Genomic DNA, 113,222 nt, shown 5'->3' on the forward strand with positions numbered 1-113,222 from the left:
AAAAAACATATAGTTGATTGCAAATAACATGTCTGATCTCCACATCGAAAATCAATGAACATGTAAAAAAAATCCAAGACATACGCTCATTTTTTATTCAAAAATAAAAAGAACATGGGACGTATAATTAAAAAGTATATATATTAAAAGAATATATAGTTCAAAATCAAAGAACATATAATTCCTAATCAGATAACACATTTCGTATATTGTTATTTCGACTGGTGCATTGGGGCATCATGACTTCACGAGTCCATGAGCGTGTCGTGCACCAACTAATTTGCACCTTTGAAATGAGTAAAAGTATTTGATTTTTCATATTTGAAGTTCAAATTCTTTTGGAAGATTAAGTTTTTTTTTTTTTTTTTTTTGGTTTTTTTACATCAGAGTTTTTGTGTTCATGCCAACGAAATACTAGTGATATTCAACTTACTACTTCCACGTATTTGGATATCCACCTATAATATCATGTTGCATTCGCCTTATATTCATAATTTATCATCTCCCACCTTACTTTATGGGACCCAATTATATATAATAATTTGTAATTCTCTTACGCTCTATTCTCTCCTTCAAAAGTGAATAGTACGAGTGAACTGTAAACAATCATTTTTTGAATTTTAAGTGATTTTTGTTTCTACAGTTTTTTAGTAAAATTAGAGAAACAGAGGTAATACTCATACTTATTAACTTAGGAGTTACATAGTATGACTAAGGAGTTAGGAGTAGTGGATTTATATTTTATAGTCACTAGCTAGCATATACTATGTTTATATGCTATTTGTATAATTGTATTGTAACAAGGCAAGATCGAGAGAGGTTGTTACCTATTTAATGCTATTACGTCTTGATCAAATTTAGTGAGGGCAGTTCAATGGTGTGTTACATTTATAATTTGATGACGAACGTACGTTGATTTATAGGCTCATAACAAATTAAATCTCCTAATCTTTCCTTTTTTATGTCCTAAATCTCCAAATGCAATATTTTTATCAAAAATATTTGAAAGAAGCCAGCTTATGAAAACCAAATCAATAGTAGGCCAAATTAATTAAGATAAAGTTTTTGCTACATATTCTTTGATTGAAAAAATCTCATGATAATTTACTTTTATTAATAGCTTGGAAATAAAGTACCCAATCAAACTTGAATTTCAACTATATAATACTTCGTATAAATGTATTATTTTTTGATGCTACTTATTTCAGCATAAACGTCACAATTATTTTTTTTATAATTGCTTAAACATCAATTCATATACCAACTTTTTGGTATATTTATCTTGAGAACAATCAATAAAACCTAATAATACATATTATTTCAATAATAATTTTTGTTTGATAGTATTTGTTTCTTTATTTTTAACATTTACTTGAAAGTTGAAACCATAAGATGCAAACATTAGTAATGATATTTTTGCATGGATAATTAAGAAATAATTGCATAGAGACTTGTACACAAAAGTAGTGTAGTAGCTAGATATTATTTTTGGTCCCATGAATACATGAATTGTGTCTATTATTTAGAATCCTTCTTTACCAAATCAACTGCTCAGATTCCATAATCCATATCTAAAAAGATGACAAAGATTGCGCACAAGGCCAAACGAATCTTATTCCAATGTGTATGTAACATTAAAGTGTGTATTTGATGTAAAATTTGATGTATATATAATTTGATATTAACATTGAAGGAATTAGAAACAAGAAGGACTAGATATTTTCTTACAAGCGCGTAGGTATGTTATTGATTTTTCTAATAGTACTTTAAAATTGGCTTTATTAGAAATGGCGATATTTGTGTTTGTGTTTGACATGAGACTCGTAACACTCCGGAACAAATAATGAAGTTACTAGACTCTATATATATCATTGTACGTCCTTTATAGATGATTAATATATAGAGGACTAAGTCAAAGTTGATATATTGTAATTTTTAGACATGTACGTGGGATGTTATGGGATTCAACTTGAAATCAATTTTTAATTTATCAATTTTTTATAATTTTTACATATGCCTATTTGAACATATTCGTGATCAAAGATGTGCATTGGATACCATGAAAGTCAAAGTAAACTCCGTAAAAAGAAACAGAGGCAATATATCACTAAATTACTTTACACATACTCTAATAATATCCATATGTGAACCATATACAAGCAAGCACATTTATCACATAAGCACGTAAGGGTTTGTTTGTTTCAACTTTTTTCATTTTATCTTGTCTTATTTCAGACAAATTAAAATAAGTTCAAACAATACATATAAGTTTTAATACAATGACAAACGTAGTATAAGTTTAGTTATGCCAAAAAAGTTCATATTAGCTGAAACCAAAAGGTTGAACTAAACTGAGTCTATTTCGACATCAACACTCTTTATTTCTTGCCGAATAAATCATAAATTTTGCACTCCGTTTGTAATTTTATTAGCACTGTTTCCATAACTAATGAACCTTCAGTTTTACATAGGGAATGAGCTTGCATGTTTTGGGTAATGAACAAGTTTTAGATCTCATTGACTCATTCTACGGTCAAGAAGTTAGTCATGTTCATGAAAGAGAAAGAAAGATAGCTTGATTGGAAATATACTTCATATGCCTAGCTAGTTGTTGATACAAGCAATAAGCTATGTTAATCTCATAGAAAAGTGTGTTAGTTAACTGTTAAGTAATAGTCACTTGGATTTCATCAAAGACATTTAATTTTCATGGTCTTCTTATAGTTGAAATTCTATACGAATAAGGAATTGCATATGATCTTGGAATCTTGGATCCACATTTAGTAATCCATCCGTATCATATAGGATCATTTCAAGTGTTATTTTCGTCTTAAAACATATTTCAATTTGCATGTAATTTCATACAAATTTAAATAGCGTAAGTCCAAACTAATAAATAATTTGAATCAAACAAAACTATGCTAGTACGTAAGCCAGTGAATATTATTTGATTTTTAGCTGTCTTTTATATATAATAGCAAATAAGAGCATTCTCGAATAATTATGTCTAACATATAAGGATATTACTAGCAAAGAGGTAAAAACATGCAAATGGGATTTTTTTTAATTTTATTTTTTATTTTTTAATTGGTTGTATATGAGGTTTACATATGATACCCCTATTGCTTTAGAAATGCATGAGGTATGTCCCTTTTGGTGCAATATCTTTTAACATACACTTGCGGAAACATATCAATATCATGGTTGGGTCTAAACAAGGTAAAGCTAGATTGAAATTTGTGATGCATGGCGTTAGGCGTATCAATAATACTGTATGCATTATTATTTGCTTTTTTAAATAAAATAGTAAGTAGTGGAGGTTGTTAGCATGCTGAAACATGCATACACAAAAGACGTGATTGAAACCTATGCTTTTTGCACATACTCATTTTATGATGTCACCTCATTTCCTAGTCTTAAAATAATCGCCTTTTTCTATAAGATGCAATCATAATAAATTTAGACATGATAATTTCTGACCCGATCCGGTATTTCGACTCGATTTCAAACCCGTTTTATCGAGAGAGAACTTGACCCGATCCAATCCAACCCAAATGATCCGAAATAGACTCGATTTGACTCATTTATCATAATTTGTAATGATCCAAGCAATTCAAACCACTCGAACTAAACGATCCAAACAACCCGAAATTTGATCCGAACCCGAACCGTTGACGCGAATTAACAGGTCTAAATCATATCATTGCACATTTGCACTCCCTCATTCCTTAATTATACGTTCCCAAGTTATGTTTAGGAAAATAGATAAGAGAGAAAATTGGCGGGATCGAACGTAATTTGATTTTTACGAAAATAAAGATAAAGATATAAGCCCCCCCCCCCCAATAGACATTTAAAATATGAGTCAGTCTATTAAGAACGACCCAAAAAGTAAAATAAGAAAGGAGTAATCTTTAGTTAAGGTTCTTGTTTATGAGAATATTTTGTATTGTATTATATTATAGTATCTTTATTAATTAAATACGGTAGCATTAACTTGAACTCCGTATTTAGAAACAGAAATGCACAATTAAATAGTTAGATGTGATATTTAACAATTGTTTTTGATCTTGATGTTAAAATTGAATTTGCAACTTTCAAGCTAATTAAATGATGGTGATGTAATCTTATGTTTTATTTGTCAATGTAAAGGATAGTGAGAGCCAACGTTTTGAATTCCTATCTTGTGAAATTGGAAGTTATACATTATGAGTTATGACATTATATCAAGATTAAGGTTAATTAAGTGATTTTATTGCTTAGAAGTGGACAGAGCCTCAAAGACACAAATCAACTCCACCCAATTGGCTCAATAACGTTGCACAAATCAAACATTAGTAGTGGTATTTTTTCTTTACTATTAACGTTTTCTTTCTGTTTACTCAACTTCTCTTATTTTCATAATAGAGCCATTACATAGTACGAAACATCATTGTCGACTAATCAAGTGTATAATTTATAGTACTTCGTATTACAATTAATGGTCCGCAAAGGACGAATTGTACCGGTGGCGCTACCTGGCAATATATGTGACATTCATATCATCATTATCAATATCTCTTAATAAATCATTGTAATGAAATTTATAAAAGTTGCAATCTTCAACAATCATCGTCTAAATTACAACCTCAAATTTTCATAAGGAAGATTTTGTATGGTTGCGACGCCTATTAATATTCAAAAATCATTAAAAACTCGAAAACTTGTGATGTTAATTAACATGCATTATTCGAAAACTTGTGATGATCATTAGCATGCATTGTTGAATAATGATGCATGTGCCATTATTTGTTTGTTCTTTATAATTATTATTGCAATTAAATTGGCTTAAATTCAAGAAAATAATTTCCAATGTGAACATATTTTTTTTGGTGTTCCACCCGATTCACCTTTTGGGCCAATCCGGATTTGAGGATCGGTTTTGGGTGGTTAGGTTCTAGTCCCCTCCCAATGGTTGTTGCGAAGGATTTCCAATGTGAACATTAATTTCAAATCGAAGAGAGTACTTATGACCCATCTGATAAAGCGGTCATTAACCCCAAAATTGATATTGAAGTTTTATGTAAATTTGTAAGCAAAATCGAACCTGTTGCCATTATCTATGGTGATGCAAGGTCAGGTCATTCACAATATCTCATGTTCTTCATACCTTTTTAATTGAGAAATAGGCGATGTTGTAATTGATTAGCTAGTGTGAAGTAATGATCAATGAATATAAAGGTTGGGAAAGTAATAAATAATTAAGAAAAGAAAAAACTAAAACACACAAGGATTTAATACATGGTTGATTAACCAACTAGACCTAATCTACAAGTGAGGGATTCGAGAGCTTTTCTTCAATTCACTATAATGGACAAAGAACAAGAGGAATATACAAGGAATCCCTAATGGCATAAAGGCTTTGAGGCTTCATGCCTTCAATCTAAAATATCAACTAACGGCGGTCCTAATTAGAGTATTGAAATCCTAAACAAACCCTAAATTGCTCTTTGAGTAAATTCCTATCCTAGCAACCTCCATATATGGAGAAAATAAAATTAAATTTATTACATAAACCATGCCACAAAGATGTAAAACCTTAAATTGGGGCACGCAAGAACCAGAGGTTGCATGCAAGCCTCGATGTCTCATGCAACTTTTGTGCGCGGACGACTACGCAGACAAGATAACTCTCCTTAGCTAGTGCGTGCTTTGTTTTCAGCACTTGGGTTTGCACGTGTGGTGAAGTTTTGAACGCCAGAAGTTACTCGATTACGAGTTATGGTGACATTTTATTTTCATGACTATATATCCATTACGGTAACAAGGAATTGGCCTGACATAACACGAGTATATATGTCATAAGCTCGACGCACGACACACTGATAAGCCATGGATTGTGCATGAAAATAATATTAAAAATTTGTGATATGAGCACATTGGTCAGCCCACGTGTTAACTCACTTAGCTAAGTTTTTACCATATTTCAAAATATATGAAGACGGTTGAGGGACCCACTGGGATGACATGACACTTGAGTCAGGTCACGCACATGCTTTGTTTATGAAATATTGGCAGTTTGAATTGGGATGAACTTACATACCACGACTTTTTTTTGCCTCATTTCAAGCATGACCTTTACTAGCAAAATACGAAGTACTCCCTCTGTCCCATAATACATGACGCGATCAAACATTGCACACATGTCAATGCATTAGTTTGACTTTATTTTTATATAATTAAATATTAATGAAAATTATTTTAAAAATTATATTATGAAACTTTATATTAAAACCTATCTAACAACATATTTTATGATAAAATATATTTTTATTATGTTAGTAAAAAATTATGGTTAAACCTAATGCTTGAATAATGAAAAAAAGTCCAACGTCTCATATATTATGCGACGGAGGGAGTATATGATTTTGGACATTTCGACCTATGCCGAGATCTAACATTTTCCTCACCCTCAAAGAATTGAATCATCAACCTCAATGTTCCCTCAACATCAAATTAAAATATAATGTTCCTATGCTGGCTGTCCTAAAATGTTGTGCCTAATTCTAGTCTTTACTTTTTATTTTATATAATTTTTTCATAATACACTAAGCTTTTTTGAGTCCAATTGTAGATTTATGCTAGTCATATCTTTTATCCATCCCATACAAAATACTCCAACATTTCCCCAAATTTTCATGTCATTATATACTTTTCTTCCTTTCTCATATAAGATACCACTGTATATCCAAATCTTCCTTATATTCATGTTTGGTTTTAAATAAACCTAGAAAATGGTACACCGTACACTTTACCAGATTTTTCATGTTATTAAATTTTATTTTAAGAATATTACACACCCCCTTCTTTTGATTTCAATGAAAATTAAACAGACATTACAATATGGGACAAAGAAAGTACAATATTAACCATTGATACCAGTTGCGAAAACAATAGATGATACGGATCAATATTGATTAACAACATTTTACCAAGAAAAACACATGTTTAGAAATGAATTTCATTACTTTGGACATATGGTAATATAATACAGTAATTAAATTTGCCCAATAATATTTGAGTTATACGGAGTAACAAATTATTAGAGTGGAATAATAGACAAAACATTTTATATTTTTAATTATTATTTGTATATTATGTACCATGGCCTTTGAATAATTGTGTTTCTTCTAGAGAAGACAAAACATTTTTTTTTTTGACAAGATCTTCTAGAGACTTTGACACGCTAGCAAAACTCATTGTACTTCGCATTACGGACTAAACTATAAGTTGGGCATGTGTAGAAAAATTCTTTTTTAGAGAGAGCTTAGACTTTTATTAATTCTATGATTATAATTTTATAATTTTTGAGAGCTAATAAGACTTAGCAAGATGGTCATTGGACAAGATGAAAACTCAAAGGCAAAAAATGATATCGCCCATATCGGTAAACATTAATAGCAGCAGGAACTAGTTGACATTTTGACAACTAGACAAACTATATAATCAAATGTTAAACTATATTGACCATGATTGGAACCTTCAATTATCTTATTACAGGTCAATTTCATCAACCTTGATTATAACACATTATTGTATTAGTTAATTAATAATACTAATGCTAGTGTACTAATTAATGATCAAATCTATTAGCAACCAAATATCAAGAATAAGTTAAAATTAAAAAATATCTAACTCCTCCATTTTTTGATTAGTTGCACCAGCTTGATCGGCACAAAATTTAATTAATTTATGTTAGACAATTGACTACAAGTAATTCAGAAAGAGAGTATGCTATTCACTTATTTTGAAAGTAAGAAGAAAAGGGTTAAAGCCTTGATCAATATATTAATCTTACCCCTTAAAAGTGAAGGTGTTCACAATCTCTTGATTATGAAATGCAAATCTTTCTATTATACCAAGTCTTGTTGATTTACTACTTGATTAATGCAAATTCAATTCATAACAATATTACAAGCTACTCCCTCCGCCCTTCAAAAAAAAAAAGCTACTCCCTCCGTTTGTTTAAATACATCATTTGGATCGGATTTGTAAACTTTTCATATATTAGCTTTGACTTAATTCTTTTTAATATATAACAAAATAAATGTTATTGGGTTAGTCGGTTACTTTTATTTAATTTTTTTTTATAATTTTTACTATTACTAAATTAAAGATATTAATAGACAAATTTGTGTCTCGACAAATATGCTAGTTAATAGTCACATACTCACAGTAATGTATTTTTAAAAAATAAATAAAAAGGAGTATATTAGTTACAATCGCAATAGTTTTTTTCTAAAATAGACCGTTTAAAGTAAAAGCAATTTTCTAGGGACCTTTATTTATCACTGTTTTTTGGCACACTTTTTATAGTGTGATTCCATATTGAGTAGTGATAATTGTGCTACTCCTTTTCACCTTTTGTATGTATAACTCGATGCTTTGTGTATTAGTGTATTACCATTTGCCAATGCACCTTCAATAATTTCGAGGGTTATTACACCATAAATAAATAAATAAATCGAGGGTATAATGTATGATATACATATTAGGGTATTTTGAAAACCTTATTTGATCCAAAAAAAAGTCACCCAAATCAATATACTGTTCGTAAATGATTATCAAATGACGCAATTTTAAATTTCGGTTACAAATACGAGTATGTATAATAACAAAAGGATTTAGTGTCGAATGACGTTATAAAAACTAAACTTAAGTTTCTAATTTTTCAAATTCTAAATTAAACGTCATATTGGGTATATTAAATCTCTTCTAAATCATAAAATCTAGTAATATTTGAAGCTAATTGGTTTGATCCATGGGTATCATCTTTGTATACATACTATACACAATCTACTAATGTAATGATGTTGGTTCATGTACGCAATGATCTATGTGCTAATTAAGCCCCAATAAATACCATCTGCGTTGCATCAAGATTAGATTGTGGAGGTCTCTATCAAATTACTTAATTAATAGTATTAATTTAATTAGAAAGCATGACAAAATCATACGTCGATCGATGTAATTAATGTTTTATTTCATTAATTGTCTTCTACTTTTTATACATAACCCTTAAGATTTTATGACTCAATTGCAGCCCTTGACATGAACATGTCTTTAATTATAATTAGATTGACATTACCTTGGTCATTATATAACTCAATAACATAAATAGTTTATTCAAGACACTCAATACACATGAACTATGTCATTATTGAAGACCATTATCGTAACGTTTTTAAATTCATTTAGTAAGTTTACGTTAGTGAGTATAATTATAGTCCAAATTAATGTGAATATAATTATCTAAACAAGTTCGTGTCAGTGATTATACTAGTGTCATAGCTCATGTCAATTAGTGTAATTTTGCATTTGAGTAGAAAAATTGACCATGTCTTCTAACAGCCAGTAATTAAATTGTCATTAATTCTATATACTATAAGATCCCTTTGGAAATATTTTTTCATCAATTCTATTTAATTCGAGTACCATTTATTTATTTAACGGTTTCTAATTCTCCAATAAGTAATACTTCGTAACACTTAATTACATGAAGAGCGTTGCATACTTGCATGCATGCAATAATGCATTACTTGTATTACTTTATCACCCCATGAATCACGATTTTAGACACCAATTAATTGACTTCAGATAAAATAAAGGTAAAAAGAAAATTAGTAACGTTGATAAAAAAAATAAAAAAAATAAAAATAGTAAAAGTGATGAAGATGAATAGGGAAAGAGAAAACATACAAGTGAAAATATGAAGCATGTGATGTGGGATATAATGATTGGTCAAAGGATTCTAGAACATGAATTGTTGAAATTATTAGGCCAACAACAACATTTTACGTGACACGTATATGATTTGTATCTAATCAGGGCGTACCATTTTATGTACAATATTAGAGTTAAAGCCCCCATCAATGGTAGCGATTACCTACTCCTTGATTTGCCTAAGGTGGATACGCCCAAACCTCTTTCATTTTGTACTTGGTTTGGTAACCGCTGTTGATTTCGTTTGTGACCATGCATTATTTTAATCATTAATGTGCTGTGTTTGATTATTAATAATGTAAAATTAATAATTTGAAAGTTTATATTGATATGCATTTTATACTCATAAGAACTCATACAAATATATATATATTTTTTAATTATTAACTATAAATCAGTTGCAAATGTGATGGTGAAGGCGTATATACCATGCACTACTCATTGCCTTCACCATCCTATTATCAATATATTAGTAATATAAGAAACATTTTTATTGAAAGAGGCCACTTATAAAATAATGAGCAGACACTTACGCCACAAAGAATATTTGTTTAAGGCTGAACCGAAAGAGTTCTCTGAACATGACTAGCTATGACGCGCGCATTGTGCGTGGTGCATGATAGCCGCCCTAGTAAAAATAATGTTTTGCATATTGATTAAATAAGAATAAGAAAGAAAAGTAGTGAAAAAAAAAAAGGGGTTGAAGATTAATACTGTAGTAGCTCCACATATATATCATACACAATAAAATCTTAGCTTTAATTTTATGGTCCTAATTCTAGTTCCAAGTAAACTTGATGAATAAATTATGAAGAGAGCAATGTATACAAATTTTAATTTCTGTAGACAAATCCAAGAATGATTCTTCTAGAAGAGTCACATAAACTCACAATTAATCTAATCACTCTACCACATGATTTGAGTAAAATATTAGGAGTAACATTTTTAAGACCGTAGATAACCTAATAAATTAATTTTAGATAACAATATCCGAGACAGACATCTCACATCTCTAACACTCTATCATTAATTCATTATGTTTATCATTGATTTTGTATTTTATTTTTAATGGTTTTTATAATCTTTTTATCTTGATGATTAGATTCTGATGCTATTTTTATTCTTTTTATATGTATATTATCATACCCATCTTAACATCTTTTCTAAGTATTGTTTTTATGGTAGGTGCACCAAAGAAATATTTCAATATATAATTGGATTATAGTTTCTTGTTTCAGAATGTTGTGCCAATTTCGTAATTATTATAGGAAATAATGACAATTTAATCTATTTGAAAAAAAAAAAGTTCCTAATTGGTGACAATATTTATATTCTGTATATGTCAATTTGATTGTTTGATTACATTTTTAAGGAGATATAAATTAAAAATTTGGGTTTAAATCTCATCTACATCACTACCTTTTGTGACTCTATAAAAAAAAAATAATAAATAAATAAAAAAAAAAGAACCCTTTGTTATACAATTTGCCCATTAATTGCACCTAAAAATTATTTTGTCATACTACTTTTGCCATCCCAAAATATAGTGTCTTTATTTATTTATTTATTTATTTATTTGGTATTTTGGAAGGGAATTAATGGTAGTGAAGAGAGAGTGTAATTTTCTTAAACATTTGGTGCTTTTGTACTAGAGGTGATCAAAGTTAGCATAATTTTTTAGCTACGATCTAGCCCGGTCCGCCCAATGATCACCTCTATTTTGTACCTTATTTAACAATTTTCCTCCATTCTTTTTTATTTCTTCTCATTTGTGTTTTGACGGCTTCCTAGATATAACTTTGACCAATAATATCTCCAATTTTATAATACTTAAATTTTTTGAAAATTTCATATTCTATAAATACAAATCACTACAAATCTAATAATATTCCACAGGATAATTTGCATAAAGCCTTAGATTGAGAAAGGTAAAAATTAAAATATAGGTAATTTTATATGAAAAAGTTGAAAATGTAGGGGCACAACATTTTGGAATGCTTGAAATAGAATACGAGCACTATAATTTGGTACAAAGAGAATATTGTACTCCGTATTTAATGTATAAAAAGTTAAAAATAAAATAATAATTACAATGATGATAATATTGATGTGGACATAGACGGTGATGATGATTTATATGAAATTTAATTAAAGCCTTCATTGCTATTTTAAGACTTTATCAATTAAGTTAAGTTTGTTGGTATTTAGGTTAGGGCTCATGCAATGCACGATTTATATAAAATCTATTTTTATAATTTGTACATTTAAAAAAAAAATGGATAAATATAAATAAGAATTATGCACCTTGTACAAAAATATTTGTAATTTTAAAATTTTAGATTTTCATCAAAATGATGATATAATACACTCTCAACGTCGCCTAATACATATTTTACTGTCCATTTATTAGTGTGCTATTTACAATTATTTCATTTTTTAGGATAAATTGATAGATTGTAGTTATAATGTAGAAGCTTCTAATATTCAAATTTCAAAATTGTTAAATATGGTAGCTCCAAAAAAAAAAAAACGATATCATCCTTGCATTTAGGCGGGAAATTTTTTATTATGAGAGTGACATATGGACAGTGATGACATCAACAACGTTTTGTTTTAGTAATAGATAATAGATTACATAATAATTTTTTTATTTGAAAAGGCATATCAGATAATAATAATAGCACAAACTCTTATATGTGGCTTGCCACACCGTGTGGCCAACCATTATAGGGGTTACTTTGTTAGTGTTTAAGGGTTACTTTATTAGTGTTTTAGGGGTTACTCGGTCAGTGTCACAAGGGTTACTCGATCAATATTATAAGAATTATTTTTTACTTTTATAAGTGGCCACACGGTGTGACCAGCCACACACAAGACGGGCTATAATAATAATTAAATCAAAATTTAAAATATATATCTTGTAAATTTATTTATTTTTGGCTTATAAATTTAAACTTTTAAGAAGGTATGGATTCTAAAATTTTTGGTTGAGAGAATTTGGGTCAAATAGAGAGGTTTGACTAGCCCAAACCTCTAATGACAATGTTTAGTTGAAAGAGAAGTTTAAACGTACATAAAAATCTATCTTATATAATCTGGTTTTTAAAGAGGGTTTTCTGAATGTATTAGTGAATTGACTATTCTAACCCACATTTAGTGAAATTTAGTACTACCATATACTGGGATTCCCAAAACTTTCCCTTCTAATAAACTTCGTATGATTGTAATATTCTGTAGGTCGTTTGACCCAATAATGTAAGAAATCTAAAAACTAATCAACATTTACCAAAACAGTTTTACACAAACAATCAATACAACAAGCTAGTCCAATTATTGAAATTAGCTAATACAAGCAGTTAACAGCTAATTCAAACCCTCGATCACAATCTCACAATCTTAATACCTTAAAATTCTTTGGTTCAAACTCAAACATGTAGATATTTTCTACTAATTAAAAAAAAAAGTATTGTACGGATGAATTCTTTAATAGTTGAGTGAAGCGACTTAATTACGTCTAAAAGTTTATTAGATTAAAATAAAGGAGGTTTGATAATTGATAATTAGCTTATATAAGCCTCCTTAGAAACGCATGGGATTACGTAAGACACCTAAGACATTTGACCGATCTCACCGGTTGCACTAATTACTCACCTCTTCCCTTATGATGCCCTCCATGACGGCGTTACTCTTGTTCTTTTATTAATTACTCACTTTTTTTCTTTAAAATTAGTTCATCAACTTGTCATTTTATTCACTAATTTAGTACCACCTCAGCAGGTTTCCGGTAAAATTAAATCACATTTTTACATTTGCTCTATTTTTTTATTTTTTATTTTTAGTAATGAGTAAAATATTGATGAGCTTGTAATTTTTGCTATAAATAAATGTGGTTTTACTATTTAAACTTGAAATTTAAGATACAATGCAGAAGTCAATGGCACAATGTGGTGGCTAGTTGTAAGTTGTTTACATGATTGATATTTGATTTGATCCGCTTTGTTCGATTTATTTTTTAAATCTAGTCTATTTATGAACGAGTAATTCAATTCTCAACTTGTTTTGTTTAATAAAAATCAATGATATGAAATAACTTAGCTTCTTCTCTACTTTAAATAGATACTAAAAATAAGTACTTTTTGATTAAATATATAATTTTCTTTTTTTTTGGAAAGAATTAAATATATAAATTTTAGTTATGAAGATACCATTTTTTATTTTATTTTATTATTATTTTTTTAATATAGTGTATGAAGTTAGTTATTATCAAATACGTGCTGCGGAACGATTTGGGAGCTCATCCTCAAACACAATATAGAACAAAATAGCAAAATACGTTAATAAAAAAGACCGTACGAAGAAATTTAAGGAAATTTCAAATATTATTGTTTTATTAAGTTCCTACAAAATAAGACAATAATCCCTTTTGATGATCTTTCCTCCTCAACAAGCCATCATAATTTTCTAATATACCTAAACTCTAACCTAAAAACCACATCAATTAGGATATTTACTTACTCCCTAATCCTAAATAATCCTTATTGATTACATATATAACTAAAATCCATCTAGTTTTCTAATTACAATCTCATCGTGCTAGGAAAGTGTAAAAAGATAGAATTAAATAAAAATTGCATTATATCTTTTCCCAAAACGATTATGTCATTGGTTTTTATAAATTTTAGTCTATTTCCTAACATTTTACAAAATCAATTTTGTTTAATACTCCGTATTAAAAAAAGTCAACATATCTTTTACCCTACAAAATAAATTAATTTTAGAAAATATAAGTTTTTACTACTAGATCAACAAGGATTCGATGAATATAAATCAATTTTAGTTCAATGGACTGAGATAAATCCAACGAACTAAGAAAAATATAGTAACTTCTAAGTTAAATGTTATACGTTACTTTCAAATTGAAATTTTAACACTAATTCGATCAATTTATTATATACCTACACTCAAGTTAACCCGTTTGAATTAAAAAGTTCAGAATTTTAACACCAACACGCCTATATCGTCTCTTGTTCATACCATAAAATCGTGTTGTCGTACTTGGTCAACATTAGCTCCTTATTACATTATCAATCTTCCTTAGGTTCTAGATATTCACCTCGACTAAAAATCAACTATTAGCTCTAGAGTTTGTATTTCTTGACTAGCTAATTAGACCACATGATTTTATTTTCTTTTCATTTGGCACTCCTAAAATGTACAAAAATTAATTACCACAATAGTGAATTAGGGAGCTAAAAATATCCCTAGTAATGCAAAATTGAATCAAAGACCCAACACAAACACAACAAATCACACACATGAGACATGACACATCAATTCAACTTATTTTTTTTTTAATTTTTATTTTTAATTTTTTGTTTTTCTAAATTTATTTTCATCACTCCACTAAATAAAGTAAAAAAGATAGACTATTAATTTTACCACAAGAGTACATCTATCAATTTTAATTTTTAATCTCAGTAAAGAGTTCTTCACATGTCTTTTCCTCTAAGATTCAGCGAAACAACAGAAACAAAAAGTCAGTCTCACATATCACAAGAAGAAGATTCACAGAAAAAACCCCTGAAACCAACAAATTAATTTTTACGCCCACCATTAATAATTTCTTCATCTTCTTCTTAACCCAATCTAGAATTATTATTTTATTTTTATTTATTGGTTTTTAATTTTCCCGCGATCCCCAAATCAAATCAATTGCAGTCATCTTCAATCATCCCCTTTTGTCGAATTTATATATTCTATAAAAAAAACTATATAATATACGATTATACTATACTATTCCCTTTTAGAATATTCCATTTTATTTTATTTTATATAAAGGTCTTAAATTTCCTTTGTGGGGTTGTTGATGGTAGTTGAAAATCTTGAATTTTTATTGTTACATTTTCATTTTCTGGGTTCTTTTTAATTTTAATTTGAATGGGTTTTAAATTATAGATCAAAAAGATTGGGCAAATGCGTGTTGGATTACAAAAGGTTGGAAAGTCAAACGAAAGAGAGAGATGATTCAAGTCTTCATTCAAAGCTGCCTTCTTTGGTCGAAGAAAAAAAACAAAACTTTAAAATGCCCTGAAAATTCAACATAAATAATTTTCTCCCTATTGTATCACCTTATATTTATTTTGCTGAATGTGCAACTAATTTTCTCTTCATCTTCTTCATCATAAAATTATTTTATTTTTTCATATTCTTATATCTTTATATAAGATATTCAATTATCTTTCTGGGTATTATTGCACTTTTGCAGAGATTACTCAATATCTTGTGAGATTTTCTTGTGTGTTTGAGGGTTGTTAATAGTTGTCTATTTCCACAATACAGCTGGAAAAATTTCAAATTTTTTTTTACTGCTTGGTGCAACCACTGGATTAATTTATTGTCTACACAAGTGAAGTTGTAAGGGAGTGTACTAGATTTAAGCCCGTAACGACATACGAGTTTTTGGGTCGGGTTATTGAAAATCATAGCACTATTTTCATTTTCAAGTTGCTGTTGGAAGGAGGAAATAATTTTGTCAAATTATTTTTTTACTGGGGTTTAGAGCTTTTTCTGGGGTCAGGTATTTATTGGGTTTTGTTCATACAATTTGGTAGTTAGTTGCATTTAATTAATTTCTTGGGTACTCTCCCATAATTTACACTTGGGTGGTGTTCTTGTTGAAGTTGGAAGAAAAAACCCAAAAACCCAAAAAAATCTCATCTTTTTACAAGATTGAGTGAAAATTATTGCCAAAAATCCCATCTTTCTTACAAGATTTGAGCCATTTTTATTAAATAAAAATGGTTCAAGGAAGAAGAAGGAGGAGGTTGAATTTTAGCAAGATCTATTCATTTCATTGTGGAAAAGCATCTTTACAAGAAGATGATATTTCACAAATCGGAGGTCCTGGTTTTTCAAGGGTTGTATATTGTAATGAGCCAAATAGTTTTGAGTCTTCAGTTAGAGATTACCCGGATAATTATGTTAGAACGACAAAGTATACACTTGCAACTTTTTTACCCAAATCTTTGTTTGAGCAATTTAGGAGAGTTGCCAATTTCTTTTTCCTTGTAACTGGAATCTTGGCTTTTACTCCTCTTGCACCTTATTCAGCTGTTAGTGCTATTGCACCATTGGTGTTTGTTATTGGTGTGAGTATGTTGAAGGAGGCCATCGAGGATTGGCGGCGAAATCAGCAGGTATTTGATCCTATATCTATCTCTAATTTAGCTAAAAATGGTGGTTTAATTGGTTTATGATCATTGTTTGAGTTTATGTTATTGAATGTAGAACTGTAGAAGTAATTATTGTTTGGTGAGATTTTTGTTTGCTAAATGTGGCTTGCATTGTTGAAAATTTAATAATCCAACCTAACTTTATGTGGCTGTAAATGGCATGTGATTAAGTTCAAAAGTATGCTTTGATGATTACGTTTGTCTTTGAATTCGATTGATTTTTGGAATTTAGTTGTTGATTGAGCAAGTTCTGAGTTTCTGACTGTTACAGGGTGGGGTGCATTGGATGCTAATTGAATTTTTAAAATTATTGAGCTTAATAGCTGGATGTTGATTTGTCAACCAGTTTATGATATATTGATTTAATAATTTATTCAGGATGTAGAGGTGAATAAGAGAAAAGTACAAGTGCATTTTGGAGATGGGGAGTTTAAGGAGTCGGAATCGAGTTATCTTAAAGTTGGGGATGTGGTGAAAGTTGAGAAAGATGGGTTTTTTCCAGCTGATATCCTTTTGCTTTCATCTAGTTATGAGGATGCAGTCTGTTATGTTGAAACCATGAATCTCGACGGGGAGACAAACTTGAAATTGAAACAAGCGCTTGAAGTTACTACATCTTTGCATGAGGACTCCAGCTTCAAGGATTTTAAAGCTACTGTTAGATGTGAAGACCCTAATGCCAATTTGTATACTTTTGTTGGAACTATGGATTATGAGGAGCAACAATTTCCACTCAGCCCTCAACAACTTCTCCTGAGAGACTCGAAACTTCGGAATACAGATTATATTTACGGTGTTGTGGTTTTTACTGGTCATGACACCAAGGTTATGCAGAATGCCACTGACCCACCCTCTAAGCGAAGCAGGGTTGAGAGGAAAATGGATAAGATTATATACTTCCTATTCTTCATGTTATTTTTGATGTCTTTTGTTGGATCTGTTGTGTTTGGTGTTACTACCAATGATGACCTGAAAGACGGCGTAGTAAAGAGGTGGTACCTTAGTCCAAATGCTCACCCGACAATTTACTTTGATACCAATAGAGCTCCACTTTCAGCGTTTTTACACTTCCTCACCGGCCTTATGTTGTACAGTTACCTTATCCCTATCTCCTTGTATGTGTCTATAGAGATAGTGAAAGTTCTCCAGAGTCGTTTTATCAACCAAGATATTCAAATGTATCATGAAGAAACCGACAAGCCAGCTCATGCCCGTACCTCAAACTTAAATGAAGAGCTTGGTCAAGTTGATACAATACTATCTGATAAGACAGGCACTTTGACATGCAATTCTATGGAGTTCATCAAGTGTTCAATTGCTGGGACAGCTTATGGTCGTGGTATTACAGAGGTTGAGAGGGCTATGGCCAAAAGAAAAGGTTCACCTTTACCCAATGGATTGATGAATGGTTTACAATCTATTGTTAATGATCATGATGAAATTGAGGAGGAATTTGCTGAGGCAAATTCTGGTGTTAAAGGGTTCAATTTCAAGGATGAAAGGGTTATGAATGGCAACTGGGTAAACGAGCCAAATTCACATGTTATTCAGATGTTCTTTCAATTACTGGCTGTTTGCCACACAGTGATTCCAGAAGTAGATGAAGAAACTGGGAAAGTTTCCTATGAAGCAGAATCACCTGATGAGGCAGCTTTTGTTATTGCTGCTAGAGAACTTGGTTTCGAGTTCCACAAAAGGACTCAGACCAATGTTTCATTGAATGAGTTGGATCCTGTTACTGGAGAGATAATTGACAGGTTAGTAAATAACTATTACATTGATCTCTTTTGTTTATGTTATTGCATACATATATTTAATCCTTTGCATAAGTCAAAATATATTCTGTATGAGTTTTGTCCAGCTTAGAAAATTGAATATATGATTCTGATGCTTAATTACCTAATTTCGTCGTTCCTGTAACAACTTCAAGATTTTAAGTTTCATCATCAAGATGCTTAAAACTGAAGCAAGTATATAGAGACTAAGATATTCACCATTATGCGTGCTGATTTTGCATAGTGTACAAGCTCTTCATATTCTGATATTTGAAAACAGCAATTTTAGTTATGTAGTCTTTGACATTTTCTGAACAGTGCAATTCAAACCAATGTTTATATTATGTCCTTCTTTCTTAACATGAATTGCCGTTATGCAGGGAGTTCAAAGTCCTGAGTATCTTGGAGTTCAATAGCACTAGAAAAAGAATGTCAGTGATTGTCGAAACTGAGGAAGGGAAAAAAATTCTACTCTGCAAGGGTGCTGACAGGTTTGTTTAAACCACCTTTTCTTACTCAGCCCCTTTTCCTCTTTTCCATGTGTATAAATTGTACTCGAATTTTACTATGACAATCTTTGCTTTATTCATATCAACTTTTATAATATGTATTTTTTCTGATGGGTGTTTGATAATTTCCTTTTCATCCTATGCAGTGTTATGTTTCCACGACTAGACAGGCATGGTAGCCACTTTGAGGAGCAGACCAGAGACCATGTAAATGAATATGCTGATGCAGGACTGAGGACTTTAATACTTGCCTACCGGGAAATAGATGATGAAGAATGCAGAGAGTTCAATGAAAACTTTAACGCTGCCAGGAATGCTGTTAGTGCAGATCAGGAATCGCTAGTTGAGCAAGTGGCTGAGTCAATTGAAAAAGATTTGATTCTTCTTGGTGCAACTGCTGTTGAGGATAAACTTCAGCGTGGGGTAGGATTTGGATCTTTTCTTGTTCTTTTATAAGGAAATTAAGCTCAGAAAAATAAACCATTGTTAAAGTGATATTGAACTTATCTAATCTTTGCATGTAATCTGTGTATAGGTTCCAGAATGCATTGACAAACTTGCCCAAGCAGGAATAAAGATATGGGTCTTGACTGGGGATAAGATGGAGACAGCTATTAATATCGGGTATAGTTTTTTGTCGTACTGCAATCCACACTCGCTTTAAATCCTATTCCATTTCTAACTTTAGCCTATGGAAACTTCAGGTTTGCTTGTAGCTTGCTGAGACAGGGAATGAAGCAAATACTAATCAGTGTAGAGACCCCAGAAATCAAAACATTAGAGAAGTTGGGCGACAAGGATGCCATCACAAAAGTGAGTTGCTAAATATCTTAGTACTAATGCACAATGAAATAAAACAAAAAGTTCTGCAAACCATCTAAACAACCACCATCCTGACCTTTTAGACATACGTGGCCTTTGAAAATTTTTTATGGCCGAGGAAGTAATTATTTTCGCTGTCCAGTGTACTGCTGCTTCTTTGGTATTTGCAATGCACTCAGATTAATATATCATGAACATTCTTCTAATGGGAGGAATTTCTCAGTTAGGCCTAGAGTGATTATGCTGATGCCAGAAAGTAACTCTCAGGAGAAATTCTTTAGTCTTTGTAGCAACGCTCCCTGTCTTCTTTACAAAAGAATTAGTGTCACAACTGTCAGTCTGTCACTGTTAGCTTATTATTACTTTAAGGGATGTATTGCCAATTGTATAGCTCCTCATCACATGGCCTCCTATAATCTTGTGCTTCCCCGCCTTCTTGCAATGCTGGGAAGTATTATTTTCACACTGTAATATCTAATGTGATGATTCAAACATTGTAGGCATCCAGAGAAACCGTGCTCAAGCAAATTACTACTGCTAAGACTCAACTTGATGCATCTGGCTCAACTTCCGAGGCCTATGCTTTGATTATTGATGGGAAATCTCTCGCATATGCTCTAGAGGATGATATGAAGAATTTATTTCTAGAGCTTGCTATTGGCTGTGCCTCAGTTATTTGCTGCCGCTCATCACCCAAGCAGAAGGCATTGGTGAGTTCACATGACTGCTTATTTCTCATGATTCCAAAAACTTTTCTTATTTCCATGTTCCCTTGTCATGTTTTCTGAATCATGATGGATAATCACAGGTCACAAGACTCGTGAAAAATGGTACGAATAGAACAACATTGGCCATTGGTGATGGAGCTAATGATGTGGGAATGCTTCAAGAAGCTGACATAGGAATTGGGATCAGTGGTGTTGAAGGAATGCAGGTATATACACAGCATGCCTTGGGAATTGTCTGATTTGTTTTTTTGTTTTAGTGTTCCCGCTTGTAACACTCATTTAGTCTTTTCTTGCACGATGCCTTATACCCTTTCTTTCATGCCAGGCTGTAATGTCCAGTGATATTGCTATTGCTCAATTTCGGTTTTTGGAGCGTTTGTTGCTTGTCCATGGTCATTGGTGTTACAGAAGAATAACCTCAATGGTATTGTCTACTAGAAACTATAGTTCCATTCAGTTTATTTTAATTTCCACCATCATTTTGGTATTTTCAAGTGATAATTTGTTGACACATTTTTTTTCTCTCGGCAGATCTGTTATTTCTTCTACAAGAACGTAACTTTTGGAGTCACAGTTTTCTTGTTTGAGGCATATGCATCATTCTCTGGCCAACCAGCATACAATGACTGGTTTTTGTCAACATTCAATGTATTCTTCACATCGCTTCCTGCAATTGCTTTGGGAGTCTTTGACCAAGATGTTTCTGCACGTTTCTGTCTCAAGGTAGATTCATTGTTCTAATCTTACCATTAATTTAAAGATTTAACCATTACAATTAGTTTTTGAAAAACCTTGTCCAAAAATAGGCTGAATATTAAGTATTAGATTATACTACTATGGTGACAAAATTTTAAGTAGTGCTTTTTTTTTTTTTTTTTTCTTTTTTCAATGCAAATCTTTAACAGCGAACCTGAACTAAATCTTACTTATTAGTACTTTGCATTATTTAAGGATAGAGGGATAACTAAATAAAATCATGAATGCTCAATTCATCTCACACTTTTCTCTATAATGTTCCTGTGGCAGTTCTCTTTACTATATCAAGAAGGTGTTCAAAATGTCCTCTTCAGTTGGTTGCGTATACTCAGCTGGATGGTTAATGGAATGATCAGTGGTATAATCATCTTCTTCTTCTGCAAGGAAGCCATGTACAATCAGGCTTACAGTAACGACGGGAGGCCTGTAGACTTTCAAATCTTTGGAGCAACTATGTACACATGTGCTGTCTGGGTGGTCAACTGTCAAATGGCGCTTTTCATTTGCTACTTTACACTAATACAACATATTGTCATCTGGGGTTCAATTGCTCTTTGGTATATCTTCCTCTTGATTTATGGCTCAATGAATCCCAACTTTTCAACTACAGGATATCAGGTTTTCGTCGAGTCACTTGCTCCAGCACCCAAATTTTGGCTCCTGACATTTTTTGTGGTGATCTCAGCTTTACTCCCCTATTTTACTTACTCCGCTATACAGATGAGGTTTGTGCCTATGTACCATCAAATGATCCAATGGCTAAGGCTCGAGGGTCAAACCGAAGACCCCGAGTACTGCCATATGGTCAGGCAAAGATCAATACGACCTCAAACTGTGGGCTACACTGCTCGTGCAGCAGCTAGAAAGAAGGATAGACGGAAAAGTAAAAGCTGATGACATTTGTATAGGATCGTTAGAAAAAAAAGTCACTGAGAGAATTCCTCGGAACTTAGAGGGGACTAAGGTCAATTTTTCGGCCTGAATTTTGTCTTCGTTGTCACTTTGAAGATGATTTGTACAGAAAAAGTATACTCAAGCTGTATCATATGTGTCAGATAGGACAGAATTAAGAGGCTAGAATATGTACATTCTCGCGTTATCTTTCCATCAGCAACTGCTAATATTCTTTGGTTATAGCTCATACTTGTGTAGAACTTTGTACAGAAATCCAGTGTTCTTATATATAGAGAAAAAAGATATTGTTTTAATCTACTGCATATTTATAAAGGCTTCTTGTCATAGATAACTGTTTAGCAACTTACAATATTATTAGAAAGTCCATCAAAAGTTTCGATTTAGCTTAGCATCATCATAGCTCATTGATGTGCAATAGTCCCTGTGGGATCGATTTGTACTAGTCAAAAACTCGTAAAGACTTGATATGTACTACATTATACGTTGTGCACATATAGTTACTTCTAAGCTCTAAATTACTGAGTATTTGATATTGCAACATAATTCAGATAAGGACACAACATAATTCAGATAAGTTTCATAAGTCTCCAAATATATTTACCTAAAATTTATAGAGGAATAAATTATGGTACCAAACAATTAGATACCCTTTGCCAAGTCTCCTAAACTATACAAGCACATGACAACAATGGAGATAGATACCATAAACATCATCCATCAATGTGGAAAAGGCATTCATTTTGTTTGGGGGCCTTGAATGGGCCATAATGATTTTAAAAATTTTAATGTAGGAATAACGACATAGTAAGAGATATTCCTGATTCTGAAGTTCTGAACCATGGGTTGGTTGGAGTCCTATGGAACACATGATGGAAAACTCGAGAGGGTATAAATTAAGTGTGCGTTCTATTCATTGATTTTCACAAATTTAAATTCATTTGAAATTGATTTAGTTGTTAATCTAACTTGGTTAACCATTATCACATTCGATCTGAACTTAGTTTTAATTAACATTTTATCCGAAAATGAAAATAAGATGAACATATTAGGGCTCATCACTGATCGAAATCATTGACACCCAGAAATGAAAATTTCGGCATGATTAAATCAAAGAAGAAAAAAAAAAATCAAGTGGGTTATTATAATCTTTTTTTAGGTACACTATGAAAACAGAAATAAATTCAATTGACTAAAAATCGTTCTACATGTTAGGGATCATGGTTATCGATCATTACAGAGATGAAAGACTAATAATAATGGTATGAAACCATACAATGATTCCAAGAAAGGGAAAGATGATCAAAAGATTAGTAATATTGGTCCGAAACCATACAATAATTCCTAGAAATGGAATTAGGGAAAGAGGATGATCAAAAGACTAGTAATATTGGTCCAAAACCATACAATAATTCTGAGAAATGGAATTAGGGAAAGAGGATGATCAAAAGACTAGTAATATTGGTCCGAAACCATACAATAATTCCTAGAAATGGAATTAGGGAAAGAGGATGATCAAAAGACTAGTAATATTGGTCCGAAACCATACAATAATTCCGATAAATGGAATGAGGGAAAGATAAAATATTCAAGGACAACCTGGCGTTTGCTTTAACCTAGATGAATGGTTTGGTTAAAAATGCGAACCCTTGGGAGCACCAACCCTACCGAGGTTTCTAGCAACCCCCCGGGGAGGGTGTGCCATGACGAAACAAGGGAATGGCCCTCTGGATAAACTACAAGATTCACAAACATAAAACAATCATTGAGTTTAGTTACATATTTACAAGAAACCTGCACTCACCAAATTTGCAAAAAGCAGAATTCCTCAATCAAATCGTTAAATAAAAAAAAAGAAAAAATGTAAACATTTAAACAAGTAAATCCCAACAATTTTGATAAAACCATTCCAATAATTAACAAAAATCCAACAATATAAACATGATTTATACACTTATATCATTGAAAATCACAAAATCATAGTAAATTTGATTGTAACATCTAAGAAACAGGACAAGTAATATTAAGGCCAAACAAATCAGCAGCAGATCGACCCATAATATTAGCAAACTCATTAAAACTAATAACACCATCTCCATTTGTATCAGCTTCCCTCATCATTTCAGCCAATTCTTTGTACGTCAAAGGATGATCCATCTTAGCCATTGATCCTGCTAGCTCGGCTGCCGTGATGTACCCGTTCCCATCGCGGTCAAACAGCCGAAAAACATCTAATAACTGTTCTTGGTTGATCATTATATCATGGTTGTGCTAGCTCGTCGAATTCAATGTAACCATTACCATTCGAGTCCATAGATGTTAACAACGCGTATATTTGATCACCCGTGTGTTTCACCCCTAAGGAACGTAACAACGCAGCTAGTTTTAGCTGCGTTATGCTCCCATCCGAGTCCATGTCGAATCGTTCAAATATGTGTTTTAGTTGTTTTATTTGTTCGGGGTTGAAGGTATCCATTTTTTCCGAGTTATTTTTGTGGGATTTAACACGGGTTGGATTTCAGGGCGACGTTTAACAATTTCTCTTTTATTTGTTCAAATTGTTATGGCTCAATTTGACGCCATAACAATTTGGTTTTTGGTTGTATAATTATGATTGAAGAAGTTTTGGATATGAAATTAAAGGGTGTAAGAGGGGTTGAATTGAATTGGGGTTGAAATGGTCTAAATTGGTTGGGGGGGTTTAATTGTTTGAATGATCAAAAGGGAAGCAAGTGGGGGAAATGTGGTGCATGTATAAGGTTATGGTCTTTCATGAGGATGTGGGTCAAATAATTGATTGTGATTTTGGAATTGTAAATTTAGGGAATTATGAAATCGTTTTTTTAAATTGAAATTGTTGTCATTCATTTGCCATATTTCTAGGAGTTTTATTACCAAGTTTTTGCTGTAATTTGATGAAAGTTTGGATGTTTTTATTTTTTGATTAGTGAATTTGGATATTGTATATTTGGAGAAGAGGTTTGAATGGTAATTATACTTCACATAATCATGTATTTTAATTGTGAAATTGTCATTGTAAGTTTGTAACAAAGTAATATCACTTTTCTGTTTTCACTTAAGACTTCTCCATGCTAGGCAATTGATTACCACTTTACAAAATGATTTTTTATTTTTTTATTTTTTTATTATATGTGTTTGGGCCTGGCTTGGCCCAATTACTTATAAAATGACGAATATATCTATTACCTTTCATAAACCAACCCATAACGATGTTATTAGGAATCTACCCAAAATCAGCTCATGATGTATAATTCTTCCATTATAATACTTCTATTACTATATAACGTAGTTTATTTATTTATTTATTTATTATTAATATGATATTTTTTCGTTATAAAATCAATAAGTACTTAGTAAATGTAGATCTCATTATTACCCCAATGTCCTAATGAGTGAATCAATCAGCATAGAGCGTGCTCAATCTTACTAGTACCTCATCCTTGTTCCTTTCATTAAATCAAAAGGGACTTTTTCAACAATTCTCGTCCCTAATAGTCCTCTCCTTTTTTTTTTTTATTTCCAATCCATCCAAAGTCCAAACAAACAAAGAAATCTATGCTATCCCACCTTCAATTCCAAGTACTAAACACCTCTTAATATAATTAAGAAAACACAGCTTTATCCACTAAATCCTACCTTTTATATTACAAAATACACTATATAAGAATCTAAAACTTGTTATCACTATATATTTACATACTTGTTATAACTAAAATATTCATAAAACTTTAAATGATTAGAAGTCCAAACCTAATGTATCAATAATTGATTCATGACTAAGTCATTCATTACTAGCGACTTTTGAGATGATATAATTAATAATCATAACAATAACAATTATAGGTTGCTAATCAAAAGATTCAATTACTTCAATCAAATGAAACTTCACAACGTGACTACCAAAATCTAATTCTTCTTCTTTTGTCAAACTCCTACTACATTTACAATAACAATTATTTTTTCTTGTTTGAATTTCAGAATTTCTTCCCCAAAAACTACCAAATCCAAATTCTCCCTTTAAAGCCAACTCCCCTAACACCTTATCAACTTCTTCATTACAACTCCCCCAATTATGCAACTCATTCATTGCCATACTTTCTAATTCAAGAATTCTCAAAGACATTGACTTTCCTCTTTTATCATCATCATCTAACCCAACAAACTCGTCCCCATATACCGCCTTTTGTTTATCCTCTACCATTTCTAGATGATCACCATGTTTCTTCTTTCTCCTCTTCCTTAGCTTCCTTTTTGCATACTCTTTTGTCTTACGAGCCACACGACGAGGGAGTTGTATAAAGATGAAGATAACGAGTTGTAGAAGCAAGCATTGACAACAACATGATATGATGATACAATCAGAGATAACCGTGTTACAATCCTCCATGGAGTCGTGCTATAGCTAGCTATCTATCGAGGGATCGAGAAAGGAGATGTTGTGATCATGAATGAAAAAGGGATTATTATAAAAGAAGAGAACAAGAAGTTGTTGCTTGTAGAGTTGTATGTTCCTTTCTCATGTAAGGAGAGCATTGTGAACAAGGGTGAAGCAAGCAAAGGAGAATACAAATTTCTCTTTAATAAAGTTTTTTTTGAAAAAAAAAAGGATAACTTTGAAGTTTGTATTTCATAGACAAAAGAATCGAGTTTGGAGACAAAAAACTTGGCAAATGGGAAATTATTATAATGAGGTTGGCAAATCACAAAAAAACAAGAAGAATCAAAAGGATATGTCAATTTAATGTTTCTTCATGTCTACTTAAGGAGGTCCACTTCCAGGTATCTTTCTTTATCAGTAGCCTACATGTGACAATGGCTTGTCTTCCAGGTATAACCAACTTCTCTAATCATCAATCTTTAATACTCCTCATATATCCTCCCTTTAAGAAAAATAAATAAATTATGCGTAAATATACTCGAGGAAGGAAGGATATTAATCTGCGATTATTGGTAGGAAAATTTGTCAGGAAGTACCTAGCATATTGGGTTTACAAGTATTAGTTTTTGTAACGGATTTATGTTAGACAAATTGAAAAACAACCTCCTACCTTATAAGACATTTTCCTTAGTCTTAGTTCTCCTAGCATAAAATATATATATAGAAGTAAAAAATAAAAAATAAAAAAAAACTTATTTTGACCCATATATTCTCAACGTCCATTACTATAAGATGTTGTTGGTCGATTCTCTTGATGGATCATGGATGGTATAAGCCATACACTGCTCAATTGAGGTTCAAAATATGTCATGTATTAGAGTCAAAGGCGATTGGAGCTGATCTGAACTTGGGTTAACCCATAAGTTTACCTCTCCTCGGTTTTAATGTTTTGAACAACCCCGAATTCGAGTATTAATTGTAAAACCTAAGCTCAATCATAAATTTTTGCTCTTTTAAGTAACCTTCATATGCTGCGATCTTCATGTTACAGCATCAAATCTTTTGCTTAGCTTATACAGGATTGCAAGCCATTGATTTCTGATACTTGTACAAGCACATGACAAAATCTTGCTACATATCTTTATTTTCTTATCCTCTAATCTAATTTATAGAAAAATGGAATGAAGTTAGCCAAATCACTGAAGTACTGAACTTGATACATGTGCTATATATATAATCAAGGTGGCTTGACCTTGCGCACCAATTTATTGCATCCTTAAGCAAGAGGTACAATTACTGAAAACACTAGATCAAACAAGAGACTTCAGAAATGGAAACAACATACTCTCTCTATTCTGAAATAATAGTTACATAACTTACATTGTCCCAACACCTTATATACACAAAAAACCCCTTCTCGTACTTCCCTATAACGCAATCTTAGTAAGAAGGTATAATGGTAAAATCAATCACAAAATTGATAGTGTGAGCTTATTCCGAAAATCCTAAAATAGCCTACTTCTTATGTGCATGACACTATTATTTCTAGATAAAGGGAGTTGTGACCAAACAGGGAGTAGGATGAATAAAAGAGCGCCTTCATCCAAAGTGTAAAAAAATTTGCTAAACAAAATCTTTGTACCTGTAATACTTACAATGATAAAGAATGATGGAGAAAATGCAAAATTTCTGTGCAAAAAAATGCAGCAAAGAGCATAGCTACATGTTCCATAGCGGAGCCTAGCCTTCCAACAATCATATTGAATTTCAACCGCCTTGAGATGAATTCACCCCTTATAAGCTTGTCATCCGGTTCACGCTATCTTCCCTATAAAAATTCGGATTCCTATTACCCTGATTGTGTTGGCTTGAATGACGCTCAGACGAAAAGTAACCATAATTTCCGCTTGGGTTTCTATTACCCTGATTGTGTTGGCTTGAATAACGATCTGCCAAAAGGTCGAGATTATTTCCACTGGAATTCCTATTGCCCTGATTGATTTGGCTTGAATGACCCTCGGCAGAAAAGTTGCCATTATTCCCACTCGGATTTCTATTATGCTGATTGTGTTGGCTTGAATGATGCTCCGCCGAAAAGTCAACATTATTTCCACTTTGGTTAGGAAAGCCCACATTCTGAGAATTTCGATTATGCTCGTGCTGAGTTGAACGATCAACATTCTGCCTGCTCTGGCCTGAGTACCCAAAATTCTGGCTGGGATTACTGAAAAAATCACTACTATCTTGACTACCACCACCAAATGCCATTCTCCGAAACCATCTAATTTCAGCAGATTGTTGAGCAGAATCATAGAGCTGACTTTCACCCACCCTCAGCCCATTCGACAGATCTCCAGAGTCGGACATGCTAAGAGCTCTGAGAACCTGTAGAACAAGAGGCTGAACATCAGTATTACTTCTACTCCCTCCATACTACAGTAAAAAAATAATTTAACGTCAATTACCAGTCCCATTCTCGGTCTCTTGACAGATGAATGCCTCACACAAGCTGCAGCCGCCTCGATCATTCGAAGCATCTCACTCTCAATATAATTCTTTTCAAGACGTTGATCTACCAAACCTTCAAGTTCTCCCGTCTCAAGTGCATGAACAAGCAAAGGCCGTGCCTAAAATAGCAAAAGTATTTGACTTATAATGACTAAAAAATACTATTGGAATAATTTTTCAAATAAAATAACCACACCATTCAAATTGGGGAAGAACTACATCATATGAAGCATGAAAGCAGGCCAAATCACTACTATCAGAACATTTGACGACTTCTGATCACATTTCACATACCCAGAAGATAACAAATGTAGCAGATAGGAGGATGGTCTTACCACAAGGTTCATATTCCGCCCTTTTAACTTGCATCTACAAGAATAAGTTGTTTTCTCTAATTAGTGCACCTTCCACCCCCTTCCAAAAATCATTTCCTACTTGCTCACACTCCATGTAAAACTAACTCTGTTTTATTTAGTTGTTCCATTAGGTTTTGATGCCAGATTTAAGGGAGGTGGGGAAAAGGATGATTTATTACAATTTAGCCCATGTGATAAGCAAAATTGAGATTTATTTTATTATTTTTTTTTAAAAAAAAAGGGGAAATTTTGGAGGCAAAATAATAAGAGGGGGAAAGGAACAAAGAGGGTATGTTATACCAAATAGACAAATAGAACTATTTCACAACATCCCAAATAGGAAACAGCGGGACAACTAAAAAGACTAGTAATTTGCCTTTTCCATCCATTTCAACTAGGCTAAAATATATGATGGCGTCTTTTATACGTAATACTTCTTCCTTACTACCTTCTCTTCTTTGAAAAGGCTTATAAGACTTTTAGATGCCAACACTATCTCGAATAGTTAGGAACAAGACAGCATATACACCACAACCTTCACTAAAGCTGGGGTCATATTAGGTGGTGGTTGTTTCAATTTTTCTTCCATCCATGCAGACCCTCTTAATTTATGTATTTTTTGCAAAAGTAAATTCAGTTGTATTCGGTCATGTATATTTCACAGTTTCACACTATATAAGCATAGAAAGATCATCTTCCTTATTATGTAAAGCATACAAAGATTATTGCACTCACTAATATTATAAGCTGAGTATTTGTAAGAATTGTAACTATTACTTATAATGAAATTAACTTTATTGGTTGCATATGTAAAGTTCCTTTATCATTGTTTGGATGCAGATGCAAGTAAACCCCCCCCCCCCCCTCTTCCTTTCTCCCTCCTAAAGGGTCAAGCCAAATCTAGCATCCCAGCCTCAGGATATTGGTGTTCAAGCTTATGATACAATGAAATGAAACGATGCCCCATTGCTTAGAGACTACACAATGAAAGTTTTTATTTTTATTTTATTTATTTTTTTATTTTTTTAATTCAAGCAATAAGCCAATGTTAATTTAGAGTGAGGGAAATGATAAAGGAATTATAAAAAAGAAACAAACAAGAGCAAAACAAAGAAATCAATCCAAGGGCCTCTTGTTAAAGCAAAGCAGTCCCCCACAAGCTTTAGTAAAGCATACAAATTTTGACTAATGGCAAGATGCATACCCATTCAACTAGACTTTCATCTCCCAAAGGTTGCGTCTCATCCACAGGCTTGCGACCAGTTATAAGCTCTAGAAGTACGACCCCAAAAGAGTACACATCTGATTTCTCAGTCAACTTACCAGATGTAGCATATTCAGGAGCCATGTATCTGAAATCAGACAGCACCAGGTATGTTAACAAAACAGCATGGTATCACCTAATTAGATATTCACTTGGTAGATATACCTCTAAAGGCAACCGTTCTAACTAATACCTACCCAAATGTTCCCATTACGCGAGTGCTAACATGTGTCTCTGCATCCATTGCCAATTTTGCAAGTCCAAAATCTGCAACCTGGAAAAAAACCAGACCACTAAACCCAAAAGGTATATAAAAGGAAATAAATTGAGGAATAAAAGCCTTGTGGGCAAACTGCATACCCGAGATTCATAGTTGTTATCTAAAAGAATATTTGTCGATTTAATATCTCTATGAATTATTCGTGGATGACCTGGCACGAAAAAAAAAAAACAGTAAGGTAAAGAGAAAGAAGTGTATAAACAGACAAATTTAGGACAAGGGCATTACAGGAAGCCATCAGTGATTGTCTAAAACAAGTAGTAGTAAAGGCCCATGCCATGTATCAGTCTTCAAATATATAATCCTAATAACAAGTTTACAATGGAGAAAGGATAGATAATGGTCAACACATGTCTAATAGTGTATCTCTATGAGACTATGACTATGCTTCCATTTAACTATGGAGCAAAATTAAAGGACTCTTTAAGTTTAGGGTCATCACACTAATATAATGTTATGGCAAGTCACAGTGAAGCAAATTGTCCCTTTTTATATCGTACGGTTCCTTATGACAATTCATGTTAGCCGACCCTAAATCATTTTGGGACTAAGGCTTTGTTGTTGTAGTTGAACAGTGAAGCAAATTGGTTTTCAGAAAGATATACGATCATGTGATTAAAATATATGGTGACAATGCAGGTATATACAACCTAATGGATAAATGTGATCTAACATGACATTGCAGTAATGTTTAAAAAGGAAAAAAAAAAAAAAAAAAAAAAAGAGCACCATCCAGCCATCCAGGGCACACTCCTAACTCTGACTAGCAGTAAGTTTAGTGAAAGCAAAGCATGTTAGCAGTTGTCACCAGCAGACACTAAAGATAAGGTATAGGCCTACTGCTAAGGTTGAGACCTGACCGCCTGCTGGTGAGATATATATAAGGTGATTAGGGATGAAGCAACGTTGGAACTTTTGTGTAATGTCCTGTGTGCTAAATTTTAGAATCCTACAGCTACACATTCTCCTCTTTTATATTTTTTCAAATAAGAGTGGGTATGGGTATACGACTAGTCATGCCTCAGAGTTCAAGACATGAGGGAGCTCCAATATCGCCCTAAATCTGCACACGGCTTTGATATTTAAAGGCATTTTAGCCAGAATAAATTATATATGAGCTGCTGAGAAGAGAAAAGGAGAAATCTAGTGTCCAAACTTTGGAGTGAGTCTTAACTCTTAATATTAGATCTACTGCATATATGCTCTGGGCATATTTTGCATATCTCATACCCAGGGTTATGATTCCCTCTTCTTTTGCAGAAAGTTGCAGCACTTGAGAAACACAAATGCATTCTCAGTTCACCAGTAAAAGTTTTTTGCAGATAATTTTGAGACATATAGTAACTTAAGTAAGAATTTGTGGTAGAATTTTAAACCAAAGAGTAACACTCACAATCTTCATGAAGATATGTGATACCGCGAGCAGCGCCCATGGAAATTTTAATACGTGTTGCCCAGTCCAAAACTGGCCTTTCTTCTCCTGCCAAGATAAGGGCATTCATTAGAAAATCTACAAGAGCTATAACAAGGTGCAAAAAACAAAGCAGAGCTATAAGGAGCAAACCTTTACAATGAAGATGATAATGGAGTGTATTGTTAGGTACATATTCATAAACAAGCAGCCTTTTATTCTCTAAAATGCAGTACCCAACAAGAGAAACCAAATGTCTATGATGTATGCGACTAATTATTTCCACTTCTGCTTTAAATTCACGCTCCCCCTGTCCACCACCAACTTTAAGCTGCTTAACAGCTATCACTCTGCCATCTGATAGAAGTCCTTTATATACACGACCAAACCCACCTTCACCTAGGACTTTCTCATCAGAAAATCCACTGGTAGCATCATACAACTCTTGATAAGTAAACCAGGACCTTGAATGGCCATATCCACCATAATCAGTGGGTGTTTCACTACCAGAGCCTCCAAATTTTGAACCTGGATACTCTGTCGTCACTAATAGTTTTCCATCTGTAACCAATAAAGTAGTCATTTGAGTCATATTACAGCGAAATTTTACCCCAATTCACCCACATTTACAAGCTAGTTAATAATCAACATTACATAGACACGTTCACAAGCTTCCTAACAATCATACATCATATTGATGAATTTCTTTAACTAAGTTCTCTTCAGAGAGTATCATATTTGATAGACAAAACTGCATAACGGATTACCAGATAAGACAGTAGAACTTAGTTGGTAGGGGTGCCTTATCATTTGTAAAACTTTGTTGAAAGAAAAGTACATACTTTTGGGGCATTAGTTGACGCTATGTACAACTTGGGATGAATATTATATCAACACCCTTAATCAAAAAGCAAGAAGTTTTCGTAATGAGTTACTTCTTTAAAAAAATTTATTAGTAGCATTCTCTTAACATTAACTCCGCATATATTCACAACTCAAAAGTTCTCACCAGGAAAAAGTAAATGACACATAATGAGATAATGTATTAGAAAGACATTGAAAGGGTTTCAGCCAAAAGTTTCTTATAAAACTATATTGATCAAAAGGAAAATAAGAACTGGAATGAAATCAGATTAACTGAAAAGTGAAAACAGTTATCAGTAATCAATATTCTTCAGCCACAGCAAAGAAGCAAAAATATTACCTGATCGTGGAGAAGAGCCAATTGAGGCAGGAATGACATGCCCATCATAAGGTCCAGAAGACTTTTTGTTTCGCTTAAAGATCCACACACCAACCAAACCAATGAGTCCAAGCATTAGAAGGCCAACTACTACACCAATAGCAACAGCTCCTCCCGTTCCAATTCCCCCATTACTGGGAGCATTATTTGCAGTTCCAGTTGACTCAGAACCTGGTCTATTACCCGGTAAACTAGAAGTCGGTGGGACTAACCCTGGGGGCGGCGGAGAAAGTTGCAATCCAGGAGGTGCACCTGGTTTTGTAGATGGTGGAGAAGCTGGGTTAGGATCAGATGGAGGTGGGGCATCTCCAGAGGGTGGAGTTGAACTCTTTGGAGGAGATGCAGCAGGTGGAGAAGGTGGGCTTCGAGGAGGCTGTGATGATGGTGGTGTTGGCTTTACAGGAGAAGTTGGTGCTTCTGGAGGAGGTGAAGTTTTTGGTGGGTTCGATGCTGGTGGAGGTGGAGACCCCTCAGGGGGGTTTGATATTGGCGGTGGAGGGGGAGGATTACTTGGTGGGTTTGCTGCTGGTGGGGTAGGAGAACTTGTTGGGGGAGAAGTCGTAGGTGGTGAGGGAGAACTTGTAGGTGGGGTAGATGATGGGGGTAGTGGAGGTGAACCAGTAGGCGGGTTGGAAGGTGGCGAAGGAGGTGGAACTACTGCAGGTGGAGGTGCATTTACTGGGGGATTAGTTGTTGGTGTAGGTGGTGAAACACTGGGGACCGGTGGCGGGGAAGCAGTGGAGGGAGCTGGAGGAGGGGATAAATGTGTAGCAGGGGGTGGTGCACTAGCAGTAGGTGGGGGAGGTGAGTCTACAGGTGGTGGTGTAACAACTGGAGTTCCTAAATTGCTAGGGGGTGGAGCATTTGGCAGCGTAGACGGAGGCGTCGAAGGATCCGGTGGATTGGCATTGGGTTGTGCAATAGGAGGTGGTGTTGTTGAAGGCTGTGGTGGTGGTGGTGTTACAGGCAGTGGTGATGGTGGTGGGTTAGAGGAAACTGGTGGTACACCAGAAGGTGCAGAATCAGGAGATGGCGATACTGTCGCCATCTAACAGCTAATCATATCTACATAAACATCATTTTCAAACCTAAATTTGATATATTTTGAGGTAACTCAGAAATTGTTCTATCAATCTTCTATATCAACAAAATTCAGCAATTTCAACTTCGCAAGTCTCAACAAAACCCTTAATTTCATACAATAACAGCACAAATTTCTCAACCACCAAATTTGCACAGCTGGTACTCTTATCAATTGCTATAACAACTGAACAAGATTATTATCAATTCCCTCCAAATAATATTCTCAGATTACACAAGAGAACCACAGAAATTATGATATACCCAGTAAAATTCTGACAAAACCCAGATCAATTACACACAAAACCCAGATCACAAACTCAGAAATTAAGATGAACTACAAGTCTATGAATGAAATTGAGAAAACCCCAGATCACGAACAGACTTTTGAAGCAAACCCAGTTGATAATTCTCTGAAAATGACTAATTTAATTCAGAAACTTCCAAATATTCCAATAGTATCTGAATTCAAACCTCAACTGTGCATCACAATTTTGAATGTAAATGAATGAGAAAAAAGAAAAAAACGAAAGAATTTATGAAAAGCTAACCTTTTGTTGTTGGGTAACTATCAACGTGAAAGTGAACAATTACAGTAATGATTTTCTAAAAGAGTAATAAAAATTCACCGATAAAAAAGGGAAGTATAGGACTTGGTCACTTTGCCGTTAACTTTCTCTCTAGATCTTCTCTCTCGAAAGCGCGGCTATTGGCTGTGTTTACACACGGTATTGTGGGGCCCACTCTAGCAAAAATTTCAGCTGACAACGACATTATAAAAACGAACACTCGTAAATCTTTATAACAAAAAATACTTGCTTCGTATTTCTTTTATTGAATCATAAGGGCTTTACACTATTTATTTAATCTTTATTGATCATCATTTGTGATTTATCCATTAGAATATATATAGTGAAATTTAATTAGATTCGTCTCAAAATATACTTTTTAAATATCAATTTTTCATAATTTTACAAAAATATAATTGAAGATACTAATAGCTAAAGTAATGTATTGACAAATGTGAAATATCTCGTGGTACAATAAAAAAAAGAACGGAAAAAGTACTTATAATTAGTACAAATAATGATTTTCAATTAATCTAAAATAAAACTTAGACAAAAATGTCATTTAAATAATGTTGATATCATAATCACATCATGTGTTTATCTTTACCTTAGATGTAATGTTAGATCATTCGTAAAATGAAGAGTATACTTCGTATTTTATATGTTTTGGTTTTGTTAGTTTTTGTTTCATATTGGCATGAGTCAATAAAAATACTAGTTAATATTTAGGAGAGATTATAGGTGTCAATTCGAATACATATATCAGTTTGGCCAGATTTAGATTGGGTCATAATTCAAGGTTTAGGTTTGGATAAAGTCAAGCTCTTGAATCGTTTACCCTTTCATATCTCAGTCGAGTCTAATTCAGGCTAGGTTCTATTTTGAGTTCAAATTGTGTCGAGTTGGATTTATGGTTGGAAATTCAATTTTGAGTAGGATATATATTATAGAATTAGATAAATATCAAACTAGGTCCTTCTTGAGCTTAGGTTAGGTTCAACTCCGTTCAAGTTAGGTCATTATTAGGCCTAAGCAAGTTTGAATTGGATCATTATCAATTACGAAGAAGAGTGTAGAAGTTGTTGATCAATCTATTCCAAGTACAAGTTCACATATTGCTAAATCATGTTAGGGGCAGCCGGACAGGTAAGTGGAGTATAGGTTCGTGTTCGGGCTAAGTTTGGATTGAATAATTTGGTGGGATGAATTTCAAATTGGGTCATTCTTGGTATCACTAGTTTATCATATTAGCTTGTCAATAAACGAGATCAAATTTTTATTATAAATTAATAATTAACTTAGTTAGAGTTTAAATTTTTGTGGTCTTGAAGATAAACTAATGTCGTTCCCTATAGGATTTCTTCCTTGGGAGGGTTTTTCCTTTCCCTATAGGATTTCTCCCTTGGATGGGTTTTCCATCAATGTTTTTTTTTTCCCTTCACTATTCTCCGTTTTCACTCTATCTCTTTAATCACTTTTCTTCCTGGTCTCAGTTGTGAATCTTTATAGGGGTTTCCACTAGTATTCTTACCAGCTTTGGTAAGCCCCAAAAACTTTTTAATTACTTTCAATTATTAGATCTCATCCTTGAGATGACGCTTTATCTATTGTGTTTAATTTCTTTGTTTGTTTGTCAAGCGAGGATTGAAGATATAAGGTTACATAATCACCATAAGTATAGAGGACCGCATAAGTATTCACCCAAATGACTATGCATTAATGGATTTCAAGCCGAATTAGTGCAAACTCACATATTGTATTGCTTTAGTGAAAGGTTTTATTATCGAATTTGAGAGTAACTTTACCTTATTTTTGCTGAACTAAATCATTTATACCGAACTAAAATTATTTTTGCTGAATTTATACTTCCTCCATTTTTTTTATACTTGCAATAATTTGACTTTTACTCTATTCATGTGTTCCACTTTGACTGGATTTGATGATTTATAGCTAAGCAAGAATATAGTCATGTGAGATCTTGTTAGATTTGTCTCAATTTGTAATATTTCAATATCATATGTTTATAATTTTACATATTGGTAATTAAAGATATTAACGATTGAAATAATGCATCGGCAAGCATGAAAAGAGAAGTGTTGCAAGCTACGTATAAAAAAATAGAGGAAGCATTATTTTTACTAAACTGAAATTATTTTTACTGAATTGAAATTATTTTTACTTATTCCCTATTATATTTCTTTAGTAAAGTTATTGATTTTATTGAGCTGTAACTATTTTCAATGAAATGAAATTATTTTATTGATCTGAACTTATTTTTACTACACTGAAATTATTTTTACTGAATTTTAATTTTTAAGGTAAAGTGGACATAGCCTAATCAGTTCTAAGGAGTTATGTACTTATGTTGGTTCTTTAGATTTTTTAGGAATTGTTTGTAAGTGTCGTTTGACAAACTTTTTTTATTTTTTGAAATGTCATTTGACTAACTTTTATTAATGGTGTAAGCATTAAACACGCTTGTCAAAGATTTATTTATACACCAGTGAATATACTTGTATTAAGTAATGAGAATTATGGGAAAAAATTATATTAATTTGCCATTTATTGAATTGGGTTAAGGATAGTTTTCACAAAAAAAAAAAAAAAAAAAAAAAGCTGGAAATTATCAAAAAGCTTTAGGCCTAGTGGCAATCTATTATATAATTTAAGAGTCACTTTTCCAACTTTTAACCACTGAACTCGAAACTCTTAATCCTTAACTTTTGTTAACCCTTTTTTTTTTTTTTTTTTTGAGCTATCATTTTCCATTATAACTTCCTAGCTATATTATAACTTCCACTAAACAAATTCAATAACTCCCATAATCATATTTGTAAAAATAAATTAATAATACTGTAGTATAAGAAAAACATTAATATATTCCGTGCTTTTTGAGAGTGAGTGTATTTTGTAATAAAGAATGCCCGATTTTTAAAGTAGCATCAATTAAATCTTGTGAAGTTATGTCATCTCTTCTTTTATTTTTTTCGTTTTCATTTTATTTTAAGAATAATGTTATAGGTAACTTTAGCAATATGTATAGCATTTTCCTTGTTTTAATTTTCTTTATTTTGTTCTGCTAGTTTTGCTAAGTAGAAGTATACAGTAGTTGACTACCTATTTTTATTTTTATTTTTATTTTTTTTGACGGTTACCACATTATTAATTAGAACTTTTAGAAGTCTCCAACTTGGCCTACTTGATTTTTGTCTTTGTTGAACTATTATAATTATTGATTTTTTTTGTGGGCACTGGCATACCTTTTTTTTTTTTATTTTTTATTTTTTATTTTTATTATTATTATTTATTTTTTATTTTTTATTTCGGGTGAGTTTGACCAAAAAATATTTTAGATTCATAGAAAATAACTACTCCCTCTATCCCTTTTTTTTTGCCCCAATTGACTTTTCATGGTCTCCAACACACGTCTTCAAACGCATATATCTCCATTTCTATACGTGTAAAAATTATAAAAATTTGATATTAATAAACTATACAATGAGACAATTCTAACAAGATCCCACATGACTATATTATCACATATAGATCAACGAGAATTCATGGTCACATTTTTAAAAGTTTGACCCATATTTTTGCAATGGGGCAAAAATTAAGGGACGGAAGGAGTAAATAGTAAATATTATATATTTGTATGAGAGTGAGGGATAACTCAAGTGTTTAGATTTTCCCTCCCAATTTTAAGATATCTTTGGGATCGATTATCACCCTCACTCATTCTAGGCTCTCTAAACTATATACTTCCATATGATTTTTGTAACCAGAAATTTTTATATAATTTGAATTTTTCTAATGGTTTTAGCTTTTACGGCAACGCTTTGATATCTTTAGTAATTTAAATTTGACATGCACAATCCATTCAATCATTAGAGTAGAAGTTGAATTGTAAATATTTTGTTATACCTTTCTACTTAGTCACTTCCATTTCTCTATCCAAAAATAAATAATCCCCATTTATACTTTATATATTTATACATTGCTATTCTCATTCTTTTGATTTTCTACTGCGATATTAGTTTATGAAAGTATATATGCCTCTATCAAGCATGCTTAGCTTAGCTTGTTCTTAATTGAAGCACGTAGTAATTTTTTCTCAAATAAAACTTACTTGATCTGGTGGTTTGACAGATCCAAGCTACCTATTATTACTACCTTTTAAAAAATTTGAGATAACTTTTATAAGTAGTGTTTAAACAACTATATCCTTTAAAATGTTTATTTACTTTGCCCTCATTAATGTTAATTACCTCTTTTTTGAACATCTAAGTATAGTGTATGGACATTTATACCCTATATACTTATTTACATATTTTCCTTCGTTAATACTATAAGGTCAAAACAAAATAAATTTCCAAACAAAACTAACTATGAATGCTTACCGCGCATTTGCCGCTCTATCAGATTATTTTTTCAAAGTGTGTGCAAAGGTGCATTACATTTTAAAATGCGGAGTACATTGATATACAATACGAAGTAAATGAAAATGTTATTATTATATTTACTTTTTAAATAATGACGTATGTTTCCATTGTGAAATAATGTGGAAAAACTAATAATGTAATATCGTCTTACTCGTATAATTATTGGAGTGACCACAAGCATGGTTCAATCTCAATGGAATTCCTTTAGCCTCCTCGAATATCAAGTTGCATGGGCTTATTGATGATTTTTTTATTTTTTTTTATTTTCTTTCTTTTACGAATTAATGGTGATTTGATTCAAGCCTACTTTTATAACTAAGCATTCCTCAAAAAAAAAAAAAAAAAAAACTTTTATAACTTAGCAAAAAAGTATTACTCCTAGTTGAAGCCCCATGTGGAAATATCTATTTGTTACTCCCTCCGTTTTTTTTTTTATAAACTAGAGTTATTATTTGGCTCCCCAGTAATACTAAAATTAAAGAATTTCTTTGACCTAAACTACCTAGAACAACGACTTTATTGCTAAAGTTTTAAGGAGGGCACATATCTCTTTTCCTTCCTTTTAGTCGTATGAAGACTGATGTAATCATAATTTAAAATTTGCTCAATAATCATCCCAAAGCACTTCATTGTCAGCACTCACCACTACCTTAACCTAGTTGTAATCTTAATAATAAATGCAAGAGTACATAGAGTTGGACTTCAGTTGGGGCAAAACGAGCCCATTGCAAGCCTAATCGTGTGTCAACTCGCTCATCTATATCCTGAATCAATCAACAATATCTAAAAATATTATCACAACACAACCTGGCAAGATTGATATGGCATGTCGTGCATAAGTCTTAAATTCTTAATATAAAAAATCGACATAAATTCAATACACTATAATTTTATCTTACTTCTTATATAACACAACTCGCTTGAGCATAAAACTTGCTTATATAGCATATATTCATGTAGGCTCGACCTATGTCCATCTTTAAGCAAGAGTCAACAAAATACTTACTGTATTGATCAACAAAAGAGACCATAGTACCCAACACTTACAAAAATGTGGACGCACATTTAAAGATCAATGTCGGTGGAAGATACTAAAGTCTAAACATACTCAAATGAGTTGATGACACATTCTAAGTAGCACTACCAAGAAAATGGACCTACACATCTTTGTCCCACACTAAAGTAGCAAGATCTTAGGCTAACACATGTTAGTATCTTTCACATTTTCATATTAATTAAATCATACAATTCTACCAATTCTAACTTTGATTACAAAAACCCACGAACCCTAATCATAAGATAGGTTGACTATAAAGTTATTATACTATTAATAATCTATTATAGATAGCATCTTCAGCAAATGGTTATGTCACTTTTTGGCGCGCCTTTATAGAATCATAAAATTATAATATATAGTTTTGGGCCAAATTTCATGCACCAATTTTGATACAGCTAGGCCATGTATACGACGCATGCTCCTCCTACTCATCAAACCATAGTGCTACACAAAATGCTTTGCGTTTACGCTCAACAATGACAAGTACTATTGTTTATTTTAGTTCCTAAAGTTGCGGCAATCTTGAGCAATCTCTTGCTTATTCTGGCCTCCTCCCCTAGTAAAGCCTAATCCATCATTGTGTATATTGACATCTTAAGAGTTTATTAGAGCCGTGAACAATTTATCATGTCCAAAGTCTCGCTCGTTACTTTTGATCCTCGTATTTTCAAAACACCCTCGAAATTGCTTATATTTGGATATCGAGATCCCTCAATTATTTTACTGTCTTGGAAATGTCAAAACCTAATACACCATTTGAATGAAACTAAATGAGCGTTAAACATTTGATTTGAACACCTGAACATATTCTATACATTAGTTAATTATTACATACGAAATACATATTTATAATCATTACTCATGAGTACAACTCGATATCGAAGATCTAAAAAGGCAGCTCTAATGAAGACAAATAAAGGAAAATAATAATCTTTTAACGATTTATACTCGTAATTAAAACGTAATTGTAAATATGAATAAAAAAAAGTTGGACATCCATAAATAAGTATGCGAAAACAATATGGCACAAAGGGAGTATATGATACAAAATTAAACAAGTATCTTTTTACGAGGAAATATAATTTTATTTAAAACAAATTAAAATCCTATATTAACTTTGAACTATTTAAAAGGACTCGGTGCCTATTTTATGAAATTTTCTATACATTCAGTTATGTACAAAAAAATTATTATAATGTTCTCAAATGGGAATATACGGGACTTAGCTTGTACCAATCCTTCATAAACAGAGTCTGTGTATGGCCAAACCAACTTGCTATGCCAACTTACCTCCTTTTTTTAATATACATTTTGTTAGTTATTCAAAAGTAAAGGGGTTGTCTCTGAAAAATCTATAGTAGTCATTCTGAAAATAAGTACCACTATATTTAATTTTAATGGGCTGATTTTTTATTTAATTTTTTGTTGGTTAAACTTATTAAAAATGATTTTTCATTTTTATAAGGTTTTTTTTTTTTTTTTTTTTCAAAATTCGAATATTAATTATTATAATTTCTGAATTTTTTTTTTCCATAATTAATTATAAGAATTTTAAAAAGAAAATTTATTTTTTTAATTAAGTTTAACCTGTAATAAAACAAATAAAAAAAAATCAGCCAATCAAAATTGAGTATAATAATAGTAAATTTAAGGATGACTACCATAAAAAACATTCGTTGTCTAACATTGCTTGTGCAAATTAAATTTTGAAAATAATGTCCATGCACCGCTCATGCCCACTGACGTGCCTATCATTATCTAAAAAAACAAGTCATTATATGTTTCACTTTTTCACAACTTAAAAAAAAAAAATTGTTGAAAGTTGATATTGTAAAACTATACCTCGGAAAGAATTAAACAAATACATGCATTAAAAATCTTAATTGTTAAAAGTTGACATTGTAAAACTATATTATCTAAGCACGCATTAAAAATCTTCAAATACATATAATAAATCTATATTATCTAAGCACGCATTAAATATCTTCAAATACATATAATAAAATATTGTTGAAAGTTGATATTGTAAAACTATATCTCGAAAAGAATTAAATAAATATAATTTTTCCATATATACATTTATTACTAGTGTATTAAATAATGTTAGAACTTTTAGTAGAAACGAAGGAGGTTTCTAACATAAAAATAACTCTAAAAATAACGATATATACAATCAGTCTACCATATGTATTATTGACTTGGCTTGTACACGTTGATGAATGACGTGCACAAGCCCCAATCGCTATAATTAACATACATGTATCATGTATGACATTCTTGTTGGGTGACTTACACGCATTACATTTACACATACTATTTTAAATACCATACATCGAGTACATCTTTCTGGTAATTTATAAGCTCGAGTTTGGACATGTACAAATCACCTCGAAAGCTTACAAGTTACAACCTTGATTACAAGCATTATTAATATTCGATCAATCTCTAAATTATACTGTATTCTAGCAACTAACAAAGTCGTACAAAACCTGTTTTTCAGGCATCTTTAAAGCTAATTAGTCAATGTTTCACACCTATATTATTTATTACACTTTATTATATTTTCTTCATGCATTATTATTTACTAGTAGTATTATTCTAAGATGTAATGTTGGGGTTGAGGTAAGACTTTCCAAGTCAACGTAAACTCCTTGGAAGTAGAGAGAGGATCTTGCATTACTTGCATGTGTTTTGTCCACGACTTAATTAATTGTACTGTATCGTCTGTATGTGTATGTAGTACTTGCTTGCATGGGATTTCCTGTTTCCTTTTTCCTTTTATTTTTGTGTTTCTTGGAGATTATGATTAAACTGAAACTCAATTTGCAATTCGAGTAATGTACTCTCATTATCTTTATAAGTTCTTTTAGTTTTGACTTTATTTTTGTGAGATAATTAATAATATATAAGCTCATCACACTGTATGTATTACAGTAGGCAAGTCAACTGGCTCGCTAGATTGTTTGAATAAGGTTTATCTTATAAATCAATTTTATTTTCAACCTGTCTTGTGTGTGGCTGGCCATACCGTGTGACCACTTATAAAAGAACAAAGTAACCCTTATTACAATGATCAAGTAACCCCTGTAATACTGACCGAGTAACTCCTATACACTGATTGAGTAACCCTATAACACTAACGAAGCAACCCCTTTTACACTGACCAAGTAATCCCTATTACACTAACGAAGTAACCCCTATAATAGTTGGCCACACGATTTGGTCAGCCACGTATAAGAATTTGTGTTCTATTTTAGTTCTCTATTTTGATGAATGAAATAAAGAAAGTCTTAATTTAATTTTGAGTAACATAAACTTCACTTTTATTTCGGTCTAAATCAAGCCATATTATTTGAAGTAACTTACAAAAATGCATGTTAGTCAAATATTCAATTCTTATACTTCGTAATAAACTTAAAGTCATATATGTCCAGGCCATTTGTGCACCAAAAAAAAATATATGTCCAGGCCATTTGCATGGGCAGGACTGCAGGAATGAAATTTAATTCCAACCCATGGTGATGTGCCAAGTCAACATCTATTATATGGATTAATAACCCTTTCATTTTATGATTAAATGGCTAGCGGCCTTAATACGTAGTACGTTCTATTCATTTCCTTGTTAAATATAGGGTGGTCTACGTGCGGGCTAGCTCTTGCAGAAAAGTTGTATTGGCATGTGTTTACACCTTTGATTTGGGTGGTAGTTTTAATACGTACTATTTGGTTTATGTGCGTTTGAAATCTACCAAAATCTTTGATGACGATTATTTTTTAAAATCCCTCTAAGTTTGACAGTATTATTCCAAAATTATTATTAAATAATATTTAATTAAGTTGCGTCCCTTCATATCATATTATTATCCCTTCATATCTTAAGGGGCATTTGTTAGTTTAGAACTCTTAATTGATTTGCATGTTTCAATAATACTTAGTACTACCTCCGTTAAATATTAGTTGCAACTTTGGAATATTTTATATCTCACAAATAATACCCCAAACTTGCAACTAATATTTAACGGAGATAATATAATATTTCTAGTGTGTTTTCAGATGAATTTTTGTGAGCATACGTCATATACGGAGCAGTAATATGTGAAATGTTGCAGCTATAAACTTAATAATATAAGTTCTTTAATGTTCTACGAACATCTAATATCTATATCTAATACTAAAGCAATAACCACTTATTAGTTATATTTTTTTTCTTAAATTCCTTTATTTTCTCTCCCATAATTAATACTAGTTTTTTTTTTTTTTTTTTTTTTTTTTTTTTTTTTTTTTTTTATCTATCACCAATTTCCTTTGATTTTAGGATTTTTAAGTTCTGTATACCTTTTGATAGCATCTGCTCAGATATCACTATTTAATATGAATTGCATTCACAATTCCATAACGTTGTTTATGTGCCATCATATAATTAACAATAGTTGCAGTTAAAGGACGACAAGATTGTAAATAAGAAGAGCAACCACGAAGGAGTAAAAATAAACAGTCTCTTCTTACATACAATTTTTTCCTTTTTAAATAATAATAATAATAATAATAATAATAATAATAATAATAGTAATAATAATAATAATAATAATAATAATAATAATAATAATAATAATAATAATAAAGCATTAGAAGTTTTTTTATTATTCAAAAAAAAAAAAAAAGCATTACAAGTTTTTTGTTAAACAAAACTTGAAATTAACTGATGATATGTTTCCCTCAAAAAAAAATAATTGATGATATTTTTAAGGAAAAAAAACATTAAATATATTAATGAGGGTAAAAATGTAAATACACATTTTTGTACACATTGTTGTACACATTTTTGAGGGTATAATTGGTACCACACTATTGTTTAAGAGTTATCTTATACTTTTAATAAGGTAGGGATAAAAAAAAAAAAAAATTAAAAATAAAACAACTTTTTTTTTTGTTCCACCCGGTTAACCCTTTGGTCTAATCCGGATTTAGGACTTATTTCTGGGTGATTAGGTTCCAGTCCCTTCTCAATTGCTGTTACGGGGGATCGAACATACGGTTCTCTCTATCCAATGCAACCCCAATCATACACCACTGCACCAACAACCAATTGATTAAAAAAAAAAAAAAAACCTATATGGATTAATATAACTAAAATATATTGGACCTAGTGGTTAATATTAATAACATGTACTCCATAGTGTTAATGTGTTAATAATGCTATGGGTTGATAAGTTGATTAATAACTTCCTTAATTACAAAGCCCATTCTTTGGCTCATATCATGGGCAAGGGTGTTAATTTTTTCAAACCGCAGTTTTAAAAAACCGCAATGTGGTTTGGTGCGGTGCGCTTGCGCTTTAATCAAATTTTTTAAAAAAATTATAATTATTTTTTTTAAAACAAAATTTTTTATTTTGTTTTGTAATTATTAAAATATTAAACTCTTTTTTTTAACCTTTAATTAACTAATAGTAAAAAATTAGCTCATATACTTTAGTTCTTTTACAAATTTTTAATAAAAATATAGTATAAATACCACAAACCACATTAAAGTCCAGTTTGCGGTGAGGTTTGGTCTAAATATTTTTGGAAACCGCACCAAACCGCAAACTGCGGTTTAATCACTTTCAAAAACCGCACCGCAATTTTCAAACCGCAAACCGCACCAAATCGCAAAATTACGGTTTGGTTTGCGGTTTGGTGCAGTTTAAACCGTACTCTATACAGCCCTAATCCTGGGTGAGCAATTATCTCTCTTGTATTTCTTGTCAACGTTCAGTTAAGCATGTAGTTTAAGTACCCCGTAGTAAATATGTGAACCACTAATCACCCTTTCTTCATTTTTAAAGATGTATTTCGATAATATTTCAATGGATAAATATAATAATATTTAATTGGATATATTGTAAGATGTTTTGGGCAATTGATAGACCTATTTAGCTATTTGCTGAAAGGGAGAAGTTTGTGAAAGACTGCAAGATGCTCATGAGATGCAATTCACAGAGATTATGCATCTATTATACGCTTTGACACATATCTGTAATACTTTATAAGAAGGTAATGACATACGAAGTATACAGGTAATACAATCCTAAAAGTTACACTTAGTCACTTACACTTATCTACAAGACTACAATAGGTGGGTAGCAATGATAATGCCTCTCGGACAATCCTAAGGGCTACATATAAGCATTTAATTTAATACACTTCGGACAAAATCACACATCAATCAGTGTGATTAATGTTTAATAAAGCTTAATAATATCACTTATGTTTCCTTATATTAGCTCAGAATAAAAGGAACTTTGGGTGGTGCAACTGTGGAAGGGACTTAAAGAAGACAGACTATACACTTCAATTATTCTATGTTAGACAATAAATCAGCAAAAGTTGGCTCCGATCATCATTGTTAATCATGGTGCAAAAAGGCCGATTTATTATGCTAATCATCAAGCGAGCATGAAACACGGGTAGCATTTTCTGATCTGAGTAGTAAAAACTATATAATCTGGGTGTACTTATACGAGCTAAAACCCTATACGCCTCAATCTGCATAACAGAGTACCACAAATGCCTGCTTATATTAAATCAGCATACAAAATTACGAGCAATGGTGGAAAACCATCAATCTGGACTGATCAATCACGATGAAGCTACTCCAGTTTTGAGTAGCCATCAGCCCCTTCAGTAAAGATCAAGACTTCGGTTTAGTTTGCTGCTAATTTTCCTTTACTAGCCAAGGTTGATTTCCTTCTAGATATAACCTCAGCAGCCCAGCTTTTTCCTAATTCAGTCTGAAACTTTCCTGAAAATTGTATAAAGTAACATTGGATATTAGCTATATGAGGTTATGGAGCAAAAGGTTAGAGTACAACATTTCATGACAGAAAGCCGGGCTCACCAGCTGTTGACAGGAAGAACTCATCAAGAACCATCCCATGCTCTGTCAAATAAATAAGAAAGCAAACATCAGACCTCAAAACTTCAATGTCAGTGCAGCCAAATTAAAATCTCCATATTTGTGGTAAAAATCAAACAGGTACAAAAACATGGATATTAAGCCACGATGCAAGTAACCATGTAAACCCTGGCCCCTGGGTTATACAAACCCTTACTGCATTGGTCAAATTAAATGTATTCCCATGAGCAAACATTGACACTATCAAAATATGCTTGCGCTTGTCTAAATTAGCAAGCAAATTCAAGTACAATAATGTACAGGTCTCTTAAAAGATCAATGCAGCACCATCACCTCAGGAGCTACATCCATTTTGTCCAAAACTACAACCCAAGTAATTTAGCAATCACAAGTAGGTCAAGTACCAATCCTACAGCTTAGTGTGTCAAGATGCATCACTATACAACCAAACATTTTATATTCTTCACTGCAGGCAGGCAGCACATGCTGTCAAGGATGCTTGATTCTATGACAGGAGAGGAAGCAGAAACATGATAGAATGCTGACACATAAATCCCACAATATCTAATCCAAATGCAATTCTTAGTAGTGATTAATCTCACATAGGAAAGACTGGGCATGGTCACATGGGTTGAAATAAAATCATATAGTATTTTATTATTCATAATTGCCAAGAGCCCAAGAGGGATGCTAAGAGAAAACAAAATCATCAGTAGATATGCGCATGGCACTACAAGTAATGCCTGCTAGCAGCAACACGACACGACTGAAAAACATTATAAAAGGTTTAAGAGATGTGAGCCAGTACGAACATGCTGGTTCAGAACTAAAGATATATGGCTGGCATCAATTGGAAGGAGGAAGGGGTGCAACAAACATCAATAACACCTGTTCTTTTTGTCAAAAATAAAGTCGATTCTATCTTAAATTCAATTAATTGAAGGCCACACTAGAGAAGATGGGAGTCAACTAGGGAGTAAAATCTATCAAGAAATTTATAACAGGAGATTATTTATTATGGCTGGAATACATTAGAGAGGGTAATAAGCATTCCACAGAAGACTAATCCTCTTTCTCTGTCTAGAGTAATGATTCCTTCCTTCCCTCCCTTCTTTTTCTTCCTCTGATCAAGTCCCCCAATCAACCAACATCTTCACCTTCCCAACACTCATTCAATAAGTCTCTAATTGATTCCCATTGTACCCTTGAAATCATCAGATAAACCCCTTAATTCAATCCCTTGTTACATGCAAGGAATAAGGAGGTGTCATTTATTACTCGTCTCTTAACTGTCATTTGTGAAAGAGTGATGTCACATAAACTTTTTTTTTTTTTTTTACTTAGAACTTAGACATGTTACATATAAATTCCAAAAAAGATACTATTATAATGTTCAAGGGAAGAAAGAGACAAATTTCAGTGAGGGGAAGGATATCCATGATCATAAATATCAACAGATAACAGCATGGCCTCTCTTGAAAGCTTTTTGCAAATGAATAAAGGTGTGAATGCCTGTCGATGTCATTTCAAACGAAAACCAGGAGAGCACAAGACGAAGCTATGGTCGAAATGCAGAAGAGGTTTAGAAAAACACCTTAAGTTAAAACCTTTACACCAGAATTATTAAATATTTTAAAAGTAATGCTTAATTACAACCTGAACACCAATTGTGATACCACACTATGAACTAAATAAGTAGTGTAAGAGCCATTGTCCAGAATAGAGGAGCCAGGCCAGTAGCCAGTTAGCCACCACCGAACCAAGTAAAAATGAGCATTTAACAATGAGTAGTAGAGTTTTAAAGATTGATGACAGAGTTAATACATGAAATTAATTGTCAAAATAGCAAATTTTTAGCATTTAAGTATAAGCCTTACCAGTTTCATATTCTAACGCCTGAAGAATCATTTCGACCTGGATAGAAGTAATTACTTATTAGAAAATTGGTAGACCAATAAGTTGAAAAACAGGTTAATGGAGTTCCAGAATTCTGATTTAATAAAAAGCAAATACAGTACATGATTATTATAACTAGAAAAATTATGCCAGCAACAATTTTTTTTACCGGGCTATTGTATGTGTCTTTCAAAACCCTGTGAAAGCTAAGTTAACAAGAATGCCCACATAAAATGCTAAAATTGCAAAGGCATATATAATACGTACAACACAAAGGCATTAAAAGGCATCCATATCACGTTGAATATGTGTAATTCAAGTTACAACGTGCAAAAAACTGAATATGCTAAAAGTAACATACTTTATCAAAATCCTTCACCAGATTAGCTTCCAAAGAAGAATTATTTTCATACTCAGTCCAGAGTTCTTTGATCTCGTCAGCTGCAATCACAAGAAAATATGAGCAAGATTCCATACTAACAAAAAAGGTATGCAAAATATTAAAGAAGGCAGCTATTGCCAACCTCTCATCCCACCACCAAGAACTTCACACATTTCATTCAATGCTGCCTGCTCCATTCTGCTCTTTTCTTCTTTTGGTATGCCATCAGAGGGTGTTATATCTCCAACAATAGCTAGTAGTATTCCAAGGTCATCAAGAGGATAACGACAAGAATCAGAAATCAGCAATCTAGGGAAAATAGAACTCAACACAGTGCAATAATTTGAAGATACAAACGATGTTCACTCATAATCAACAGTGATTTGAAGTTCTAGCACAAACAAGATAATAGGATAACATAGGAGTAGTGGTGCATAAACAAATATGAACCTGACATTAATCTTTAAATGCTGCATATTAGCATAAAACTGAAAAACCATCTTTCACTTAAGAAGGCACCACAAGGATTAAGTAGATACTATTCCTAAGTAGTCAAATTCTAGAGACTTCAATAAAACCCAAATTGATATTTAGTTTGTAACAGATGAATATGTGATAATTACACTATTTTGGTTTATACAAAAGCCGAAGAGTCCTAATGCAGTGAAGAAATAAACAATATAGGCAAGCTGATTCTTGTCACAAAGAATATCAACAACTTATAATACCATGAGAACATAAGATATTGTAAAAAACTAAAAAGAGTATACCTTCAGCAATATCATGAACTACTGCCATCTTGATACATCTGTGCAAAGCATTGTCAAAAGAAGATAATACAGCTCATCAGCAAGGGAAATACCAATATGTCCAAAACAAGCATAATTGGTTAACATCCAACCTCTCCCTGTTCACACCCGGAATGTCCCCAGCAATCAAACCCATCAACGCCATTCGATACATATGATCAGCAATAGATTCAGGGCCCTTAATCCGATGATTAATCCATCCCTTCCTTTTTGTGGTCTAGCAAGAAAAGTTCACAGGCAGATATATAACAGAACGGTTGAATGAAAAACAAGATATACTCCATCTTGTCCAGTTACAAAGTTCTCAAATTACAAAGTTATTGTACATCAAGCTGGTCTAATAACATGAATACATCATACAGAACCAAAGTAATAACACATTAGCCATGCATGTCATTACTAAAAAAAATGTAACCTAAATCTTGATTAGAGTTGAGAGAAGCAGAGAACATCAAGTAAAATGGTGAGTTTGGCACAGTAGTATATCTTAAAGCAAGAGTTAAGCATAAGATGAAAACTGAAAAGTAGACCCTAGAGAAAGATGGAAGTGATGAAAGGAGGCAAGGCAAAAAATAAAATCTTAAGAGGGTAAAGCTGGGTGATTTTAGCATTCTCATACCCCCTTAAATTTTATTTTATTTTTTTTCCTTCTTCTTTCACAAGACAAATCTCAGCTTCATTTCCCTTAATTGAAATTTGGTCCAGCAACACAGAATTACAGAAGACATAGAATTGAGGGGCAATCCACTACGGCTCCAACCAAACTCTTGCGTATCCATAAGTGGAGGCAAGTTATGCAAGATGATGTGCAATCCAATTCCCCACCATAAATACATGAACAACCTTACAATAATTGAAACTTCCAACTAAAGCTAAAACATATCGGACAACAATTTGCACAAATGATCTTTCTGACAGTCTGACACCTTCATCATAGTCATAAACATTAGCTCTAAGCAATCACTCTCGAGTCACAACCAACACATCTTAAAACCAGCTTTGCAAGCATAAGTCACTGCAATCACAATGTCTGCAAAGCCTCAGCTTCCGCTTACGCAGCAACAACCTCTAAATCCTAACCCAATCCCCCCCCCCCTCTCCTTATTTATACAGATGTACTGACACGCATAGAGAACCTCTGCAAATTTACAACTAAGATTGATAGTTAAGGCATGTTTTTTCCAATTAAACTAATTTTTGGCGAACCTCTAAGCCAAAATTCACAAACAAGAAGTATTAGTTGAAAAGCATATGGGGCTATGGGCAAACTCATATCCACTAGTCCACTACCCAACACAATAAAACAGACATATGATCAAAATTCATGAAAAAGAACCCATTGCTACCATGCAACACTTCAAAAAAAACCATAGCAACTTCAGCAAAAGCCTTGAAAAGTTGAATTCACCCACATTGAGATGAAGCATTACAGAATTCTCTTCAAACCCCAACATTACACACACCAACACAAACATAAATAATAATTGTAATTTGCAGTAACATTCTATCAACTCTTGTCCAAACCTCTATCAAATAACTCCCCATTTCATCACACGCTCATTTGGTAGGGGGTAATAAATAGCTAGTGTCACACTAGAATCATTGCGAAATTACAATTAAATTCATTCCCACCTACCAAATGGGCCGTAAGTATAATCTAGAACACCTAATTTTACAAATTAAAAAAATAAAAAATAAAATAAAAACTCAAAAAGATGAATTAGTTAGAAGAAATAAAAACCAATGCAGCAATAAATAAAAATACAGTACCTTAAGGCGATGACACAATGTAAGAAAATCAATGGCGGACGAAGGCGAAGGCGAGGAATTCGACATGGCAGAAACAGTAGAAGAAGTGCCAATATTAGGAGATTGACAACAAAGTGAGACCAATTTGAGACTTCTACTGAAATTCTTCGATGAAAACGATGGTGTGAAGGAAAAGGAGAGGGAAAATTGGCGGCGAGAAAGAGAATGATAGGAAGGGAAAGAGGAGTGAGAAATTGCAGGAGAAGAGAGCGATGGATTTGCAGTTGCAGACGACATTTGATCGATTTTGTAATGTGGTGAAGAAATTTTTAGGCAAAACAAAAGTATGCCAGAAAGTGCAAGTTTTTTTTTCAGAATTGTTGTTCGTTTTTGTGTTGGTGGCGAAGTTGTGGTATACGGTTGCTGTTCACTTGTTCAACAGTAGGGAGTGAAGTGCGGTTCGTGTGGTTGTTGCCGTGGTTGGTGTATGATCGAAGCTTGTTGTTATGGTTCGAGTCTAAGACCCCCCACTAGCGACTTAGCATTAACGGGTCTACTTTTTCCTACTTTCAAAAAAATTATAGGATTTCTCTTATAAATAGTGTATTGTCAATTATACCCTTTAAGATTTGCATTTACATGTTAACCCTCATTAGTTAGTACTTGTCATTATTACTTAGAATAGTGCGCAGACATTTATACTCCTAAAATATTTGTTTACATATTTTTCATATTAATGTAATCAACAACAGAAAATGCTTCCCAAACATTGCTAGCTATGGCGTGTGCACGCGCATTAACTACCCTAATTTAGGTAAAAAGGATGTGTTGTATCAATTCTGAAACTCGCAAAAAACAAAAAGAAAATATTCTCTTCAAAGTTGGTACTCTTGTTAGTAGGAGAAAAAAAAATACAAAGTATAACTATAGAAGTAGCAAAACTAGGATTTTAGTGACAGTGAAGAATAATAAAATACTAAAGAACAAAGACCTATTTTTAATTTTTTGAAAGAACAAAGAATTAAATTTTTAACACTCTCTTCTTATATCTACTCCCTTTTTTTCTTTTCTTTTTTTCTATTTTTTTTTAATGCATCACTTAAGTTTTCACAATTGTCGAGGCATAACTTTGACCATCAATATATTAAATTAGATATTAATAAAAATTATAAAAAAAAATAAAATTATGTTATGAAAGTAGACATTGTAATGAATACAACAATATATTACCAGATCATGTTTGTAAATTTAATAGTAGTAAAAAAAAATAAGTCGCTAACAAATGAATAGAGTAAAATCACAAGTGATGCATTTAAAAAAAACGGAGGGAGTAGTCCTTAATCAAAGCACTACTACATTTAAGAGCTAATACAACGGCTTTTTTTGTTGTATTAGGTGTCAAACACCGTTGTATTAGACCTAATACAACGGTTACCAACCGTCACATTTGCAAGGGTTGGATTAGGTCTAATACAACGGCAAAATAGACCTAATCCAATGGATTGAGCAATCTGTTGGATTAGGTTCCCTTTTTTTTTTGGGAATAATTGGACCTAATCCAACGGATTTTTCGCTCAATCCGTTGGATTAGGTCCTTTATTTTTTTATTTTTTTTACATCCGTTGTATTAGCCCCCCCTTTTTTTAAAAAAAAAAAACCCGTTGTATTAGACCCCTTTTTTTTCTTTTTGTTTTTTAAAACCGTTGTATTAGGTAATTTTTTTTAAAAAAAATCTATAATAATAAATATAAATTATATTAGTATATTTATAATTTAAATAAACAAAGTACATATAATATATCTTCGTTGCATTACAAAATAAACGAAGTACATATAATATATATTCGTTACATTACAAAAGTAAACGAAGTGTCAATACTAACTAATTATAAATGAAAGTTCATTAGCTAATTAATTAACAAACGTTTAATGTGAAAGCTCTCTAGAAGTTGCAATAGATACATAAAATCAACATTAGTCCTTACTTCATTCATCCCGGGGTAGCTCATCGTCATCAAGCACCTAAGTAAAAAAAGTAATGCATAAGCCACAATACCAACAACAATAACAACACCAATTGGGGAAATTAAATAACGCACAACAACACACAAATCAGTCATCAAAGTACAAAATATACAATAAGAGAACAAAAATCAGACATCCTTGGCAAGATATCATAATTTTAACAATTTTCCACATCCAATGGTAAGTGAAATCAAACAAACAAAAGACATCAGAAGGCTATATCAACAGTTTGAGCTAATGCTATGTTTAAACAGCTCGAAGTTGTTAAATACCAGGAGCATATTAATGTAGAATGCTGTAAAGATTTAAGCAATACTTGTACGCAGTATAGTATTTTTACAAGGGCCTCAGCCCCCTTGGGATAAAACAAAGCTTCATCCCAGGCTAAGAATTACTTAGAGAGATTGATTACTTTCTTCTTGAATATTGGAAGATAAATAAAAGGGGAGAGACTGACTATCATCCAAAGATAAAGGTTTTATGAGATTCCTCAGGAAACCAAGTTATCAAAATGGAAACCCACTTCCAGGATTTAATACATCAAAGAGATAAAAATAGAAGTTAAGGCATTTTAGATGTCTCACATGGGAGACAAGATCCAGCATAATGTGATCAGCATACGACATTAATTATCGCACACCTGATTGTTATGCTCGGGGAATGCTAGAGGGAGATAAGGAGTGGAATGATGCAAGTTGTGAGGCGTCTATATGGGCAAACTCAGCATAACTACGCCAGCCCCTTCTATAGTAGGCAGGCAGGTAGGCAAGCAAGCAGGCAAGCAGTCAGGCAGGCAGGCACGTAGGCAAGCAAGCAGGCAAGCAGTCAGGTAGGCAAGCAGTCAGTCAGGCAGATAGGCAAGCAAGCAGGCAAGCAGTTAGTCAGTTAGTTAGTTAGTCAGTCAGTCAGTCAAGCAGTCAAGCAAGCAGTCAGGGGAAGTTTAGAAATTAAAGTTTAGAGCAGAGAAGTGCAGATTATACCTGATTAAATGATTTTGAAGATTGTCCACTTTGGGCAGTATTTCGATCTGGTGCGCTAGATGCATCATGCGGAGTCAATTGCTGTAGAGTACTAGGAACCACAAGATTAATCCCGGGGTTCACCTCGCGAATCGAATCCAAAACTGCAGCGGTGATGGTAGGTGCAATTTCTTGGACTAATTGTGTTTCTATGCCTACCAGGAATTCCTCCGGGAGTATGTAATTTGACTTTGTATCTTTGTTCTTCAAATCACTCTTCTTCACACCCGAGCCATATAGATGCAAACGACTTTTGCATTTAGGAGGTGGAATCACTTCACTGTAAGGGTCATTGCATACATTACCATCTTCTTGTGATTGTGCTGACTCCAAAGCATCAATTTTGTCCTGTTTAGGCAAACATAGTAATATGTTACTAATTATCGAATAACTAACAATATTTAGGCGTACAATGTTACTAATTATCGAATAACTCACAATATTCTCTTTTGCTTTTTCAAAGCTGCTAATGTATGTCCTTTCAGCACTTCTTTTTCTTGATTCCTTGTAAACCTTTGCTTGAGAAGGTTCTTTCTTGTCTGGATCTTGTTGTTGCTATATATATGTAAATCATAATATATGAAATTAGAATAAAAATATAGTCAACATGCCTATAATTTAGATTTTAAAAAATGTACTTACCAACTCATGGCGTAAAATAGCATATGATTTGCGTCCCAAAGTGTGCATATCATCTAACATTAGACGATTGCTTTTGTTGCTTTGGCTAATTGCCTAGGGAAAATCGGAAACCACTATTTAATTCAAAATTAAACACATATTAGATAAAATTATTCGAGAGAATTAGATTAGAATCAATATACAGTACCTTCGCCTCATCGGTATGCCAATATTGTAGAAGATCTAGGAACATCTGATCGGAGATTGTATCTGGTTTATGTTCCCACCTTAAATCATCCGTATCATATGCATATAAGTGTTTCTTCTTGATTTGGCATTTATAATATTTCCAACAACTATTTACAGTATCCATCACCCAATTTAACCCGGCATGGGGGACCATATACTTCTCCTGTTCAAGCTAAAACATTAGTAACGTGTAGAGGTGTACGTGTAATGCAACAGTATCATTGTATACTACCTGGACATAATCCAATATCTTATCAAGTGTCGGTAGGCTAGGAAAATTTCTGTAGTTAAGCGGTGCAAGTTCGGAATCCCTTGCCACCGTTCCCAGAAAAAACTTGAACTCTTGCACAATCTCCTTAGTAGGTCCAACTGGCTGACCTAATGAGTTCAGAACAATCACAGGACGCTCCTCTCTTGAACGTGCGTGAACTCTGTGGAGCATTGTTCGACCTCGATGTTTTTTCCTTTTCGAGGACAATTCACTTGGTGGATCTGTGGTAATAAACACTGCATTCGTAAGTTTATCCAGCTTAACAAGTTTATATATATCTCAACCAGTGCTTTAACAAAGATGGCAGAATCAGATAAGAAAGATTTTTCAACTGAGAATGCAAAAGAGAAAATGTTATTGCTAGGTAATTTTAAATGCGTGTACTTTATTGATGTGTATTAGTTACAGCAAATTCCATAAACTATACTAATGTATAAGTTGCTACATTATTCTCTCCATTTTCCATTCAGCCTTACTTTTGATGGTTATGTGTCTGTGGTACTTCTAGAAAAAGTTAAATTATCGAAATGATTTATGTTTATCACTTAGAAGAATCTGTCTATCAGTTGAGGGTACTGCTGCAATTCATGATGAATTAGAGATATTAGTTGAATGAGTGCAAATGGAATAAGATAGGTGCTGAAACACTTCATGTTATTTTTTCACTGTGGCAGTGGAGCAGGGAGAACCTAAGGAAGTATTCAGAGACAATATCTTATTAAGTTATGCTTTTCTTTCCTGTGTTCAGACTTTAAATTGAAATATTACATATTATATATTTTTAGCCATTAGGTCTAATATGAAATAGATACGATTATTGAACAAACTACAAATTTTAAGTTTCAGGAATCAGAGGCAAAATATAAGCTCCATTGCATATACATGTGTTTTTCTTTTATAAATGTCTAGGAAGAATGTATCTACTTCTTTATTGGAGTTTTCAATCTATTTATGTCTGTCAAAGAATATTTATACTATTAATTATATCTATAATTATATTTTACTAAAATTATAACAATTTGACAGGTTAACCTAAGGCAATCATAATTGATGATCAGAATATACCTTCCATTCCAAACTGTGCCATAATTGCTCGTTCCACTGCTTCATTGCCCTCACAATCGAACTGAAGAGCACAATCGGTCTCATTCAGCTGCTCATCATCATAATTTTGCCCTTTTTCATGCACCTCACTGCTCATCATCAGCGCTTCATCCTTTTGTCGTTTCCAAAACTCGAGGTAGGCTGACATTGAGCCAGGAGAACAGAACGCTCTTTTCTTCACAGATGCCTTTGTTGACCCCAATTGTTGTTCTTGCTGCTTCCTTTGAATTTCCCGTGTAGGAACTGGATGTTGTTGAGAAGAGACCTATAAAACAAAAGCAAAACAAGTTACTATGTGACGGGTCTGGAAGAGCAAAGGCAGGAATGTATATGTCGTCAAAAAACCCAAGAGACATTGTGTATCATCAAATCAATCCACAATACATTAAACCAAAGATAGAAAAAAAAAAGAGCGATTATGAAGCTGAAAGATATAAATTCCAATCATTAGCTTAAAAATGTATGGGAACAGCAGTAAAAACATTAAGATCAGCAAACAATCTCAACAAGCAACAAGACTGATCATCATACTTCTAGTAGCTAAGTCTGTGAGCTAGTGATCACTAAACCAGATTAGCAACATTTTTTTTAAAAAATCTAAGCAGGTAAGTCTCAAACCCATCACAACCACTTCCGCATCCGGGATCCACTAGCTCAAGCCACTGCCAGTCATCACACTTCAGGTATGATAAACCTCAGGAGCACTGTGGAAGCTAGCACTGCTGACAAACGAGTCTAAGCTCATTAACAGAACAACAACACGTAATAGCTGGAAGGAGGCTATGTAATCTTGACTAATAAGATAAACCAAAATGATTCATGTATGCTCATGCTTAGTAAACCTAATACAATCTTCTTGATAGTTGAGACTAGTGCAGACTTCAGGAACTAAATTTATAGAGGAGAATGACCAGAAAATTAAGATAATTCCTACACAACTTATACCAAGAGTCTGGCAGAGCAAAGGCAGGAATGTATATGTCGTCAAAGCAAATTCAAGTTACTAAAGATACCTTTTCACATACTTGTCTTTTTTCAATACCAAGAGTTTCTTGTTCCATATCAGAGTCTCCTGAGGAGCCATCATCTGTCTGCCTCACACTCGAACAAAGTATGTTGCGTGTTTTTTGTTGCAATATCTTATTCGCCAAGGATCCCGATCCTTGGGCTGACATTCTTTCAGCATTATGCTTCAATTTTCTAAGCCTTTGTAACTCATAGTCTGGAAGCTGACTTTGGGAATTAGAAGCTTTTGCTTTACTCCCCTTCATCTGCAAAGCCATTCAATGAGAACATGTTTACAAACCATAAAAGATAATAATATGAAAAACAATGCAATATAATATAATATAATATGAAAAGCAGTGCAATATAATGTAATATAAATTGTTAGGGAAAAAACCATTAGAAAGCTCTCTAGGAGGGATTTGAACAGCATAATGCCAACCATCTCTATTAAGATCTTCAACATAAAACACTTGATGTGCTTGAGATGCCAAGATAAATGGTTCTTCTTTAGAAATTGTCTTAGACATATTAATCATTACAAGCTCATCATCGTCTTTTTCAGAGTGAAACCACACACACTTAAATAAGACGACACGGAAATAGCCATGGTAAGATACTGAAATGATGTCTGTTATTGAACCATAATAATTAACATTAGCCTCAACAGGATTTTGATCTTTGGAACTCGCAAAGCTATGTGTCATGGCCGTTAGAGTGACTCCACTATTTTGAGTTACACAATTAGCATCGCGCTTCATGGTATGGAACCTATAACCATTGACTGAGTACCCTGTATACTTTTTAGCAATGTAAGAAGGCCCTTTTGATAACCATATGATATTGTTAAGGATGATCTCTTGACCCTCTTCAACAATGAAATCAACTTTCTCCCTAAACCAATCCACAAAATCCTTGCTGTGATCTTGAACGCTATCCCATTTTCTTTTTCCTCTAGCGCTTACAAATTCCTTGTGCTCACTATGAAATAAAAAAAGATTACTTTATTAACACTACAATTAAAACATATTGAAAACCAAGAGAAAAAGAAAAAAAACTACATTTTGGTTGGTAATCTAACCTTATATATTTCTCAACTTCCTCGCAGTCACAATTGAACAAGACATAACGATGCGCTTGTACCCATTGATTGTAATCAAGTATGTGTTCACGGTCTTTTTTCTTTGATGTCCTTCCTTTCCCTTTTATTGGACGTCCTACCTTAGGAAGAAATGATTGTGATGTACTACAGGCATTAACTTGAGGTGTGGCCGAGTTTGATCCATTCAAAAATCTAGCTACAAAGGCAACACATTCTTTGGCTAGATATCCTTCTGCCATTGAGCCTTCTGGACGAGCTTTATTTCGAACATCTTGCTTCAGTCCATGAAGATACCTCTCAATCCCATACATACACCTTGAACTTACAGGTCCACCCAACTTAATTTGGCCCACCAAGTGTAGAGGTAGATGTACCATTATATCAAAAAAGGCAGGTGGAAAAATCCTCTCAAGTAGGCATAATGTTTCAACTATCTCATATTGCAATTTTTCAAGATGTTGAGGATCAACAGTTTTACTCCATGTACTTTTAAAAAAACCACAAAGTCTAATCAAAGGAGTAGCAACATCTTTGGATAATGTTGTCTTCACTGCAATTGGGAGCAAATTATTCATCATAAAATGTGCATCGTGGCTTTTGTAGCCTGCAATTTTCCTTTCCCCAACTTGTACACATCAACCAATGTTAGAAGCATAGCCTTGAGGAAGTTTGGCATTTTTGAAGACTTGGCAGAACTTACGTTTTTGCTCCAATGACATCCAAAAGCGGGATCTTGGAAATTCTTCGCCACCATCTTCCAATTCTCTTGGTTGAAGCTCCGGCATCAAATTAAGCTCTACCAAATCTCGACGAGCACTCACATGATCCTTGGTCTTTTGAGAAATGTCTAACAATGTCCCGATGACACTATCAAACACATTTTTCTCAATATGCATTACATCGAGGTTGTGACGATTAAGACAATGCTTCCAATATGGTAACTCGAAGAAAATGACCCTCTTTTTCCACGAATTCGGATCATCAACATCACGCCTTGGTTTCTTTTGCTTATTTCCAAATTCATTTGGAAAATCACGCAACAGATTAGCTACATCAATTCCATTCAATGGAGTTGGTTGATGTCTTTCCTCAACTTTCCCATCAAAATTCCTCTTATCACGACGCCAAGGGTGAAATGGAGGTAGAAATTTACGATTTTCCCTATACACATTCTTAGCACTATAAGGCAACCACTCAGAATCTAATTCATAATGACACTCAGGGCACGCCAAGTATCCTTTTGTGCTCCAGCTAGATAACATCGCATAAGCAGGAAAATCACTCACGGTAGTCATCAATGCTACATGCATGTGAAACCTCTGGTTACTCGAAGCATCATAAGTTTCCAGTCCGAACTCTCACAAATCCTTTAAGTCCTTCATTAGTGGTTGCAAATATATGTCAAGGTCATTGCCTGGGGAAGAAGGACCCGGAATTAGTAGTGCTAACATCAAATACTCAGGCTTCATAATCATCCAAGGAGGCAAGTTGTAATTGATCAACATAACTGGCCAAGTATTATGTACAATACTCATTGAGTTGAACGGGCTGAAGCCATCTGTGGCTAGTCCTAGCCTCACATTGCGCGGGTCATCAGAAAACTCTTTGTACAAGGAATCAAATTCCCTTTAAGCTTGACCGTCAGCTGGATGATGTAAAAGATAATCATTTTCACGCCCATCCGCATGCCAAGTCATGTATCTTGCCGTTTCTTGACACATAAATAGTCGTTGAAGCCTTTTCTTTATCGAAAAGTACCTAAGAATCTTTTGAGGAATCCTATAGGTCTTTCCTTTACCATTTTCTTGACACATAAATAGTAAAGTCATGTATCTCGCCGTTTCTTGACACATAAATAGTCGTTGAAGCCTTTTCTTTATCGGAAAGTACCTAAGAATCTTTTGAGGAATCCTATAGGTCTTTCCTTTACCATTTTCTATGTCATCCTCTTTGTCCTTTGATTTCCATCTTGGTGTTTTACAAACATGGCAGCTTGTTGCATTTTCATGCTCTTCCCAATATATCATGCAATCGTTTGGACATGCATCAATCTTTGTATAATCCAACCCCAACACTTTCAAAACACTTTTCGCTTCATTGAAAGAAGTTGGCAACTTTGCATCAGGAAACACCTCCCTTATAAGCTCCAATATATCTCCAAATGCGGCATTGGTTATATTATGATCACACTTCAAAATAAAAAGTCGAATCATGAAGGAAAGTTTTGAGTGATTTTTGGAACCAGGATACAATTCTTCTTTCCCTTCTTCAACTAACCTAAAAAAAAATTTTGCCTCATCATTTGGCCCCTCTTTAAAAGCATCACGTGCATCATGCAACAACCTCACTACGTCATCGCTAGAGTCATTTGGGATTGACCCTTGATCATTATCCAAAATAGTTTCTTCTCTTTGGATATTGAACCCTAAGTCTGATAACTTATCCGATCTTGGAACAAAACCATTACAAATTAGATGGTCTCTCACCACACCTTCACACCGCCAAAAACGATAATGACAAATTTGACAGGGACAACAAATTTGATTTCCTTGAGACTTAATAGCAAAAGCCCTTTTGACATATTCGTCGACTCCTTGTTCATATTCATCGCTCCATTTGGCAAACATCCACCAATTCTTAGTTCCACCTTCCATTCCTTAGGGTAAAAATAGAAATTAACAGAGTAAATAGGAAAAATTATTTGATAATTCTAGAAGGCCTTGACTTAAGTCCCTAATTTAGCTGTTACATAATGTTCCATATTTTGATTGATGTGGATTAGAATTTAAAAACAAGCAAAACCCATATTTAATTTACCATTTACATCATACTGAACAATTGACATTCAACAGTAAGTAATGAACAGAAAATAATAAAGCAAACAATTAAATAGGCACAGGCACAGGCACAACTATTAGTTTCCATACTCTTGCTTTTAAGTTCCTTGCGGTCCAGATCATATTTTCGAAGGGAGTATTTTTGTATGATTTAGCTGCAAATTTGTCTCTCTTGAAGTTATTGATTCCCTTTTGTGTTTTCAAATGTCTTTGGGCCAGTGGGGGTGCATCTGTCTCCATTGATCTTTTGCATTCTTTTCTTGTTAAAAAAATTATGTATCTTTTCTATTGCTGGTTTTGGAGATTATGGAATTTGGTGGAGGGAGATTTAAAATTTTGGAGGGATGACATGAACTGGTTAAATAGGCACCATTTTGCATTATTGCTTGATTTGTTTAAAGCTCAGTTTGTTGTTTTATTTGTTAGGCACAGTTGAGTACAAGTTGTTTGTGGGGTCACTGAACAAGCTTGCTACAGAGAAGGAAGTGGAGGAGGTATTATTTGGAAATTCTTATCTTTTTTGGTATTTGTAGTCCATAGTCTGCATCATATGATCCAGCTGATGAGGTTAATAAATGTAAAAGTATGTTACCACTTTACCTTATTGCTCAACTTTGCTGAAATTTTTTGAATGAAATGTCATCGGGTCATTTGTTAATATGAAGACCACTATTCTTGTGATTAATGTCTTGTTCATCTTCTAAACCTAATTGGATCTTTTGCTGTCTTTGCTGAAATCTGTTTAATTCATCATATCTAACAATGTTAATATCTTTTTATTCCTATAGGCATTAGGTGCCTACTGTAGTTCCTAGACTCTTGTTACTCATTCAGGGTCTACTCTTTGATGTACAAACCATTAGAAACGGTTTTAAAGTGTTCCTTCACCTCTATGTTACCCCAATCCTTTCCCATCCAGCCCCACGTACTGCCTCCCCACCCATTCACCTCTATAAACAACCGATTCATCTTTCTCCCTTATAACACGACCTTCTCACCAATCTTCTTACAGTTTTACGCCCACCTTCCTTTCCTTGTAAATGATTTTATCGGCATTCTCGTTGTTTATGCTGTGTTCTGCTTCTCTCCATTTACCAAAACATTGATTTTTTTTTGGCTCAATATTTTAAAAATTTACTCTTGTTCCCTTTAATTTTGGGCCTCCCATCCCTTTCCAATAGTAGTTTTAGCTGAATAATTGATTGGCAGTGATAACAGTAAGACTGTAATAATTTTTGCTGGAGTTCAAAAGTTTAGTGTAATACTGCCAGCTTTCGAGCTGTAGTGACTCCTAAGGCAAAATCAAAGGGCATTAATGATGGAGAAGCTCTGTGAGCCTTCCGCTAAGTGTTTTAATACCATTTATTCATTTAAAGCACTTGAAAATATTAAAATTGAAGCAAACCCAGATCATATTTCACGCTACTAATTAGTCAAAAACAGCAAATTTGATGAGAAAATCCACTTCAAAATTAATATGAAGTAGTGTCTATCAAAACAGAAAAAGAAAGTAGTGATTCGGTCATAAACACTATATTTTGATTTATTCATGCAAAAGAGTACATTCAGATATTTAGTCCATCTGTCCATGGAAATTGAACAGGCCAAACTAACCCGGTAGAAAGTACATGACAAGAAATAGCTTCAAGATTCCAATTTTAAGATAGAGAACGTTGTAGTTCGTCAGTGCACCTAAGATCACTTCATCTAACTCATTTCTGGAAAAAGGGAACATAATCAAGAACATGGAACCTAGAAAAGTAAGGACAGAAGCTCGGTAACAGAGGAAATCCAAAGCACAGACCACAGTAAGATTTAGAAAACAGAACATAGAGCCGAATGATATATCAAGGAGCAAAAAAAGAGTTCGAATTGCATAAAGCTACATAAGCGAATTGCCTGTTGGGTTATGTTTATAGCAAATTGTCCAAATACGCCCACCCAAACAGATTTACATAAAAAAGAACAAAGGTTGTAGCATAATTATGAGCAATGTCTGAGCCAAAGTAATATAAAAACAAACGGCACAAAATAAGTTGTCTATTATACTACAGAAGAAAATTAGATACTGTAACCTCATATTAATTGTACAGGTTTTACAAGAAGCAAACTGCAAAGGCCACCAGAAAGAACTGAGAAAAGGTTAAGATTCGAGCAGCTAACTTCAACAGGTATGTCAAGTATTCCCAAATAAACCCCCAAAAAAAAATTAGGGTTCATAAATCGAAAAACCACCCCAACAACCACCCTCAAGCAAGCAATCAGCCACATGCAACATTCGAACAAATCAACAAATCCAAAGATTCGAGCAATCAGCCACATGCAAGGTTCAAACTAAAACTAATTACAAAACAAAATCAACAAATCCATAATTGGTAGACGAAAATTCAAGGTATACCTTAAATAGAGATTTGAGCACGAAGCAGCGGCGGCAGCGAGCAACAGCGAGCTAGGGAGGAGAACGAAGGAAGGAGCAGCAGCGAGCTAGGGAGGAGAACGAAGGAAGGAGAAGTTTGGGAAAGGGGTTTCAATTTCATTTTTGGCTCTAATATTTCAGCATTTCCCGGGTTTTTTTTGTTTTTTTTTTACTCATCCGTTGTATTAGGTCTTATTCTTTTTTTATTTTTTTTTATTTTTTGGGGCTGATCCGTTGGATTAGCTCCAACTGAAAAATAAAAAAATTCGGGAACACTATCCGTTGTGTTAGAAGAATAATCCGTTGGATTAGCTCATCTAATACAACGGTTAGTATAAACCGTTATATTAGCCCTGTTTTAGTGTAATACAACGGATTAGCCTAGTCTAATACAACGGTATGAAATTAGCCGTTGTATTAGCTATTTTTGTACCGTTGCATTAGATCAAAAATGTAGTAGTGAAGACAGCTTAAACCTAATATTTTGTCGAAGCTATAAGCACCAATATTTTTGGAAATATATGGCAAAAAAAAAAAAACATTTAAAGTACTCACTTTGTTAATTCTCAACACCTTAATGAAATAAAATTTAGTAAATGTTGTAATTTGTTATTATTATGGATGTTCATTATGGCTTGTAACTCCCCCGTCTTTATGACTCTCATTATAACCTCCTTATATTATGACTACTTTACTACACTTTGTAACCCCTACTTAAATGGACTCTTCATTGTCCATGTGGGTAATCATATACTCATGTATAAATATGGCATAGCTTAATGAAATGGAAGAGAGAAAACATTACCATCTATATCTTTCTCTACACTATTCTCTATTCTCTTTATTTCATAACACGTTATCAGCACCAAATCTCTAAAATATAGATTAAAGTTTTAATAATACTTCTTATATAATTATTTCCATAATTTTTCCAGTAAGAAAAGGTGAGGCGATGCATGAGGATCCATTCGACTCACTGACGAGTAATTATTCAAATTTGATGATTATATATTTACCGCAATTGCAATTGATGACAAACTCCAAATTAGAGAATGTCAACTCCAAATTGCTATTTGTGTTGTTAATATATGTTTAATTGAAATCATACCTCAAAAGATATGCATTTACCATCCTACCTGTATTATTAATTGATTTGAGATTGTCATGGTAAATTTTGTAGTAAGAATCAATTGGTTAATGATGTGATTGATATTAGTTTTCGTTCTTTTTATATCGTGCTGATATGCGATATTTATATTTGCATTTGTGAGTGATCATGAAGTTGTGATAAATTGATAATTTGTAATTCTTATATTAATTATTGCGGTCTAAGCATTAATTTATATTATATTTAACAATTGCTCGTAGAATAAATTCCTCTTTAGCACTAATTCCTAGTTGAGACTTTGAGTGGATAGTACTTCTCTCTAATTTTAATTGTTACTCATTACGTACTATTTCTAGCCATTCCTTCGTCGGAGTTTTCTTTGTACTCTAGTAAATATAGATAGATGATATAGAAAATGAGGAATAACTACTTCCCTACTAATTAACTTATGCTTTTGTTACATGTTTCGGACATGTGCCAAGTAATACTATTATCTTAGCTTATTAATTTGGGTTGTTAAATACTTAGATGTAATTATTCCTTATTATTTCCCTTTTATTTAAGCTACAGTATTCTCTATTGTTATTTGCTACACCTTTGCATAATTACACTCCATAACATAGAAAAGTGTACGAATTTATCTAATTCCTTTTATAAGGGCAATAAGGCACATTATTTTACATGGTTCGATGATCAATTGCTGCTTGTTACTCATGTCCATCCCCTTTCATTTCTAATCTTGATTTATTAGTGTTAAATTGTATAAATAGTAGGGTGATAATTATTTAGTGATGGAATTCATTTTTATAAAGTAATTTTGTTGTAGATTCTTGTGTGTATATATGTTTCCGGTTTTATCAGCATTTTGGTATCGCACATTAGTTTTATAGTGATGAGTAGTTGTAACATTATATATTGTGGGGTTTTTTACTATGAAATTTTAATTTCTCTATAGTGTTTCACATAAAGCATATGATCTTTAAAACCGTGGGTGATGTTATGTCGAATTATGTGCTACATAAGTTTTATGTATAACATAACCTTTATATTTTGAATTATGTGAAGTATCTCCGCTGACATGAGCACATGACATGTTAGTAACCTTATAAGTTGATAATTTTTAAACAATTATAAGTTGATGATTTGATACTAATGTACTAACATGATTCTAATGTTGAAATATTAATTGACGTGTGATTTTTTAAATTTGATTCTACATGATATTATATGCCTATATGAAGTCGGATTGTAGGAATAATGAGTAAATTGAACATAATATATTCATACATATGGACCTAAAGTTCGTTAAATTTATGAAGGGTTAGAAACCCTCAAAATAACATGAAGATACGTATAGATTTCAATTAGTTTCAAATGAGGTATGTTGCTTAAACAATCTATATCCGCGATACTAATGTGATTCTGAAAGAATATACAAAAGGTTTTGAATAGTGTTATGATATCGAACTTTGGGTGAGAATTAATGATTCATAGATTACAAGATCTACACACTCCCATAAGTGAATGAGAATTTGTGTGATTGAATAGTTAACAAGCATATTTGCATGGAATTTTCATGATTATAATTCATTATAAGGTTTATAAGGAATTGCAAACATGCTGATATATAATCGATTTGACCCAAAAATAATGTTTGTGAGTTTAAGAAATTGTGCATGATATTGTAAGCAACATTATTACTTGATTAATATATTTACTTTGATCATAGTTATGATGGAATCCATTTTAAAGATGAATGTAATTGGGCGATAGGAGCAATATAAAATAATTATACTATACTTGATACATGACATTTTCAAAAGAATTTATGACTTAAAAAGTACAAGGGATTTTTAAAGGTTGTTGAATTAATTTCATACTCCCATATGCAAGGATTAGGGGGACATAGTATTTATTCCATTATTTTATGTAATCCTTGTACACGAATAATAAGATATATTGATGGTAAGGTTTGGTACATACATTAGCTTGTTTTTTTTAGGTGGTCACATAATTATTAAATATTTAGAATGACACCATGCTGAAGATGGAAATGAATAAATGTCATTGACTATATACTAGGTGTAAATGCTCCAAATTAATATTTTCTAGAGATTATTTTTAGTAAAATTGATATTATATAAAATACTCTAGAAAATAAAGTATAAAATGTCCAATAAAATTAGCATTATCAACAAAGTCAATACAACTCCAGCAGAGTATGAGTTATTATTGGATCAAGTATTACTTAATTGTCTTGCCAATTGTAGAAATAAACACATGTTTGTGTTCCTATATCACATCATATTTATGGTCATGTATAAAGTAAGTCTAATAAAGTGATCACCGGCTAGTATTGGAAAACTGACCAGAATTTAAATTCGGAAAAGTGATTCGATGTGATAATTACATTGGGCCATTCGGGTTTAATGATTACTCGTTATGGAAACTTAAAGTTTCAATTTGATTTGATAAAGTGATGACACTCTTTCATGTTAGATATATGAAATAAATTAAATGGCAAGACATAACATTGAGATTGAGCTATATTGGGATTGTAATTTTAATAGTTTGGTTTGAAGGAATTTTCCAAGAGATTATATATTAATTTTGAACAACTTTGTATATGAACATGTAATAAGTGACCAAAAGTTCACATGTAACTAGAAGTTCATCACAATACCTTATATGTTATTCACTTTTAAATGACTAGAAGCACACCAAAGTAACTTTTAAGTGGATGTTTTTTTTGGGTAATTTAACTCCCACTATTAAAGTTTTGGGATCCAGGAGATCACCATGTAGTGAAATTACATAAAAGTTATTTATGTTTATATAACAATCTCTTGATGGGATTATTATCAGTCAGCATAAGAATAAAGAAAAGAAATGATGAATAACTGCACAATAAACTCCTCCCCATGGATAACACAATATTACTCTAAGAGATAAACTGTGTTGAATATGATCCTCCTAAAGAATTTTGTTGCACAGTTTATACCAAGTTAATTAAGAATTTTGAAATATTTTACCAACTTAGGAGGAGAAGAAATGGAATAAGTTGGCAAAATTTGGAATTATTACTTGATCCGATCCCTATAATCGGTAATGTGAAAGGTTTATATGTCAGGCCAACAATTGTCTATACATTATTAAGATAAGTTGTGCATAACTCTATGATTTGATTTGTAATTAGTTACAACCCATCTAGAGGTGTAGAAGATATATTTTGGTTATAGTGAAATTATGTACATACGTTGAGATAAGTCTTGCCAATATTTACTAATTGAATCTCTATGTACAGATAAAGTGTATATTATTGGTTCCAATATAAAGATGTGAGACGTGGCAAGAAAGTGCAGTTGATATTTTTGAAGTGTATAAAACATCGATAAAATAATATAGTATGAAATATCCCAAAGTGGAATAGATATCTGAATTATATTACGTGGCCCACATTATTAGTAAAGTATGATGGTACCAATGAAAAATGTATTCAGAATAAATGTTGATTAGCATGCGAATGTTACATGTTGAAATAATGTTTATGATACCGGTATATAATGGAGCCGACAAATATGCATATGCATAAGAAAAAGAATTGTGAAGAGGGGATCTGAATTATACGTCCATTTGATGTCGACATAAAGATAATAATTAAAGTTTATCATGGACCAGAAGTCCTATGAAATATGGATTTTTAAATCCAGGATGTACAGTGTCTTGCATTATTTTGAGTCTTACGTTCATGTGCATGTATTAGTCGTAGGTAAATGGATTACTCATTATATATATGTGTGTAGGATATTTCTAAATGCATTAGTCATTGTTAATTTTTGTTCAACATCATATCATGATTTCTATATATCATATTGCATGCAGCAATGCACTAGTTTTTATATAAAAATTGTGGTATATGCAAATGTTCGTCCAAGGTATCTTAAGACAAATTTACAACTTTCATTGATAATTACAAAGTGATATTTATTTTCCAATCGGCTTATAGTTGTAATTAAATTACATATGGCGTCGATCTAATAGCATGTTATGAATCATGAGAGAAGAGTTCCCAAAGAATTTATACATGACGTATTTAACGCATTTGAATACCTAGCCCTACAAAGTTATATATATTTTAAATATTGAAATTATTATCAAACTCCTGAAAAGTCATGTGACTACATTAACATCTCAACCCGAAGTTTGAGCGTGTGAGAATTAGTAAATTTATTATTTATATTCGTAAGAAAACTGTCATATCAATTATATATGAAATATCCAAAGAATATAACAGCGAGATACTTATGCGTGAGAATGTTCTCTTATGATCCAGAAGAACCATAAGCATGTTATGTAATAAAATGTGTTATATTACTAGTTCATACAAAATTGAACGACATTGATGATATCATGTGTTGCCATCAAATTAATATTAACGAATCCTTGATCATAAATTGATCATTAGTTTTTATTATAATATGACCTCCGGATGAAGGCATTAGTTTAATGCTTAAGGCTACTTAAAACAGAGACTTTGAATAATATATAGATAAACACATGTATATTATCATATGTATGGTGAAATGAAGACACTTCATTCATTCGTATGAAGATTTAAAGATTCAAATTTAATTTTGGAGGATCAAAGATCAAGGGATGATATTTTGCTACATGTGAGAAGATACCCAACTATATTTTGTTCATAACACTAGAAGATATCAAGTTATGAATTCATCAGGGGGAGAAAATACGCGCTGCACTCTTTTTTCCTTGACTATGTTTTTGTCCCAAATTGGGTTTTCCTGGTAAGGTTTTTAATGAGGCAGCTTTTCGAGCGTATTACGAAAAATGTTGTACTCTGTTTCCTTCATTACGTTTTTATCCCAAAGGGTTTTTTCTATTAAGGTTTTAACGAGGCCCAATCTTCAATAATGGACATCCAAGGGGGAGTGTTGTAATTTGTTATTATTATGGATGTTCATTATGGCTTGTAACTCCCCCATCTTTATGACTCTCATTGTAACCCCCTTATATTATGACTACTTTACTTCACTTTGTAACCCCTACTTAAATGGACTCTTCATTGTCCATGTGGGTAATCATATGCTCGTGTATAAATATGGCATAGCTTAATGAAATGGAAGAAAGAACACATTACCATCTATATCTTTCTCTACACTATTCTCTATTATCTTTATTTTATAACAGTAAAATAATTTCAGTTCAGTCAAAATAATTTCAATTTAGTTTAAGTTCAATTCAGTAAAAATAATTTTAGTTTAGCATAAATAAAGTGAAAAGAACAGAACCTTAATAGTATTTCATTTAAATACTACCTCCGTTTTTTTTAGTTGACACGTTTTGATTTTAGCATTATTTACTCATTCCTTTTTGATTGTGTTTTGTACTTTACACGTAATGAAAAATATAGTCATGTGCGATCTTGTTAGATTCGTCACGATATATATTTTCAAAAAATCAACTTTTTATAATTTTTGTTTATCGGTAATTAAAGATATTAATGGTTGAAGTTGTGCATTGGAAAACGTAACTAAAGAAACGTGTCAACTAAAAAGAAATGGAGAAAGTATCTTGTAGAATACTCCGCAATTTCAGAATCTCCCTATTGAATGGCTTGTTCTACTCAGTCGGAATAGGAAGGTCATTCCTAACTGTATAGGAAGGTGAGGCTGGATCACCTCCTTTTCAGGGAGAGCTAAGGCTTGTTGGGTGTTTTGGTTTGTCACTGCACTAAAGATAATTTCAGTTAGTAAAGATATTATCAATTCATTAAAAATCAGTAACTTGAAGAATTATAATAGAAAATAAAATTATTTAAGTTCAATAAAATTAATTTAGTTGAGTAAGAATAATTTAAGTTTATTAAAAACAATTTAAGTCAAAATAATTTTAGTTAAGCAAAAATAGAGTAAAATAACTTCTCAAGTTCTCCTAACTAACACCGAGTACAACAAATAATTTTGCCAAATATGCCCACAAACCTCACAAAACAGTTGTTAAACCTCAATCTCCTACTCTCCTCTCACTCAAGCAGCCCCTCTTTCGCCTTCCCTTCTACCTCGCCGTGCCATCACCAATTCACCACTCAGCCGCCCAGCACAGCCATTGTCGCCGCCCACCACCACCATAACCGCCGCACCCTTTCCTCTTTCCTTGCCATACGCACCAAAGTTTCAACCTTCATATCTCTAACATTACAGAATCATACATTACTAATTTATAAAATCTCTCTTGTAATTTTTGAATAACATATCCCCAATCTTGCATTCGTAAATTTATCATTGTAAAATCACAGAAAAATCAAGCTTATTCAGTTATAATGGGAGAATCAAATCAAAGCTCAAGATTGACATGGGAAGGTTGCAGTGTTTTGGTTGATATTAATGATGGTGAACGCCTTGTTTTCGCCCGCCTTTCTCCTGCTGCGTAAGACTTATGATTGATTTTGTAATTAATTTCTCTACTTTAATACATTGAATTTGAATTATATTGTTATTTTGCAGGACTTTGAAGATTGGCAAGAAGAATTTTTCATTGCAGCCAATTGTTGGTTGTCCTTTTGGTTCATCGTTTCGCGTCGAAAATGGGAAAGACGGCCCGTATTTATCTCGTGTTGTACCTTCAGAAGAGGAAGGAGGTATCTTTTCTTTGCTCTAATGCTGTTGTTTTTTCATGTATATTTTGATTGAATTTGCTCAGATTTTTATTAAGTTGTGGTCTTATTGCAATGGAAATTTATCGAGGTGAGATCGATTTTGTAAACTAATGCTGAAACTTGATGTACTCTATATTTGTAACAATGATTACATGGTCTAGCTTTTGAAGTTCTGATCAAGTTAGTACTTTGAAAGGTTGTTATATTTGTTTCTTTTTCTGATCAAATGGACAACTCTAACAACAGCTTGTGTTCGTATGCAATGTTGAAGTTGATTGTTGTCTTTGTGGTTGTTAGTGAAATATTTGGGTTTTGCAATCGGAAAATTAATGATTATGCTATTGCTTTGAATATTGTTCTTGTGAGATCTTAGGCCTTAGTGATGTCATTTAGCATGGTTGATTTGCATTCAATCAAAGAGCTTCTTTTATCGGTTTGGAGCTTGTATTTGATAATGGCTTATTGTTTCTTTTCTTCTTCTCATTCCAGGTAATATTCACGAGGAAGGAAATGTGACAGCTGAAGAATCGAGAGATAATAGAGCTCTAGTTGATAACAATACTGCTCAAAGTCTTACTGGAGAGGACATAGATGAAATGCGAAGGTTAGAAAATTTCACTTTTCGCTAACCTGAGACAATTTGATTGTAGTAGAGATTAGAGAACCTCACTGTTCTTTCTTGTTTGGTCTTTAAAAAGGTTTCTGAATATGGGTGTTTTTAAGTTTTGACATGAGTGAGCTGTCAGCAATCATTCACCTACAAGAGGAAGTATTTGATGGATTGGTGATAACTTGTTTATTAAACAGCAAGATCAACCATGTTTGTTCCTCTTCAACCTCCATTACTTTCATCTTCATCCTCCATATTCACCACCACTGATATGTAATCTTTAAGCTTCAATTTTAAGAAAATTTTTCCACCTTACAGATAATATTTTTGGTTTTTATGTTTATGAGGAGAAAAAAGGAAATAAACAAGCAAAAAGGATAAAACTTCTCTCTCTACAATCACTAAGTTTGAAGAGAGCAAGGTTTTAATCACCAATCTCACACAGTTTGATTAATTACAAAGGTTAAGGGAATGTCACCAAGGTTCAAATGTTGGGGGAGCATCTCATATATTCATAATATTTTTTTCATGCAATCTTATCCATCTTAAATTATAAGTTGGCTACAGCTCCATTAGGGCACATTAAGAAACTTCTAATTGGATTACAGATGAAAGGCCAAAATCATTTAAAGAAACAAATAGATGTAGTTTTCAGGCTCTCGAGCATTTACACGGCTAGTTGTGATGTTAGTTCATGTAACCAACAACTTCAAAAATATTCTTTTCGTGACTCACTCATATAGGGTTTATGATCTATTGATGAAAAATTCTTGAATCAACTTTCATCTTCTAATGAAATTACCTTGAAATGATTTGTTATGAAGAAGGTTTTGTTGGTTGAAGTTGTCCTGTCCATTAACGATTGAACACTCGTTCATAATTTCACTCTTTATGATCTATAGACTTGGAGTAGAATGTTTTGGGGGTAACCCCAAAAATAAAAAGGGGAAGGGAAATGTCAAAATACACCAAGCCATCAGTTAATAAGAAAAATAAGAGCCTGTTACTCTCTTGATTTCTCCCAACCAAACAGCCCCTTATTGGTTTATTCCAGCAAACAACTTTAATATGCTAATTGCTACCTTTATATGTTATAGACTTCCAATCTATAGTTTCTAGTTGCTAGTAGTAATTCTTTAAGTTTTGATTATGCTGATGATGTCTGCAAAATCATTGATCTTGAACAGACAAGGTGCAACAGGTGAACAGATCGTAGAAGCTTTAATTGCCAATAGCACAACTTTTGAGAATAAGACATCTTTCTCACAGGTTTGTTTAAGAATATCAAGATTATAATAGAAGAATGTTCCCAAGATTAGCGTGTTGATTATTTGTCAATTGCAGGAGAAGTACAGGCTTCGTAAGCAAAAAAAATATGCTCCCAAGGTACTTGTTAGGCGTCCTTTTGTTCGAAGGTAGGCATCAAAGTTGTGCTACTTTAATCTACTTCAATTTGTCAGAGATGTTAATTTTGGGTCTTTCAATGCACGCATTTTAACTTTGTCCTGGTTTTTTTGCTTTCAGCATATGTGATGCATACTTCCGGAAATATCCTGCTAGAATTGGGTAATGTCATTATTTTACCTTCTTTTCTCTTTATTATAAGAAATTATTTTCCTGCATTCATTCTTTACTATGTGCTAATAAGTCATCTCACAATTATAAATTTGTGCTTGCTGGAGCATTATTAGTTAAACCTGTAGTACTATCCTATCTCTTATGGTGCATCTCAAATTGTGTGTTGTGCATCCTTTCTTTGGTCTGAATTATGATGTATTAAGTTTCTTTCCTTTACAATTGTCAAATTTTCTGTGGTCAAATCTTGAGAAGCAATCACTGTTTTTTTTTACTCCTAGATTATAAGCAATTTTACTTAAACATTGTTTAATTTCGGCTGTCACCATCTGTGTTGCTGGAATCAACTTTCAAATTGGAAAAAGGTTGAATGTTTTGTTCTCTGGGGTGGTGAGAAAGTGGTGATTATCCAAGAGGGTGTTAGAACTTAGATGTTTAATACATGTCAGGTATTGAATTAGGTCTTTCTGAAGCACTAATATAAATTGCAAAGTGGTTGTTTAAAAACACACGTTTTCAACATTAGCTTCTGAAATTTTCCTATACGTTCTGAACTTGGTCATTGATATATGGATTAGGCGCACATTAAAAGCTTAGTTTTAAAAAGCGTGCCCAAGCCATAGAGCATCCACCTTCCCAGCGCAACACATTCTAGAAACCTTGCAAAGGCTCGAGCCTCTCGCCGCTCTTTCCATGGCGTAAGGCGCAGCGCCCTTGACGCTTTGTGGTATGAGGCGTGCCTGGGTACATATGCTTTTGAAATCTTGAAAAAAAATCTAACTTTTTAAATTAAATGTTCGTGGGCTTATGAGTTACAATAATCGAGGCTATCGGGCAAGGTACCCTAGTTAATTGCATGAATTGTCTTTTACTTCAACCATATATCAAAATCCCCAATTTGGGAGAAAAACCCTAAATCTCAAAATCCTCAATGTGAAGAAAACCCTAACTCGAAACTTGGGTAGCAACGGTGGTCCACAACTCGTTGGACTTGACAGAGATTGCTTAAGCATCAAAGAGGGTGTGGATAGAGGACTTTTCTGGGTGTTTTACTTTCAAATCGTCTCTTTGTTGTTTGACTTAATTCCCTTAATTTCTAGCTTTCTAGCAGCAAACTATTTGGAAGTTGAGCATTCTTCTTAAAGTGAGGGCTTTGTGTGGATTTTGGCATTCGATAAGATTTAATACTGTTTGACTTGCTTTAGGAGCTGTTTGGTTAGTTAGCTGGATTTTTGTATCATTTTTCGAGCTGGATTAATACTATGGACTTGTTTGAAAAGCTGTTTGGTTAGTAAGCCATATTTTTGTATCCTTGTCGAGCTGCTAGCGAGTATTGTTCATATGTATTTCTACATTGTGACATGGCAGGATTCCTCCAGAGGAGGATATTTGCTATGCATAAGGAATCTTGGATATCCCTTTTGAGGGGTTGGACTGGCTACGGATTAGATTTCAAGGGTTTGGTAAGTCTAAGGAGAAGCAATTGTTATGTCTCAATGCATATATGGCTGTGGTGTGGGAGGCTGGAGTGGAGTTGAGATCACTTTATCTTTTCAATTATTTTGAAACCAAGTCACTTATTTAGCTTCTTTATAGGCTAAGTGTAAGTGTTTTGACACCGGATCATGCTGTGCGCTCTTACCTATCTGTAGGCAAGGTCGTAAGCTTTGTGTGGAAATAGGGCTTGTGAGCAACACAAGCGGATGTCTCGAGGGCACTCCTATCTTTTGGTGATGGAGTATGTATGATTGGGGCTTGATACTGTCTAGTGAGTTTGGGTGTTAAAATATATGTGACGACACAGTATTTATAAAGTTTTAGCGACGAATATGCATTAAAGCGATACATCACTTGATAGGAAGCTTTTGGATTTTTACTAGTTTTGCTCCCAACAGAGCTATAATAATAGAATCTAAAGCCTTGGAAACTTTAAAAAAAAGCCTAGGAAAACATCTTATATATAAAAAGGAGGTTGGATTCTAATACTAAGACAATTTAGGCTTTTAGGAACTACCCAATCAGAGTTGTTTAGAAAACTGGGTTAAGAATTAATTTTCAGTTATACATCTTATTACAGATGATTTTTATACTATTTTTCTTATTTTAAAAATAAAATGGATAAGGGCACACAAAATGTTGATGAGGAACTTAGTATACTCTAGTTATCTAGCTTTGTTCCCCATTGATTATATACTCATTCATCTTTGATCATTTCCATTCTCGTCTCTAACTTTGAATGAGGAGGCATTTGAAGACTTATTTCACTTTATTTTATCCAACATCCTTTTTTTTTTTCTTTTTCTTGTGTATCCTTTGCTCCCATTCTTATGTCTCATTTCCCTTGGTTTTACCCCGTTCTTCTTTGTTTGCTGAGCTTGTCACTTATCACATAATGTTTTTGATGGTAGATTGTAGTAGTGTTGGTCAGTGGTGTGCACTAACACTTTAGCTTTCAAACCTGTCACCAGGATTGATAAACTAGCTTTTCCTTTCCCCATCAAGTGAACAGTTTAAATCCCCCCCTCCCAAGAGCTGTTAATTTTTTTTGTGCACTATGAATTAGAAAATTTTTGTGCACTATGAATTAGAAATGATTTGGTCAAAAATTCATTAGTTGAACTAATTGTTGAACTAAAGTGAAATACAAACAGGTGCTGCGGAGAATAACTATTAATTGCAAGCAATTGTTAAGGATTTGCAGCCTCATTTGGGGTGAGGTTTATAGTTTCTTGGGGTAAATTAAAGAAAAATAAGGAGGTACTAGAAATACATTATGAGCTAGGTTTTGAGTTCTTCCTATACATTGGTGTGCCTTTGGCATCAATATAAGGTATTTAGATAAGGAATATTCTTGGAAGCCCCTGAAGCTGTTACTTCTAATTGTATTATGCCTAATTGAAAAAAATTATTGGATTAAAAAGAAAAATAATCCGTAGACTTCTTAAAATTTATTTTTTGATGCTTCAGATGAAAATTCAAGACATCTTGTTAGTTTGGTACTTATCTTGGCATTAACCTTACTGTAATATAGTTCATTATTTTGTTGATGACTTTAACTCTGGGCAGTGTAGGATTTAGACATTATTTGAAATCATAGTAGTGAATCATGGAAGGCAATTAAGGATTTTCAAGCTAATGGGCAAATGTATGCATAACATGGCTAACAGTATGGTGGCCTTGGGGGAGACAAGTAGCAGTAGAGCAGAAAATGCAACGGACTTGTTGCTTGTTATAGTTTAAAACTTGTCACTTTCAGTATTGTATGATTAATTTTTTCTTTTATGTCCAGGCTCCTCTATGTTATCTTGTCTTTTGAGTTAAGAGGTATCTTTCAGATTAACTCATCCTATCTCATATTTACAGTTGCTTACGTTCAGATTCTCTAGCTCTTCTTCTTTCAATGGCCAATGTTACTGCACACTCAGATGTCTTGGTGGTAGATATGGTTGGTGGGATTGTTACTGGTGCTGTGGCAGAACGTTTAGGAGGTACTTGCTCTGATTGTAAAATGCGTTCCACTCTGTATTTCTTCTGTATTTTATGGATGTTTTGTTTTGCACCTTGTCACGTTTTGTCCCTATCCTGTTTCCTTGAGTAGATGCCATTTTAATGAGCCAATGACTGGTACTCATCCAAATCCTCTCAGGTTTTTGAAGCCTCTTGTTTTGAGCCTTCTGTGTACTGGGAGCCATGCAATTCATTATTAAGTATCATTCGTCCTTTCTTAAGTCTTTAGATGAATGGTTCATCATCTTGAGGACACTTTTTTTTTCTTTTCCTTCTAGCTCTCCTCTGGTTATCAGGGTGATTAGAGTTTGGAAATGATGGGATGATGTTGTACCTATCTCCCCTTTCCTAGGAAGGATGGCTCCTTCATGCAGATAGCTTAGTCACCCTTGTTTCTTGTAAAGTTGAAATTATCTCTTCTCTGGGGACATGCTTAACTAGAATTCTTTGTTTTGCAATCTTCCATCCACTTGCGCAAAACATATTTCTGGTTTCCAAGTATACATTGACTATTTATGGCCTTTGTATTGCTAGGGCAATGGAGCCCATAGAGAGTTCAGTCTACAAGAAGATGGCATAAGAAACTATCACATCAGTTTGGATAAAGTAATAAGGTGTTATCTGGACTTTCTTAGAACAAAGTGATTCTGTTACCTTGTGGAATGAAAGCTAAGCACCGCTGCTATATTTTAATAATATTCCATGATTTGCCAGAAAAGCTGTACCAGATGCTTATTAATGAGAGGATGTGTGTACCTTGCTTATTTTCTTAGCCTTTATGCATGCATATGAATGAATTTTAATGGTTAAACTTACCAGTAAACTATATAAATACAACTCGGACAGTATTTCCTGGTTGCAGTAAACCTTTTGCTTGTTGGTTCATAGGGATACAAAAACTCTTGCTGTATGGGACAGAGAGAGAACATGTGTACATTAACTTATAGCTTATTGAGAAAGGGAATCTTTTTATTGAAAGCATAGCACTTGAGGCTCTCATTTGTCTATTAGTTGCACCTAAAACCTCCCATTTTCTTTGGTTTTAGTAAACCACCTCTCCGAATAACTAAGTGATTGCCTGCGAACCATTTCTAAACTGATGCATGAGCATCACTTATTACATGAGCTTAAATTGGATTAGAGCATCTCCATTTATACTTGGTAATGATTCGATTTTAGTATGATTATTTTGATGGTTTAATGGATCATCTTAGTTAATCTATTTGTGAATAAAGAAGAATTTCAAGTGGCCTTAAATGTTTATTAGGGTTTATTTTTGCTTTATAAAGCCTAAGCATAAAAAAAAAGGCTAGTTCAATCTATATAGAAGTTTGGATGATGAATTGAAAATTTGATCCTTGGGCTTAAAGAGTGGCGCTTTTTGACCTTTTTGTTTCATCTTCTTAATCTTTGTGTAAATAATTATGTTTTGAGTAAATTAATCCTTGCTTTGTGCTAGATTATAGAGCTCTTAATCCTTTGTGGAGATGATTTTCACATACGAGTTTGGTAGGATAGCTATTAAATGTGAATAAATATTTTGTTAGTGCTTAGTGAACAGATAAAGGTAAGAGAAAGTGTCTTATTAGAGAGATAAGGGTTGATTTGATGAAGAGAGAAGGAAAAGTTCACTTGACGAACTGTAGAAGGTAGAAGCGTGAAGGTTTTTATTTTTAATATATTTATTTCCTGTCAATCAAAAAAGGAGTTTGTATGGATCATGAAGGGATATAAGAGCACTCCCAGCAGTGAGGAGAAAAGCCCTCACGAGTAAAAATAAGGGTGTAAAAAAAAAATCCGAACACTACATCAGTGAGTGAAAAAACACTCACCGATGAGTGAAAATAAAAACCCTCAAGAGTTGAGGGCTTTTGGTGATGAACAGTAACATGTGGCCCCCACTGCTTTTGTTGTTTTTTTACAACGGTTATATTTTGTATTTGAAATATAACCGTTGTAATTATTTTTAAAAAAAAAAAAAATTCACCAACGACCATAAAATTTTTTTCTCTATAAATAGACATGCATTTTGATATACTTTCAAAAAACCCATAAATTAGAGAAATTAACATATTTTCCCAATTTCTTCTTGTTATTATTATTATTATTATTATAATTATTTCTTATAAAAAAAATTTCCAGTTAGTATTATTAATATTTTTAAACGTAATTATAAATTTTTATTAAATTATTTTTAAACGTAATTAAAAAATAAATTAAAAAATAGTGGAGGAGAAAGTGATGAGAGGTTTTTTTTCTCCTCATTGCTGTGGTGAAAAAAACATTTGATGAGAGAAATTGTATGGGAGGAGTGAGAAAGTGGGTAGAGAGAGATTGAGAGGTTTTTTTTTTCCTCACTGCTGAGAATGGTCTAAGGAGTGAATTGTTTGGTGCTATTTTCAAATTTTAGTTCATATCTCCTTTTATCTACCCAAGAACCCTTTATAAATCATCTTTGCTGTGAAGATTTTCTGGAGATGTTATTGTAGATTTGTTGTCCTCTTGGCTCCATTAATAGCACACAATGAGAAAATGTCACTTGAAATATATAAATCCACATCTATATTATGGAGAAGGATTTGTAATGGAAAGAAAATATGTGTTTCTTATCTTGTTAGTTGGTTGTTACTTAAAATGTATCTTTTTGACCAGGTACTGGGTATGTTTGCAACATGCATCTGGGTGTCACACCACATTCCTTGGAAATAGTTAGGATCTTCAATTTCAATAATGACACCTGCAAACGGTAATAGTTCTTATATTTTTTAATAATAAATTGCAATTGGTTTGACACCTGTTATTTCTTTATCAAAATATTTGCTGTACTTCTGCTGGGTGACTGAGAAGTAAAATTAATGCGCACATTTCAAGTACTTTGAACCTTATTAAATTCCATGTACATTCAGAATTGTTCGTTGTTGTCTCAATGATCTATGCCCTGGTCAAAATGGAAGCCACGTACAAAATGAGAACATGGTAGTTTTTTCTGCTCAGAAGCCAAGAGCATTATTTCCAGCTGCATATATTCCTTACTAATCTATTACCTTTATCTGCAGGCAAGTGATTCAGGGAATCAACTAGATGTTATTGAAGAAGATGTTTCCCTGGAGGAAAATAAGACATCAGTCGACACTTCCAACAAAACTGGTAAACGGGATCCCTCAACTTGCAAAGCAGTAAAAGCAGGAGAAGTGGCTTCAGAAGAGCTTATTGATTCATGGAAAGAAAAGGGTTTTTCTAGGTACTTTAACACTGCTCCTAGTCATTATTTTGTCATTTAAAACATAAGGAATTTACATATCTGTATTTGGATCTTTGCAGCTTAATAATTGCAGCACCTGAGCAGGATGTATGGGGCATATTGCAAAAGCTACTACCTCATTTATCATACTCAGCTTCTTTTGCAATTTATCACCAATATCTCCAGGTCTCCTGCAATTAAATCTTATGTCTCATGTTGCACATATATTCTTACTGTTGTATGTGCATTTTATGACTCCACTATATATGCATATTGATGAGATGAGACCTGCTTCCCCATTTTTTCTTTTCGAAAGTTCATGTTCATACTTGGAGTAGTTGCAATACATATTCTATATCTGAATTAGGATGGAATGCAAAGAGAATATTTTTTTAAAAGAGTTTCATTTGGTAAAAAAATATTAGTCAGTATCTGTGAGCCACTGGTTTAACCATGTGGGAGAATTTGATTCCCTTGTAGATGCATACATATGTGGATGAATGAAAATGGTTGATGTGACATAAAATTTGCTAAGGGTTTATGCACTTCAAAAAGTTGAAAAAGTTTCAGCCATGGTTAACAGTTAATAGAAAAGGGAACCGCAATATCTTGTAGAGTTTCAATGGAGACGTCCAAAGCGGATCTAGTCAAGTGAGTTGCCCGGACAAATAAGGCAATACAAATCGAAGTAACATACTATCTGGTGTAAATGCTTCTAATTATGTCATAATAAAGATTTTTTTTTAAGTATTCCATGGATCTGGAAGAATTGTTGCATCTGTAAACATATCTTACATCCCTGATGTGGTCAGCGTTGATAGTCAGCTATAACCTTAACACGTGAAGACTTAGGAGCTACTTAAAAGTTTATACACTGAAGACACCAAAGCCTTGTTTGTAAAGGAAACAGGTTTTGATCTTTAAAGAAATTAAATCCTTGTTTCTGGAGCATCGGGTACTATTATAATGAGAAATTATCATGTGACTTGTATTATCTTAAAAGTCTTATTTGAATCTCGAAACTCTCTAGTTTCTTCTTGCAAAGTTTTCATGTATCATGAGAATAAGCTTAGCTATTCGAATGTCTTTTTCTTAGTCTCTTTAAGTCGAGGTAAATCTGTATATTGATTTAATGAATGTGATGTGATATCCATTGCACTTGTTGAATATGATATCAGAAATTCAGGATAGCTTTCATTGTTAAAGCATGAATCATTTGCTCATGCAAGAAGTTTTGTACATGAGTTAGATTGCAATATTATCCTGTAGATAGCTTTTCCCCTTCTGTCAATTCTATTCTTTGCAAATTTATACTACGTATTTAGTAAAGCTTTGCACTTGCATGGAACATTGTCGCATGGCAAAAAAAAATTCACACGTTTCATTTCTGGATGCAGCCACTTGCAGAATGCATGCACAATTTACAAAGCGAGAAACTAGCAATTGGATTGCAAATTTCGGAACCTTGGCTCCGAGAATATCAGGTTACACTCCTGTTCTGAATTAGTTTCTTTTTCTGGATTGAAACATGTAATTAGATCACGTCAAAAAAATAAAATTAAAGGATTGGATAACACTCTCCTTAGGGGAAATGTTGTATTCCGTATGTAATTAATATTATGATAGAGGGCTTGTAAAAAAATAAAATTATTATGATAGAGGGAGGAAAACCAAGTATTCTTTATATCTTAATGAATGTATCAGCAGTACTTGATGAAAGTATGAGCAGTACTTAATGAAATCAATTGTCGACATGATGCAGGTACTTCCATCAAGAACTCATCCTCATATGCAGATGAGTGCATTTGGTGGATATATACTAAATGGGACTAAGATTTGTACGAGTGAGTCTGGTGTTCAATGACGCATATACAAGGGGCAACATGTCTTTTAGATGATTATGTTGTCTTATCCAATGATTAAAGTGCTCTGTTAGGTAGGGAAATGTACTTGACATACGAGGTTAAAAAGCAGGAACTAAGTCCTCAACCTCAAGAGTATTTTTGATAGGTATGTTTTTATATTAGACGGTGGTTGTAAGTGACCCATAGTTAACTACAAGCTTTGCTTTTGTTGAAATGGGCCTTTGCTGTGAAAGAATTTGAAATGTGTACGCAGTAATTGTTTTGGACTAATTTTGTAAGAATATTAATTTATCTAATAGAGGGTTGTCAATGATTATATTTAAATTACAAGGGTTATTATGAACAAGAATATTGATTTAAAGGGCTCCACAGACAATAGGATTTTAATATGAGAGGAGAATTATAATTCAAGTAATGATTATTTGAAGAGTGAGTAATGATTATTTTTAATTTATAGCATAAAATACACTCTATAGTTTATGTTGATGACTGCCTGTACAAGTGTACAACTAATTGTTCTTGTGTGTCATGCATGTGATCCTGTTTTAGGTGAGTATGAATAAGATTCATGAAATTCCGCTTAAATATCCCTACAATATTCTCCTTAAAGTGTGTATCAAAGTGGTGTATTGCAACTAAATAAATACAGATAAAGTATTTAACAAGACCCATAAACCACCCATAGGCAAAACTTTATTGTCTTTGGTATGAAAGTAGTCCTAAGCTAATACCCAACAAAGTACCAATACCAATATTTATTAGTAGCAAGGCACCAATCGACTTCTTTATTGGTTGCCCAAGTTTGTACCAACAATGCAATCATTAAATTCAACATGGGGTTTGTTGGTAATCATAAGCTTCTTTTAAGGTCTAAGACAAAATTGATGGATATTGTAACTGAGTAGTGAAATATTAACTTTAGCCTTCTAAAAGGTTTATTTTAAAAAATACAAATGGCCATTGATGACAAAATTTACTATCAAATCCTCAAAGCATTGCATTATTAAGGACATTGATTCCACATTTCATGATTTATTCCATCATGGTCAAGCTCAAAACAATTATAACATAATACATGTAATCGTAAAACAATACTTGCATCAAATGGATTAGAAGAGATATATGTTAACATAGTATTTGATTCTTGAAAAACTAAGTATAGTAGCTAAGTAAGGGTAACAAACAGATGAACTAGATGTAAAAGGTGATTAAAAATGTTACAAAAGATATCTATATTTAAAAGCAATAGCTCTTCCTGTCAGTATTTAAAAGCATAATTATGATTATGTCTGTGATTTATTTCACCATAGTCTAGGCGAGTTCAAAAATTAATCTGATCTTAAAATCTTAAACTCTATAACAACCGGTTTTAGACTGCACCATTTTATTAACTAAAAAAATGTGTAACACTAAAAAATATCATTTTCTCCTTGTTAGAGAATATTATAATATGAGCTACGTTATTAAAATATCAAAAAAGACATTTAACAATAAGTTTTCTTAATCTTTTAATTTGTAAAAAATTAGGAAAAAAAACTCCAAAACCAGTCCAATACGGGCTTTGGCTTAATTCAAGTACGAAATTGGGATTATTTAAGCCAATCAAGTACAAGTTTTAGACCGGTTTTAGCATTACAGTCTGAATCCTAACATAACCAATCTGAACTCCGGGTATTGAATTTAAAATTTTAGTCCTCAATCTTTTTTTTTTTTTTTTAATAAAACATTTTAGTCCTCGGTCTAGTCTAGTTAAGTTGGATCGATCTGGGCTTGGACCAGTGAATAGCCCTACTAACATCCGGGTGAACTATAGGTGGGACTTTTCAAACCGAACCGTGAAACCGTCCGTTACCGAACCGAATCATCACGGAGCGAACCGTTTATAACCCGCTAATTTTAAACCGAAAACCGAACTGAACCGTATAATGTCAAACCGAAACCGAACCGAACCAATTAATGTTAACCCGTTACGAACCGTAAACCAATAACAAACCAAACCGTTTATAAACCGAAACCGTTTGAACCGATTAATGTTAACCCGCTAACTGTTTAAACCGAACCGTTTATAAACCGAAATCGTTTAAACCGTAGGAAAAAACTGTTTAAATCGAACCATTTACAACCCGCTAACCGTTTAAACCGAACTGTTATAACCCATTAAACCGATTAAACAAAACTATTTTCAAACCGCAACCCGTTTAAACCGATCCGATTACAAACTATTTAAACCGAACCGTTTACAACCCGTTCCATTCAAATTGAACTATTTACAGCCTTTAACAATTTGTTAGAATTCCACACCCACCACCGTCACCGTAACACACCCCACCCCACCCCATACAAAAAAATTGAAAAAAAACCCAAACCCACCGTAACCCCACCCACCCACCCCCACGAAACCCAACATCCTCGAAACCCCCCAACTCACTCTAATTGCTCACCCACCATAAAACTCCCTCCCTCCCTCGAAAAATCCTCCCTCCCCACCCACCCGAACCCAGTCTAACCGCCGCCGCACCCACCCTAACTCGGCCCCCTCCGTTGCCCACAACTTGAAAAAAAATTAAAAAGAAAAACAGAAAATAAAAAAAGGAAGAACGAAAACACCTTATATATTAATCCTGAATTTGGCCTCGAATTTGGTTTTAAAAGGCCAAATTCGATCATGAAACAACTAGATTTAGAGTTTCGTGGTCGAATTTGACCATAAAAAACCGTCGTGCGTGGTGCCGGTGGACGAAGACGGAGAAACGAGATGGAAGAAAGGAGAACATAGACGGAAGAGGGGAGAAGAAGGAAGAAGAAGAAAGGAAGAAGGAAGAGGAGATGAGAGAGAAAACGAGAGAGCAGTGAGCATATTAGCAGCCATGACTTCAAAAAATTGATAATATTACAGAAGAGGATTTAGAAAACGAGAGAGAAATCAAAAAGAGTACTAAAGAGACGATGGTAAGAGTGATCTGATTGGTGGAAAAGAAAACACACAGATCGTGAATTGGAATGTGTGCGATGATAGGCCGTTAGATGACATGCAAATCAATGGCTGATATTTAATATAAGACGGTGACACGGATCATGGGATAATGGATTTGGATAGTATGTTTTTTTTTTATTCATAGCTACGTACTAATAAAAACACTACTGTACTCTTAACTTTATGTAACTTATAAATTGTAAGAAACACAAATGTTTGGAAATTGGAATTGATTCAATATGACATATTTAATGTATATTAGTTATATGTATATGTAATAAATAATAATGTATGGTACGATTGGTATCATACTATCATTGGTATGTATAGATAATCGATAAATGTATCTGATTATTAAAACTTAAAACAGTTGATGATCGATCTAATTGAATACTTCTACTTTCCCACCCGTTTTCTTTAAATTGCAAGTTGCAACATATATATGTTGCAGCCTTGTAGGCACGTAATCTTAAAAGGTGATTAGAGAGGGTAAGACGACAAAGTAATTCAGCAATATAACTTTAACACCAAAATTATGGAATAGTTACAAATAATTGTCAATTATTACTTTATTAGACTAATGGGAAATTGAATAATCGTGATTTTAATTAAACATCCAAATATGGTTCCGTAACATTAAATTATTAGTTTATTACAATATCAATTATCGATTTATCGTATTCAAAGTACCAATTCATCAAATCATGGTTATGACGCGATCTTTAAAACAATTAAAACAAGAAGCTGATAGCCTGATAATATTTGATAATGAAACAATAATACATTAATACTTATAAATTTGTAATAGACTAATATTTAATAAACAACAACAAGACTATAACCAAATTTGAAACATAACACATTAACATGATATAGAATGAATGAGAATTTCTGTAATTCTATATAATCTGATATCTGAATCGATTTATCGTATTCAAAGTAGCAACTCATCAAAACATGGTCATGACACGATATCTAAAACAATCCAACAAGAAGCTGATAACCTAATAATATATATTTAATAATGAAACAATAATACATTAATACATTATAAATTTGTAATAGACTAATATGATAATATCGAATAAACAACAACAAGAGTATAACCAAACTTGAAACATAACATATTAACATGATATAGAATAATTGAATAAATGAAGATTTGTGTAATTGTATATAATCCGATGTCTGAAAATAAAGTGACGAAGTCCCAACTTTATATAAAACGAAAATAGCTAACCGGTCAAAAATCTCTTAAAACCCAATTTCTACTCGATCCATTATTTTTTTTACCAACCTATGCCGACCCGCTAATGAAATGGAAATACTAGTCCCAACTTGATATAAAACAAAACGCGCTAACTGGTCAAAATCACTTTTTAGAACTCGATTTCAACCCGATCCAATTTAACCAATTACCAAACTAACCCGAACGATTTTAGCACCAAACCGAGTATAAACCGAACCGATATGAATCGAACTAGCATTAACCCGGGTAAACCCGCCACTGAACCGACCCATTTCAAAATAATTCGTTCATGACCCGAACCGATATGAACCCGGACCGACGTTGACCCGATAAAACCGCCCCTGAACCGATCCGTTTCAAACCGGTCAGATCATGACCCGAACCGTTTATAAACCGAACGGGCATTGACCCGGGTAAACCCGCCCCTGAACCGACCTGTTTCAAACCGACCCGATTATTAACCGAACCGTTTAAAAATCGAACCGGCATTGACCCGAGTAAATCCGCCCCTGAAGCGACCCGTTTCTAACCGATCTGATTATGACCCGAACTGTTTATAAACCGAACCGTTTATGACCCGAACCGAATTTAAATCGTACAAAAATAAACCAAAACCGAACCGACCTGTGACTAATCAAAACCGAACAGAACCGACCCGCCGTCTAAATGAAACCGTTTTAACCCGAACCGTTTCAAACCGAAACCGTTTCAAACTGAGGTCAAACCGAACTGTCAGACCGAAATCCCACCCCTAGGGTGAACATAAAGTAACAAAACGACTAGCATTAATAACTTATGAGAGAGATGTATACATACCACTAAATCTAGAAAAAATAAGGCTAATAGCTGGCATACCTATCAAAAATAGAAGTGCCCAAGTTGCTCACTGTTTGAATACAGTGGTGCAACACTTTCAATAACGTCATGCCACACATAATATAAATACTACGTACTACATTGGCAAAGAACAATAACAAGCCAGGTATGAAACACTTAACACTTACACCCAAGGCGACGTTCTTTTACCACAAAAGCTTCACTAACTGCTTCTCTTTACATTCACTCCAACAGTATACTTGAATTATCAGTGAACTGAATGTTAACAATATCTGAAACTCCTTTTTTGAGAGTAATCACACTTTTTCCAGCTAAAAGGGGCCTTCTGCCTACCGTCTCACGGAGCACATAATCCTGGAAATTCTTTATGGTGAAGACATCAATGCCGTCTACTTCAACATGACCATCAAGAACAACAATCCTTACTTCAGCACTTTCTTCTACAATGCTCCCAGAATCATCTCTCAAAATTACTTTCATTAAAACCCCTTCATCTTCCAAACTTCTATTAGTGAATATTGTTTTACCAATTTGGCCCTCAAAATGCAATTGCAAACTCCTTGATCTGTGTAGATCATCCATATAAAACAACACAAATGCCAAAAGTACCAAGTCAGACTTTCTCTAGTGAAAATAAAGGACAAATCATACTCACTCCTATTTAAAATACTTGCTCCATTTTTACTTTTTGCACTATTCATTTAGAATAAGTATATAACGGGTGTACATGAATTTTATTGTAAAACGATCAGTTTGAGCGTAACTTTAACTATTTTTATGGTAGTTTTAACTATATAAAAGTTAACTTTTAATTTGTCGTTGGTTTGAATTTTATTTTAATGTGTAATTTCTTATAGATACATGATTACATATTATAAAGACTAATATGATTAATCTAATACATTATAAGTTTTTTGTAAGATAAAATTTATTAATAGAAAAATAATAACTTTTACATTATATAGGGTAACTTTAAGTACTTTTAACATAATTTTAACCCGTTTTACAATTAATTAACGTACACCCGCCTTTTTGGAGAATTTGTGATTTATCTGTCATACTTTGACTAATGTGTTTAATTTATACATAAGAAAAAATATAGTCTTATGGGTACTTGTTAGAATCGTCTCAATGAATAAATTATTAATTTTCAATTGTTAGAATTTATACTTATTAATAATTAAAGATATTATTGATCAAATATTAGCATCGGCATACATGCCCAAAAGAAACGAAGCAAGTAATAGAGAGGAAGTAATAGAGAATATACCCATATAAGTCATTTTACTCATTAATTTAGGGATAACTTTGTTCTTTCATTGCTTTTTTTTTTCTCCCTCCTCAATCGCAGCCATTTGAGTAATTTGACTTTCTTAATCCACCCAAGCAGCTTCACACCACACTAATGCCACCACCTATAATGTTGCAGAGCTCAATTACTAACTAATATCAAAAACAGAAAAGGGAGGAAAGAGAAAGAAGATTGTACTCGTACTAATTAATGTTTGGATGATCAATACAATATACAGGCTAGCTTAGGTATAGTTAATTATCAGGATGTAATCAAACTAATTACAATTCTGTTATAGCTTTTTAATAACCGTAATAACTTCACAATTGACTGACTGATTTTACAAACTGAACTCCTCTATCATATTACACTTCATCATATGCACGGGTCATTAACTTAAGGTTCACAGTACAGTTTGACCTCATGACTTCAAGGATGTAAGTGACCCACAGCTAATTACACCAAACTCTGCTTAATTGGTACTTCCTCTGTCCCTTTATTTTTGCCCCATTGTCATTTTTTGGGTCAAATTTTAAAAACTTTGTCCATAAATTACCATTAATCAATAATAGATAATATAGTCATGAGTGGTCTTATTAGATTCGTCTCATTGTATATTTTTAATCATATCACAATGATGAGTGATAGAAAAGACAGCAAGATGAGTGGGAGATAATAAGAGGAGAATTAGAATTCAAGTAATGATTATTTGAAGAGAGTGAGTAAATTATAATGATTATGTTTAATTATGGCATAAAATACACTAAGACCCTGTTTACTTCACCTTATTTTTGCTGAATTGAAATTAATTTTACTGAACTGAAAATATTTTTACTGATTCTCTATTATATTTCTTCTTTAGAGTTACTAATTTTTGCTAAACTGAAATTATTTTTACTGAATTGAAATTATTTTTTAAGGTGAAATGAACAGGGCCTAAGTTTATTTTAACAGTGAAGATTCACTCTTTTTTGGTTGATTTTTTTTTTATATATTTAATTATGAGAACGAGGAGCAAGCCCCAAACAAAGCAAAAGGAAAACTAAAGAAAACAAAATAGATAATGACTCAACTAAAAGAAAACGAAAAAAGCAGAAATTAAACTACTAAACTACTAGGTTGAACTCCAATAGAAACTAAGGTGCAATGAAGGACACCCTCCTCGGCCTCGTAACTCCCCTTAAGGACTCAAGTCCTCCAATAAAACGGTTCGAAAACGCTTCAGGACCTCCTCAAAGAAGACAATATTTTTTATTCAACGTCACCCCAAAGTTAGCCAACCAGTCATCAGCTGTTGAGTTACCTACTCTACACCAATGTCCAATTGTAAGCTCCCCACCACGCTTGGCAATTAAGGACTTACACTTGTGAATCAAGAAAAATAAGGAGAATTAGGAGGAATAGGATCCACCAACATGTGCACAATTGCTCCGAATCAACCTTGACCTGTATCCATAAATTGGGCCATGTTTCCCGAGGGAGGCCGCCTTCTCTCAGGGCAGCAGTCGACTAGAAGTAGAAGACTGAGCGTAGACGGGCGAGCAGAGCCCAAGAAAGAGGGAAGCCCTCATAGAGTCTAGCATTCCAAGCGATAGCTAGGCCTTACAAGAAAAACCAAGAGTTGAGAAATCATTTTTTTTTTTTGAAGGGACATCCGCACAAACTGCACTTGTTCTAGGGTAATTCTTATGAATAATTAAGACTCTTAGGGTCTGTTCTGTTTACCTTATTTTAACTTATTGCAGGTGTAATAAGTTTAGATAAGTCCAGTTCAGGAAAAATAAGTTCTATTAAAGGATACCAAGTATAAATTACAACTAAAATAAGTTTTGATAAGGTCTAATAAGTTCAGATAAGTTCGAATAAGTTTAGATAAGTGAAAATCAGGTGAATAGAACATAGTGTTATTTTGATCACCGAAGTCACATTGACAGTTTGTAAGGCTTCTAGTTTAACCATATGTCACATTGACTTTTTCAAGACATCATTTGCCAATGAAAGCATTTTTTACACTCCTACGTTCTCAAATAATTGTTATGTACTTCTAAATAATTCTTTTGTTATCGTACGTTGAAAACTTCACTCATCCAATCCATTTCCTCAAAAAAAAAAAAAAAAAAAAAAAAAAAAAAACCTCATCCAACACATGTGATGTGGGTCCCTCAATTAATTAGCTCTCTTTCATTCTTTTCTTCGTATCTCATGTGATGTGGAATCTTCTACTTATGTTTTTTCCCCAATCATTTTTTTTCTCTTTACCTTTCTTTTATCTGCAAAAAAATACCTGTATTAATCTCATACGATGTGGAACCTTCTACTAATCCCTACCTTATAAAAAGTATAACATAACTCTTAGGAATAGTGTACTACCAACTATACCCTAAAAAAATGTGTATTTACATTTTTACCCTCATTAATGTGTTTACCCTCATTGATATGTTTAATGTTTTATTTCATTAAATATATCATCAATTAATTCAAAGTTATTTTTTTTAACAAAAAACTTGTAATGCTTTTTATTTTTATTTTTGAATAAAAAAAATTCTAATGTTTTATACTTCGTATGTTATTATTATTATTATTTAAAAAGAATTGTATGTATGAAGAGACTGTTTATTACCAAGAGACTATTTATTTTTACTATGAAGAGACTGTTTATTACCAAGAGATTGTTTATTTTTACTCCTTCGCGGTTGCTTTTCTTATTTATAATCTTGTCATCATTTAACTGCAACTATTGGTAAGGTTTATTAGCTTTTACTCCATAAAAATGTTTGATGGCACATAAACAACGTTATGGATTTGTGAATGAGATTCATATTATATTATGATATTTCAGTATATGTTCAAGAGGTATAAAGAAATTAAAAATCCTAAATAAAGGGAAATCGATGATAGAAAAGAAAAAAAAAAACTAGTATTAATTATTGGAGAGAAAATGAAGGAATTTAAGAGGAAAAATATAACTAAGTGGTTATTGTTTTAGTATTAGATATAAATAGTCACAACACATTAAAGAATTTACATCATTAAGTTTTTAGACACAACATTATTACTTCGTATGACCTAAGCTCACAAAAAAATCATCCGAACAACACCACACTGGAAATATTATACGAAGTATCATTAAAACATGCACATCAATTAGATATTCTTTAATAATAATTCTGGAATAGTACCATCAAACATTAGAGGGTTTTAAAAAATAATCGTCATTAAAAATTTTGGTGGCTTTCAATCCCTTCTACAAAGCCACCACATAGACGCATAAACCAAATAGTAAATATTAAAACTACCACCTAAACCAAAGGTTTAAACACAAGTCAATATAAATTTTCCGCAAGAGCTAGCCCCTCCACGTGCATCGAGCACATAGACCATCTTAGTAAATAAGGAAATTGTGACATGTGGTAATGGTTTGTATGTAAAGTTGGCACTCATGTACTCCTTTAACTTTTTGATGCATTCTCTTACAAAAAATAAAATAAAAAAATAAAATAAAATAAAAATAAAATAAAAAATATTTAAGACTAATCATATATAATTTTGATTAATCAGGTCTAATCAAGTCTAATAACTTTAGTTCGAACAAAGTAAGGTGAATAAAAGTAAACTCACACTAAGTCATTTTATGAACCACGATTTAGTGTTCAAACATGTACTCCGTATGTTGCTAACGAACACCTTGAGACGTTAGATAACAATTAAATTATTCTAAATGAGTATGTGTAATTATTTATTCCAATTAGTATATCCACCTTTTTGCCTTTAAAGTTTTAAACATCTGTTCATCCTTTGCAACAACTACTTATAGCCCAAGTCGAAGCTCCAAAGCGCCAAACACCACACTCATTCATTCGAACATTCAAGTAAGAAGACTAAGAACTCAGTCAAAAATGGCCTCCAACGATCATCCACGCCGTATCATTCGCAATTTTATTCCTATACAAGTTTGTAAGGTACCACCTCATTCACTTTTCTTCAATTCCCTTTAATTTTTTCACCATTTTTTCACAAATTTCTTGAAATTGATGATATTAGGAGCTGGAATTCATTCACAAGAGCAATTGTACAGTTGGGTATAGACCAAATGTCTTCTCTACTACTCTCTCTCATCTCATTGCCACCAATTGCGCCCATCTTATTATGCCTTTCATCCCAATTCGAGGTTTTAACATGTTCCCAGATTTTGTTTCAATTTAATTTTGCCCTTTTTTGTGTTTTTGATTGATGGGTTTTCTTCGTTATTGTTTTATTTTAGAGAAATTGAAGGAGAAAGTTGAGGAAGTGTTTGATTGTGAGTATGAGTTGTTTATTGAATTCACTGGTTTGATTAGGTGAGCTTTTAACTAACATTTCTGAGCAATCTTTTGAGTTTCATATTAGATTTAATTTGTTGACTTACATTTTTGTTCTCCCTGTAATTTATTTATATTGGATGATTGGTATATTGATGTGGATGGAGTTCAAATGTGAGTAGGTATTTGTTTATATTTTACTGTTTGATTGAATGTTTGGAAATGGAGGAAGGTTTGTATGTTGGGTTATTTTGCACTTTCATGGGGTGGAACCTTGGAAGGAATATGCTCCGGCTCGAGCATTCGAATTAAGAATTGAATCTTGATAATTTGTTATTGTTTTCTTCGTTGTTGTGTGGATTTGACAACCATTACTTGGTGCACTAGTATGTTCATTCACACGATTGTGTACCTAAATTAAACCCATGCTATTTCCCTGAATTGTGGTTAAAGTTTGTCTTAGGGGTTTTGATCCCATCCATTGAATAGTAAACTCTATGATATGGGAACTCATTTATGTAGTTTTGTAAAATTGATGTGATTTATCTTCAATGAGTAGAATTGTGTAAACATATACTTGTATGACTTATTTGATAAAATTTAATCATACCAAAATTTTGTCTCGACTTTAGCGTGTACTTCCTTTAATTTCTATTTGTACATCAGCAAAATTCCAAACTTCAGCTAATTAGAAACATTTGATGAACATCTTTAACCTGATAGATGCGATGTGAAAGTAGGCTTGGATCTAATACTTTCTAAGTTGAAATACTTATGGAATGTGAGTGGATATTATTAGAGATAGTGTCAAAGCCATGCCTTGACCTTATCTTTGTGATATATATTCTGCTATATATCTTCCTACGTAGTAGTATAGATAGAGCATATAGCCATATAGTATCTTTGACCTGCTCTATGTTTGTAATTGTCTCTTATTATAAATCTCTCACGCTAGCTATACATAATATCTTTGTTCCAAAATATTGTATTTTTTTCCCTAAGTTAGACCATCTCACTTATTTTACAAGATACTTGTAACATATATTGTATACTTGTTTTTCATGTAGATGAATGAATTATACTTCAACACTTTCATGGTATAAGAGCAAGGATACATTTTACTTTTTCCATCTTTTTTAGTTGACAAATTTCTTTTGTCACATTTGCCAACGCAGAAGTTCAATGATTGATATTTCTAATTATCAATAAGTAAAAATTGTAAAAAGTTGGTATTATGAAAATATATATAAAGACGATTATAACAAGATCCTAAATGACTGTGTTATATAATAACTATAACTATAAATCACAAAAGTTAGTCAAAGCAGAATTTGTAAATACTGTCAAAAGTAAAAACATGTAAACTAAAAAGAATTGAGGAAGTATAATACAAATACAAATATCTTGATAGATTAATGAGATTACTTAACTAAGGAAGCAAATAATCTCTTGGACTAAAGATATTATTTACAACTAGCATAAAAAATAAGAGAAGATTACAAATTATAGGATTAAAGATTATATATGCTCTAGCTATACTAGGAAGATTTATAACATAATATATTTTATAAAGATAATGCCAAGACGTAGTTTTGACATTATCTATATTAGATACTTCCTCCGTTTCTATTTAGTTGACGCGTTCAATTTAGGTATCCATATTAAGGAGATGAGAGAGAATGATAAAGCAAGTGGGGTACACTAGTAAATGTAAGGTATAAAACTTATCTAAAAAGAAAACGTGTCAACTAAAAACAAACTTCCTAAAAAGGAATACGTGTCAACTTAAAAAAATGGAGGTAAGTATATGTTTCATTTAGATAGTATTATTGGTAGTTAGAAAGCTTTTTGGTCTTACTAGTCACTATGATGTAATAGAATTGGAAATTTGAGCTGGTATTGGTTAAGATGGCAATGAATGAGGATTGGATTGCTTTGGTCATCCTAAGTTCTCAAGAGATCCACATGCAACATCAATTAATTTCTTTCTTTGCTCAAAGATCTGTTACTAAGTAATACCACATTCATCTTATGGGGTGTTTGGTTAGGGCTTTTGGAATGGGTTGGAATGGAGTCAAATCCATTCCAATGTTTGGTTGGACTTTTTATGCTATGGAATCTCATACTATTAGTATGAAACTCCATTCCAACCCCTTACAATCTCATACCCACCTCACCCCTAAGATTCTAAATCCATTCCACCATAGACATAAACCCTACAAATTCATTCCAATCTTAACCAAACAAATTTAACATGGTGTAGAGTTCCCAATCCATTCCACCTTGGTATGGACTCCCAATCCATTTCTTTCTATTTGGTTTAACCAAATGAACCCCTAGTATTCTGTGCTTCTACTAAATTTATTGAGAAACTACATTGTTAATTTTGCAATCATTTCTAATAACAGAAGCTCAAGATGTAAGTAGCTAATCTTATCTCTTTTCCATCCTAATATGTCAGTCCATATCATTTTGATGTTGAGAAAACGATTGTAACTTATCCTAGATTTTTTTTTTCTTCTTTTTTTATGAGCACCTTTTCCTAGTATAACACTATAACTCATGAAACTCTTGTGTGCCAGCTGGAATGAGGGAGCAAGTATTGGGTGGCATAGTGATGATAACAGATCTTATCTCGAACAGCGTGACTTTACGGTGTGTATGCAGTCCTTTGTTTCTTGATAATTGCTTGTTTTGAGTTGGTAAATATATTGTATATTTGGTATTTGAAGTTGATCTGCTTATGATACCTGCCATCTAGGAAATTTTGTTGGACATATTTAAACTCGCCCATACCCTAGTCTTGGGAATGTGCGTTTGTCTGATAAGTCATCAAGCAGTTCGTAGATTATCACTTATCAGTCATGAAGTGAATCTGCTGCAGCACTGAACTCCAATTCAATCATGCATCTATATATATATATATAGGGGAAGGCTCTCGTTAGAACCCCTCCTTTATGTGAAAACTCTTTCTTATGTGAAAACACTTTTTATGTTCTGAATTTTTACTCGTATGTTCTAAATTTTAAATCTGATGTTCTAAACTTTTCCGCATGTGTTCTAAATTAAATAGGATGTTCTAAATTAGTACTCACATGTTCTAAACCATAAATTAGTTAAGTTTGATGTTATAAATTTTAAATAACTTGTTCTAAAATTTTAACTTATATGTTTTACATTTTAAAACGTGTGTTCTAAGATTTTTAATCATACGTTCTATAATTTAGAGTATATGTTCTAATTTCTATTCATATGTTCTAAATTTTACTCGTGTTCTAAATTTTTATTCACATGTTTTAAATCTTAAACCAAATGTTTTAAATTTCATAAAGCAGATTTCCTTAATTTTTACTCACATGTTCTAATTCTTAAATCAGATTTTCTAAATAATTACTCATACAGATGTTCTAAATTATTACTCATATCATATGTTCTAAATTTTAATTTGAGTCACATGTTCTAAATTTTAGATAGTTCTCATATAAGTATGTGTTCTCACATATGGACCTATTCTCACCGGATCCCTCCCCTACATATATACACATAAGTGTGTGTGTGTGTGCGCGCGCGCGCGTGTGCGTGTGTGTGTGTGTGTGTGATTCTTACGAACGGTTTCCCCAGTTTGCTGCTGATCTAATGAACTGTTGCTGTTGAAATATTTTCCCATTTAATATATGTATATCGAGTTAGTGACACATCACTCCCTTTCTATGAAGGCAGTCTGCTATTTAAACAGCTACGGTCAGGATTTTAGTGGCGGCATGTTTCACTTTCAGGATGGGGAGCCTACAAATTATCTGCCAAAGGCTGGGGTAAGCCAATCTTCATGATTGCTTTTTATGAATTTAGTTTTAAGTGCTGGTGCATCAAGGTTTTGATTATCAATCTGCTTCCACTGTCAGTATCTATAGCCATTATACTTGTAATTATTTTTTTAATTGAATCTTGGAAAATGTCTCTCAGTCTTGCTTCTAGTAAACTGTTCATGTATTTGGCTTCCTAAAGTACTCTATCTTGACATCTGATTATTGTTTCTTTCAGGATCTAGTCGTGTACTCTGCTGACAACCGCAACATACATTGTGTTGATGAGGTATATAACATCTGATGTAGACATGTGGTATATGCACAAGCACAACCATAATTAGTTTTCTGAAAATTTCAAGTTTTTAGTCCTATTATCCTAGGAAATTTTTCTATTAGGCCATGAATGTTTTTATGCCTTACGCTTCGGGTAGCCTTACTGCAGTAAGACTGATTTGATTTTCTTAATTCATCTGTAATTCAAGGTTTAGGTGAAAATCGCCCTATTTCTAATATGTAGGCATTTATTGTTGGAGGATTTTTTATTGGGATGAATTGTATTCCAAACTTTTGAACACTGTATCCAACAAAAAAGGTTTTTTTTTTTTTTTTTTTTTTTTTTCTTCCTTCTGAAAGACTGAAACTCTCTGCACATCGTGTGATTACTTGATCTGACAACTGCATTGCTTCAAGATTTATGTGGCAGCCACCATGTAACTAAGATGCACTCCTATCAACAAATAAAGTAACCGGAAGATTTTTTGTGGACATCCTCTTATTCGTTGGGATGTTACTTGATCTGTCTTTTGATTTGAATTTTGCTTGGGTATGACAAAACGCTGTATTGCAGATAAATGATGGAGAACGACTTACATTAACACTCTGGTTCAGCCGCAATAGTTCATTTGATGAAGATGCTAAACTCGTTTCACTCTTGACTCAGAGCATATTAAATAACGAGTCTGCTTCATGCATTCCCTTACCAGCACCTAGCAATATGTATTGGTTTTCTTTAGACCAGGGTTCAGATCATCAACAAGGCTATGACATATGCTTTGCAAGATTATTCATTTTGGGATTTAATATCTATACCACTCAAGGAATGACTTGTTTTTCAGAAAAGCATATTCTAGAGAGCTCTGATGTACTCATGAAACCATTGAAGCTGGTTAGGGGAGACAACTTATATTGCCAAGAATTTGCCAACCTGTTGCATGCCCTCCAGGTAACTTTTTCCAGTTGTAATCTGAAATATTATTTTTGTACTGAAATGAAATGCAATTAAGATTTGACATGACTACACGGTAACACAGTTTGCTTTAAGGTATGAGATTTTAGCATTCATTGGGTAGTGAGAGGGTCCTTTACGCATTATTTTGGGTCTTTGATAATAGTAGAAATTTTGCAATTTAGGGTTTGATGGCTTCCATATCCAGGAGTTTTTTTAATAATCTTGCAATATGGTGGGAAGTTATCTTATTATTAGAACTTGCTACATATATAAGAACATTAATAGATCGATATTATCTAGGGCTTGTATTTGTTGAGATGCTTTTGTTGTCGAGCCCCCACAAATGGTTCTTTAGGCCTTTAGGGTACATCATGCTTGCTGTATGCCTGTTTCACAAACACGTCAGTGTATCAACATAATTTTAAACTCCATAAATTATGGCTTTGATTGTTAATCTGTTTGTTGATTGTTCTCTGTTTTACATGTTATATGTACCTCTTCATAAGCCCGATGCCTATGGTTCCTGAATTCAATACACTTTGATTCACTTTATATGCATTTCTTTGCTATATCTAAGCAGGCTGTACAATATTACGTCTGGAAACAGCCTGCCCTGCAACAATCAGAAGTTACCATGGGTACTAGTGATATTGTACTATTATCTGAAGAACAAAAGGAGATTGTTCACGAGCTAAGATCTGTTTTCTTGGGCACTAAGACAACTTTTTGTGATTCATATCCTGCCGGGAGCAGCAGGGAGTTTCATTTTGACTGGGCTTGCTTTTCTGCTGCTATAGCATCATGGAAAGAAGACACATTCGAGTTGCATAAGCAGTTACTAATGCATTTACCTTTCTGGAAAGACTATCGATCTTTATTTTCTATATCCTCTTTAGTTGTTGAGAAATAAATTTAAATGTCAAAATTTTAGTGCTATAATAGAGTCGAGTTTTCTTGTTTCATGTCTCAGTTATTTCTAGATGGATCTCCTATTTTTATACACTTATGCTTATATACTCATCTTCTTTTGTTTTGACTTCCACCCAGAATCCTTGGGTACTAGAATTTTGAGAGTATACATTCATATACCTGTAGGGAATATTTCAAATATCAATTTTGAGCCCCATTGTGATCATGCATTTAGGTATGACGACGTCCAAAGGGAAAGAAGCTAGAGATAAAAGAGTCGCCAATAAGTTTTAGAAACTTGTAAACCATTCACGGGTGTGAAGATTACACCCCATTCACAATCACGAAGATCGCTAACTTCATAGTGGTCCGGAACCATGACTGGATATTTAGGGATGATGGTATGAATCCAACCTAAAAGAGATTGAACCTGCCCTAATTCGGCATCTACTTAATTCTTATGATATTCATGTGCGCTTTCTGATCAACATACATACAACAAGTTAGCCCTAAAGCTGTTTAATCTACGTTGATTGATTATGAATGCACAAATAAATCTATTATTGGCGATCACTTGAATTAAAATCATATTAGCCTAAAACAAATTATTAATTATCTTATTAGGCGTGATTTCAAGTACAAATTTCCTTTAAACTTGCAAAAAGAGCGTGATAAAGCAATAACAATAAATCATGAATAATCAAGCAATGTATAATTATTGATATAACAATCATCATCATAATCAAAACATGATTAATAGCAAGATCCTAGACATGATACTAAACGGATTAACAACAAATCCTAGCATGTCACTAATAATAAAGATCAAAGTTTTAGCCTAAACATGATACTAGAACATGATATTAGAAATATTAGTTAATACCCTAAACATGATACTTGGAATCATAAAAGCATCCGTCCTAACATGATACTAGAAATCATAAAAGTATCCTAACATGATACTAGGAAATTAAAATAATATTCTAAGCATTATTTCTATATCAAAGGAATAAATAAGTAATCGAATTACTTACTTTGATGCCTCGTATCTCTTTCTATCAAAACAATACACACGTTAGTAACTTCAAGAAAGATGAAATCAAACAAATAAATCAAATAAGAATTGAAATACAGATTTGAGACCAAACCCTCAAAACTATCAACCTTTCACGTCGAGGTCGAAGGCAACTTCGAAAAGGGCTTGGAGTATTCAAGGCTTATGAAGGGAGTATGGTGTATAATATCAAGAAGGTGTTGGGATGTATTTAGGCTAGGGCTAAGGCTAGAAAGAGAGAAAAGATTTTAGCTTAAGGGATAAGATGATGATTGTTGGTGTCTCAAAACGGGGTAAAACGACATCTATATATAATGAAAAACAAGGGTCGAAGATCATAAAAGAGTCAGAATCTGACTCGAAGTAAAACGGGTTTCTATCACAACGCGATAGATTTATCGCTATGCGATATGCGTATCGCAGTGCGATATCTCTATCGCTTAGCGATACTTTTTGGAAAATAGAATCCGTATGGAATCCGACTTTCAATCAAATTGGGTTAATCGAATTTCCGAAGGTATTCTAATTTTATTAAAATAAATTCATTGAAAAACAAGTGCTTTATCCGAAGTAAAATTCTTAAATCTTTATCTTTTTAAAAATAGGATAAATTGGAATCTTCTAGAGGATTCTAGAAGCTAATAATAAATCCTAAGGAATTAAGGAATGATGTTTAAGGTTAATGGACCCTCCACATGGTCATTGGGTCGCTGGTAAGGCTCGGTTCGGGCTCGGTTTAGTATTTTGGCCATAACTTCTTCGTTATAACTCGGATTTGGGCTTATAATATATCGTTGTAAAACTCTTTTCAAACCCCATCCAAACACACAATAATTGGACCAGGATTATGGACTAAATGAATGATTTTCAAAGACACAAAATGAATGGTTTTGGGGTTAAAGGCACAAAATAAATGATTTTAGATTAAAACATTTAAGGAAAGATTAGAAATGGTCAAGGCTAAAGGGGAATTCACGAGACCCTTCAACTCTTCACCTAACTCGATAATCAAAGATGTGAAAGGTACTCATCACTAGGTTTGGTTTTTGGGGAGACACAATCAGTTGTCTACAATACTTAATTTTCCAAGAACAATGTGTATATAGAAGTTGAATCTTACTCAATATTCAAGCTGGGACTGGTCACTGGTACACTAGTCACTAGTGTAATTGATGTATTTCACTTAATTTTATTATTTTTTCCTTGATGTCAACAGCTTGTCTCGGGAGATAGGTCTCGCTCAATTTATTGATGAAATTTTTAATAGCATTTAAAAAGTCAATCCTCAAAAATACGGAGTAACCCTAAATATAACTCCGTACTCCTCAAAATCTTTTCTTTTAGTTGAGTCTGGTGGTTTAAGATATGAGATTTTAGCATTCTCATTCATCTCATGTCATACATGGACAACGTTAAGACTAGTAAGGACTTGATATAGAAAAAAATTCTATATTATAATTGAACATATCAATGATAAACTTGAAACAATTGCAACAAGTTTTCTTGTATTTTTTTTATATACATTTCTAATGTACTGTTTAGGACGAATCTTAGAGGGGTGGTTTCTAGGAATTTGCTTAAGATTTTAAGGGTATTAATAATCAATCATGCAATAACAATCAAAATAACAAGAAACAATAATACGAATAAGAGCTGAACTTTCAATAAAGAAAGAAGAGTAAGAATGACAATATTGAGTAAGGATAGCTTCCTTGATTAGAAAAGACTTGATTGTTATTATGTGACTTGCAAATATATTCGAGTATTAGAGTGTGAATGTGGCTGTACATATGTTCTTAGCTATTTATACCTAGGGATTGCTAGGGTTTACATATATTTACGAATATATTCGAAGGGGGAAGGTCTTCATGGTTGATTCTTCTTTCCTTCTTGATGCCTCTTATTTTTGGTGTGATTGCCTTATTGGTTTGTTGATTGATTTCGTTGCCTTATTTGTACCAATCAAGCCGTTGGTTTGATTCTCCCTTCTCTTGTCTTGATGTCTAGGTCTTCTTGGTGGTAGCCCTTTATTTTACAGGCCTATTGGAAATATGGGCCTAACAATTGCCCTTAATTTTTATGTTCAGTCTTGAAGATGAAAATTACTAAAAATCATCTGTTTTTCAAATTTAGAAAGTCCTCAACGGTTTACAAAAATAAAACGTGGAGGGCGGTTTTAAGGCAAGTGCTTTGGTAATCTCAATTGACATTTGCCTGGGGTATTTATTACTCTTACTGGCTTCAATCAAATCACTTTGCTTCTTTCAGTTTTCTTTTGAAATTCAAACTTAGGTAATTCTCTCTCCGTCTTTGTTTTCTCTGTTTCGATTTTTCTTCTTTTTGCTTGTTTTGCGATGGGGGATATGGTGAAAGTGGTGTTCGCTGGTGCTAAGGAGGGCGTGAAGAAGTCTATCTTCACTGCCCAGATGGTGTGCCCTGTTAAGGATGTTTATCCTTCACACTTGACGAAGGATGATGTGAGGAGAATTGCTACTGCTTCGCACTTTCCTGATGGAGTTGTAGTCAAGATTCCATCTTCTAAGGAGAGGGCGGACTGGACTGCCCCTGGTTGAGTGTGCTTCTTTGAGTATCCCTTTGTAATTGGCATACTTTTCCTTTTTCTCCCCTTGTTCGTCAATTTCTCTCTAAAGTTAGGGTTCACCTTGCCAATTGTTGCCCCAGACATGGAGAATTTTGCGAATTCTCGATTTGTTGAGTGATAAGTTGGGTATTTCGTTGGATGTGAGGGATCTTTGCTATCCTTACACTATTAGGACGAGTGGTAAGGGTCGGGTTACTCTTCGATTGAAAGATGGTATTGACCCTCTAGTGACTGATTTGGAGAAGGCTTTTGATAAGAAGTGGTATAACAAGTTTTTCTTTGTGAGGGTTGATTCTTTGGTTGAAGATACTTCTTTTCTTATTGACACTGTTGAGGCTTAAGGTATTTTATTTTCTAAATTTTTGTGTGGTTTTTTTTTGTTGATTTGGCCTTATTTGTGTTGAAATTGCAGTGAGCAAAAGCAGCGTGCTGAGTATCAGTCCTTGATTGATCGCTTGTACGAGTTGACTAATGAGGAGAGATATTTCACCAAGTTGACGCAGCCTGAAGCGGTTGTCCATATTAAGGATCTGGAGGAAGAAGATTCTGACAAGGAGATTGCCCTTGCCATGTCTCATGGTGTGTTTTGTCTTTCTCTATGTTTTCAAGGTTTTTGTTTTTATTGGCATGTATGTTTTTGTATAGTGTTGCTGCTATTTTTCTATGTGTTGTTAGTTTGTGTGTACCTTCTTTGTTGTGTGCTAAATGCTTTGTTGTGTTCTGAATGTCCTGTTGTACTCTGAAATGCCTTGTTTTGTTTTGGCTGGCCTGTTGTGTTTGTTGAATATATTGTTGTTTGCTTTGGTAGACAATACTAGGTCGTTAAGGTCCAGTGTTGCTCTTAGCTCCTCTTCAATTCTAGAGCGTAGTAGACAGAAAGCTTCGAAGGCTAGGGAAGACATTTCTCAGACTAGCCCGGGTGTGAAGAAAGCTCCGCTTCCTCATCCTCCTCGCGCGTCATGGGTCAAAGGGAAACTGGAGGTCCCTGTTGACCTCGAGGCTAAGTGTTTCTCTTATGACGCTCTTTCTCTTTATGTGGACACGTTGTCGTTTCCTTCTTTCAAAGAACGTCAATCCTCGCAGACCTTTGCTGACCTTTCTCAAGAGGCTGTTGTGACTTCCTTCCAGGTATGGTAACATTGGATTTGTTTGAAAAGAACCAAGGATGGCGTTCATTCAATCAAATCTTTTATGCTAACTCAAACTAATTACTGTCTTTGGAAAGAGTTGTTCCCCGCATTCTTTCCAAAAACTTTGCTTGGTCTCGGTTGATTTGCCTTCCTTTAGCTACTCAGATGTTTCAGTTCGCATCCAAGGCAAGAATGCCACTAATGGTGGTCATTTTAGCAACCCGGGGCAAATGTTTCTTCTATCTCGAAAGGGGTTCGACTCAATATTCTTGAAGGAATCCTTTCACAAATTTTTTTTCTTTAAAAGGGTTTTATGCGATGCTTATTAACTCAGCTTTGCTGTGTTCGTAGTGCTTTCAATCTTGCTTAGGGGTGCTTGACAAGGTGTCAGAGTTCAGTAAGGCTTTTGAGGCCATGAAGAAAGAATGTGATTCCTTGTCTGACAGGCTCAAAGCTACTTTTGATGCTTTGAAGGGGGAACGTGTTAAACACAAGGAGTGTCGTTCTAAGTTGGAGCAGGTGCAGGGAACTCTGAAAGGCTGCGGCGAACGAGTCTCTCGATATGGCTGGCTATTACCTTGGCAAGGCTCGGTTGAAGATCATGGATAAGTACCAACAAGGTAAGCACGAGGCTTGGGACTACGATGCTGAGAAGGCTGATTTCGAGAAGTCCTTCCTGAGAACGCTCCTGTTCCTGGTTTACTTTTGCTGAGTTATGCTAATGAGGAAGTGAACTTTCCTGTGACTTTTGTAGAAGCCGAAGTTAATGTTGTCCCTGATGACGAGAAAGTCCCTACTGACAAGATCGAAGAAAATTAGTTTTTAGTATTGTTTCTTTAGTCATTTCTGAACAATTTGCTTTTATTTTAAAGTATCTATAATATTGTTGCCTTTATGCAGCTGGATGTTTTTCTTTTGTTTTAGTTGCCTTTGCAACCGTATACTTTATGTTTTTGTTGCCTTGTGCAACTAGGTATTTCTTCTTTATGTTAACTATCTTGTTTGTCCTTGTTGTTTGCAATGTATCGCATTTGTATTATAGTTGTATTACAGTTGGGATGTAGTTCTGCTTACATGTCTTTGCTATAGGGATTTGATTGTTACGTTTTTCCATACTATTGTTACGTTGTTGCGCCTGTACTGCTTATGTATCCTTGCAAATCAGGGAAAGGTTAGGGGTGGTCGTGGGTTTCCCCAACGACCCTCCGATGCTTAAGTCAGTTTTTGTAGTTCGAATAAGCAAAATTGACTAAGTTTTAGAGAAGGGAAAGTACCTTTCTTATGTTGACCTTGCGTATATTGTAGATAAAATTTCTTCTAGGAAGGCTTTCTCTCTGAAATGTGTTTGCTTCAAAGGATAAACATAGGTGAAAAGAGGTCATACCTTTATTGCATTTTGGCTGTCTTTGTTAGGCCTTTTGCGTACCTTAGAAATGATAGATTTTTAGGTGTGTTGCGTTCCAGCATTGTTGGACCTCCTTCCCTTCCATGTTCCTTAGTTTGTATGCTCCGTTGCCTACTACCTTTGTGATCTCATATGGCCTTTCCCAGTTTGGTGCTAGCTTTCCCGCATTTACTTCGTTTGTGTTTTCGTATACCTTCTTGAGCACCCAATCTCCTATTTTGAAGACTTTAACCTTCACATTTTTGTTGAAACTTCTTGCAACTTCTTGTTGATAGGCTGCCATTCTCATCTTGGCATCATCTCTGATCTCTTCAACAGTGTTTAAGTTGTATACCAGTTCAGATTGATTTTGTCTTCAGTTATCAGGCCATACCTTGCAGTTGGGACTTCGACTTCAGTAGGGATCACTGCTTCACAGTCGTATACTAGTGAAAAGGGGGTGTGTCCTGTAGCGCCTTTTGGTGTTGTTCTATCTGCCCATAGTATGGATAGTAGCTCATCAGCCCATTTCCCTTTGGCACCTTCTAGCCTTTTTTCATGTTATTGATGAGAACTTTGTTGCTTGACTCTACACGTCCATTTGTTTGAGGGTACCTTGGTTTGGATGTGATAAGTGATATGTTCCATTATTCGCAAAATTTTATTGTCTTCTTGATGATGAACTAGGATCCATTATCAGTAATGATTTCTAAGGGTACACCGAACCTGCACAGTATGTTTCTCTTGGTAAATGAGATGACATGTTTGTCTTTGATGTTTTTGTATGCTTCGGCTTCTATCCATTTTAAGAAGTAATCCTTCATTGCCAAGAAGCATACTCTTTGGCTTGATGAAGGTGGTAACTTGACTATGTCCATTCCCCACTTCATAAATGGCCATGGTGTTAGTGTTGGATACAGTTCCTTGGAAAGTTGGTGAGTCAATGGTGCATGTTTCTGACATGCCGAACACTCCTGGTGAATTCTGCTGCGTCATTCCTCATACTTGGCTAGAATTATCCCATTCTGAGAGCTTTGTTGGCTAAGTTTCTCCCTCCTGTATGATTTCCGCACTCCCCGTTGTGTAGGGATTGTAGGACCTGTTGCACTTCTTGCTTTTCTAGGCACCTTAGGTATGGACCAGCTGCTGATTTTTTGAAGAGTACGTTGCTGATGAGCCAGTATTTGGATGCTTTCATAGTGAACGCGTGTGCAACCACTTTTCCTTTTGGTGTTACTTTAGTAGTGAAGAAATCCTTGAAGGGATTGGTCTAGCTATCTTCTTCGTCAGTAGGGTTTGCTTGAATTTCGTAGATGTTCATGGTTGACTCTTTCTCTATCGCTGGGGACATGATATGTACCAGTGGTATTGCTCCGAACTTATCAGGATTGATGTTGGATCCGAGGTTGGCTAGTGTGTCTGCCTCGGTGTTTAGATTCCTGGGCACTTGTGCAATCTTGAATTCTTCGAACTCTTTTATGAGGTTTTTCACTACCTCTAGATATGCAATCATCTTGGTGTCTTTTGCTACATACTCACCGTTAATTTGATTGACAATGAGCAGAGAATCAGATATTACCTCTAGGTTTTTTATCTTCATGTCCTTGGCAACGGTCATCCCTGTGATTAGTGCTTCGTATTTTGCCTCATTGTTGGTAGCCTTAAAGTTGCATCTTACTACTTGAGCAATTTTATCTCCTAGGGGGGATGTTATTACTATTCCCAGACTTACTCCTCGTATGTTTGTTGCACTATCTGTGTGGAGCCTCCATTTTTGCACAGCTTTAGGCTCTTGCAGGGATAGCACTTCTTTCTGTGCTTCTTGTTCGAGGGCTGGACTAAAATCCGCCACAAAATCTGCCAAGGCTTGGGATTTGATTGAATTTCTGGGTTCGTACTGAATAACATACTTACTGAGATGGATCATCCATTTCTCCATCCTTCCTGACATTTCTAGTTTTATCATAATAGCCTTAATGGGGTAATTAGTACGCACACATATAACGTGAGTTTCAAAGTATGGGCGTAATTTAATGGAAGCAGTAACTAAGGCTAAAATGATTTTTTTCTAAAGAAGCGTACTTGGTTTCTGCACTGAGTAAGGGTTTACTTACATAATGGATGAGAAACTGCTCCTTGTCTTCTTCTCTGGTGAGGACGGCACTGATTTTCCTTTTTGATACTGCCAGGTATAGTTGAAGGGGATCTCCTTCTTTAGGCTTGAAAGCACCAACAGATTTGCTAGATATTCCTTTAGCTTCTAGAATGCATCTTCGTGTTCTTGTTCCCATTAGAACTCCTTGTTCTTCTTCAGCACGTCATAAAACACCTTGTTCTTATCTAATGACTTAGAGATGAACCTATTCAGTGCTGCTATTCTTCCAGTAAGGCTTTGTATGTCCTTCTTAGAGTTTGGTCGTTCTAAGTCGAGTATGGCTTTAACTTGTTCTAGATGGCTTCTATTCCTCGTTGCGTTACCATGTAACCTAAGAACTTGCCTGAATGGACTCCGAATGCACACTTCGTGGGATTCAACTTCATGTCGTACTACTTTAAGATGAAAAAGGCCTCTTTCAGATCTCTGACGTGATCTGCGGCTTTCTTGGATTTCACCACCATGTTGTCTATGTATACTTCCATTGTATTCCAAATCTGTTTTTCGAACATCTTGTTGACCAATCTTTGGTATGTTACTCCGGCGTTCTTCAGTCCGAAAGGCAATACCTTGTAGCAGTAGATTCCTTGACTGGTTATGAATGTCGTATTTTCTTGGTCGTTCTTGTGCATGAGGATCTGATTATACCCGTTGTACGCATCCATAAAGGATAGAAACTCGTGCCCTGTTGTTGCGTCTACCATGTCATCGATGTAAGGGAGTGGGAATGGATCATTTGGGCAGGCCTTGTTAATGTCTGTGAAATTAATGCATATTCTCCATTTCCCGTTCTTCTTTCTCACTATTACCATGTTGGCTAGCCATTCAGGGTACTTAACCTCTCTGATTTTTTTTTCATCAGTTTTGAGCAAATTGTGAACCTCTTCGTTAATTACTTTGTTCCTTTCTGGAGCGAACTTTCTTCTTTTCTGCTTCACCAGCGTATGTTTCAGGTCCACGTTCAATTTGTGTGTGATCACATCTGGGGAGATTCCTTTCATGTCTTCATGTGTCCATGCGAATGCATCTTTCTCAGCCTCCAAGAATTATAGGACTTGCTTGCTTAGACCTTTGCTCAACTCTGCTCCTATTCTTTCTTTCTGATCAGGGTGATCTGTATTCAGCTGGATCTCAATTGCTTCTTGCTCTTTTGCTATACAGATCTTTTCTTGGCCCAACTGAATCTCTGATTTCTATGCTGACTCCTTCTCTGCAGATGTTGCTTTAAGGCTATCTTGTAGCATTCTTTGGTGGCTTCTTTTGGGTCCCCCTTGATTTCTTGGATTCCCCATTTGGTGAGAAATTTGAAGATTTGATATTTACATAGACGGGATGGATTTAATTTCATGTATTTAAGGTCTGCCTAGAATAATGTTGTAGGATGACAGAGTATCGATCACTAAGAATTTCACCTGCAGATTGATCCCTTTTGCATAGGTGGGCAGTGTAATCTCCCCCAATGGTTTTCTTAGTTTCTCCACTGAATCCGACCATCATTGTTGACCTGTTGATGATGTCTTTCTCGTCAATGTTCATATGTTTCACTGTATCGAGCATGATGATGTTGGCAGAACTTCGATTGTCAACTAGGATCCTCTTGATAAAACAATTTCCAAGTGGGAGTGATATTACTAGGCCATCATGGTGCTCTTCCACTGTATCACTTTCTTCAAACACTATCGGGATATCTAGCTTTGCTTGTACCTTCTTGGCTGGCTTGTTCATGTTGTTTTCTTTGGCGTGACGCTTTGCTGCTGAGTACGTCAAACTGCACACTTCTGATCCTTCGGAGATGAAATTGATGGTTTTGATGATTGGAGATGGAGGAGGTGGTCCTCCTTGATTGGGTTCTCTTACTCTACCTGAAGCTTTGGACATGTCCGTCATGAGTTCCTTAAGGTATCCTTTCTTCAGTAGGTAAGCGACCTCCTTTCTGAGCGCCACGTATTCAATTCATCAGTAGTGTGGTCTATATCTAAATGGAAATCCTTGATGGATATTTCTTTTCTCCTAGCGTGTCACTCTTTCTAGGCCATTGCATAGTGTCTCCCATTTTAGTCAGGGTCCTAATCACACCTGTAGGGTTAACATTGAAATAATATTCATGTAATTTAGGAGGGAGTTTAGGATCTTCCCTCCAATATGTGAATTCTCCTTCAACAGCGTTGACTATTCCTTCCTCAAAGCAGGACCGCTAATAAGGCTTGAATCTATGATCCCTTATGGCGAAGTTGTTACTCCTTCTTGATGAATGACCTGAATCTAGAGTTTTTCGTGCATAAACGTCCTCTTCAAATCTAACTTGAGTCATTGCTTTGGCTTGGACATCTTCAAAGGTTATGCAAGGATACTTGGTCAACTCCTTATAGAGTTTACTGTGGTCCAGTAGACCTCTTCTGAAAGCTTCAATGGTTGTGGGAGCATCGCATTTGTGTATACCGATCTTCTCCCAATTGAACCTGTTTAGATAGTCTCTTAAGGATTCGCCATGCCTTTGCACTACTCTGTACAGGTCTAAAGATTGCTTCTCGATCTTTCTGCTACTAGTGAACTGGATCTTGAATAGGTTGACCATTCCTGCAAAAAATCAAATAGTCCCATTATCCAAATTAATAAACCAAGTTAGGGCTGGACTTGATAGTGTGGCTTTAAAGCCTTTACACATAATTGCTTCTCTGATGTTTCTGGGGACGGAACTGGTCATCAATTTTTGTTTGTAGAGGGACACATGCTCATCAGGGTCTGTTGTGCCGTCGTACATGGCCATGTTGGGTGTAGTAAACCTCTTTGGAACTTCTACCATAGCGATCTCTTCTAAGAAGGGCGACTCTATGTAGCCATCGACAGCCTCTTCCTCCATTGGCTTTGGCACTCTAGGAATCTTCGCAATCTTTGCCTCGAAAGCCTTGAGGTATTCCTTGACCACTTTCTCTATCTTTCCCTCCTCAGTTCTCGCGCTGAAAAGTACCTGCATCAATAAAACCTTCATCCAAGGACATCTCCCTGTGGTTAGAACCTCTTTCCCTGTTGCCTGGGGTATGGAAAGCTCCTGATAGGTCAAGTTACATGGCTATTCCATCGGTGTTTTTTCTGGTATTAGCTATTTTGGATGCAACTGAATGTATTTGGCTACGAAGGGATTCATTATGTTTGGCTAAACTGGTAAGTTTGGCCTCATTTTGGACTTTTTAGGCCAACAGGGTTTCGATCTGGGTTTTCTGTTGATCTAAGGTTTGGAGGAATGCTTTCATTCCTTCATTGATCTCAGCTATGGTGAAGGGTACTAGGTGCCCATTCATGATTGTGAGATGCACTTTGCGGTCTTTTTGGAGAGTTTTTAGCAGGTTAACTGATTATCAGACCCACGGTGGGCGCAAAATTATTTAGAACAAATCTTAGAGGGGTGGTTTCTAAGAATTTGCTGAAGGTTTTAGGGGATTAATAATTGATCACCGGATAATAGGTTGTGTCTACTATCCTAAATCAAATCAACAATTTATAATCCTAACCTAACTCTATCAAGTTCACACTAGATAGTGGCAAGCTAGGGTCGAACCACCAGGAAACGAGGTAATGCACAATCAAAGTGGAATTAAGAATCTATTGAAAGTAACAAGAGGTATTTTGATTGTTTTTTTGAATTTCTATGATCAAATTAACTACTAAAAAGATTAAAGAAAGCAAATCAAGAAAGTTCAAACTAGAAACACTAAAATAAGGATGTAAAACAAGATTTGAGAGAAATATTATAAAAACACTAGGGAGAGGGGGTTCCAATCATGATCAACTAAGACAACCATCATAATCAACATGGATTCATTCCAAGGAATAAAAATTCTACTCAAATAATTCATTCCCATGCAATTACTCAAGAAAATCGATGAAATAGATCAAATCTAAACTAAATCATTCCCATGCATCTAGTTTAGACCTTAAACAATGGAATTAAAGGTGCACATCAGTAACTCTAAGCAATTTATGCACCAAATCATCAACTCAAGGCTAAATCCTATCAATCATCAATATAATCCCAATCAATCATGATCTTCACCCCTTCCCTAGCTAGAAATCTAAGCTAGAGAAGAGAAAATAGCCATCACAACTACACTAAGCATGGATTCAATCTTAACAAAGCTAAACATGATTCAAATTCAAGGGAAAAGCAATCAAACAAGTAAAATCAAGGAAATAGATGGAAATCAACACTATCAAAAGCTATTAAACCAAACAAAAGGTAAG

General features: G+C 33.6%; 8 protein-coding genes and 1 pseudogene across 12 annotated transcripts; 3 read left to right on the forward strand and 6 right to left on the reverse strand.

Annotated features, from left to right (window-relative positions):
- The first annotated feature begins 15,606 nt into the window (after positions 1-15,606).
- Positions 15,607-22,825, forward strand: LOC110685990 (putative phospholipid-transporting ATPase 9). 2 transcript variants are annotated; one of them, XM_021862560.1, is made up of 11 exons: positions 15,607-16,958; positions 17,373-18,751; positions 19,150-19,260; positions 19,425-19,701; positions 19,814-19,902; positions 19,983-20,091; positions 20,601-20,810; positions 20,909-21,034; positions 21,154-21,252; positions 21,360-21,551; positions 21,855-22,825. In XM_021862560.1, the coding sequence occupies exons 1-11, from the start codon at positions 16,560-16,562 to the stop codon at positions 22,476-22,478; spliced, it is 3,615 nt and encodes a 1,204-aa protein (XP_021718252.1). In that variant the 5' UTR covers positions 15,607-16,559; the 3' UTR covers positions 22,479-22,825. The 2 variants fall into 2 exon arrangements, with proteins under 2 accessions (XP_021718252.1, XP_021718254.1); XM_021862562.1 differs by lacking the exon at positions 15,607-16,958 and having other exon boundaries at positions 17,393-17,485; positions 17,529-18,751.
- Positions 22,826-24,409: 1,584 nt separating this feature from the next.
- On the reverse strand, positions 24,410-25,706 carry LOC110685991 (annotated as a pseudogene).
- A 275-nt stretch (positions 25,707-25,981) lies between these two features.
- Positions 25,982-28,122, reverse strand: LOC110685993. The gene has a single exon (XM_021862564.1). The coding sequence runs from the start codon at positions 26,902-26,904 to the stop codon at positions 26,365-26,367; it is 540 nt and encodes a 179-aa protein (XP_021718256.1). The 5' UTR covers positions 26,905-28,122; the 3' UTR covers positions 25,982-26,364.
- A 104-nt stretch (positions 28,123-28,226) lies between these two features.
- On the reverse strand, positions 28,227-35,772 carry LOC110685992 (proline-rich receptor-like protein kinase PERK9). The gene is made up of 8 exons (XM_021862563.1): positions 33,919-35,772; positions 32,868-33,275; positions 32,697-32,783; positions 31,384-31,454; positions 31,221-31,297; positions 30,964-31,111; positions 29,361-29,522; positions 28,227-29,280 (listed from the first exon to the last, which is right to left on the reverse strand). The coding sequence occupies exons 1-8, from the start codon at positions 35,003-35,005 to the stop codon at positions 28,690-28,692; spliced, it is 2,631 nt and encodes an 876-aa protein (XP_021718255.1). The 5' UTR covers positions 35,006-35,772; the 3' UTR covers positions 28,227-28,689.
- An 11,724-nt stretch (positions 35,773-47,496) lies between these two features.
- LOC110685994 (HD domain-containing protein 2 homolog) lies at positions 47,497-53,359 on the reverse strand. Its single transcript, XM_021862565.1, has 8 exons — positions 52,857-53,359; positions 51,179-51,303; positions 51,048-51,085; positions 50,420-50,530; positions 50,257-50,336; positions 49,877-49,913; positions 47,982-48,023; positions 47,497-47,885 (listed from the first exon to the last, which is right to left on the reverse strand). Exons 1-8 carry the CDS (start codon positions 53,130-53,132, stop codon positions 47,788-47,790), a joined length of 807 nt encoding a protein of 268 aa, XP_021718257.1. The 5' UTR covers positions 53,133-53,359; the 3' UTR covers positions 47,497-47,787.
- Positions 53,360-54,622: 1,263 nt separating this feature from the next.
- LOC110685995 lies at positions 54,623-65,591 on the reverse strand. 4 transcript variants are annotated; one of them, XM_021862567.1, is made up of 10 exons: positions 65,467-65,584; positions 64,683-64,786; positions 59,138-59,395; positions 58,086-58,389; positions 56,982-57,256; positions 56,709-56,912; positions 56,522-56,614; positions 56,318-56,434; positions 55,841-56,227; positions 54,623-54,857 (listed from the first exon to the last, which is right to left on the reverse strand). In XM_021862567.1, the coding sequence occupies exons 3-10, from the start codon at positions 59,393-59,395 to the stop codon at positions 54,822-54,824; spliced, it is 1,674 nt and encodes a 557-aa protein (XP_021718259.1). In that variant the 5' UTR covers positions 64,683-64,786; positions 65,467-65,584; the 3' UTR covers positions 54,623-54,821. The 4 variants fall into 4 exon arrangements, with proteins under 4 accessions (XP_021718259.1, XP_021718261.1, XP_021718262.1 ...); XM_021862569.1 differs by lacking the exon at positions 64,683-64,786 and having other exon boundaries at positions 59,150-59,395; positions 65,467-65,591; XM_021862570.1 differs by lacking the exon at positions 64,683-64,786 and having other exon boundaries at positions 56,982-57,241; positions 65,467-65,591.
- On the reverse strand, positions 59,423-61,526 carry LOC110685664. The gene is made up of 3 exons (XM_021862195.1): positions 60,932-61,526; positions 60,211-60,835; positions 59,423-60,110 (listed from the first exon to the last, which is right to left on the reverse strand). Exons 1-3 carry the CDS (start codon positions 61,524-61,526, stop codon positions 59,423-59,425), a joined length of 1,908 nt encoding a protein of 635 aa, XP_021717887.1.
- Positions 65,592-72,555: 6,964 nt separating the features above from the next.
- Positions 72,556-84,436, forward strand: LOC110685996 (tRNA (adenine(58)-N(1))-methyltransferase non-catalytic subunit trm6-like). The gene is made up of 13 exons (XM_021862571.1): positions 72,556-73,039; positions 73,117-73,250; positions 73,758-73,872; positions 75,066-75,147; positions 75,223-75,293; positions 75,403-75,444; positions 78,817-78,941; positions 81,613-81,706; positions 81,867-81,936; positions 82,017-82,201; positions 82,282-82,387; positions 83,599-83,685; positions 83,964-84,436. Exons 1-13 carry the CDS (start codon positions 72,933-72,935, stop codon positions 84,063-84,065), a joined length of 1,320 nt encoding a protein of 439 aa, XP_021718263.1. The 5' UTR covers positions 72,556-72,932; the 3' UTR covers positions 84,066-84,436.
- An 8,760-nt stretch (positions 84,437-93,196) lies between these two features.
- On the forward strand, positions 93,197-100,711 carry LOC110685997. Its single transcript, XM_021862572.1, has 8 exons — positions 93,197-94,376; positions 94,459-94,585; positions 94,679-94,754; positions 97,298-97,370; positions 98,432-98,527; positions 98,757-98,807; positions 99,369-99,743; positions 100,330-100,711. The coding sequence occupies exons 1-8, from the start codon at positions 94,314-94,316 to the stop codon at positions 100,657-100,659; spliced, it is 1,191 nt and encodes a 396-aa protein (XP_021718264.1). The 5' UTR covers positions 93,197-94,313; the 3' UTR covers positions 100,660-100,711.
- The last annotated feature ends 12,511 nt before the right edge of the window (positions 100,712-113,222 follow it).

This window comes from Chenopodium quinoa, unplaced genomic scaffold (genome assembly GCF_001683475.1).
Source record: "Chenopodium quinoa cultivar QQ74 unplaced genomic scaffold, ASM168347v1, whole genome shotgun sequence".
NCBI classification, from domain to species: domain Eukaryota; kingdom Viridiplantae; phylum Streptophyta; class Magnoliopsida; order Caryophyllales; family Amaranthaceae; genus Chenopodium; species Chenopodium quinoa.

Coding starts and splice junctions, on each gene's coding strand:
- LOC110685990 (XM_021862560.1), top strand. CDS start 16,560: ATGGTTCAAGGAAGAAGAAGGAGGAGGTTGAATTTTAGCAAGATCTAT. Junction 21,035..21,153: donor GTGGTGTTGAAGGAATGCAG/GTATATACACAG, acceptor CTTTCATGCCAG/GCTGTAATGTCCAGTGATAT. Junction 21,552..21,854: donor CTGCACGTTTCTGTCTCAAG/GTAGATTCATTG, acceptor TTCCTGTGGCAG/TTCTCTTTACTATATCAAGA.
- LOC110685993 (XM_021862564.1), bottom strand. CDS start 26,904: ATGGAGGATTGTAACACGGTTATCTCTGATTGTATCATCATATCATGT.
- LOC110685992 (XM_021862563.1), bottom strand. CDS start 35,005: ATGGCGACAGTATCGCCATCTCCTGATTCTGCACCTTCTGGTGTACCA. Junction 33,276..33,918: donor TGGCTCTTCTCCACGATCAG/GTAATATTTTTG, acceptor TATTGGTTACAG/ATGGAAAACTATTAGTGACG. Junction 32,784..32,867: donor TTATCATCTTCATTGTAAAG/GTTTGCTCCTTA, acceptor TTATCTTGGCAG/GAGAAGAAAGGCCAGTTTTG.
- LOC110685994 (XM_021862565.1), bottom strand. CDS start 53,132: ATGTCGTCTGCAACTGCAAATCCATCGCTCTCTTCTCCTGCAATTTCT. Junction 50,531..51,047: donor AGTTCATGATATTGCTGAAG/GTATACTCTTTT, acceptor GAATACTACTAG/CTATTGTTGGAGATATAACA. Junction 49,914..50,256: donor TGGTGAAGGATTTTGATAAA/GTATGTTACTTT, acceptor ACTTCTATCCAG/GTCGAAATGATTCTTCAGGC.
- LOC110685995 (XM_021862566.1), bottom strand. CDS start 59,395: ATGAAGGGGAGTAAAGCAAAAGCTTCTAATTCCCAAAGTCAGCTTCCA. Junction 56,913..56,981: donor AGATATTGGATTATGTCCAG/GTAGTATACAAT, acceptor TAGCTTGAACAG/GAGAAGTATATGGTCCCCCA. Junction 56,228..56,317: donor AAAAAGCAAAAGAGAATATT/GTGAGTTATTCG, acceptor TTGCCTAAACAG/GACAAAATTGATGCTTTGGA.
- LOC110685664 (XM_021862195.1), bottom strand. CDS start 61,526: ATGACTACCGTGAGTGATTTTCCTGCTTATGCGATGTTATCTAGCTGG. Junction 60,836..60,931: donor GATGTCATTGGAGCAAAAAC/GTAAGTTCTGCC, acceptor GGAAAATTGCAG/GCTACAAAAGCCACGATGCA. Junction 60,111..60,210: donor GAAGTTGAGAAATATATAAG/GTTAGATTACCA, acceptor TTTATTTCATAG/TGAGCACAAGGAATTTGTAA.
- LOC110685996 (XM_021862571.1), top strand. CDS start 72,933: ATGGGAGAATCAAATCAAAGCTCAAGATTGACATGGGAAGGTTGCAGT. Junction 73,040..73,116: donor GCCCGCCTTTCTCCTGCTGC/GTAAGACTTATG, acceptor GTTATTTTGCAG/GACTTTGAAGATTGGCAAGA. Junction 73,251..73,757: donor ACCTTCAGAAGAGGAAGGAG/GTATCTTTTCTT, acceptor TTCTCATTCCAG/GTAATATTCACGAGGAAGGA.
- LOC110685997 (XM_021862572.1), top strand. CDS start 94,314: ATGGCCTCCAACGATCATCCACGCCGTATCATTCGCAATTTTATTCCT. Junction 94,586..94,678: donor GCCTTTCATCCCAATTCGAG/GTTTTAACATGT, acceptor GTTTTATTTTAG/AGAAATTGAAGGAGAAAGTT. Junction 98,528..98,756: donor ATTATCTGCCAAAGGCTGGG/GTAAGCCAATCT, acceptor TGTTTCTTTCAG/GATCTAGTCGTGTACTCTGC.